The 141,888-nt window shown below is 36.9% G+C and overlaps 2 protein-coding genes, 1 long non-coding RNA gene and 1 other non-coding gene across 6 annotated transcripts; 1 reads left to right on the top strand and 3 right to left on the bottom strand.

Annotated features, from left to right (window-relative positions):
- Nucleotides 1–31,015: 31,015 nt before the first annotated feature.
- Nucleotides 31,016–37,792, bottom strand: ANKRD7 (ankyrin repeat domain 7). The gene is given in 7 exon segments (XM_037519212.2): nt 31,016–31,073; nt 31,905–31,950; nt 31,952–32,042; nt 32,850–32,956; nt 33,846–34,019; nt 34,173–34,287; nt 37,402–37,792. Coding segments are annotated over 7 exon segments (765 nt in total). The 5' UTR covers nt 37,620–37,792; the 3' UTR covers nt 31,016–31,059.
- A 4,177-nt stretch (nt 37,793–41,969) lies between these two features.
- On the bottom strand, nt 41,970–46,147 carry LSM8 (LSM8 homolog, U6 small nuclear RNA associated). The gene is made up of 4 exons (XM_037519130.1): nt 46,024–46,147; nt 45,049–45,089; nt 44,319–44,446; nt 41,970–42,220 (listed from the first exon to the last, which is right to left on the bottom strand). The coding sequence occupies exons 1-4, from the start codon at nt 46,052–46,054 to the stop codon at nt 42,130–42,132; spliced, it is 291 nt and encodes a 96-aa protein (XP_037375027.1). The 5' UTR covers nt 46,055–46,147; the 3' UTR covers nt 41,970–42,129.
- On the bottom strand, nt 43,295–43,429 carry LOC119251870 (small nucleolar RNA SNORA5). The gene has a single exon (XR_005126622.1). It is a non-coding gene; the product is annotated as a small nucleolar RNA SNORA5 (small nucleolar RNA).
- A 125-nt stretch (nt 46,148–46,272) lies between the features above and the next one.
- LOC119246010 (uncharacterized) lies at nt 46,273–140,929 on the top strand. 3 transcript variants are annotated; one of them, XR_008550832.1, is made up of 7 exons: nt 46,273–46,370; nt 59,211–59,465; nt 83,517–83,644; nt 88,452–88,516; nt 118,377–118,522; nt 137,858–137,949; nt 140,841–140,929. It is a non-coding gene; the product is annotated as an uncharacterized LOC119246010 (long non-coding RNA). The 3 variants fall into 3 exon arrangements; XR_008550831.1 differs by having other exon boundaries at nt 118,377–118,526; XR_008550833.1 differs by lacking the exon at nt 88,452–88,516 and having other exon boundaries at nt 118,377–118,526.
- The last annotated feature ends 959 nt before the right edge of the window (nt 140,930–141,888 follow it).

The following is a 141,888-nucleotide window of genomic DNA, read 5'->3' as shown; positions in this document are numbered from 1 at the left end:
AAGGACATGTAGGTGTCTGCAATGACTTGTTATTTTTTTAATTGCTGTGATACACTGTAGGATAATGTCACAGAGTTCAAATGACAGAGAACCACATTCTCCTGAATTCACTAAGATCTATGTACCTGGTGCAGCTTTGGGGGAAATTTGATTAAAATTTGTCATTTGTCATTTCTGTCTACTTAACTAACTCTCAATGTGAGACTCAGAGATGGAGTGATATAATCAAGGACAATCATCCATAAAGAAACAGAAATAAATCTAGGATTACCTGAATCGCTCAAGATTAGGGACACCCAAGTCATTTATGTCTCATGACTTAGCAAAAGGTGCTTATTGTGTATCATATTCAGCCACAATGACTGAATCGCTCACCTTCCTGACTCTGTATGGTCACTGATTGACTACTATTTTACCTTATTTTACAACATTCTCTTGCCTCTTGCTCTCAGGAGTTTCATTTGTCCCTGTGTGGCCTTGATTCACAGTGCACAGCCTGGAAAAGTTTTCTCCTATAAAATATTCATTATGTTGTAGAATAAAATTTTCCTTTATGGTTTTATTCTCTTAAAAACAATTGAAAGAAGCTCTCTGCTCCCTAGAAGATTTAATAATCTTTGCTTTAAAGATGCATAGTTTGCAACAACCACAGTAAGTTACTTCCAACAGTTTATTGTGGAATATTATCAAATCATGAGAAAAGCACTAGACTTAAGATCAGAATATGGAACTTTAAATACAGACTCGTGTCACTTGCTTTGGTAAAGTGACTCCATCTCTCTGAACCTGGGTTCTATTGACTGTTAGTTATGAAAACAATACCTACTCATGGCCTCCCCTGATGGCGCAGTGGTTGAGCGCTCTGGGAAGCTGCCCGCAGCCTCTGCAGTGCCCGTTTGATCCCCAATCGCTGGCGAGGGTCCCACATGGCGCTACAGACCTCTCCTGCCACGCCCGCTGCTCCCCTCAGCATTGTATTTCCTCAGTCTGCCTGTTCTGTTCCCCGCTCTGGCTCTGGTTGTATAAAAATAAATAAATAAATCTTTTTAAAAAAAGAAAAAGAAAACAATACTTACCCAAGACCTATTATGATGATAAAATTAGACAAATCACATTAGAAAGTAAGTATCCAAAATGTGTGAATTTTCTAGCTAGAGTTGTAATTTTCCATATGAAGGCTATTGATTTTTTTTAAGAGCTCAGTGCTCCAACTATATTGTAAGATACGTATCAAACAAAAATTATTATCTAGGGAATGAAGAACCAATATGATAAAAGAGGGAGGTGAAATCTCTACTGAGCAAATTAAATGCGTGCTACTAACTGTACTTTACATACTGAAAACTGTTTAAAAAATAACACGAGTATTATTATACCCCAGAATTGTTTTTTATTACTCAGGAAAATTTATTTTCAAAGTTCTCTATTTTATTTTCTATCAATTAGAAATAAAAACTCAAAATTCTTGAGTTAGTTATGTTGATTCTTTCCCATATATGTAGATGGAATAAATGTTATCACATTTGTTTTAGATTTTTATCAACCTGTCTCGTTGCTTGATTATTTACCAACCTCGAAGAATCCGGAGGGGTACAGGATGATTTCCTTTACACCAGACAGTCTAGTGAGCCAGGCAAGAGATCTCCAATACCTGGAAGCTGCATGTTTCCTAGGGTGGCTCAGAAGATGTGATCTAGAGCTTCAAATCATACTGAGCTAAGACAACTTTTTTTTTTTTTAGCTTATTGTGACCTGTATCAATATTAAATTACAGTTTTTGTGAGCAGAACTGCTTTTTTCTTTCTGACACCTTCAGAATCTAGGTTCCAAAAGGTCTATCAAGACAGGATAAATTCACCCCTTGGTAGGCCCAGAAACCCCAGAACATTTGGGGGACATCAAGAAGAGAGGAATTTTCTCAAGGACAGAATTGGAAAAGAAGACCTAGTTATCAGCATCAGAAAGATGACTACAGTGGCTGTGCCTGAACATGACTAATTTTTCTTTTTTCCTAAATACCAAAGGACATCAAACTGTGAATGGATGAACCACTGCCTGGCCATTCCTCATATGAAGATATTTCATCTTGGACATCTATAAATCTCAACTAACCTCCCTCAGTTCTTCACATTGAATTTGTGGTTTGTGTCAATATTTATCCTTTGTTTTTCTTTTGTTTCCTTAGAAATGCCTCTTCTTGCTCACACAATTTAGGTTTAACTTTGGGGGCCCACCTACACAACTACCTCCAGAAACTGGACACTATTTTTTGAATTGATCTCTTCTCAGGACTGAAAGATGGTGAAATTAGTGATTAGACAACTTCTAAGTTTTGGAACTTAACTGAGAAGTTCAAAGGTAGGACTGTAGGGGAGCAAAATATGCCACCCAAAAACATATTTATGGCAAAAGACAGATTTCATGGGAGTAGTTCTGAAGGTTGGGTAGAGTTTCCTTGTAAACTTCTCTCTGTAAAAGCAAGCACTGGGAAGACTTCATCTCCTTCTCTCACTTCAGTAGAGAAGCAGAACTTAAGTTTCTTTGTCTGCTCTACCTTCCAGGTAATCTTCCTACCTGACATTGCTTTTCTTTCCACCAAAGTCGTTCTATCTTAAATAAGATATTTTTTTTTAATTTTTTTTTTTATAGAGGCATGCTTTATTTATTTATTTGTTTGTTTGTTTGTTTTGTTTATACATGCACTGGGTACAGTCAGAAGCGCGGGAGGGTGAGAGAATTCACCAGAGCCAGAGAGGGGAGCAGAGCAGGCAGAAGGACCGAAGTACACTGCTGAGGGGAGCAGCGGGCGGCAGGAGAGGTCTGCGCGCCATGTGGGACCCTCCTGTGGTGGCTGGGGAGCAGCCGGGGATCGAACCGGCGCTGCAGAGGCCGCGGGCAGCTTCGCAACCCAGCGCTCAACCTCTGCGCCACCGGGGAGGCCCTTAACTAAGATATTAAAGATGGCATGTGAAGCCACATGGGTGAGTTACTCAGTCATCCTGGGTCTACACTATTAGAATTCTTTTTCTTAAACAAAAAAATGTCCTTAGTCATCGAACACTTAAGTACAAACTTAAGATACATACTGAATACATCTAGAGGTCACAGGGAACTAATATCTGATTAGAAAAAAAATACTTTCTTCGTTCTCATTCCCTATCCTATGCCCCATCATTACCTATATAACCTTACCTAATTAGTTCTTGTGGGATATGTGATGGCACAAGTCAGATCTAAAATGTAATGATGAATTAGCCATGTTTTTAAATATAGAAATAGAATGTTGATATCAAGAGATGTCTGCTTTATTTTTATAAAAGAGGTAAGATTTCCTGCTGGTGTGCTTGCTAAGGAAAACTGTTTAACAAAAAAAAAAAAAAAAAGATTTGGATGACTCTAAAGAATTTGCTCTAAATTAACCAAGCTCCTGCTATACCAAGATGTTCATTACTTAAGAGGAATGTAGTTATAGGGTTTCTATTATTAGAATTGTAGGTGTTCATTAAATTTCCATAACATTGTAAAGAAAGTTTTTTTTTTCCCATGGAAAATTTTAAGCTAGGCAATTCTTGAGTCCAGTTCTATCACATCTTAGAGAAGTCATGTCTCTTAAGAATGGCCTGTTTAATGGAGCTAAGAAGGACACTAAAGACCTTCATGTGTAAAATTTAGATAATGGAAGACTTACCCAGAAATCTTCTAGAGCACTCATGTATTTATGAAATGAATATATTTGAAATAGATGGGGACATTTTCTCATTATTAATACAAACTGTTTTTCTCCTGAGAAATAAGTGATAAAGTTCCTGAAGATGTCCAGGTCTCCTAAAAAGGCATAAAGCAAGTTCAAAACTTGAGTTCAATTTTTTTTTTAAAAAATCCAGCTAATTTTCAAATGTAAACCCTCTTTGATATTGGCAAGAGGAACCAAAAACAGGAAACCCTAAGGTAACGTGGAATAAGATAGCAGTGTAATGTGCATCCAGGACAAACTTCGTTGTCCTTCTGGCTTTTTCAGGCACCCTGTTGTCCCTTAATGGCACCCTGTTAGATGTGAGACACTCCCTAGCATCTGTAGTACCACTGTTTCATTTAATCCCCCAGAACAAAAGGAAGTGGGTCTTCCTACCCTCATTTCACAGATGAGAAAATATAGTCTCTGTAAGATTATGTCACTTGTCTAAGACGTAATGTTTATCAAACATAAGTCTACGTATGCTCTTTCAAAATGCTAATGATTTTACCACCAGTCCCCTTTTACCTAATAGCCCTTAAATTTTAAGGTCTTTTGCTCCTGTTCTGCTTTAAAATATGTATGCAGGGGCCTCCCTGGTGTTGCAAGGGGTTAGGTGTCAGCACTATGAAGCTATCCACAACTACTACAGCATGAACTCCATTCCCGGCCAGGGAAGTGACCCACATGGCGCAGCAGACCTCTCCTGTCTCGCCTGCTGCTCCCCTCAGCAGTGTATTTCAGTCAATCCACCTGTTCTGCTCCCCACTCTGTCTCTGGTGAATCCTCTCACCACCACCCCCAAACCTCTGGCCTATACCCCAGTTCTTGTATGCATAAATAAATAAAAAAATAAAGTAAAAAAATAAAACATGTATGCATACAAATATATAAAATGGCAGATACAGATATGTTTAGATAGATAGTGATAAGTAGATAAAAATTAATTTGCTAACTCATTTGCAAAGTTAAGTGATATGCAACCTAAAGTATAGAAGATTGTAGATTATTGCTTCCTTCTAATTTATCTGGGACATATTTTTTTAAAATCATTTCTAATTGATAACTGGAATTTATAGAACACTTAGCCACATAACAGCATATAATATATGTTTATTAAATTTCATTTTCTATCACCTATTATTTTGCATTTACAACATATTTTTTGTCTTACATGAGTTATTTGAAATCACTAATTATAACATAGATCCTTTGGGGAAAATGCTATTCCCTTTAGAAATCCATGCTTCACACTGTGGTTTCCAGGAGTATGTCAGAGTGAAAAAAGCAAGGAGCAAACATAGTTTAATTTCAGAAAACATCTGGAAGAGGAATGTAATAACCAGCATTAAATTTCGCCAAGATTGTTCCTTCTGAAAACAATGTAAGTTTCTCTATTTCTAAATGCACAGCTGCTGCTCTCCATGAAGTATGTATCTTTGTCCTTAGGAGAATACTCAGAAATGAGACTGCCATCTCTAGAAACATCCACAGCCACATGCTCCAACTTAGACATTTTTCTTTTATACCATCCAGTTGTCCTTTCTTTCCACCTCATTCATAAATGCTTTTTCATTTGCTGTGCTCTTGATAGATCCTTTTATGCTTGTTTCTCAAAGCCTCTAACCACCTCTGCCCTTACATATTCCAGGAGATTTATGATTTAATTCGACCCAAATTTCCATTCTGCTCTCTGATCTCCATTAATATGTTCAACCTTTAAGACAACCGGGAAATCATGTGTCCCCCGCCCCCCACATATTTTGTGAATAATGGCATTTTGGTTGATCACTTCTGTGACCTGACTTCCCACATCTAAGCTCTTCAAATGCCAGAACTCATGCTCAGACATTCTCATATTTTCAATATGTGCAGCAAACCTTATAAAGGCAATAACCTCTTTCTTCCACTGTTAAAATTTTGCATCAAATATCTCATCCTTTTTCATACATATATATCTACCAAAGCCTAGCATTTAAGCTTATTTCTAGTTTTCAAATTATTTTACATTTCTGTTATAGCTACATTATAATGCTTCTATTATTGTTTCATTTCAGAACAAAATGTAATCCTGGCTGGCCTAACAACATTACCATTCAATTTCCCTAAAATCATCTTCCTTATTTCAGGGCAAACCCTTTCTAATATAATTCAAGACTCAACTTTCTATATTCTGGATACAATGTGATTTTCAAATATATCCTTCTATTTATGACTTGTCCTTTCATCCTCTTAACTGTTGTTTTCAGAGCAAGCATTTTTAATTTCAACATTTACATGAATGTTTATATTAGCACCATTTGTAGTCTCCCCAAACTGGAAATAATCCAATCATACTTCAGTGATTGAATGAATAAGCAAAGGATGGTACATCCATACAAAGGAATTCTAATGATCAATAAAAGTGAATGAACCTTTCATTCACAAAAATTTGAACCCAAGTACATGCATTTTGCCGAGTGACAGAGTCTTGAAAGGTTATGGACCACATAATTCCATTAATACAACATTCTGGGGGAAAAAAAAATCTATTGGAACAGAACAAATCAATGGTTGCCAGGGGCTAGGGGTAAGGGAGAGAGTTTGATTAAAAGAATCAACATCAGAAATTTTGCAGCAATTTGCAATTGTTCTATATCCAGGTGAGAGGATAATCATAAAAATCTGTGCATGAGTTCAAACTCATAGAACACTATGACAAAAACAGTGACCACTACTGCAATTTTTTTTATGTAGAGGAAGATGCTAATAGCTGAAAGGAAATCAACTTTGGCTCTACTAACTAACAGGCATCCATCAGTCACACCTCATAGTTTCCTCCACATGGTAATAAATCTCAAGAAAGGATGTGCTGCCCTCTGCACCAGCAGGACAGTCTATGCTGACAATTGCAATTCTGCTTAAATTAATTATCAAAAAGTCATTCCAATTGAAAAATAACTGCTCCTTGTTATAACAATATAATACTCAGATTATAAATAATGTGACTGTTTGACTAATTCAGGATGTTACCAAATTGAATTATCCTTTGTTTTCTAAAGCTTTTGGCCTTTCATCGGCAGATTTAGAATTGCATCTTTTACTAACTTCTCTTACTCAGCCTTTTCCACCGGAGTTGTTATTTCCAAAGTTCCAAAATTCAATGATTTTTATTTATATTCTTTCCACTAAATTGTAAGCTAATTCACAGAAAAGATATATTAAATTCCTCTTATATCTACCACATTACCAAATTCAGTGCTGAACACAGAGATCAGCAAATACTTACTGGATTATTTACTGCATGTTTCTTCATCATCAGATGACCCATGCCACTTCTGAACTCTGTCCCCAGATTGCATCCTGATTCTCTTAGAACTTTGTGTTTGCTTTTGCATTTCCCCATGCTGTAAACTCAAATGCACATCTGAGATATCTCACATCTTTTCTTTATTTTCTTATATGAGAGGAAGACCCAGCCCATCAAATTAATAAATGATGATCAGTCCTCATATATAAACAATGATTTTTGTCAAATGTTTAATGAAACATTTAGGTATCTAGCAATTGAGGACACCAAAATGACTAGTAACTGGAAAACTGTCTTGTATTATCCATCCAGTTCCTACATTATTTATTCATTTGACGAACTGTACAGGTAAATCTCACAATATTCTGAAGTTCCCCCAATATCCTAGTGCCCCTCTGGTGTTCTTAAATCTCAGAGTTATAAACACCAAGCTTCTAGCAGTTTGTCAACTGCAATTTAGACCTTCCTACTCTGACACTCTTTCCCATATTGTTTTCTATTTGTAAGTCTCTGCCTCTGTAAATCATGACTCTCTGAATTTGCTCTTCTGTCTCTTCAATCTTCAGCAGTAGTTTGCCTGGTTCCCCCCTCTTCCATATAGAACTAAAAAGAGTTGTTGATTTTTCAGTCCATTCAACTTTTTATTTCTTTTTTTTTAGTGTTTTTGCTTTTGCAACCATATATTTTATTTATTTTTTCCATTCTAATGTATTTTTTATTTAAACTTTATTTTTATATTCCCCATACAATTACAACCCCCTTATTTTAACCCCAAGCCCTCCTTTCCTCCCCCCACCCCCCATAGAGTGTCTCTGGTTCATAGTTGTTTGTTGATTTTGATATTTTCTTTCTTATAGTTATTCTTTTTCCTGGTTCCTTATTTAAGTTTTCTAGATTCCTGCTATGAGTGAGACCATCTGGTATTTTACTTTTTCTTTCTGGCTTATTTCGCTGAGCATGATCCCTTCCAGCTCCATCCATGTTGCTGCAAATTGCATGTGTTTATCTTTTTTGAATGCTGAGTAATATTTCATGGTGTATATGTACCACATCTTCTTGATCCAGTCAAGAAACTTCTCTGAAGAGGAAATGCAAATGGCCAACAGGCATATGAAAAAATGTTCAACAACACTTGTAATCAGGGAAATGCAAATCAAAACTACAATGAGATACCATCTCACACCAGTGAGAATGGCAAATATTAAAAAAAAATAGCAACAACAAATGTTGGCGAGGGTGTGGAGAAAAAGGAACTCTTCTGCACTGTTGGTGGGAGTGCAAACTGGTCTAACCACTATGGAGAGCTGTGTGGAGATTTCTGGACCTACTAAACATAGAGCTTCCATATGATCCAGCAATTCCACTCCTAGGTATTTACCCAAAGGACACAGAAACATCAATTCCAAAGAGCACCTGCACCCCTATGTTTATAGCAGCACTATTTACAATAGCTAAGCTTTGGAATCAACTTTTTATTTCTTGTTAGGATAGAGGGATGAGTTCCAGGCTTTTCATATGTTTAATCAAAAACTGGAAGCCAGCAATATATTCTTAATACCTGAAAAGCTAGAAACTATTTGGGTATTAATTAATAAGAAAATGGATAAACAAAATGCAGTATATTCCAAATGGAATACTATTCAATAAGGAAAGATAGTAATAACATATGCAGCAGCATTGATGAGTCACAAAACAGGATATTGCATGAAAGAAGCTTTACCCAAAAGAGTATATACTATATAACTCTATTTGTATAAAATTCTGGAATAAGCAAAACTAATCAAGCAGTTGGGAAAAATCAATATAATTTTGATGAAGGAAGGGAATTTACTGGGAAGAGCTATGAGAGTCTTCCTAAATAATGTTCTGATCTTGATAATGGTGGGGCAGCACAAACACATGAATTTATGGACACTCACCCCATTTTATACTTTAGATTTGAGCAGTTTTATAAAATAGCTACCTTAAAGTATAAAAAAATTAAATTCTAATTAAGAATATATGTGCTAAAGGGGAAGTATACTAGTGTCTGTTATACTTTGCCTCAATTAAAAAATAGATTAATGATTAAGAAAGGGATGGATAAAGAATGTATAAAATGCAAATATAAAACAAGAATCTAGGCAGAGAGTATATATAATTTTTTCAAGTTTTATGAATGTTTGAAAATTCCTTCAAAAATGTTGGGGTAAAAAATAAATTGCATGCAACAAAGCAGAAGGAGCTTTGCCCTTAAATTCAGAGAACTGAGGTTTAAATGACACTTAACTACTTTCCATCTGTGAACTGATGAGCAAATTATTTTGCTTTCCCCAGCAATGGTTTTCTATTCTATAAAATAGGGATACTAACACTCAAACAACAGGGTTGTGAGATACTTAGTCAAGAAAGTATACTAGCCCTATGTAGCTTCAAATTTCTCATCATTCCTTGAAGTTCCTCAATAACTAGCATTCTAGACATCATCATGCTTTTTGGAAAAGATTTTTTTCAGTGAGTTAAAATCTTTGAACTTGGGCCTTTCAATGGTCTCTTTCAACTCCAGGATTACATGTTTGGACCAGTCAGAATATTTAATATTTTTTTACATATTAAAATATTACGTTTTTTCTAGAAGCATGGTTCTACATTTATCTATCTATTTATATATCCATCAGGAGTAATGCTATTTGTTCCTTTCATTCACTCACAATGTTACACTCACACATTACTTTGAAAATTGACAGCAAAATTGTAGCAATCCCAAAAAGAACAAAGGAAGTACATTTCATAACTGCATAATTGATTTGTGCATTTTCTTCCCAAAATTATTTAAATTATAAGAAGCACTTTGAGGAAGAATCATTGAATTTGTAGAATGGAGGAAACTCAAGATCTGGAAAATAATCCACTTTTAAACCTCCCAAACAAGAAAAGAACTTTGAGATTTATGGGCCAGCATAACAAAAACAAAAACAATTATACTATCAAAATGGAGAGTTTTCTTTTTATGATTTTTGTTCATTCGCTATAAAAATTTAAAAGACTGACATAGAAATGATTACACAAAACCCTTTGCGTGAGCTTACAGGAGAAATGCTCACTTCATGCTTCGTCATCATCATTACCGCCATCAATTACAGCTCATTACACTGACTCCAAAGAGAAAGAGCCTCTCGTGAAATGCCAACACAGCTGGGAAACACTGCGAAGATTTGGCATGCAGAACACAGATTTAATTTTTGCTTCTTTCTATCAAAAGAGATTTTATAGCAAAAAGTAGTGTAATCGATGTACTTAACACAGTCATAAAGAAGGTTTAGATTTGAGCTTTCTTATCTTTTGGAAATAAGCCTTTGGGGAAATAACTGAGTACTTTTTTATAGTATGCCTTTTAGGAATTCTTGAGAATGAATAGTTTTTATTAGCAAATTAAATGTGTTGAATGTAAGGTTTATTGTCTTAAAACATGGGAAAATTCTATTTGGGTACATCTTTTAAAGGATTACCTTTTGAGGAAATCTGATTTCTCTGTTTCTAAAACAAACTACTTCAAAATGCTGACATTTTGCATTTTACTACAATTTTTATTCTCCTTTTTCTGGTGCTAGAAAACTAAAACACCATTTTTCCAGTTTTCTTCTTTAAGCTAGACTCCACTATTCATTTGAATTTCTGTTCTCAAAAATAATAGAATAACAAACTTATAAATGAACATAGTCACATAAAATATACAGCAATAGCTGCATTTGCATGCATTTCTGTTTAATCTAAAGGGTGCCCTCTTAAAAGAGCCTTCCCCAAGGTTTATATCTGTACAGTTAAGAGAAATTGCTGTAATACAAAACACCATCAATGTATTTTTCCAATGCTAAATGACTCTTCAAACAAACAAAGAAATAAAAAGGGAATACAAAACTTTCAGTATGTGTTGTGCATATTAACAACACATCTAAAAAGAAATTTTAATATGAAAAAGACCAGTTTCTTCTAGAACCATACTTCTCAACTGGAGGAGATTTTGCAACCCAGGGGACATTAGGCAGTTATGACAAGGAAGGGGATGCTTATTGGCATATAATGGGCAGAGACCGAAGATGCTGTTGGACATCCTACAATGCCCAGGACAGTCTCCCAAAACACTATGCATTTGAAAGTGTCAATAGTGTCACAGTTGAGAAACCCTGTTCTAGAGGAAGAAAATAAATCAAATTCTAAAGCCCACGTAATCTGTTATATATAGTAGACAATAAAACAATTAATGAAGGTGGTAATATACATAACAATCTATAGCTTCAGACTGTCTTGATAAAGGAGTGCAGTGAACCTGCACAGCCCCTCTTCTCAGACTGACAGAACAAGTAGTCACCTGAGGTTGTTATAGAAAATGTTAGTTCCCCTTCTTTGTGATGAAAATAGAACATCCATTTATGAAAACAATGGCATAACACAAAGAACAAACAGGGCTATTATTGCTCATACCCAAATTAGGTTATTAACTTTTCCTACCTAAAGATGTGGGAAATACAGCTGCTTCTTAGGAATTGTAGAGTTTGGACAAAAAGGCACCTGGCTGAGGGATTAAATGAAAAGATCATTCTGTAGGGTTCAAAAAGAAAATCTTTTTGAGGTCATCTCCTTAGAGGTTCCATATGACTACCCATGGTCACAGTGGTTCACCCCATCTTTATAGTGAATACAGAATTCTGAGGGAGGCAGAGAATAGAAACATTAGACAACTCTCAAAAATAAAAAAAAAAAAATGGTGTGTTCACAGACTTTCTCTGGTCTAGGTAAGGGGCTCAGGTGATAGGGGAGAGTGGTCAGGTAATAATGGCTTCAAAGGGGTCTACACAGCATTGGGTCAAGTGCTTTGTTATGAAGCATGGAACAGCTCCCATGATATATTTTTGTTCCAGTTTTACTGAGGAACGGTTGCCCAAACTGTAATATATTTAGAGTGCACATTGTGAAAGGATTCCTACTATCAAGCTAACACATCCATCACTTCACATAGAAACCTTTTTTTTGCAGGCAGGGGGAGGGATGTGGGGAGGTGGGTATGAGAATACTTAAGATCTATTTGCATGGCTAATTTCAATTATTAATATTCTATCTTCAACTATAGTTACCACACTGTAAATAAGGTCTTTAGTCTATGTGGTTTATTACCAACCGCTCCCCATTCCTCCACCCCACCCCCAGTCCCTAGAAACCACCATTCTACTCTTTCAATGAGTTCTACATTTTTTTTTCAGGTTGTTTCCATATTTGGCTATTATTAATAATACTACAGTGACATGAAAAAACAGGTATCTTTTTAAGGCAGTAATTTCATTTCCTTTGGATGTATGTCCCAAAATAAGATTGTAGAATCATACAGCAGTTCCACTTTTAATTTCTTGAGGAAACGCCACAGTTTTCCACTGTGACCATATCAGTTTACATTCTCACCAACAGTGTGTGAGGGTGTCTTTTTCTCTGGACCTTTTGCCTTTTTCTTAATAGACATTCTAATAGGTGTGAGGTGACATCTCTTTGTGGTTTTGATTTGCTGGCATTTCTCTGATAATTAGTCATATTCTTATACTTCTTGACCATTTGTATGTCTTCTTTGGAAAAATATCCATTCAGTTCCTTTGCCCATTTTTAATTTGGAGTATTTGATATTTTTCTATAAGTTGCATGAGTTCCTTATATAGTTTAGATATTAATCACTATCAGATATGTGATTTGAAAATATTTTCTCTCATTGCATAACTTCCCTTTTCATTTTGTTGATGTTTTCTTTGCAACGCAGAAATGTTTAGTTTGATTTATTTCTACTTTCTTTGCTTGTGTTGCTTGTAATTTTGATGCCAAATACAAAACAACCAATGTCCAGGAGCTTATCCTCTATGTTTTCTTCTAGTTTGGTATTAACCACAATCAGATATGTGGTTTTCAGCTCTATGCTCAAGTCTTTAATCCACTTTGAGTTGGCATTTGTGTATGGTGTAAGACAAGGCTCCAATATCATTTTTCAGCATGTAGATACCCATTCCCCAGCACCATGTATTACTGAGACTATCTATTTCATGTTATATATTCTTGGAAACTCTGTCAAAAATCAATTGGCCATACATGTGTGAGTTTATTTTTAGGCACTCTTTTCTGTTCCATTGATCTATTATGTTTAGTTTTATGCCACTACCATATCGTTTCACTTGCAATAGCTTTGCAATGTAACTTGTAGTCAAGATACCTAACATTATTCTAGAACATGCAGAGTAGGCAAGACTTCATAGTAATCACTAGATAAAGGATTCATTTGGAGATATCTTTGAGCAAGTGCACATGTAGAAACAGAACAAAAGTCCTAAAACAAAAGTCCTTTAACCTTTATGACCTAAGGTTAAAAAAAAATCTAACTTGAACAAAAACAGACAATTTACCCAGTGGCCACCCTGGTGAAAACTTTTAACCAGATTCTAATCAAAACAACTTTTATTTAGTTGGTAGGAAAACTCCTTTGTAATAGGAATCACTGTAGGATTAAAAAATTTAGCCCACACATTTAACAGCACAAGAGCTATTTCAATAATTTATGTAAACTAATTATAACCCTACATCCCCAGCAGACCATGCTGATAGGATAGTCAATCCAGTTACTCTTGGGACTGCTTCTTCTCCACAGAGGTGCAGCTAGTCCCTTGGTCATGAGCCATCAATCTGTGCTAAAAATCATTCTCTTAGTTTGCTTGCTCCTCCAGCCTCTGCTGCATCCACATCAAACTTGGGACATAAGAATCTTTAGGGCTAATGGAAACTTGTAATGACTGCTGCCTCTCTGAAATGCCAATATGGAAAAATAAACAATTCCCAAATCCACAGACCTCAGCTACTTCCATCTCTGGGAATTATTCCTATCGCCTTGTGCTCCATAGACTTCTCCTCCTTGCATTTCCTCTTCCGGCCCCTCTGCTTTCTAACTTCCCCAATACCTGAAGCAAGACATCACCAACCATAGCAAACTATTTAAACTGGAGAGAAAGGAAAATTATAGGGAGAACATATTCTCAAATTAATATTTTTACTAGATTATCTTTTTAAACACATAGTTTATTTTTAACTTAGTGTATCAGTTATATCTTCAGTATGTGAGCTCCACCAGGTGGTAAATGCAGATATAGTCACATCAATATTCAAATCTCAATGTTCCAATTATCCATCTGCTGGGTTATAGAAGTTCAGTCTTTGCCTAGAATACCAATCATGTGTGTACCTATGTTAACAAATCAGAACTGATTTTACTTCCCACAGTGTTGATAACGGAGCTCTAAGGTGGACTCTGAAATTCCACTGTCATCTTCTTGGCTGTCATACTAAAGCAACTATTGCCAGGCTAGAAATCCACCCATCCAAGTTGACAAAATTAGTGCTATCTTTGAGATCTCTGTAACTGTGACTAATAAGTAGGAAATCTACATTTCTACTCTTGACAGGTAAGAAGAATGAATCTTCTCAGTTACATCTAATAGAGTTAAGAAAAGTATCCTGTTGTTTGTGACAAGACACGCTCTGGCTAGTCACACAAATTTTACCATTGGTCATCTCAGCAAACCAAGCTGGGATTGCAAAGCTCAGGATAGGAGAATCTTGTAGGGAGTCACTGGCCCAGCAGACAACTACATTCTCTGGTTCCAGAGTCACCACCAACACAACACTGTTTCATCCAATATTTTCCAAGTAATAAGAGAAGTAGTAATAAGAGAAGTAGTAATAAGAGAAGTAGAACCCTCTGAACTGCATCTTGTCAATCAGCCATAGTCATTAAATAGAACCTATATCTCCCTGCTAACTCAGGGTCTGTTGCTAGATCCCCAGAAGCCATTTTTCTTTTTCTCTGCAAAATAGCATTATCTGAATTCCACTGGTGAAAAGAAGTTAAGACTTTTTCTTCCTGGTCTGCATGACCTCTTTGTAGATGAGGAGATGCAAATAGATACTCGGAACTCACAAGCCACTTAATGTACAACACATTAAGTACAGATTTAAAGAGCTTCTCCAAGTTTTGTTAAATTGGAATACCTTACAATTAAGGTTCTACTTGGGGCCCAAAGTAGAAAAATCATATTAGAAGTAGCCTGTACAAAAGATTATTTTAATAAAGTTTGTGTCTGAGCACATTGGTTAGTCATTTTTATTTTGTCCACCTACCCTGTGCCAGGGTCAGCTTCAGCCCTTCTCTGCACCCTGCTCTGTACTCCAAGATGCTGAACCCTCTGAACTGCATCTTGTCAATTGGCTCCCATTTGTATTCAGTCAATTCAGACATCAGTAAACTAGAGTGCACAGGGAGAAAGTGGTTTGTGTATTACACATTTGCTATTTTCTCTAAGATGTATTGGCAGTGTTTTGCGTTCCTCCACTACTATGCTTTCTATCCTTACCTATGGACTCCAGTAACGACATCTCTATATCACTAGGCTCCACATCCCTTAGCTTGGCTTCCTTAATCATATAATTCCTTAAATTCTTAAGTCATTAAAGTCTCATATCATCAAACAGTTTGATTCTATTTCTTTCTGGAATTCTTTTGCAATAGAAATTCTACATATTATGCATATGTATGTGTAATCATTCCATGTTATAATTAGTCTTCTTGAGCTATGACAGTAGATGAAATTCCCCATAAACAAACTTATCAGAAGAGGACCAATCAGGAAGATTACTCGTCATCCACAACCAAAAACAGTAGCTACAATTTCATAAAGGACTAGCTTCCATATTACTAAGATTAATAGGAAACATGAATAATAAGATCTCCTTAGGATTTTTTACAATATAAAATGTTCACTAGTGCCAATAAAATCCAACTAAACTTAGCACTAGATCATTTTGTATGAGCAGTCATTCCCACTGCTGATTTGTCTGTCATATTCCATGTTATTTTCAATATATTGTAGAGCTGGAGATTTATTAAACAGTTTACAGCACCAACAAGTTATGCTGAGTTCAGCAGTATTGCCAAGCGAAAGGAAATATATGAGGGCAGCATTTGTTCTATACAAAAAAATCTAAGCATATTTTCCCCTTATTTAAATTTGCTCATGGAAACTATTTTCCACAGATAAGTGAACAGTAAATGTGTTTGCAGTGTGCTACTGCATTCCCACCCAGAGCAGACAAGATGGGAACCATGTTTTCATAAATAGGAAGCGACAGACCATGTCATTGCCCTCCTCCTTAACTCCTCTCCTCATGGATGTATGTGTGGTGGGGGAAGTTTCTGCTTCACACTGGGCAGGGGAATTGAATATTGATAGAATTTGCTGACAGTTTATAGATGAATGCTTCAGCACAGAACACAAAGGTCATGTTCACTCTAGATTCAGCAGGTTTGATTTGATTTGGCCATTTAATTATAAATATAATGTTTGCAAAAGTAAATTAACTGAATAAAAAGCTCTACTATAAGGAATCTATAAGCTATTTAATTTTGAAGTATGTTCTCCCCAGCACTGTTTGTTGTAGCCTGAGTGCACCAGCAGTGACAATTCCTTTGGTGTGGAATCCTGAGTATAGCTTATCTTTAAAAGAAAAAAAACTGGATATATTATTAAATCACTTGTAGATGTCTTTAATAATAGACAGACACCACAAGTTTAAGAGTAAAAGGGAAAATGTTGTTGAGGCATGATTCCTTAAGGCACCTAAAGTTTATCCTGTGTACCCACCAAAGGCAAATTCAGAGTAAATTCTGAGAGACTGCTCAAATAAGTGACTGTGTTTCCTCCACTTCCATAAGGATTTGTTTCTGCTAAATGCTAATTGTGTGCAAAGTCTTGGGTAAAATATTTGTCTTGTCACCCAAACCTGGCATCTACAAATATATTTATAAAACACCAGCCATCTCAAGTAGAAAATATAGATAGGGACCTGCCTATTTTTCTGTTACAAAGCATTGAATTTACAGAAAATAAATAACTCCTGATTTAAAATATTTAACTGCAGTAAATCTCTGGAGTATAAAAATAAAAGCTGAAATAAAGCATAACTTCAGGAGTTAAATAAAAACTACTTTATAATTTAGATTTTTATTTTTAAGATAGAACTGCTAAGTTAAATCATTGTTATCTATTTTATAATCAGATTACATGTTTTAGTGATAGACTTTATATTATATATGATAGTACTAACACTTAGAGTGCTAAAGGACAAAAATATATGAAACATTACCACTCAAAAAAAAACTGTCCTTTCACAAATAGGATAGACTTTCACAAAATTATTATATATCATATTAAATGAAAGTATATGACTATGGTAGTATAGTGCATTATTGAGATGATGTCTATCTTTAGGTTTTAACCAGCAACTCAGTATTAACACTGCCGCTCCCCCAGCGCACTGCTCAGAGTACCAAAGTCCTTCCAGCTCTGCTTATCTTTCCTGAAGTCTGTCCTCACTTTCTTAAATGAAAATAAACTCTCTTCATGACAGTTCTTGATTTTCCAAACTCCTAGCTCAAAGATCTCATAGTAATATTCTGATCACGTAGGGTGAGACTGTGACAATGCAGATGCTTTCTACCTTGAGCACTGACAAAGTAGAGAGAATTTTTTTCTTCCTCTCCTTGTTCCTTATCTTTTTTCTCTCTTTGTTCTTTCTTTCCCTCATTCTCTTTTTGTTTTCTGAGTTTTTCTGTAGCTGCCAACTGCTAACTGAAAATTTATATTTACTACTCTTCTAACAATAGGTTGAATTTATAAATTGAATTCATTTGAAAATTTTACTCTCCATAAATATAAAAAAAATTAATAAGGCCCATGTTATAGAACAGCTACACACATATTATTTAACTTAAATTAATTCTCATAACAGACCAGTTTGTAATGAAACTGAGCTCAGTTAGGTTTGGAAACTTAACGAAGGTGTGAAAGCTTCAGAAATGACAAGGCATGGATTCATTTTCAGTCTCTCAGTGGAAACCTAGGATTGTTTCTACCAGTCACTTAGTCAGGGTTTAGGCTTTTATTCCATTTGACTTGAGGGGTGTGAGGCTGAAGGCAAGAACAGGGATTGTCAAGGCAAAGCTACAGGATGGTTTTCTTCTTATTCTTCCCTGAAGGATTATGTGCTGGAGGCACCAAAAAGATTGAAGCCATAGATATAAATAAATGTTACAACAATGTTACCTAAGGTTATTAGGAAAAATATCAACAGCTCTGAATACTTGTGAGTTTACAAGTAGAGAACACAGAAGGTGCTAGGCTTTTTAAAAAAAAAGTGGGGGGAGGGTTAAGGAATAACCTGGGAACAATAGGTGGTTCCTCAGGCTTAAATAGCCAGAGAGCAAGTTTCAACTCCTCCTATATGAGGAAGAACTTGAAAACATTTTTGCGGCTAAGATACAAAAGTTCAAAGAGTTAGAAGGCAAATATTTCCAAATAATGTAAGTTTTATTAGAAAAAAGTTATTCATAGGGCCTCCCCTGGTGGCGCAGCGGTTGAGCGCTGGGTTGCGAAGCTGCCCGCAGCCTCTGCAGCACCGGTTCGATCCCCGGCTGCTCCCGCATGGCACGCAGACCTCTCCTGCCGCCCGCTGCTCCCCTCAGCAGTGTACTTCAGTCCTTCTGCCTGCTCTGCTCCCCGCTCTGGCTCTGGTGAATTCTCTCACCCTCCCGTGCTTCTGACTGTACCCAGTGCATGTATAAACAAATAAAAATAAATAAATAAATAATAAATAAATCTTTAAAAAAAAAAGAAAAAAGTTATTCATATATGAATACTTCAATTAGTTTTTCTACACATCTGAATAATAAAATTTTAAAAATTAACATTTGATAATGCATTAGCATGTAGATTTTAAAGATGCCAGTATGATTTTGAGAGAAAAATTTTTTCAGATAATGTACAAATTATACTCAAAAGGACATACAATTGCATTATTTAATCTATAGGTTATTTTTGTATTAAAAAAAAGGATAGCAAAATTTCCCATATTAATTTTAGAAAAAAATTTGTTCAATTAACAAGTACTTAAAAACATTCCAAACTGTGACTGTATTTTGTATGTAAATTAAATTTTAGATTAATTTGAAAAGTGCAGTCACATTTTCTGCTACAAAGGTGTGAATCATCAGTTTTATCCGTGAAACTCAGGTGCCACCTATTGTTTAGAAAAATAAATACATCACCTATTTTAGAATTCTATTTTTACTAATAACTTGCTTATCTCTGGAGAAATATAAACATTTTACACATAGAACAGAGCCTGCTTCTCCAACCATAGAGATTACTTAGAGGTTTCAAGGACATATAAACATTAAGGGAAGTTCTCTAAAACTATCCTTACTTAACTATAACTTCAGAGGAGTATGTTTTGCCCTCGTAATTTTTTGTATATGTGTAATTTTAATTAAACTTTTTAAATTTTAGATCCTTGTCATTTTACAAGCAATTGTAAAAACGATAGGAAAATCTCATTTACCATTTACCCTAGTTTCCCCACACACACAAAGCTATAATTCAATAATCAGATTATTGACATTGATAGGGTTAAGTTATACAACATTTTCATCATCACAAGGAGATCTTGTATAGGCCTTTTTTACAGCCACACCTATTCCTTCCCACCTCTCACTATCAATTTAGTCCCTTGCAACTACTAATGTGTTGTTCATTTCTATAATTTTGATTAAATAATGTTATAGTGGAATTACATAGTATATTGAAAGGGAACCGCCAATCAAATGAAATCTTTCCTGTTTCCTGCTAAGAGTCACAGGTCTGGTGCAGTAAATAATGCAAAGTAAGTGTAAACAACAAGTTTTGCCTCTCTAAAGCCTATCTAGATGAGATTACCTAAAGGAGGTTACCTTTTAACAAGGCCAGACAGCTGCCAGGCTGATTGATCTCCCAGGACATCCTTGAATACCTGTCTTTTGTCACAAACTTTTGTGCTTACCGACTGATGTTATCAATGTAAGATGGTTATATATAAAAGAAACCCTTTGTCCCTAGACTTGTGCTCAGACCTTACAGAACTAGCCAGATCTGGGACCTCAGGCATGAGTAATAAAGCTTTCCTGACCTCACCATTCCTTAAGTACCACTTGTTCTTCCCCTGCCTGTGTAAAAGGCTAGAATTTATTTCTGCAACATATAACTTTGGGGACTTCCTTTTTCACGCCACATAATTATCTGATGATTCACCCAGAACATGGTACCAATAATATGGTATGATTTTGTTTATTGATTCCTATTCCATAGTATGGATGTGACAGAGTTTGTTCAGCCATTCACCCCTTGGAGGCCATCTTGGTTGCTTCCATTTTGGAGCTCTTACAAATCAAGCTGCTATTTGTGTACATTTTTTTGTGTGAACGTAAGTTTTCATTTCTCTGGGATAAGTGCCAGGAATGCAATTACTAGTTTGGATATATACAATTACTGGTAGATATATGTTTACTCTTTTAAGTAACTACCAATATTTTTCCAGAGTGGCTGAACAATTTTAACATTCCCATTAGCAATGTATGAGTGATCCAGTTTCTTTGCATCCTAACCGGCATTTGACACTGACTGGTTTTTTCATTTAATTTGTTATCTAAATTCTGATAGGTTGGAGTGGTATCTCATTGTTTTAAATTCACATTTCCCTAATGATGTGGAAAATTGTTTCATGTGCTGATTTACCATCTGTATATCCTGTTGACAAAATGTTTTTTCATGTATTTTCATGAATTGCTATTTTTTTCTCTTGTGTATTGAGAGTATTATATATATACTAGACAAAATTCTTTTGTCAGATAGATAATTTGCAAATATTTTCTTCCAGATTATAGCTTATATGTTTACCCTCTTAACAGGGTTTTAATTTTTTTTTAAAGATTTATTTATTTATTTATTTATTTATTTATTTAAGCACTGGGTACAGTCAGAAGCACGAGAGGGTAAGAGAATTCACCAGAGCTAGAGGGGAGAGCAGACTGACAAAGTACACTGCTGAGGGGAGCAGTGGGCGGCAGGAGAGGTCTGCGCGCCATGTGGGACCCTTGCCTGGCGGCCGGGGATTGAACCGGCGCTGCAGAGGCTCTGAGCAGCTTGACAACCCAGCGCTCAACCGCTGCGGCACCGGGGAGGTCCTTAACAGGATTTTTCATAGAGAATAAGTTTTCAATTTTTATGAAGTCCAATTTATCAATTCTTTCTATTATGCTTTTAGTGTCAGATCTAAGAACTCTTTGGCCAATTATATATCCCAAAGATATTCTCCTGGGTTTTTTTGCCCTGAATCTTACACTTTTACATCTTTCTTTTAAATCCAAGATCCACTTTGAGTTTATTTTTATATAAGGTGTGACACAAGTCAGGGTTTTATTGTTTTTGTTTATTTGGTTTTTGTTTCGCCTATGAATAATAGCCAATTGTTTCAACACCATTTTTTGAAATACTTTCCTCTATTGAATTGCTATTACACCTTTGTCACAAGTCAAGCTTTTTTCCATGGGTTTATTTTTGTGTTCTCTCTTCTATTCCACTAATTTTCATGGCTATTTCTCCACCAATACCACTTTGATAGTAATTACTGCAGGGTATAACAAGTCTACAAGTATAATGATTTTTCCCACTTTGTTTTTTTCTCCAAAATGTTTTCATTGTTCTAATATCTTGGCCTTTCCATATACTTAATCAAAAATTTTTTAAAGATGATACATTAAAGATCTTAATTCATAGAACAATTTTCACATGAATAAGCTGAGTTTTGAAAGATTAGGAGATACAGTCAAATTTATAAACTTCTCTGTGACAGAGCTGAATTGGAAATGTTTCCTGGCATTTAAGGCAAGCACACATTCTATTACACAACAGGAAGTCTTTACTTTCATCCTGCCTAGAAGAGGGAATAATTTGGTGGAGTTTGAAGTCACTCATACAAATTATAGAACTGAAAAAAACTATTAGTATAAAGTAAATGTAATCTGAGTCTGTGCACTGTTCTTATTAGGGGGAAAAGGATGTCCTAAAGCTAATTCCATACAGGCTTTGTGGACTCCACCCCCACTCCAGACCAAAGCCAAAGACACTGGGAACTCCAAATCCCATCACCACCAAAGGGAAGGTGGCTGGGACCTGAGGGTGGGGTTAAGCAGCCAGGTTGGTATAAAAGCCAGACACATGGGCTTTGGAGGGGATCCCCCATTTTGGCTCTCCGCCAGCTCGCAGCATTCAGCCAGCTCGGAGAGTGCCTTTGGGTTTCCAGGTTGGCGGATCGGGTAGGATGCATTAAAGACTTTATTTCCCTATTTTCTCCCTGAGTTGTATATTTCCTTAATTTCCTTTCCCTTGTAAATAAGCGTTTTATTAACCTTTTTGTGTGCCTGTAGTGGAGTATTAATAAGTCCCTTTTAAGCGCGGGTGAGGACCCACAGCCAGGCAACCCGTTTTTATATTGGGGTTGCCCCATAACAGTTTGACACTGACACAACTGACTGAAGATTATTATAGAATTATATATTTGTAAAATAATTACTTGCGGCAAATTTTAATTTAAGGTCTCGGTAAAGTGCTAGATAATTCGTTGTGGCTTCCATGCTTTTTGAAAGACTGTTCACTGTAGAATTCAGTGTGACAGTCATTCTTTTTATCTTGTTATACAAGTATTTAACATAGACTGCCGGCTTGTGAGATTTAATTTGCTTTTCTGTTACATACATATATATATATATATAGAGAGAGAGAGAGATACATATATATTTATATATATTTTAAATGTGTATTTAGATGTGTAATCATTACTGGTAGCAGGCTCTTCTAAGTGGTAACTTTGAGATACTGCAATAACGAAAAGACTGAGACCGATTTGGCTGATAGAATCATAACATGTTTTCTTTTTTTTTTTTAAGATTTATTTATTTATTTATTTATTTATTTATTTATTTATTTATACAAGCACTGGGTACAGTCAGAAGCACAGGAGGGTGAGAGAATTCACCAGAGCCAGAGCAGAGAGCAGAACAGGCAGACTGACGAAATACACTGCAGAGGGGAGCAGCGGGCGGCAGGAGAGGTCTGCGCGTCATGTGGGACCCTCGCCCAGCGGCCGGGGATCGAACCGGCGCTGCAGAGACTGCAGGCGGCTCTCAACCCAGCGCTCAACCACTGGGCCACCGGGGAGGCCCCATAACATGTTTTCTTGATAGCACCTCTTAGGAAACATTTATGCCTGACTCTCAAGAGGAAACTTTGACTTTGAAGGATAATGATGTATTTCTATGATAACATCAGCTCCAGTTTCCTTCCAGTTCAGCCTCTCCTATCTCTGGAGCATGCATGCGCTTTAATGTGTAGATAGAAGTCAAAAGGAAGGTACATTTGGCGTCTTCTTTTTCTGGAGTAACATCATGTATATGTCCAGCATAACCCTATTTTACAAAGCTGAGCTTGTATGTAGATTGTCCACTAGATGGCAACCATTTACATGAGGAGAATCAAATAAAAAGCTGATAGAGAAATATAGATTTTGTTATAAAAAAGACAGGTTTTTTTAAAAAATGAAGCAAGTGCCAAGTAAAATATCCCTAACAGCACCTTAAATATTTATACCCCAGTACAAAATCCTTCCAAAGTTCTATTACATAATAATCATTTATGAATCAGAAATAAAGCAAAAAAATAAGATTATATGAACAAAAATTTTCTTACCTATGGGGACTAAACAGTCACAATTATTCATCACTGAAGTTGAAATAAAATGAAAATGTATCATAAGCAGACCTCTGTGTAAAATGCTCTAGATTTATAAGTGATTATATTGTAATCACTTATAAGTAATAACTATGTCTAGAGGGGAAATATTAATAATCCTATGAATAGAACATATTAAAATAGAACATATAAAAAATAGTTAAGCAAAGGCTTAAGATAATGTTGGGGGTGGAATTAATTACTATAAGGAATTATCAAATTAAAATCATTTCTATATAATCAATCATATGCAATGAAATGACAACAAGTTAGTAGCCTTGATATTTCAGGTATTCATGCCAATCAATAAATTTGAGTACATCAAACTAAAAAGCTTTTGAACAGCAAAAGAAACAATCAACAAAATGAAAAACCAATTTGAGGATTGGTACACTGCAGTTGTAAATCATATATAGAGAAGTAGTTGATATCCACAATATATGAAGAAGACATACAACTCAATAATATAAAATCTAATAACCTAGGCAAATAATGCACAGAAACAGTGAAGATAGTTGTCCAAGGAAAACTCAAGTGGCCAATAAGATATGAAAAGATACTTCATATCACTAAACTTATCAGGGGAAGGCAAATCAAAACCACAATGAGGTATCTTCACACCTATTAAAATGACATCATCAAAAGCACCTCTCTGCAAGAGAAGTACTATTGTAAAAGTGATAAATGATTTGATTAGGCTAAGGATCTTGGATTTTTGAGTGAACAAGGGTCTTTTTTTTTTTAAAGATTTATTTATTTATGCATACAAGAGCTGGGGTACAGGCCAGAGAGATGAGCGGTGAGAGGATTCACCAGAGACAGAGTGGGGAACAGAACAGACAGACTGACTGAAATACGCTGCTGAGGGGAGCAGTGGGTGACACAGGAAAGGTCTGCTGCACCATGTGGCTTGCTCCCTGGCCCACTGGGGATCAAACTCTTGCTGCAGAGGCTGCAAATTGCTTCATAGCTTGTGTCTTAACCCCTTGCGCCACCAGGGAGGCCCGTGAACAAGGGTCTTTATAAGTGAAAAAGGAGGCAGAAGAGTCAGAGAAAGATACATGAGGATAAAAGCAGAGGTCAGAGTAATTAAATTTCTGGGAGTCAAGAGTCAAGGAATATGGGTAACATAGAACCTAGAAAAGGTAAGGAGACAGATTCTCCCCTGGAGCCTCCATAAAGAAATTGGGCATCCCCGGTGGCGCAGCGGTTGAGCGCTGGATTGCGAAGCTGCCTGCAGCCTCTGCAGTGCCGGTTCGATCCCTGTCTGCTCCCCAGCCACTGGAGGAGGCTCCCACATGGTGTGCAGACTTCTCCTGCCGCCCGCTGCTCCCCTCAGCAGTGTACTTCGGTCCTTCTGCCTGCTCTGCTCCCTGCTCTGGCTCTGGTGAATTCTCTGACCCTCCCGCGCTTCTGACTGTGTATAAATAAATAAATAAATGCTTGTATAAATAAATAAATAAATCTTTAAAAAAAAAAAAAAAGGAAATACTTTGTGGGGCCTCCCCTGGTGGTGCAGCGGTTGAGCACTGGGCTGAGAAGCTGCCCTCAGCCTCTGCAGCACCAGTTTGATCCCTGGCCACCAGCAAGGGTCCCACATGGCATGCAGACCTCTCCTGCCGAGCGCACTGCTCCCCTCAGCAGTGTACCCAGTGCTTATATAAATAAATAAATAAATCTTAAAAAAAAAAAAGGAAAGAAATGCATTGTACATTTGAGTTTATCTTGAATTTAGCCCCACCCCTGCCAGTAACACCCATTTCTACCATCTGACCTCCAGACTGTGAGATAATAAATTTGTGTTCCTTTAAACCACGATTTGTGATTATTTGTTATATCATCAATAGAAAACTAATACAACTCCTTGGGAAATAAATATCAGGTGCTTCTTTTAAAGGAAGAATGTGATAACCTAAATCTGAGTCAGATTCATTTATACCCCAGATAGATCAAAGAATAGAAGCATCCATGTTATGATGGATGGAAAATTTTTATCCTTGAAGTTGGTGAAATGATTGTGAAGAAAAACCTGAATGTTGGAGAATGCACCTGAGTACACATTTTGCAAGTGAGGTACAGGTTTCATAAGTTTCACTGGCAAGAGGAAATCAATTCTGAATAAGAAAGACCTATGAGCAGGAGTAGGACTGAGGGGCTAAAGGACAATTAAGGAGGGGAGGTATTTGGAATTCAGGAATGGGACCCAGAATGCATGTCTTGTGAACTGTGTGAATGACATGTCAGGAGCTACACGCTATGATTCTTTCCCCATATTTATTTATTAGTCAGCTTTTTGCTGGGGCAGTAAAAGATCCCAAAATAGCTTAAAATAATAAGCAATTATTTCTCACTCATGAGTATTAGACAATGGCCCCGCTAAGCCTACCTGGGTTCCTGGTATCAGCTAGACTTGAATTCAGATCTGCACTGTATATCTCATGCTAGAACCCAAATTGGAGAAGTAGCAGCTAGCTGAACATGCTGTTCTCCTAGAGGATGGTGAGAGTGCAAGAGGATGATGGGCTTCTAGAAAAAGACCATCTGTCACTTCTACCCATACAAGTCACATGCATAAGCCAAGTAAGCAGGGAAGGGAAAAGTGTCAGGGAAAGAAGAGTGGATATTTGCTGAATAATATCCCAATCTTCTTTAATCCCGTAACACTCCAGTCAAACTAGGAAACAATGATATGCCTGATAGCATGTGAAATTTCATAAGAGCTAGCGTGTATGGTGAGTTTTGCATTAAGGTCTGCATAGAAATGAAATAGTAAGCCAAAGAGAATAAGGAAAGAAACAAAAGAAAAACTGGGTTACAGCTTTGTTTCTTCAACCCAAGGAAAAAGAATAAACTAACATTTTGATAAACAACAGTCTTTATCAGGTACTGTGCTAAATAATTTCATTCTCAGTTACTCTCACATGATTGCCAGATGCAGAAACAAGGACAGAATGGTTAAGATGATGATTCTCACCCAAGGCCCTATAGTTTGTGCTCCTGAAGGTAATTCAGGAAAGTAACATTAAGGAAAGTTGACTAACTGAAGAGCAGAGGGGATAAGTGAAATCAGTGAGTATAAAAAGTGACTCTTGAACAAGAGAAAGCTAGAAAAACACAAAAAGATGGCAACCCCATCAAATTTGGGAAGGATTTGTTCACATGGAAATGAGTTAAAATAAGTTGTTTCAGTAATCCAAGCAAAGGCATGATCCCCAGTTTGCTGGAAAACAGCACTGCAGCACCAGCCCCCCAGGGAATGACTGGTGCTGGCAGAGCCTGTGGTTTTAAACCAGAGGACCACATTGAGCAGTCTATGATGATTCTCAGGGCCACCACTGTCCCATAGAAGTGCCTTTGAAAATTAGAAAGATGTGCACACACACACATACGGCACTTATGTGTGTATAATATTTAATTCATCTGTTCACAGGAAAGATGGTGTAGTATATTGGTTAATGAGACAAATGCTGGAGTCAGACTGGGTAAGTTCAAATCCAGAGTACATGGGTTTATTCTGGCTGCTCTTAGTTTTCTAGCTCAGTAACCTCAAATTAGTCATCAAACCATGTTGTTCTTCAATATCCTCATCATAAAATGGGGATATGAATAATACTTATTTCAGTGAGACTATGTAAAGATTACATAAATTAATATATGTAAAGTGCTTAAACAGTACCTGTCCAGTGTAGTTTATCACTGCATGTTCAGCAAAATGAATACTTAGGATACACTAGACATTTTACAAGAGGTAGCATTTAGCTATGAAGAAAATGTTCAAGCTCTCATGGAGCTTGCATTCCAAATGCAAGGAGCAAAGGGATAGATAATAGAGCACACTAAGTGATGAGAACGGTGGAGGAGCTGGAGAAGGCACAGCTTAAAGGAGAATCCTCTCAGGAATAGTTCTGAAGCCAGATCATGCTGGATGTGTTTTATTTATTTCTTTAAAGATTTATTTTATGTATTTATGCATAAAGAGCTGGGGTGTAGGCCAGAGGTGTGGGGTGGGGGGAGGTGAGAGGATTCACCAGAGATAGAGTGGGGAGCAGAACAGGTGGATTGGCTGAAATACACTGCTGAGGGGAGCAGCGGGCAAGACAGGCGAGGTCTGCTGCGCCATGTGGGTAGCTCCCTGGCCTGGGATCCAACTCATGCTGCAGTGGCTGCAAATAGCGTCATAGTGCTGAGATTTAACCCCTTGTACTACCAGAGAGGCCCTGGATGTGTTTTAGGAGCAGCAAAGAGCACAGCGAAAACTGCATACTATCTACTGTGTTTTAGAAAAGAAAAGACAAAATCATAAACTCCCTTTGAGGGAAAAAAAAAAAAAAAAAAAAAAAACCTACGTACACTTTAAAGGACTATAGAAAGAAACATGCCAAATATTTAACAAATGGTCTGTTTGGGTGATGAGACTATGGGTAATGCATTGTCTTTTCTCTTTTCCATAATACCCAAATTTTCTGAATATGTATTACTGTAGTATTTCTAAAAACTCAAAAAGGCATCCCCAACAAATATACTTATAAACAAAAGACAATTTCCATTTACACAAAGTTATTGATAATTTTTCCTCTATTTTTTAGTTGAAATGTTATTACCTTTACATTATTTAGATGTTTTAATACATGCTTACAGTATGTTGCAAAGGGTTTTCACACTAGCATCCCATTCGGTGTTTGACTGAAAAGTTTTTCTTTGTCTACATACCAAACATAAATTGTATTATTCAACTGATGGCTAAAGAAATAGATGTTTTCCTTTTGAAATTTCTTCTAAGGTGAAAAGCTGTTCTCCATTAACAAACTTTTCTTCAATACAGTAGTCAGCAAAAATGGTGTAATATTTCGTTTAACTGCTCTTTCAAAACAGACTTTTCTAATTCAAGGCAGCAGTAAAGGATTTGTAGAAATGAGGTTACACATCTAGAAAACAAGTGATATTTGTGATTTCTTCATTTACCTTCAAATATTTTCACTCCTAAGCATTTTTCTTATGTCCTATTCTCAGCATCAATACAATCATAATTTTAGCACAAATACTTATGCATTTTATAATCATTTTTTTAAAAACATAACTAAGTTATTCCCTTTTAATCTGACACAAATGCAACTTCCAAAGTTTGCCATCTTTTGCAATATTTTTGCCTAAAAATAAAAATATTAACATTTCACTAGAAACTGGAGATGTGGATTACCAGGATAAAAAATGGGGTTGGTTAAAATGTTTACCCTCAGGACATACTCAAAAGTAGAAATTGTACTTCTGTACTTTGTGCTGCTTTCTTTCCCTAAAGAAATGAAGTATAAATCACAGAAATTCTTTACTTCTTATAGCTATGTGGATCTTAAAAAAAGAGAGAAAAAGAGAGAGAAACATGTATTTGGCAAGGAGGCTACAGAATGTAGATCAAGAGTTCAAAACACCAGAATTACTTCGTGGACACTGACGAATGCACACTGAAGAAATTCAACTTCATAGAACAAAAGGTGGGTGGAGAGAGGCATCTAGAGACTTCAGTTGAGGTAGGAGCCTGCTGTGCAAATTTCAGAGATGTGCTCCCGTATTTGGTCGGTGGCCTTAGGAAGGGGAGAGCTGATTAGTGTGGAGGGGGATCCTTATCTAAGGGTAGAAATGTACAGAGGAAGTTAGGTTGTCTCAGGCCAGCCAGGTCCCCAGTGGAGAAGATGGTACAGGATGGCACCCCCCTACCCACCCATCAGGACTCAAGTTGATCCCATGAAGCACAACAATGAGACCCTATAGGCAACTGAGACACAAGTCTGGAAACCCAGAGAGGAGGGCTTTCAGCAGTACTCCTCCCACACACCACTCCTGCATGAGTCACTCCTGCAGGCCTCTTTGAACAGAGAGTAGACTCCTCCAAATTCCTTCTCCACTGCCTGACCAACCAGCTGCAAATCACTTCTAGTCATCGACTAGAAAAGTGGAAAATCTGCAATCTTAGGACACTTGAAAGAACAGTAACCTAGAAAACTCAAAATAGGAAGATAGAAAGATACAACACATGACACTATGAATCCCCATAGGAATATTTCACCACACAGAGAGAACAAATTTCTAGACCAACTACAAAAATATGGAAGCTTTTCATATTACATACAGAATCCAAAACTCCCATGATAAAGAAATTCAAAGAAATGCCAGAAAACACAGAAAAGCTTATACCACCAAAAAGAAACCTTCAGAAAAACAAATGAAGTCCTGAAAATAAAATTAATGAACAGATGCTAGAAATAAAAGTTGTAAATAAGGAAATAATTGAGATGCAGGATATAGAATCAATAGAGGATATTAAAAAATTCTGGAGAAAGCTAAGAAATTAGAATAGATCAAATGGAAAATCAAATCATATGAGATTACTATGAACATATGCATGCCAGTAAGTTGAATAACCTAGAATAGATGGACAAATTCTTAGAAATATACAACCATCTGATTCTGTATCAGGTAGAAATAAAAAACCTGAACAGACCTATTGCAAGCAAGGAAACTGAAAAGATAATCAAGTCCTCCACAAAACAAATGCCCAGGACTACATGGTTTTACCAGCTCTATGAAATCTTCAAAGATCATCTAATACCTAACTTTCCTAAACTCTTCCAAAAACAAATAAGAGATAGGGAATACTTCCAAACAACTTTACCACGATACCAAAACCAGACAATCTTTACCACGATACCAAAACCAACAAAATCTCTCTCTCTCTCTCTCTCTCTCTCTCTCACACACACACACACACACACACACACACACACAAACTACAGATCATTTTTCCTGATGAACATAGACGAAAAAATCTTCAACATAATCTTAGCAAACTGAATTTAACAATGCATTTAAAGGACCATACATCATAACTAAGTGGGATTTATTCCAGACATGAAAGGGTGACTCAAAATCTAAAAATTAATCAATGTAATTCAACATTCAGCAACAGGAAAAATAAAAATCATATGATCATATCAATAGATGCTGAAAAACACATTTGATAATATTCAACTTACATTTAACATAATAAAGGCCATATATGGCAACATAATAAAGGCCATATATGGCAAACCTGTTGCTAACATCATTCTCAATGGTGATAAACTGAAAGCATTTCCACTAAAATCCTAAATATAATTTAAGAAAGCCACACACCTTCTGAAGAATCAGACAAAAACTAACAAGCAAAATTATTTGCTCAGTTTGTATCTTCTTACCTTCCTTCTGATTTTCTCTATCAAATGTAGTGACCATAGTTGTCTTTGCGGATTTGTGTATCTTTTTAACTTTCTTGTCCTTTCCATAATTAGCAATTAATTGGTGAAATCTATCCATAAAGAGAAAATATGTTTGAATTCCAGCACCTATGGTCAATTCAGTTCATAAAACATAATCATCAAATCAAAACTTTAGACATTAATGCCTCCTCAAGTATGTCGCACACTTGCTACCGTCCTCAAGTGTCCTTTCAAGCTAACTTCATCAATAAATACCTTTTTTTTTGGGGGGGGGGACCCTTGCTGGTGGCCAGAGAAGGAACCAGCGCCGCAGCCCTGCACTCAACCGCTGAGCTACCAGGGGAGGCCCAAATAAATACCATTTTTATTTACATCCTTTCCATTTTCCAGCATTTCTTTTCTTCCTGCTATCACAAATGAGCAACTAGAGCAACAAAGAAAAAGTAACTTTAGGTTATATTTGGGGTATTGATTTGCTAGGGCTTCCATGACAGCATATCACAGATTAGTTGGTTAAATCAACAGAGATTTATTTTCTCAGAATTCTGGGAGCCAGATGTCTATGACCAAGGTGCCATCATGGTAGTTTTCCTCTGGGAGCCATAAAGGATAAATCTATTCCAGAACTCTCCTTAGCTATAGAGCTTGCCACTTCTTCACATAAATTGTCCCTTCATGCACAAATTCCCATTCCACAGTATATTCTATTACATACAAATTAATCTATAGACTGTGCCTACCTGTATTTCTTATATTGATTGATCCCCACAAACAGGGGAAATCAAGGATCCCTGGGTCCAGTGTTCATAACATGATTACCCCTATTACAGAACCTATTCCAGCTTTGTGCTTTGGAGTCCATGTTTTTTTCTGTCTGGTCAAATCCCACATAACTGTTAAAAGGCTGCAGTATTACTTACATAGATAAACCATTGAAAGAAGCATATTCCTCAGCCGTGAATCCATGAATATCTTGGCAAGATAGGTCCACTTCTTGCTGAAGAAGAATACTAACTATATTTGTTGGTTCATTACTGACAGCAATCATAAGGGCTGTTCTGGAGCAAGAGGGAAAAAATATCTATGAATTTTAAACATGCATTCTACTTTTAAAACCATCTTAGAAGTTAATATCCAGAGTACAAAAAGCACTCATCCAACTTAAACACACACTCAAAAAAAAACCCAATTAAAATATGGATAGTAGATATGAATAGACAATCCACCAAAGCAGATATCCAGATAGCTAAATGGATACAAGGGTAAATATTCAACATTATTTTTAACAAGGGAGGTGCAGGTCAAAATCATAAGGAGCTATAATCTCATATCCATGAGAAAATTATATTTTAAAAGGACTCCCAGTAACAAATGCTGGAGAGAATACAGAGAAAGAAGATCCCTGTTACACTACTAGTGGAAATGTTAACTGGTACAGACATTCTAAAAAGTGTTCTGGATTTATCTTGAAAGACTATGGAAATACATGTGATCCAGCAATCCCACCTTGGGCATCTAGCTAAAGAAAATATACCATCAACTCAAAAAATTGTGTGTTTTGCAAGGTTTACTACAACATTATTTACAATGGCTAGGACATGGAAACAACCTAAGGGGTTCTGGGTCCCTTACTTCCATTTAACTAAAGCATCTTGGATTTAGAGATTGAGTTCCTATTTTAAGATTCTAATGTTATAATAATCCACCAATTAATATAGCCCAACAGTTTGATTTCATAGGTTGAAAAACAGATCCAGAAATCTAGATAATTTGTCCCAAATCATGTGGCCAGATCATTTCTCAATGTCATATATCATCCGACTAGGTGGCTGTATTTATAAGCTCTTACTTAGCATTAATTATACCTTTGATCCTTATCTGAAGCATTCACATCTGCCCCTCTCTTCAGAAGAAATTCTACCATTTCTGTATTATTTTTAGTAATGGCAAGTAAAAGTGGAGTATACCCATCCTGAAAAAAAAATTTCAAAATGGTTATTTAAAATATTGTATCAATATTACACACCTTTTAGATTTAAGTTCAATTTGAAAAATACATGTGGTTATAAGATACCTCTCAATATGGACTTTAATTTTTAAAAGATTTTGAGACATAGCACAATACGATTCAAAGGTCAAAGAAATAAATTGGAGCTAAGCCAGCCAAAAAATAAAATTAAGGTTTCTAAATTAGCCTTAATTCAAATTGTGGACAAAAGCATCCTGGAATATTTAAGTGATGAATACCTAATTTTAAAGTAAGTATTGCAAAACATCAATTCACTTTTTCATAATATTGTTACAATTGGGCTTCTATAGGGTTTCATTTAATGAAATTTCAAATGCTGGCACTTGTTTTGGGCTGTCATATAGACAAAGTATCAGTGAATTAAAGTGTTAAGATGCCTTAAAAATATACATTTCTCAGTTATCCATAATCTCAATAAGAAAGTTGGATTATTTTTAGCATAAGTGATTTTCTAATTCAGTCCTATTCTCATCATTATTCATGAGTATATCAGCATAGAAAAAGTAGGCTTTATGATTTTTAATCAATATCCACTTAGGAGAAAATCACATCTTTTTCATTTGATACAGACATTTAAACAGTTATGACTGTTAACATATGGTGCTGCTTTGGAGGTCAAGATCAAAGTCAAGTAAAATGGATAAAGACATTTTGAAAAGAAAAATATTATCAGTATTTGATAATCTCATTCTCCTTCCCTCCTCCCCACTTTCAGTTTGGAAAATTCACTTTTTATATAGCATAGGTTTCAACGGACATCAATTATTTCAAATGAATAGCTTTCATTATTTTCTAAAATATTAACTCTAAAATAGGTGTTCAAATATACAACCTTATTGTGAACTTCAATATCGGCTTTGTGTTTAAGCAGTTTTTTGACTAGTGAGATGCTGTGACCGCAGACAGCATAATGAAGAGCAGTATTGCCATCTTTATCTGCCAGGTTTGGGTCTGCACCATGGTATAAAAGAATAGTAGCACAAAGTTCCTTTTCACACTGTACTGCCTGTCAATACAACAAGACTAGATGAGCATTTTACTACTTACAATATAATATATTAAATTGGTGTTTAATACTATGTCCTAAAATATAAATGCCAACAAAAGTTAATTAAAAGAACTCAAATACATTCTAACTGAAGAGGAAAAATTAACACACCTTAATCAATGGGGATCTATTGTCACTGTCCCAGACATTTATTTTACACTGCTTCTCAATTAAGAGGGATACAATATTTGAATATCCATTAGCACAGGCCAGGTGCAAAGGTGTCCTGTATCAATATAACAAAAAAACAAAGTTAGAGGAAAGTCTTTTTTTTTTTTTAAGATTTTTTATTTTATTTATACAAGTGCTGGGGTACAGGCCAGATGTGCAGGAGGGCGAAAGAATTCACCAGAGACTGAGCGTGGAACAGAACAGGCAGACTGACGAAATACACCGCTGAGGGGAGCAGCGGGCGAGACAGGAGAGGTCTGCTGCACCATGTGGGATTCTCCCTGGCCAGCCGGGGTCAAACCCACACTGCAGAGGCTGCAAACAGCTTCACAGCGCGGTGCTTAACCGCCTGTGCCACCAGGGAGGCCCTAGAGGAAAGTCTTTTTTTTTTTTTTTAAAGATTTATTTATTTATTTATACAAGAACCGGGGTACAGGCCAGATGCACAGAAGGGTGAGAGGATTCACCAGAGACAGAGTGGGCAACAGAACAGGCAGACTGACGAAATAAACTGCTGAGGGGAGAAGCAGGCACAAAAGGAGAGGTCTGCCGCGCCATGTGGGACCCTCGCTGGCCGGCAGGGATCAAACCCACACAGCAGAGGCTGTGGACAGCTTCACAGCGCTGCGCTCAACCACCTGCGCCACGGCCCCACTAGTGGTTATATATTATAACCAATATCATGCCAGATCATTTATTATATATATATAGGCATTTTCTATGTGTACTTATTTATATTTACATAAAACTTACATTAATTTTAATTGATTTTACCTGAATTTAAAAGGCTATGCAAATGATTTGAATATCAACATTTATTTAGTTTCACTTTAAAGAAAATTTAACTATAATGAGTTTTAAAAAATAGGTTTCTTTTAGAAAATAAAATGGTGTTTTAGTTTTGGAAAGAATAAAATTAGGCATATAATTACAAGTATCTTAGAGAAACACTTTAAAATTAAAATTATTCTTATTAAAAAGTCTTAACATTTATTTTACCAATGTATTATATTCCCAGTCTAAGACTTTAGTTTATATTGTTACTTTTTAATTCATAGAATTTATAGAAAATCTAAATCCCATGAGTGTTAGTGCCTAGTGCTAGTGCTAGTCTAGGGCCTCAGGTTAGCTGATGTCATTCAAGTTCTGTTTTCCCCCAATCTTTTACTGTCTCATAAAGCAGAGTAGTCAGGGAACAATACATTGATAATGTGACAAACAAATCCCTAAAGGAAGTGAGAGAGCAAGCCCTGAGGCTATCGGAGGGAAAGACACTTTACACAAAGGAATCAGTAAGTTCAAAGACACTCAATGCACTTAGTGCATTCCAGTGGAACACTAAGGAGACCTCAACAGCTATAGGTTAACGAAATAAGAGTCATATGAGATGAGAGGTAACAGAGTGGGTGGATGTCATGTGGGGCTACATGGGCCATTGAAGGGACATTGCCTTTTACCCCTAGTGAGATGGAAAGCACATGGGTACTGCTAAGGCAAGAAATGACTTCATTTGGTGTCCATTTTACAGGATCATTCTGGCTACTGTGTTAAGAATAAACTAAAAAGTTTAAAACAGAACACTAGCCAGGAGGTTACTATAGTCATTGTGGTTAAAGCATGATGGTGGCTTTGACTAGAATTCTAACAATGAAGGTGACAAGAAATGGTTGGATTTTATATATATTTTGGAGGGGGAGCCATTGGATTTGCTTTGAATTAGATACAGAATGTGAAAGAATGAGAGAAATCAAGAATGAATTTAGGTCTAAACAACTGGGAAAAAGGATGGCAACTATAGAAAGAGAAGAGCAGATTCAAAGAGGAATAACAAAAGCACAGTTTAGCAATGTTTCCTATCTCAGTTTGAAATGCCTAAACGGTGATGGAGCCAGTTGACATCACATTGGTAACTTGAAATCAGGCCTCTCTCCACTCCACTTCTAGCCAAGAGCCTATTGTTAAACATTTATCAGCACATCACAGCCTATTACATAGCCAAATGGAAGTGCAGGCATTTTTGTTCTAGAATTTGGAGTAGGCTACACTGGATATAAAATGTTGGAAAGCATTGGAATATAGATATTTTAAAACAACCTGTTATTTTCACTGAGTGAAGATTTTAAAAGAAAGAGAACATCATTTCAAGGTCTGAGTCCTAAATATTCACCAGTGAGGAAGATGAGGAGAAACCAGCAAAGGAGTCCGAAGAGTCGGAAAAATGTCAAGTAAATCCCAAACCTTGAAAGATAACATAATATTTCAATTACTACTGCTGAGAGCAAGTAAGATACCTGGCAGAGATGCCAGCCAGGTAAAACTGAGAATTGACCACTGAATGAAGTTGTGCTGAGGTTAACCTTATCTTGTCAAGTAAGTCAGTGGAGTGGTGTAGGATAGTTGGATAAAAAAATCAGCCAACTCTGGTTTTATTGAAAGGGAGAGTTAAATTACTAACAGCTGACACATAACCTCTTTCTAACCAGTTACCCAACTATGATGAAAGAGGATATTTTCCAGACCCTATAATTTAAAAACTTCCCAAAAGATTTTAAAACATACAGTACATTTTTTTTATTAAAGTCAAACACAAAACCTGTTTCTTACTATATAAAATTAATTTTGTTTTGCAGTAAGTGGTTATTAATGAGCTGTTTGAAGCTACTCTGCAATTGAAGAAAATTTTCACAGGTAACCTGCATTAATATTGTTAACTGTTTCCAGGTCTTAAAATCTTATAGATGTAAATACCATCCTTGAGTAGAGATGGTCATCTTGACTCTTTTCCCTTTTCCTACAAGTGGTAATTCTTAGATGGCGGGGGGCAATATACACCAAAAAATAAATAAATAAATAAACAAACAAACAAACAAATAAATAAAACTAATCCAAAGCAGATGAAGAAAGGGAGAAAAACCCAGGGCTGACTAGGTGGTGGTGAAGGAGAAGGAATCAGGGAAGCCAAAATTTCCTCAAATACTGGGATAAGCATTTTTAAAGATTAGTAGGTGAAAAAAGGAGGGTCACCCTCTGCGGAAGGTTACCAGACCTCTTTGGTCTGTGAACTCTAGAGTGACAATGGCAGCCCCGACAAGTCCTGATTATGATTGGAGGCCCCGGAGTCTTGTTTCCCCTCCACTGCGCCCATGTCACTCACGGCAGCTCTGCTCACCTGTACTGCCTGTCCCGCAGGTTCACATCATGTTTCTTGACCTGGAGGTAGTAGTTCACCTTCTCCAAATCCCCGACCGAGGCAGCTTTGTGAAGTTTCTTTAAATCTCTATTTCGAAGGCGGTAGCCCCATTGGGCGGCACTGACACTAGCCTGTCCTAGGTGTGCCGAGGGGCCGTGGGATCCACCCTTCCGACTCCAGGTGAAAAGCTTCTGCATGGCAGTGCAGGTGCCAATCACTCAGTCAGACCAGCAAGTCTCCTTCTACAGTTCCACATGCCTCTGGGCGCCAGTCCCTTGACCCTCTACCGGAAGTGGGACAAAGACGGGAAAAGGACGGTGCAGCTTGCATGGGGCCACTCGAGTTCTCGGTTGCCTGGCAACACTCAGTGTCTGCAGCGTAGGTTGGGGGCTAGTCTCAGTGGCGCCCAGGGCAATTTCAATTCAGATGTTGGACTGCCACACTCAGACTTCTTTTTAGATCTAACAAACAGCCTTTGGGCAGAAGTCTACCCAGTTTCTTACAAAACAAGCAAACAAACGAACAAAAAGAAAACCCTTGTCCTTCAAGGATAGACCTAATATAATGGCTTGAACTCTTACAAACTCAGAATTACCTTCCTCGTGGTGAGGATGAATCTCCTCCAGCGATAGTGCCTTCCAGTCTGCCTGCATTGTTTCACCAAGGTTCACATAATACAGCCCCTCTTGAACAATAGGTGTGATTGCTCCATCACCCACGCCTAGTTTTAAACTTTCTCTTGTTTAATAAAAGGAAAATTTAACTAGAGGGCCTGTACTATTTTCAGCTCGAAATTCCATGATGTACAGTTTACTTAAAATAGCTAAGTTTATAAGCCACTTTCTCCTGGTTTGATAGAAATGTTTATGTACAAATGAGTAGTGCATTTTCAGTTCACTAAAGGTTTGTTCTTATAATTGTTTGCTTGTTATATAAGCAAAGCCACAGCACAGCCCATGTTCAAGTATCACAAATTCCAAATCACTGAAACTTTAATATAACATATATAGTAGTACACACATAACACAGGGAGACTTTATCCATTAGTTGCCAATCAAAAGTTAATGATAGGGAACCTCCTTATTTTAAGAAAAATAGAAGTGTGCATTAGTGATTGCAGACCTTAGTTCACTTAGTTAAACTCTGTTGTCTTGGGGATAGATTCTGTTATGACTGAAAAGTAGAAAGTACATTGTGATTTACCAATTAATTACCAATTCTCAGAAATGACAAAATGGTAAAACCACCTAGCAATTTATCTTTACTTAGACTTTCATAATGATTTGATAATTAAGTTGTACTGATTGATATTAGTTGTTCTCTTCACTTAATGTAAAAATAATTTCAAAATATTATTCTGACTTCATAAGGACCACTGGTGAGACTCCAATCTAGTGATATTGCAGACAGTAGAGTCATGTGACGGTTGCTCTGGAAAACTAAAATTAAAGCTTCCTCAAAGATGCTACATAGGGTTGAAAGGGTTTTCATTTGCAGGATGTTATAGTTGCACTATTAGTCTTTGGGTTCAATTAGTTCTGCCTGTAGACATTTCCACTGAAGTCATTTAGGATTCTTCAGGGCTCTAAATTTCTACCTCTAGTGACAATAGGAAGCAAATGTAGTAAGTTCTTAGATGACTCCCCAATGACACCATGATCCAAGGTGATGTTTAAACTGTTTATTTTGGCAGACAGAAAGACATATTACTCGACAGGCATTAAGATGCTTGCATTCACTTAAATTTATTGATTAGATTTTCATTACTTATCTTTTTGCAGTAAGGGAAAGCATTTCCAGGTAATTGTCTTGGTCTGTAATTATTTAAAATTCTCTCCATTTTTATGATTTTTATATAAGCAAAGCCACAACACAGTCCAAGTATATGGTCTGTAATTGGTCAAGTATATGTAGATGGTCTGTAATTATTGATAGTTTCCTGCTGTCAACCTAAAATGTCCAGTCTTTCTTAAGCTCTTATCCCCCACTTATGCCCAAGCCACAGGCAAAATTCCTACAGACAATGGGATTTATTATCATAAAAGTTGCTGTATGATTCTATTAATCAATTTAGTCTATCCTAGCACTGATCTTAAACCTTTCTCCTATGGACTCTCATAGCATCCAATACATGCCTTCCCCATGTCTATGTTTACTTTATAGGAAAATGGCCTTAAGCTCCTTGACGGCAAAGACTTATGTTTTATGAAGTCCCTTTTGCAGTTAATTGCCCTTTACAAAAAACTTCAGTAGAAACATTTCACCAAGAAACATCTTTCATTAAACTGCACAGATAATGCTAGCTAGCATCACAAAGCGCAGGTAATAAAACAGATTAAAATTGATCTGAGCCTTTTAAAATACAAAATTCTTTACAGAATAAATCTCATTAAAGAACATTAAAATGTTAACACTTGCATATTAATCATGTTGATTTCCTTACAATACTCATGTAAAAAGAAATCAAATTTGAACTGGTTATGAAATATGAACATAAAAAGTTACCAACCTGCACCAAGGAATATTGCATACCCATGTGGTATATTTTCATTTATTTCCCTTATTCATAATGTTACTTAATTCCTATTTTGGTAATTATTTTCCTGCCATCAACTAGAACAATATTTTACTAGGCATTTTAAAAGACTTCAGAAGACACATATTAGAAACTGATTATTGTTGAGGGAGTATGGCTTGTTTATTGGCTTATGTGTCATTAGCGTTGTCAATATGGGAAAACATCTTGACCCTAGATTTCCTCCAGAGAATACATTTCACTTCACAATTGAATAATTTCTAACTCTCACTTGAAATTTGTAATTACCACTCCACAGTACCATATTTATTAAAATGTCTTACAATGTTGCATCAGCTACACGACAATGATAAAGAAACAGGAGTCATGTAGCAGGCTATAGGATGCAGAATGCCCCTCAAGAGCAAGATCCTGGTCTTTTTGTTTACAAAGGGTGGGTGAAACTGCATTTTGGGCTTTCGGGAGGGTGAGTCCAATGATATACACCCCCCGACTCCCACCCATGGCTCCAATCTTAACAAGGCGTTCCACATTAACAAGGTGTTCCACTGATTAGTCCTTGGGCGCAAAGCACATCAGTCACCCGCCCCAGGGTGGTCAAGCATCCTGCTCTTGTCTAACTTGAAAGGAGCCTTGTATGGTAAACCCACATTATAATTCTTACTCTTGCCTTACTTTCTTTACCCCATGTTGCATCATTTTCATATTACTAAATTGATTATAAAACTTTAGATTACAAAAGCCAAATATTTATAGCCAGTACTAGCGAAACTTTTGTTTAATCCTCCCATTTTCCTGAACATCAAATTAATCCGGTAGATGGTGTTTCATGTCCAATGAAGAATACTATTTCCACAGTTCTACTAGTCTTATTTCTGTGAGTGTAGATATTTTCCTGTTTTATCTGTAAACCAAAAAACTAGTCAATATTAAAAAAATGAGTGAAATCTACCTCTAGTCTGAAAGGATCCATTCTAGAAGCCATTATCAACATTTATACAAATCAGCCATCATCTCCTTAAGACAACGGTCAGCAGGCCAAATTCAGCCTGCCACCTACTGTAACTTTCATTGGAACACAGCCACAACCTGTCATTTATGTATTATGGCTGTTTCATGGTACAAAAACAGAGCTAATCTGCTATAACAGAGACCATATGGTCCTCAAGACAATACGTTCAAGAGAAAACTACTTAAATTTTGTTTAAATTACAAGAATGTAAACATTTTTCTATTTTCTTCTCATCACATAGACTTTGGCCTACAGGAGGTGAAAAGAATTTTGGTGGACCAGACTGGATAGCTAAGCACTACTTTTAGCAAATTGTTTCTATGGGTTCTTCTAAAGTGTAATAAACCAAATGTACAGTTTGAGAAAGCTCACTTGTAGATGAGGAATATTATCTACTTGATACACTCAAATAATCAAGCAGAAAATAGACCTGACATGCTCTGAGAAACCACAATTACTTATTTTCCCATCAGCTTTATGGAACCAAGTTATGGAAAGTTGTTGACAATTACAGCAAACACTGCCTCAATGGAAACTTAAGGTGTAGCTCCTCCTTTTTATAAATAACAAAAAACTCCTTTAATTCTGGAAATTTCCCAGGTTTTCAAACTGAAAGCTAAGGTTGTTTCTAAGACTATGTGGAAACATATTTTTTTTTCATACAGTATATAACTTTATTAGCATTTTTCTTTTTCTTAACCAAACATTTTTAGACACACTTCAAATGTGCTAGGGAACAACTACCAAAGCAGTGTGATAAATATGGATGGTTCAAATAACTATAAAAGACTTACCTTCTTGTGACTTAATAAGCAGGAAAAGAAAACTATGTATGCTCTACTGGTAGTTCTTTGTATGCTTGATTTATAGCGCATAAAAAATTCTTTTTAACTAGGTTTCATAATTAAAATATTTCCCCAAAAATTCCCATTAGATATTTACACCATTTAACAGAAAAATAAAACCAAGTTACCAAGCCTATAATTTAAGCAAAAAAAATTTTTTTCAATAAAATGTAGAAATACTTTAATTTACATATTACAATGAATCAATACATAGTCAAAATCCACAATTACACATTCATTAAAATTCTGCACATCATCCTCAGAGTAAGTTTCTGTACAAAGATTTACAGCTGTCCCATGTGTGTAGTCTTTCCTCAGTGTGCTACAGAGTTCAGAGGTTCTGCACGAATGTTCCCCAAATCAAGTGCAGAATCTGTCTCTTCATCAATTTCTCCAATGACTGCACTGTAATTATTCAAGGGAAAAACAAATCAGTTAAAATAATCTCATTTCTGAGTAAAGCTGAGAGGACACAGTAAAATAAGTTACATTATCATGAGGCAGTGAATTGTATCAATTTAAATGACAAAACTAAAAAAAAAAGATTTGAAGGCAACATTACTACAGGAACTAATAAAAAGGACTGATCAAATATAGTAATTGGATCGTGAGTCTTTAAAGAAATATAGACACATATGGAATAGATGATTCAAAAACTCAAAATTTCCAATCTTATGATTTCTTCTAAATATAGGGACTAAATTGGGGGTAAAAAAATCTAAACCAGGGCCTCTCTGGTGGTGTAAGGAGTTAAGCACCACATTGTGAGTCAATGCACAGTCTCTGCAGCATGAGTTCAATCCCCGGCTGCCAGGGAGCAACCCACATGGCATAGCAGATCTCTCCTGACCCGCTCACTGCTCCCTTCAGCAGTGTACTTTGGTCAATCTGCCTGTTCTGTTACCCTCTCTGTCTCTGGTGAGTCGTCTCATCCCGCCACACCTCTGGCCTATACCCCAGCTCTTGCATGAATAAATAAATAAATCTTTAAAATCAAATCCATTACTCGATAAGCAAATACAAGTGTCTATTATTTGAATAACATCAATGAACTAAATGTCTCAATGGTATATAGTATCTAGTAGTTTCATTTCATGATTTTGCAGTTTACTCAATTTAAATTCAAGATAAAAAATACAGTTCTTTATATATAAAAGACAGCAGTAGCAACAATATTTAGATATCTACCAAATGATTTTGTGATGACTAATAGGCTTAAAACCATTAATTTTTCTTTGATTCAATACTAACGTGCATCCATAATAGTAATTTCATTAATACTATATAGGTAACCAAGCCAACACTCTCTAATACATTCAGTTATTGTTAACATGCAGAGATTAGGATACATATAAAACATTATTCCATAAAAAACTGGCTATTTGTTTGGCTTAAATTTATTTGGTTTTAATAAGAGTAAATTCTATAGTCAAATACTTGTAATACAGAATTTGCCCAGTTGTGCACTTTATTTTGCTTGGTTGTCTGTAACCAAACTTATCCCTGAGGCCCAGGAATGGGGATCAGGGCCCATGAGTCACAGTGTCACTGTGGCAGCCTTCTGGACCGGAGCCTGCCATATGTGGGGCAGGCACCGAATTTGACACAGCTGCAACAATTTTGCTTTAAACTATGTGAGGCCTTTAGTTTTCTAATAGATGGAAAGTACCAAACTCTGGCAGTCTTATATTGTTCTCTCAACAAAAAACAAGTCGAAGATCTCAATTCCATTTAGGGCCATTTAGGGCCTCCGTGGTGGCACAAGGGATTAAGATGCAACCTATGAAGCTATCAGCAGCCACTGCAGCACGAGTTCAATCCCTAGCCAGGGAGCAACCCACATGGCACAGACCTCTCCTGACTTGCCCACTGCTCCCCTCAGCAGTGTACTTTAGTCAATCTGCCTGTTCTGTTCCCCACTCTGTCTCTGGTGAATCCTCTCACCACCACCCCCTCCCCACACCGCCTCACACATACTCACACCTCTGGTCTATACCCCAGCTCTTGTATGCATAAATAAACAAATCTTTAAAAAAAAGTTAGTACCATTTAAAATCCTCAAGGTAGACAAAGTTTGAAAAACAGCTCTCTGGAGAAAAAGGAGGCTGATTTATAGTGTTTACTGATATCTGTGCAAATACTCCCACTATGGTATCAAGACACCAGTGACACCTGAGACTAGGAAAAAAATTTTAAGAAGTCTCTTTAACAAAATATTGAGTATTAGGCAGGAGCCTTAGCTATTAGAATATGGACAAATCTCAGTAGTTTACAGTATAATTTTTAAAAAGAAGGCTCTGGTTAGCTCCTGAAGAAAGTTAGACAAAATGAATAGAGTTGCCTCAATTTAAGTAAATTAAACGAAACCACATTTGTTAAAAAAAAAAAAAAATGAACACATTCTATTAACTACATAAGGCTTACACAGTACATTTTCAGAAAAAAAACCTCTCCTCCTTATATGCTGTATATTTAATCTGCTTTAAAAAAATGTAGTACTTACACATTGTCACCTCTTACAATGTATAACCCTAGAACCACTTGTTCTACTCCCTGTGAAGAGCTGAATACTCGTTCATGGCTTTCATCCAAAATCAAATTAATGGTCTGGTCAAAACCTTTCAGTGTTCCCTGTAAAGAAAATATTCAGAGAAAAAAAAAATATTCTGGTTTACATCAGTGTGTAAATGCAGCAATATTACAATTATAGTTTCCAGGTACCCAACAGAAGTACCTGTTTTAAATATAAATTCACTGTATAAAACCACCAGTATTCTAATGGTACAAAACTTACCCTGTTGGTTTAGAGGGGGCAAAGAAATTGCACCATATATCTGGCTAGTGTAGACTTGCTGAGAGACATAAAGGAAATCTATGAATCAGTGCAAAGGAAATAGCATAAAAGCTCATGTAATCCTGACACTAACACTAAATAAAAGATACATATATATCTAGAAGCCAGATATACCTACTATAGCAATGTAACTACCACTTTGTATTACATAGTAGTACTGGGCTCTGTGCTAAATACCTCACCACAATATTTCAACTAATCTATCAATAGATCCTTTCAGGTAGATACTATATTGATACCTACATCATAAAAGAAAAACTGAAGCACAGAAAGGTTAAGTAAGCTCTGAAGGTTTCATGGATAGAAAGCAACAGAGCTAGTATCTGAACCATAGAGAAGCAGTACAAGTAAACAGAGAATGAAAAAGCTAAATACTTACCACAATCATTCTCCCATCAGAAGTAATAACAGCAACAGTTCCTGACAACTTAGTCAAGGAAATCATTCCTCAGGGAATGTAAACTGAAAACTTATAATTTGGTAATAAAATGGTGTGAATTTAAAAAAGTTATAGAACCTTGCAACATAGCCACTATATTCACAACAAAAAACTTTGAGTTCTAACTTTTTAATACTTCGTAATTACCCAATTAAAGGGAAAAAAAACCTTTTTGTATTCATCAATGTATGGGCTATTTGGCACTGAGTACTGCCAATGACTTTAACCAAACATTTCACTCATTCTTAGGCACGTTTCTTCATCTCTACAATGAGAATTTTCATCAACGCTGAGTGACGTTACAGGAGTCAACTGTCTTTTAGGACTTGGCTTCTTAAATTCAGAAAAGATACTATAATCAATCTTACAAGGTACTAACATGTCTACATCATTGCAGTGTCTTTAGTATTTCACTTTTGTTTTCCAACTTTGCACACGCAAGCACGACGATCCATTACAAGAAGCAGCATTCTTTTCCTTCTACCAATAAAAAGTTTAGATTTCAAATGGTAAAGGGTCAGGAATTCAACTTGTGAACAATCTCTAACAAGATTTTGCTCCTCTTGAACATGTGCAAAGACTGTGATTAAACAAGCACATGGATTTACAAGACCACAGTCGCCGCCAGGACAACTGTCCGTGTTATTCCCAAACACGAACCTACAGTCAACAGTTGATTTCTAAAAAAATCGGAGAGAAGTTCCATAATCACATTAAATTTTTTAGGATGAAACTGAACGGTGCTTTGGGCCCGCATATTCGGCGGGCTCCAGTCCCGGACCCCTAACTCCCAGGCCCGCCGATCCCGACCCCGGACCCCGGACCCCGAACCCCTCCAGCATCCTCCCTCCGCAGTGCAAACGCGAGCCTCGTCGCGGTTCCGGGTAACACTCGCGGCGCTCGGCCCAAGGATACGGTTGATGTAATTCTCCAGGGCGGAAGTCATGATCCCCGGCCCGGCGGCTCCGGACCGCACACCTCCGGCGACGACGAGAGAAGCTGGAAAAACCCGCCAGGAACCGGCGGTAACTTCCGCCGACGGGTGGCGGCAAATATCGCGAGACTTACCGCCGGGCGGCCTCCCGCGTCAGATTAAAAGTGACAGACCAACCAGATGCGAGAGACGCAGCGGGGACGCGGTAGTGCGCGTGCGCAGTACGCCTCTGCCGCTCTTCCGGTCGGTGATCTCGGCCGCCGCGAGAGACAAAAGCGAACGGAAGGCGGAAAAAAAAAGAAGAAACTTCCTAAAGTGGGGTTAGCGGGTGAGCTTGGGAAAGGGAGTTTGTTAGCGGAGTGGAAGGAAATGTGGGCGTTACTAGGCAGAAACTGTTGCGAGAAGACGGGGGAGGCGGGAGAAAACGGAAAGAGAGGTGCTCGTCGCAGGTGAAGTAGATGAGTACAATTTTCTGGTGAAGTGTTGGTGCAGGAAAGTGGAATCCCTAATACTGTGTCCCATGGGCCGAAAATGAAATCTGATCAGGTGAATGGCAGTAGACAGGCACTGACGTTGGAATCTTAGCGTAAACGTTTCTGGAGGGCACAGCAGTAGAAAGTATGTTTGCATGTTCTGCATTTGCCCCTGAAAGTGAGCCACCTTGGAGACTTGACTTCTTCAAGAAACAGTCTAGACTGGGAAAGGTGTGTGAGCCTCCTGTAGAAAAAAAGCCTCCCTGGGCCTCCCCTGGTGGCGCAGCCGTTGAACGGTGGATTGCGAGGCTGCCCGCAGCTTCTCTAGCGCCGGTTCGATCCCCGGCCACCGGCGAGGGTCCCATTAAAAAAAAAAAAAAAAGAGTCTCCCTTTCACCACGCCCCCAAAGCCCCTCAGGGTAAGTTAAATGAAAGGCTGGTCGGCTGCGGCTGCGTCTCTCTGGAAAAGATTGGTCCAGCAAGTCTTCTAGATGAGCACCAGAGGGTTCTGGTTCTGGCCCTGCTGAGGAATTGGGTGGGTATTCCTTGTGCAATAATGTAAACTCATCTGGACCTGCTGCCTTAGATCCTGCAACAGCTATTATTTTGGATATTTACAAATATTACCAGAAAACGTCACATTTTGACTTCACTGGTGTGCTCTAACTTCAAAGGAGTTGAAGTTAGAAAAGGCTCTCTATACAAAGTACCAGGACAAGCTAATTCCCTTTTCATAATCTCTTCATTTCAGTTAGGCTTGTGATTTCTTAACTGGAGAATTGTGGGTTTGAAATAACTTGAAATGTCAGCAGTTTTCTTCTGAGAGTGAAGCATCTGTTTTACAGTGTACCCACAAAATTACCTACTGATCACTCCCAAATGGTGAACATTTTGCATACTGAAACTTATTCTGACCTGTTTGAAACCACATGGAGTCAGAAATTAGGTGGTCATTGTCCCAGTGATTGCTGGGGGGAAATAAATGTAAGTGAAAACATAGAAGATACTGTGTGAAGGCTTTGAAGTCTTTCAAAAGAAAGTGAAAGCACTAATTAGTGATACATGAATTATCATTAATAAGGAGTTTTTAAAAAACATAATAACTTAAGAAACTAATTTCATCATAAGTACATTAAATTCTAAGTACGACCATGTGAAGTTTCCATTAAATTAATTTGCCAGATAAATAGCAGATGTGTAGTGTTTATGATGTATCATGAAACTCTTTGAATTTTTTTTACATGTCTTAAAACTACTATATTTTCTGTAGTCCCTAAGAAACACAGATGTGGACAGAAATGGCATCTCTGGCATTTGGATGTTCTGTTAAGAACAAAGAGAAGGCCGTTTAGTAAGATGAAAACAACACATGTGATTTATGTAAATTAAATGAACCTTGTAACCTTGGGAGTACATGGGTATAAAGTTCAGCATCTCATATGGAAAATTAAAATTCTAACAAAATATATATATATATATTTAAGCATCCGGCACCTAAAAGATTAAGAAGCTTACAATGAATACTTCAACTTAAGTCATCATTTAAATGAATGTCTATTACTGTGAGAGAGACAACCAAAGTATGTTTGGATTGACACTCATTCCATTAGTTCTGATTCTAAACCTTGAGCAGAAAACCATGGTTTTCTTTTATATTTTGTTTATTTCCTAACATGGTCATGAACTTTCCCTTCATTAGTAACTCATTTCCAGATATCTAGAACAATAGTCAAGAGTTATCAAAAACTGGTCAGTTAAGGTGGGAAAGTGTATAAAGGAATTCTGTAGGCATCTGACATTACTGGAGTTGACTTTCTGTTAGTTAAAAATGAATAAAATGATCTCAGGAAGCACAGCTGAAGAGGATCTTAATGAATCTGAGAAGAAGAAATAATCCCTTTGTAGCCTGTGCTCTTGCATTAACCTGAAGAATCAGACACATGCTAGAATCTGAGGGAACTGAATTTGCACTTTTCTGTGAATGGTCCATGGAAAATGGCAATAACAATTGAAAGATTAAAATTTACTTTCAATCTTACATGATACTGATTTATATTTCTACAAGTTTCACAAGTGTCAGCCTCAGCAGTATTTATTGAATAGATCTAACTAGGGTTCTCTAAGCAGAAAAGGACATAAGTAAATCATGGTCTCTCTTTACAAGGAAATTTTCTGAATAGGTACAGACCATTTACCATAAACATGAAATAATTAGTATACATAGAAGAAAGGTAATGGATATGGAGAACTTAGTTCACTTAACACTATAAATTACAGAGGTTTTCTTGTTACTTGTTTGGGGTATTTTGTGTGTGTCTGGTTTGCTATGATAGGCTATCTATCACTCCCCCCACCCCATTTGTGCCTCGTGTTTTTCAACCTAACTGGGTCCATAATGCTGTGATTTCTGTGTGTTTTTTCTTTTACTAATTCTCCAAAGAAGAAATTAAATTAAAAAAGTTAAATCATTGTTATTCTGTAACTTGGCAAAAATCATGCAACTAAGAAGTGATAAATTAAGGAAATTAACTCTAGGCCTATCTGAATTTCAATCTGCTACTTGTGTCAGTTGGAAAAGTAGGGTTCAAATAGAGAATAACTTGAACAAGGTAACCTTGATTTTATTCTGTTTATCTTTGAAGCAACCTTTTAAAATTATTTTTTTGTTGTAATAACCTTTTTTTTTTAAAGTTTTTTTTTAACCTCTATTTTTTGGTATGCCATTTCTTTTTTTTTTTTTAAGATTTATTTATTTTTATTTATACAACACTGGGTACAGTCAGAAATGCAGGAGGGTGAGAGAATTCACCAGAGCCAGAGTGGGGAACAGAACAGGCAGACTAATGAAATACACTGCTGAGGGGAGCAGCGTGCACGGCAGGAGAGGTCTGAGCGCCATGCGGGACCCTTGCCAGCAGCCGGGGATCGAACCGGTGTTGCAGAGGCTGCGGGCAGCTTCACAGCCCAGTGCTCAACCGCTGTGCCACCAGGGGAGGCCCATAACCTTGTTTTTTAAACAAGCAAAAGAGACACCACTATCCATTGGACCTGCTCTACCCTTGTCCCTACCCCCTAACCACTTCCCCTCTAGTAACCTCAGTCAAAGTCACTGGTTTATTTTTATTTTATTTTGTCTCTCTCCCTGCTTTGTTTCTTTACATTTTACATGTAGGTGAAATCTTTCAATATTTGTCTTTTTCTTTCTGATTTATTTCCTCTTTACATAATCCCATCAAGTTCCTTTCTTTTTGCTGCAGAGGCGAAATTTAATCTTTTTTATAGCCAGATAGTAGTTCTTTGTGTATAAATACCTTGTCTTCTTTATCCAGTGGGCACTTAGGTTTGTTCCCATATTTTAGCTGTTATGAATAGTGCTGCAATAAACACTGGGATGCATATAACTCTTTGGGTAGATAACCCAGAAGTGGAATTGTTGTATCATGTGGTAGTTCTATTTTTAAAGTTTTGGGGGGGAAGCTCCATATTATTTTGGTGCAAGTATGCTTGCACTATTTTACATTCCCACCAAAAGTATATGAGGATTCCTTTTTCTCCATACCCTCACCAATACTGGCTATTACTAATCTTTTTGAGGTAAGCCTTTCGCACAAGTGTGAGGTGATGTCTCATTGTGGTTTTGATGTGCATATCCCTATAAGTGATGAGCATTTTTTCATGTGCATGTTGACTATCTCTGTCCTTTTTGGAGGAATGTCTGTTCAGATCATCTGCCCATTTTTTACTTGTTTGTTGTTGTTGTTGTTGTTGAGTTGAAAAGAGTTCTTTATATATCTTAGATATTAACCCCTTATTGGATGTATAATGTGCAGATCTCCCATTCAATTAGCTGTCTTTCCATTATGCTGATATTTTCTTTCACTATGCAGCAGCGAAATAGTAAAATTTAAAAAGGGATAGTAAAATTAGCAAAGAATTCTGACTGTGGAATTTTTCTGGAAGTACAGTGTAGCAGTGAGCTACAGTGATATTCAAACTTTTTTTTTGCTCATTTTATGTCTAGATTTTTTTTTTAATTAAAAAAGTTTTAACTAAAAACTCTTTAAATAAGCTTACTTTAAAATTCTAAATTTTTGTATCATAAGTTTATACATTACAAGGAATGTAATTACCATCACATGGTATTTTCTTGATGTACTTTAAATGTATTTTTATTAAAACCTTGGAGCTGCAGCTTTAGCTCACAAGTTTAAGACAAAGCACACACTTAGCAAACCTATTAGCTGACTTTATTTTTTCAGCTTAAATAAATGTGTGTTCCCATGCAATCTGTGAGAACTGTTGGAGAGAAGGGGACTTCCTCTTAAACCTTCTGAAGTTTCAGACCATAAAAAGAAAACAAATCTATACCGAAAAGAAATCTATACTCAATATCTTGCTTGAACTGAAAGTCATACTGTATTCAGATCTTTAGTGAGCAGGATGCCCATCTCCTTGTCTCTATACCATAGCTTGTTATTGGGTTATGAAGGAAGACTGCATGTGTACCTGATCTCACAGAAGCCTATGAGAACAACTTTCTTGCTCTGTCTGTATCTGCCCCCTGCCCCCAGAGTTTAGACACAGGGCCATGAGGATGGGTGAAGAAAATGATCTTTGTAGTTTCTTTCCATTTCATACAAATGAACTCATACAAATAGATGACTACAGATGCATCAAAATTCCCCATTCTGACCTGAATTCTAGATGTTCATTTTATCTTTATCTTAAATAAAGTAACTTTACCTTAAATTTGTTTCTCCAAACAGTCCTCCAGAGAAACACACATATCAGTGAAGTTTATGTGTGCTCACATGCACAGAAGTCTTCTCCATAAATATAAATGTTGTGCTGGCCTTAACTTATTCACACATATAATGTATGTAACAGTGATACACAGATAGAATATAGTTAGATATAAAATCACCATAGGAAAGCAGAAAGAAAAATATATAGTGGTGTTTGTTGTTACCACACAGTTAACTACTGGGAACATTATTTATCTTTTTATAAATAAGAAAAAAAGCAAATAGAGAGAGAGATAAATCTATTTCTCTCCATCTATAAATTCATGTAACTGAATTGTCTATATAGACTGTTCTAATTTTAGGCTTTTGGGAAATCTGGACTCATAAGCTCATGATGCCATCAGAATACTAGTACCATTTTGATTCTTACAGCCCTCCTCCAGGTGCTGGACTCCTTTTCATGCTAGAACCCCTCATGGTAGCATTAATAGCACGCACATTATTCTACCATTGTCCAGATCAATTCCTTTGCCCTCCTGTGGAAAGAGAGCAAAGACACTTTGTTCATAGGAGTCCTTAGTAACTCTTTCACATTCACTGGTTAAAATGCGATACATACCCATCCCTGAACCAATCACTGGTGGTAGTGGAGAGATGTTCTGGTGAGCTTCATTAGCGGGTGGAATCTATCCTCTCAAATCACATGGCAACTTTGTCCTGGGGCTGGGTGAGTTCTGTGGAAAGTGAGACCTTTTAGGTTTGAAAAGGGGGAATTGGATGCTGATGAAGCAGCAACAAATATCCTCTCTTCCCTAAGATGAATTTAAATGAAAGTCTTAATAGCTTATAAATTCAGTTATATATAATATTTGTAGTATCTAAAATTATTTACATGTCTGCTTTTTTTTTTTTTTCCATTTTGAATGTGCTTACGTTTTTTTAAATAACATGAGCCTAATTCTGGGGGAAAAGCTTTAAAGGTGTATGACACAACTGCTGTCCTTCTAGTAGATAGCGCCAAGATGGCAGCAGAGAAGGTTCTTTGCTTCTCTGCAAAGAGGAACATCTAACAGTTAATGTGAAGGATGCAACACTCAGAGTCCTGTGGCTTGGGGGGAAACCGGTACAATTGCTATCCTTTTAGTGAGAAGACCTAAATATCTATGGTTCAGAATGTAATATTTGTTTTCCCTTGGGATCCATGCTCATAAACTTTCTCCATAAAAAACATTACCAAGGCCACTGCTAATTCAAAGTACTGAGAAATATTTCTGAAGCTTTACCTCCTGTGTTGCCTGTGCCTGATTATTACTGTATACATTTTCAAAGAGCCTCTGAAAAATATACACTTTGTACCATTTCCAATGAACCCCGTAATTCCTTATTTTTCTCTTTTACTTAATAATTCCTTGCAAATGTGTTGCCATGTCTTAAGGTACTATATAAATTGAATAGAATGAGCTGCGCAAAATTAACATTTTGTTGTAGGACCAAAAGAACTATACCTCTTTATGTCTCAAAATGTTTTGAACTCACCACCTCCACAGCAATAAATGGTTTAATGATAACCTTTAAGTGCACCATCATAAGAACTCTTACAGAATTTCCTGAAAGACATGCTAAATTTTTCCATGGAGAATTAGTTTCATTTTAAAGATACTATCCTAAGGAACATTCCATATAAATAACTCATATTTTCTACAGTCTTTTTAAAGTTTTTTTTAGTAGTTGAAATAGCATTCACATCAAGCTTTGATTGTGCTGATGTTCTACCAAGCTAATATTTTTGCAAAGTTCAATAATAGGCCAGGATTATATGTGCTGTATTAGACTTGAAATAAGATACAAAAGCAATATGTCGTATCTTAGCAACTGTGGTAATAAGTGGTGACATACATAAATATATGCACACATATTAGTAGTGAGACATAAATTATTGAGGAAGATTCTTATTGGTTATTTTCTTTAAGTATAGATTGGATTGCTATTAAATAGTAGAAATATAAAATATCATTTAACCATAAGTTTCAGTAAAGAAGTGAGGTTATTTGAAGAACAATGAAATTATAGTCCTACTCAGATATAGTAAAAAAGTCATGAAAATGCAGATATTACTGAAATTAGGGACATGTTAACTCCACCCTTCAGTATGTGCCAGTGCACATCTAAATACAAATAAAATGTTGTCTTCTATATGGAGGGAACTCTGCATGTCCCCAAAGCTCTTTGAAAGTTAAACAAGTGTAGTGCACTCAGTGCAGAGAAAAGCAGAATCATCTTAAAGAGATGTATCTTCTCCTAAGCAGAAAGGTATTATTTATTGCAAGGAATGGATATGCACTTCAGGAAAAGGATGTTTAGAAATAAAGCTACAGAAAAAGAAAACTTACAAGAGTGTGCCTTCATCTGAAGAGAGAATATTCTGTTAGGCTAATTCAAGAGGCCACTTGACAAGGATATTGCTATTGTCACATGGAAGACAGGTGTCATTACACATCCAGTCATGTAACTCCTTGTTCTGTTTGTTTGTTTCTCAAACACCCTTATGATAATTGGGCTCACTGGTCAGGCTGATATATCTAAACTGTTTGGCAAGTATACTTCTTATTGTAAATAGTAAAGCGGTTTAAACAATAATCTCTGACTAGCTTTGTTAGTTTGGGTCAGTTTCCTGAGACCTGCTAATCTTTTTCACATGGATGAGGTTAAGCTTCTCAGTCTGTGATGTTGAAGGATAGATCTTGGATTGGGTGACTGGATCAAGATTCGAGCTTGCTCTGTGGGGATCTAGCTTGGGAGCAACCCACCCAGAAATTCTCTAGGTCTCATGGTAACCTTTTTCAATTTATCCAACTTTGCTGTTCATGTCTTTTTTTATTTGAGCCAGGCCATTAATGTTATTTTTATAGCATATTAACATGTGAACTATTTTGCAGGTATCCCCTACATCCCCTTAAGGAAAAAAGATATTTATTTGTTATTAATTTTTGACACTATAAAGGGCTCCATGTTTTGCAAAAAATAGTGAGTTACTTGAGTACTCACCTGGACTGAAATTGAAGCACCAGACAAATTACATATTTCTCATTCAAACTACTGTATATCTTTCTCTCGCCTTCTTCATTGCCAGCATTTTTGAATGAACCATTTGCTCTCACTGCCTCCACTTCTTTAATGCCAAGTTTCTCTACACCCCCCCACCCCCGCCACCATCTGGCTTCCACCCCCATTATTATGTCGAAACTTTCCCCAAGGCTTCTGACTGATAACAGAGTTTCTGCATCTTCATTCTACTTCACTTGTCTACAAAGTCAGATGATAATGTTTTATAAACCCTGGAAAACATACCTCCTTCCTTTCCTGACATCTAGGACCTACTCCCCCCACCCCTTAATCTTCCTTCTGACAAAATAGACCCTTCTCTTTTGACGTCTTTTACTAGAAACTTTTTTGAGAAATATAATAAGGTAAATAAAGCTCATCTGCCCTCCTATCTTTCCCTTTCCTCTATTCTCCTACTCCGAAGTTGCATTATCATTAATATACTCTCCTGGCATTGTATATATTCTGTATAAATTACATATATCCATCATTATAGTGCCATACAGAATAATTTCACTGCCCTAAAAAATCCTCTATGTTCTACACATTTGTCCCTTCTTCTTCCCAACCCCTGAAAATAACTGATCTTTTATTGTTTCTATTAATTTTGCCTCTTCTATAAGGACGTATAGTTGGAATCATAGACTGTCACCTTTTAAGATTGGATTCTGTAACAATAATAAGCATTTAAGGTTTCTCCACATCTTTTCATAGTTTGGCGGCTTCATTCTTTTTTAAGGCTGAATAATATTTCATTTTCTGGGTATACCATAGCTTATGTATCCATTCACTTATTTAAAGATATTTTCCTTGCTTCCAAGTTTTGACTATGAATAAAACTGCTACAAACATCTGTGTGTAGATTTTTGTGTGGTCATAAGTTTTCAACACTTAAATGCAGACCTCTAAAAAACTTTATTTTATATTTCTGAAGTGATTTCATCTATTCCCACAGGACTACCATTTATATACCAATCCTTAAAAATCAGTTTGGGGATAATCTGAGCAAGCTCCATTTCTTGTAGGTATTGAATTGACCAAAATAAAAAGCATTAATATTTCTGGAAACTTTGACTCTCCTACCCCTTTTCTTCTATTACAGTTGAGAATTCTTCCACTCTCTCAGTCACCAAGAAATAAAAAATTTGGAGTCATTTTTAAACCTATCTTTTACTTCTCATATCTAGTTACTTATCTAATCCTACTGGTTCTGTACATGAAATAGCTCAATTTTTTTCTCTTTTCCATATCTGCTACCATTAACTTAGAATAAGCCTTCATCATTCTACCTAAACTAACACAGTTTCCCTCCACACATATTCTGTGCATCTAATTTGACTCCATTATCATCCTTCATTCTGTTGCCAGGGTTATCTTTGTAAAATAGGGACTGGTAAATTTTTCTGTAAAAGGAAAATAAATATTTTTGGCTTTGGAGGTCATATGGCTCAGTGGCAACTATTATCCCTGTCATTGCAACATACTAGTATCCAGAGTCAATATATAATGAATGGAGGTGGCCATGCCCAATAAAACTTTTATTTACTCTAACAGTCAACTTGCTACATTGGGCTCAAGGTCCTTAGATTGTAAACCTCTGTCCTAGAACATAACGTGGATCATGTGTCTCATCAAAGTCTATTTTCTGCAGAACATGGTATTCACCATTCTAAATCTGAAATCATACCTAACTTACCACCTAAAATCAGTTACCGCAAATTCTGAAGTTCCCATCTATATTCTGACATATTACTTACATCTCTTGGTTTGATGTAGGTGAGATGATGACTCACTTACTTGGTTATTTGGAGAAGGGGATGCTTCCATCTGGCCAGCCTTGATCTCAACAAAGTATGCACATTGACACCACTTGAGAGATAAAGGTGAAACAGATGAGGCAGTAGATGGAAGAGAGAGGAACCCGATCATTATGATCATTCTGGGGAGCAGAAGAGCAAACTTACCTGACAAATGCAGCATATTTTTAAGTAGTATCAAGATTCAAATTGCGGTCTGAGATTATGAATTAAAGTAAAGACATGATTATGTGATTTTTGTGATTACTAATATTTTCCTGTTTAGGTAAAAATGGAGAAAGTCTGAGGCAAGTTAAGTTTATACATGCATTGGGGTTTTGTAAGGTTAACTTAATTGAGGGAAAGAAGGACCTGGAAGTTGTAAAAGTTGCAGGTATTTGCAGAGGGCCACTATATTGATGATAATGGAATCTGTTCTGACCAAGATGGGATGTGATGACAGGAGGGGACTGATGCAGAATAAGAAAGTGGTAGGATGGAAGGATCCAATATCCTCACACCACTGGAGAACCATATGGTTGTATGGAAGTACTTGTATCAATGAACTGTGTAGGAAACGTAAAAAAGTTATGTTTCTGTTTGCAATTTTTAAAAAGGGTAATATATTTTCAGAGATGTAAAGACCTAAGATGTGAACATAAAATGGGCAAAAGAGGTGGAAAAAGGAAAATGTCAGCAGAATGTGAAAATCAAGAAACAGGAGCTAGGCCTTTTTGATGGGTCATTCAGATATTAAAGTCACCAAGGATAAAGTGAGGAAAATGGGTGGAATGGAAGACTGCTAATAACAGAAGACTAGTGCATGACATGTGACTAAGAAATTTCAGAAGAACTTGGAAAGCTGTAGGAAGCAGTAGTAATATCCAGGTGATATTTAGCATTAAAGGAAGAGTGATTTTTGCAGAGGGAAAGGCAGAAGGTCATTGGGAAACAGCAATGGGGTGTGAGGAATAAACCTACCTTAACTCCTGGTCCTCATACCCCTTCAGGGTTTAGCTAAATTTCCAGTAAGGCAAGGAGGTAAAGGGAGTATTTAAAGAAACAAGTGTTGCTGATCCCAGATAGGGATTACAGGAGACACCGGAATGGTTTGGAAAGGAGGAAGTGGAGAGTATAAACATAGCTTGTGGGTTAAGAGATTATGAGATAAAGAATGACTTAGGGTGGCTGGGACTCGTGCAGATGAGTGAGGTACAGGGGATGTGACCCCTGATTGGTCCTAAGAGACTCATCTTACTATCTTGATTGTGTGTGTAGTCTCAGGTTACGGTGTGGCTTTAGGACTAGTAGTTATTCTTTCAATAGTTGAATGTTGTATAATCATCTTCCACAGTTAGTTCTATTACCTTGAATAGGACATGAAGATCCCAAAACCACATTTCTCCATCTATGCAATAATCTCTGGAACTTCTTCAAGTATTGTAAGTATTGGAAAGTAAAGAAATGGGCGTCATGCCACTGCTAAGATTTCAGTATTAGTAATAAAAATGAATCTTGCAAATTGATGATGCATTAGGAGCGATTAAGAAAAATAAGAAATACCTGAGTTTATACATATGCTACATTTGGCTTCAAAGCATGTTAGTGATCTCAACAAAAGAGGAAAAGCAATAGAACAATTCAGCATATTCTAGAGACATTTGGTTATGCCTTTCTGCTAAAGCAAATACACTTTGTAACTCATAAATATGAATTAGAAATAGATTTGTCAGATCTCAAGTGCTAAATAGCAATTAAAGTTGAAACTGAATTGCCAACCTTTATCTCTCACTCTCCTTCCATTTTTTTGTACTTTTCCATCCAATCTGCATTATTAGTTAAATATGTTGTTGCTATAACAGTTGAATATTGCATAAATGAGACACTTGAAACTGTATAATCATAATTGATGAAGGCAATGAGTTTGTGATGAGGTTCTTTTAGTGATAATGAAATACTTCATAATAATTATTTTTTTAATTATTTAGACTAATTTCCTAGCAGTCTATTTGGTTGAATTGATGGATCAATTCAGTCATTTTTTAAAAAAGATTTATTTATGCATACAAAATCTGGGGTGTAGGACAGAGGTGTGGGTGGGGGGTGAGGGGATACACCAGAGACAGAGTGGGGAGCAGAACAGGCAGATCTACTGAAATATACTGCTGAGGGGAGCAGCGAGTGAGACTGGAGAGGTCTGCTGTGCTGTGTGGGTTAGCTCCCTGGCCAGGGATGGAGCTAGTGCTTCAGTAGCTACCAATAGTTTCATAGTGCTGAGATTTAACCCCTTGTGCCACCAGGGAGACCCCCAATTCAGTAAATTCTGTAACCACACCAGTTAACCTTCAGGTTTAAAAACTGTTTCAGTCTGATTGTAGAAGAATTTTGGGCCCAATGACAGTGAGCCCTGCCAGCTGAAGAACTTTTCCCAAGATCTTCCTATTCAGTTGAGTTCAGTGTCCTGTGTTTTGTTAAATGACTTCAACTCATCAGAGAAGTCTCTAAGGGAAAAAGTGGAGGTTAGGAAAGGACATTTGCATGTAATCAAAGGGGTGATGTGGACATTCTGTGTTTATTACATAGCTCTTATTTGCAAATAAAAAACATGTTGTACCTAAAAACCTTATACATGGGAATTAATTTTACTTGGGCAAGAACATTGGAATAGCTCAGCAGTTAAAAACTATGTTTGCATATATATGAAAGTGATTCAAAAATTTCTATATTAGAACATTGAATTTAATTTTAAATTTTTGTATTTGAGAAATACGACAGTTGATTTCATCCATTCTACATTCAGTTTGGGTAACTGGCCACTAGATGGCAGCTGTGGTTTTCGTAAAGATCATAAAACACAATATATAGTTATTCCATAGGGACAGACTATTGAAAGAGCCAGCACATGAATTTCCTTGCAATAGAATTTAAAAACAGCTAATATCCATCACCAGAGATAAAAGTTTTTTAACTGGAAATATGTGCAGGGACTTTTGTTTTATAAGCACTATAAAAGAAAGTGATAAATACTATTACAGATTTTTTTTTTTTTTAGTATAGACGCTTTTGCAATTAATTAGACCAGAGGTGATGACATTGAGATAAGAAGTTCTTTGGAAAACGGCCAACGAGAAAAACGGACGCAGCAAGCGGGACTGTGCGTGGAAAGGAACTATTGCAGCCACCACACCCCGTGAACGGGAGCTGTGGAGAACCCTGCAGGATTCGCCACGGCGGTGAGCGAACGGCTCCGGGCGCCATTAGAGAAGAACAAAGACCCCGGGAGACGCGCACACAGCCCGGGCTGCCGGTAAGCTTGCGCGGATAGCTGCGCGCTCGGCGCGCTTGAAAAGCAAGTGCAGACCAGGATCGCGGCTGCCCAGGTCCCCGCGCCTGTGACCTAGGCTCGCGGGGAGACGACCTAGGCTTGCGGGGAGACGCGCGGAGGTCCTCACTGAGGTGAAGGTCCCTCCCTGAGTAAGCAGGAACCAGGCGCCCAGTCACGGGAGCGGTGCAAAAGGCGCCCTTCCCGCGCCACTGAACTGGGCTACAGCCCGCGTCCTGGAACTGAGGGCTTTGGAACTGAGACCTGGGGCACGAAATTCGGGGCGTGGGTTCCCCACGACGGTGGGGCACAAGGCAGACACAGCACCCCAAAGCCGTTGAGGTGTACCCTACCATCCCCGCTTTGCTCCCTGTCCCACGGCGTGGAAAATCAGCTCCCCAAGGGCTCTAGGAGAGATCTTTGGCGCCACCTAGCGACTTGTAGACAGCTCAGGCTCCTGAAGGAACTAGTGGCCAGCTGGGGAGTTAGCCCACACCCGGCCCCTTCCGAACAAGTAGTCTGAGCCCACAGGGAGAGCGAGCACCCACAGCCAGGGCAGACCAGGCACGCAGAAGAGGTGCCTGACACCGGACTCGCAGGGAGTGTGTCCCACATCACCATTTTAGAACAGGGACATTTCTTCAGTAAAGACTATCTGCAGAAGGCTTCCTCAGGAGCCAGAGGTGAGCGGGGGAAGTTCGCCCACGCCAGACCCCCTCTGGCCTGCAGTCCAAGCCCAGAGGGGGAGCAGGAACCCACCGCCGGGGCAGACCAGGCGCACAGGGGAGTGTGTCCCCACATCGACATTTTAGGACAGGGACCTTTCTCCAATAAAGACTGCTTGAAACTGACAGATGACTCCAGGAGGAACCAGAGGGGAGAAGAGAAGCCCACCCAAGATGCCGGCCAGTCCCAACAACACAGTGTCCCAACGCATACGGCAAATTAGAAAACAGACAGTAGGGAGGGGAAGAACCACACGCAACCTAGCAACTCTCCAGAGAAAAAGCACACCACAAAAAGAAAACCAGCCCCCAGATGGCAACGACAGTAACTTGGAAGAACTTCTGAGCCTTCCAGAAGAGAATTTAAAATTGCCGTGATTAAAAAACCGACAGAAGTCATAAAGGAAAACAATGATAAGGGAAAATAATCAACGATCAGAAGAATGAAATTGAGTCCCTAAAGAGGGAAGTAAAAGAAATGCAGGAGATCAAAGAATTAGTGGAAGAACTAAAGAATTCTGGGAAAAGCAATGAAAGCAGAATTGATGAAATGGAAGAACGAATAAGTGCTCTTGAAGACACAGAAATAAAAAGAACCAAAACAGAAAAGGAAAGAGAAGTACGAAGGAAAAAGAATGAAGAAAGACTTCGGGAACTATCTGACTCCATGAGGAAAGGAAATATAAGAGTTATAGGAATACCAGAAGGAGAGGAGAGAGAAGTAGGAACAGAGAAAATATTCAAAGAGATAATTGAAGAGAACTTCCCAAATGTGAAGAAGGAGCTGAAAATTGATATACAAGAAGCAAGAAGAACACCAAACTTCCACGACGAAAGAAAAAATACAGCAAGACACATAATAGTAAAGCTCCCAAGAATCCAGGACAAGGAAAAAATAATGAAGCTGGCAAGAGGGAAGAAACAGATAACATTCAAAGGAAAGCCAATCAGGCTGACATCAGACTTCTCCGAAGAAACACTACGGGCAAGGAGAGAGTGGAGGGACATAGTCAACAGACTCCAAGAAAACAGATGCCAACCAAGAATACTCTATCCCGCAAAGCTCTCCTTCCTCTTTGAAGAAAGAATATGGACCTTCCCAGACAAACAGAAACTCCGGAATTTCATTGCAACTAAACCCCCACTCCAAAAAATACTACAAGGAGTCCTAAAGCCAGAACCTCAGAGGGACGAATAACAATGAAAGAAGGCCAAAAAAAAAAAAGTTATTAAAAGAATAAATAAATAAAATCAAAGGAAAGACAAACACAATGGCAAATACAGATGTTAACATATCAATATTAACTCTAAATGTAAATGGACTAAACTCTGCAATAAAAAGACACAGAGTTGCAGCCTGGATTAAGAAACAAAACCCAACCTTTTGCTGTCTCCAGGAAACACATTTAGCTACAAAAGATAAAAATAGGCTCAAAGTCAAAGGATGGAAAACAATCCTACAAGCAAATGGGCCAAAAAAGAAAGCAGGAACAGCTATACTTATATCAGATAAAACAGATTTCAAACTCAAAAAGATAAAAAGAGACCCCAATGGTCACTACATTATGATCAAGGGGACAATACTTCAAGAAGAAATAACACTCATTAACATATACTCACCAAACGAAGGAGCACCAAAATATATCAGACAACTGTTGTCTTCTCTGAAAACAGACATCAGAGAAAACACATACGTAGTGGGAGACTTCAACACACCACTATCAACAATGGATAGATCAACAAGACAAAAAATAAGTAAAGAAACCAAAGCTCTAAATAAGGACCTAGAGCAATTGGGCTTAACAGACATCTATAGAACACTAAACCCCAAAAAAACGGAGTACACATTTTTCTCAAGCGCACACGGATCATTCTCCAGGATCGATCACATACTGGGGCACAAGACAAACATCAACAGATACACCAAGATTGAAATCATACCAACCATCTTTTCTGACCATGAAGGCATCAAACTAGAACTAAACCATAAAAAGAAGGCAAGGAACTTTCCTACCTCATGGAGATTAAAAACCACACTACTGGAAGACCACTGTACTAATGAGGAGATCAAAGAAGAAATTAAAAAATTTTTTGAATTGAACGACAAGGAGGACACCAATATCCTAAATGTATGGGATGCAGCAAAAGCAGTAATAAGAGGAAAATATATAGCAATAGAAGCTCACATCAAGAAACAAGAAAGAACTCAAAGAAACAACCTAATCTCGAAGCTCAAAGATCTAGAAAAAGAACAACAAAAAAACCCAAAACCAGTAGAAGAAAAGAAATAATAAAAACCAAAGCAGAAATAAATGAAATTGAAACTAAAAAAACAATCCAAAAGATCAATGAAACCAAGAGCTGGTTCTTTGAAAAAATCAATAAAATAGACAAACCCCTAGCCGGGCTCACAAAGGAAAAAAGGGAGAAAGCACAAATAAACAGGATCATCAATGAAAGAGGAGAAATCACAACGGACACAGCAGAAATCAAAAGAATAATCAGTAACTACTATGAACAGTTATATGGAAATAAGTTTAATAATCTAGAGGAGATGGACAAATTCCTACAACTCTACAATCACCCAAAGCTAGATAAAGAAGAAATAGAACACCTAAACAGACCAATTACAATTAGCGAAATTGAAATGGTAATCAAAAACCTCCCCAAAAACAAAAGCCCAGGACCTGATGGATTTACAAATGAATTCTACCAAACATTCAGAGACGAATTAGTGCCTATCCTTCACAAACTCTTCCAAAAAATTGAGAAGGAAGGGACAATACCAAACACGTTCTATGAAGCCAACATTACACTAATACCAAAACCGAACAAGGACAACACTAAAAAGGAAAACTACAGGCCAATCTCCCTAATGAACACTGATGCAAAAATCCTCAATAAAATTTTAGCCATCAGAATCCAACAATGTATCCATAAGATAATTCACCACGACCAAGTAGGATTCATTCCAGGGGCACAAGGATGGTTTAACATCCGAAAATCAATCAACGTTATCCAACACATCAACAAAAAGAAATATAAAAACCATATGATAATATCAATAGATGCTGAGAAAGCTTTCGACAAAGTGCAACACCCATTCATGATAAAATCCCTTGAAATTCTTGGGATACAAGGAACATACCTCAACATCATAAAGGCCATCTATGACAAGCCAACAGCCAGCATCATTCTCAATGGTGAAAAGCTGAAAGCAATCCCATTAAGATCTGGAACAAGACAAGGATGTCCACTCTCACCACTGCTTTTCAATATAATACTGGAAGTCCTAGCCAGGGCAATAAGACAAGAGAAAGACATCCAAGGAATCCAAATAGGAAAAGAAGAAGTCAAACTATCACTATTTGCAGACGATATGATATTATACATAGAGAACCCCAAAAACTCCACAGAAAAGCTAATTCAACTCATCAATCAGTTCAGTAAAGTGGCAGGATACAAAATCAACATGCAAAAGTCAGTAGCCTTCCTATACACAAACAATAAATCTGAAGAAGAAGAAATCAAAAAAACCATCCCTTTTGTTATTGAAACAAAAAAATCAAATATTTGGGAATAAATCTAACAAAAGAGATAAAGGACCTATACAAAGAAAACTATAAAACACTGTTAAAAGAAATAGAAGAAGACACAAAGAAATGGAGAGACATCCCCTGCTCGTGGATTGGAAGAATAAACATTATTAAAATGGCCATCCTTCCAAAAGCAATATACAGATTCAATGCTATTCCAATCAAAATTTCAATGTCATTCTTCAAAGAAATAGAACAATTATTGATGAAATTCATATGGAATCACAAAAAACCCCGAATAGCCAAAGCTCTCCTGAAAAAAAAAGAAGGGAATGGAGGCATTACACTCCCAGACTTCAAACTATACTACAAAGCCATAATCATCAAAACTGCATGGTATTGGAACAAGAACAGACATACAGACCAATGGAATCAAATAGAAAATCCAGAAATAAATCCACAGATTTATGGTCAACTAATCTTTGACAAAGGAGCAAAGACTATGCATTGGAGCAAAGAAAGTTTGTTCAATAAATGGTGCTGGGAAAACTGGGTCGCTACATGCAAAAGAATGAAGCTTGACCACTACCTCACACCATACACAAAAATCAACTCAAAATGGATTAAAGAACTAGACATAAGACCTGAAACCATAAAATATATAGAAGGAAATATAGGCGAAACACTACGTGATCTACACATCAAAGACATCTTTACAGACACATCACCCAAAGCAGTGATAGTGAAGGCAAAGATAAACAGCTGGGACTACATCAAATTAAAGAGCTTCTGCACAGCAAAAGAGACAATAACAAAAACAAAGAGAAACCCCACCAACTGGGAGAACATTTTTGCACCCAACACTAATGATAAAGGACTGATCACAAAAATCTGCAAAGAGCTGATGAGACTCAGCAACAACAAAGAAAATAATCCAGTCAAAAAATGGGCACAAGAGCTAAAAAGAAACTTCTCTGAAGAGGAAATGCAAATGGCCAACAGGCATATGAAAAAATGTTCAACATCACTTGCCATCAGGGAAATGCAAATCAAAACTACCATGAGATACCATCTTACACCAGTGAGAATGGCACATATTAAAAAAACTAGCAACAACAAATGCTGGCGAGGGTGTGGAGAAAAAGGAACTCTTCTGCACTGTTGGTGGGAGTGCAAACTGGTCCAACCACTGTGGAGAGCTGTGTGGAGATTTCTGGACCTACTAAACATAGAGCTTCCATATGATCCAGCAATTCCACTCCTGGGTATTTACCCAAAGGACACAGAAACATCAATTCCAAAGAACACCTGCACCCCTATGTTTATAGCAGCACTGTTTACAATAGCTAAGCTTTGGAAACAACCCAAATGCCCAAAAATAGATGACTGGATCAAGAAGATGTGGTACATATATACCATGGAATATTACTCAGCATTCAAAAAAGATAAACACATGCAATTTGCAGCAACATGGATGGCGCTGGAAGGGATCATGCTCAGCGAAATAAGCCAAAAAGAAAAAGAAAAATACCGGATGGTCTCACTCATAGCAGGAATCTAGAAAACTTAAATAAGGGACCAGGAAAATGAATAACTATAAGAAAGTGAAAATCAAAATCAACAAAAAACTATGAACCAGAGACAATTTTAGGGGGGCGGGGGCGGGAGGGGAGGGATTGGGGTCAGAATGGGGGGGCTACAATTGTATGGGGAATATAACAATAAAATTTATAAAAAAAAAAAAAAAAAAAAAAAAAAAAAAAAGAAGTTCTTTGAAAGTTACAACAAAAGTAACAGTCTAAGAAGAGCTCATCCTCCATAAAAGCAATACAGAACAAAAGCCATATTCTAAAACCAAATGGTACAAATATATCTTTAATTGTTATGGAAAGTAAGGTAAAAAATAATATGAGATTTTTTTAAATGAAAAAGTGATTTCTCATATAGTGGTTATTTCTAATCCAGTGATTCTCAGCCAGGGCTGCACGTACACACACAGACAAATTAGCTGACCCAAAATATCAGTAGTGTCAAGGCATTGTAAATATAGGCAAATGTATCCAGAGGTTTAAAATTGGACAGGAGAACACTATTGGAAGCTCAACATTTAAGGATGTGTTAGGTTTGCAATATGAAGACTAGAATATTTGTCTCAAGGAGCAGATAAAGTCAGATGTTTGGGGGGAAAAAAAAACAACACTGGAAATAACATCTGGGACTAAGGACATTTGGGCAAGCCCACACCCACTCACCAGGATTTGAATAGGTTTACTTGAAAATAGGATGACACAAGCATGGTGTTGCTTTGTCAATAAGGCCTATGAGTGTGCTGGAGTGGCCAGAGTCAGCACTGTGGGACACATGGACCAGGGTTTGGACCACAGCTTTGGCATTTGTTAGCTGGGTGACTCATTTTCCTTTCTAAACTTTTATTCCTTTGAAGTTGAGGAACTTGTTGAAAGGAATAGAAGTGTATGTTAAATGCCTAGGGTATAGAAGGTACTTAATACATGATATTTAACTTTGTTGAGATACTATTCCAGTCACAGTTATAGCTCTGCTTCCACAGTCGCCTTCACCACTTTTGTAAAATTGGTTAAATTTTTGTATTTGAGAAATACGACAGTTGATTTCATCCATTCTACATTCAGTTTGGGTAACTGGCCACAACTATATTGTCTATACAACTATACAACTATATTTCACTATATGTAGTGAAAACAGAAAAACATGCATTTTTGCAACAGAAGAGAGGAAAAATGAATGACAAAAGATAAAGACTGTGTAAAGCAATACTGGGAAAAGTACTGAAAGCTAAGTCAGATTCATCAAGTTCTCCGAACAATATTCCTGTCTATTAGGGAGGAGTGAATGGATCTTTTCATAAGGAGAAGAAAGGGAGGGAGGAAATGCTGCCTGGCTACCTCCAACTCTGCTGCTCCTGCACCTGCACAGCTAACAGAGTGAAATACACAGAGATGCTGACTGCCCTGACTTGTACCCACAAACATTGTCTCTAAATAGGTTACACTGGGTATATTGTGTATCCCTAATCCACTCTTCCCTTTGATTGCTTCATCCCTCTGAGCCCCCCTTCAAACCTCTAATACCTACACCATAGTCACTCATAACTAATTCGTTGGTTCCTATTTTACTGGCAAATTGAAGCCTTCACAGGAGAACTTCCCTAACTACCCCATCTCATCTACTTACCCCCTACATCTCATCTATTTTCTTTCCTGTTACTAAGAGTGAACTTGAATTGTCCGTACTCTTAGCTAAGGCCAACTCCTTACTGCTGGACCATACTCTATCCCTTTTCACCCACTAAAAGCATGTGGTAATCTTCACCCTCTTGAATCATAATTATGTCTTCTCTTTGGGAATATTTCATTAACATACAAACTGCTGGTATTCTCCCATTTAAGAATAAAAACTTGCCAGCTTCATTTTTCTTCTTTTTGTTTAAACGAAACTCCTTAAAAGAGTTATCTTTATTGTCTGACTGACTTTCCCTCAAACCCATTTTTCTTGAACTATCAGATAGCAGCATTTGACATAGTCAATAATGTCCTTCTTGAAACATTTTCTTACTTGGTTTCATAGACACCAAACTTTCTGACTTTTTTCTGCTCTGCTTGCTCCTTCTCCATCTCTTACATTTATACTCCCTCTCCCAGATCCTATACTTTGGAATTTACTGTCTTAGTTTTTAGAGAGCTTCGCCTTTCTATCTATGTTTAACTAATGAGGCTGTCTTTGGTCACTCAACGTAACATTTTCACCATCTTTTAACATTTTCTCTACCCCTTCAATCTCACAGTTAGATTTTTTTTTTTTTCCTGAACACTTACCATGCTTAACACTTACCCTGCATAGTCTATGTATTCTTATTGTCAACTTCCTGTCTCCAAGGAGACAGGAATTTGTGTCTGTTTTGTTCACTACTATAATTGCATGGTAGAATAGGACTCACACATAGGAGGTACTAAAAATATTTGTTTAATGATTTTTCAATGACTCTTGTATGAACATTCAATCTGGTAACTATAACCATCCATACTGGGTAGGAAGGTTAGCATATACATAAAAATGTATAGAAGAATACTTAACATATTTTGGCGAAAAGAATCAAAAACTTCCTTTTTAAATTATTTAAATAACTAAATCTTCCAGAACTACAACTGATGGTCAGGGATATGACAGGGGTTGCTATTTGGCTTGGTAAGGACGAGATAAAATAAAAAATTCAGGTCTCCTGTGAACATGTCATAGAATATGAGGCTGTCTCTCCCTTTTAGGCACTTAGACAGCCTTCTTTACTTCAAGGTTACTTGACTGATAATTACTGATTGTTGAATAAAGTAAATACCAAAAAATTTCAGAATATAAAATGATGTCTTTATTATAACTCATAGTTCTGTGACTTGACTGGGTCATTGAGACAGCATCAGTCATCTACAGCCTTGACAGGGATCTCACCCTGACTTCTCCGCTAGATCTCAGTCCTCTTCCACATGAGTCACATTGAGCTCTAAACTATGGTGACTAGGGTCCAAAAAGGAATGGTCCTACAGCAAGCATTTCAAGTCGGAAGCAGAAGCATCCAGGTCAGTTGAGGTCTAGGACCAGAATAGGTCAGCATCAGTTCTGTTTTATTGTATTAGTCACAGCCCAGTGCAAAGAACCTAGAAGGGATCTACCCAAGAGGTGTGGTTCACGGGGGTTGCCACATGAACTATCCATCACATAGGGGCACATTATTAGATACCTGTGAGACACTTGATCTCATTCCTTGGACCTACCTATGAGTTCAGCTGAAGCTGTGGTATATAACTCTGTGCAAGCTCAGACAGATTGTACTTCTCATTTCAAGTGGCAGTTGGATTTTCAATTTTCTGCCACAAATCCTTTTCTGATACCAGAAATCCTGAAAATATAGATGAGTTAACTTCCAGGACAGTCTTACACCAGTGAGAGATGAAAGCTGGTGGATTAGAGGCTCCAGCCTCCTGTCCTTCAGGAAGATAATTTTGGGAAGTGTGATGCATGCTTCCCATTATGTGCTGGTGAATTAAGTTTTTTTTTTTTTTTTTGCCCACAGAACTTTGGCAATGAACATTTTCATTGAATTTTCCTACTTTCTGAACTCATTTTCCCTGGTCTGTCCCTCCTAGGTCCTAGGATAATCACCGGATAAACTACCTGCACCCAAGATCTTCTCTATGACTTCTTTTGGGAGGGAGCCAACTTAGTTAGATATTTTATCTGATGAGAAAAAGCATTTCATGTTCTTTGTAAAGAATGAAGTTGGAACTATGGAAATGGCTGAATTTCCAGTTCCAGTCTTTCCAATAACAGGCTTATGTTATAAGGGCTGAATGTGTGCTTCAGGGTTTAAGGCTCAACTTCCAGGGGAAGATTTAGCCCTTTGTCAGCTGGTAAACAACTGGAGAGGGTGACTCATTCTGTCTTGACCATTTCTGCAAAGAAGTTAGAGTCTCCAGATTTAGAAATAATGCATTTAAATGTGCATGTGGCATTTCTTTTTCAAGATAGACTAAGCTTTATTAGAAAGAAAATACTGTCTCCTTAATAAAGGTGACTGTTGCAAAAATTTTCCTGTTTAGGAATATAAAATATCTGCTACCCAAAGACTTTAAATGTGATTTATGAATTAAGATTCATCACCTTCATTCACAAATAATTCAGTTGTTCAGCTGGAAGGACAAGTTTTTATGTGAAGTTTGGAGGAGTTTCAGTGTTTCTATGTGTATTTTTGTCTAGAAGTTGAGTTTATACTTGATGTAAAGATATTTGAAGTAATGTATGTAAATATATTAAATTTCATCCACAATTTATACCTCACCTTCTTCAAAAATGACTTATAGCTACTTACAATAATGCATGAAATGTGACCAGTAGAATATATTTGAACAAATAAAAGGAAGAGTGATAAGGGTAGGGTGCAAAGCAGATTTGTATCCAAATATTGTATGTATTTTCTTTGTTAACCTTTGTCATAGCTACTTCACTTGAGATGAACTAGAAAAATACCTGCAAAGGATTAAAGTTATGCCCCATATGTAGAATTGTGACTCTGTTCTAGCATAACAAACATAAAATTGAATGCAAAAGTTCTGTAACGTGTAGCATGGCAACACTTGATTTGGTGTGAAAAAAACTTAAAGAACTATAACCAGATACTTTCTTCAGATAAATAACTACAAAATCAAAAACTTAAAAAAACCCTCTTCTTAGCACCCAGAGTGTACCTGACTCTGAGGAGAGACGTTCTATTTGTTCAGTGTCCACCAAGATGGCTGAGATAACTTGTTGTACTGGCTTGTTTTTTATAATCTAGTTAAAAATTCTGGGATATTCTCCAGAAGTAACTATTTTCACATTTAAAAAGTTGGTATGCAACTCTTTTCTGGCAATAATAAGCTGGCAAAGCCTGTTGTTTATTCAGGCGGCTCATGATTCAAGATAACATAAATTATAATCGTTAGTCTATAAAACAATTTTCATCTTTCTGGTCTCTGTGGGACTGTGTCCAAGTCATCTCAGAGTGACATGTGACTATTATGAATCAAATTACAAAAAATTAAAGGGAGGATGATAATTTTGCTTTACCCATGTGGAAAATTTTAGCTTTCCTATCAGAAGTCTATTTTTGATAAATGTAAGTATTGTTTTAGGCTGTTGTAGTTAAAGAATGGTTTGAATTCATTTTGTTATGTGATTTTTTTCAAAAGATATTATTAGTATGTTTAGTAAACTTTCAATTGTCTAGGCAGACCCAGGATAACATTCATAAACCCAAAAGACTTTTTAAAATTCTAATTTATCTAAGTTGATCCTACAATTTCTTTGTCACCAACTCAAGAAGCTTGGTATTAGCTTCCCACCCCATCCTGCATTTATCTATTCACCCCTGCCCTCCCTCCCGGGTCATTCCAACTCTTAAAAGCTTTTTCTTCAGGTTCTATGTACTGTTGTAACAATAAGGGTCCTAACTAAACTGTTTCACTTTTCCATGTCTCAGATTCCTCAGCTGAAAATATCTACTTCATAAGGTTGTGACTGAATGAGTTAATTTAATACATTCGTTCTGTTGGGGAGGAATCAATTCCTTTTTTCTTCTTTCCTCCTAGGTTCTCTGGTGAAAGTCCTGAAAATTGAAGTGACAAAAGATATGTTAATGAGAGAAAAAGCAAACAAAAGTTTATTAACATGTGCATTGCACGTACATATGGGAACATTCAGAGATGAGTAACTCAAAAGGGTGGTTAGAATTTGGAGACTGTATACCTAATTTAATAGGACAAGAGGAGGTGGTGAAAAGCAATTATAGAAAAGCAAATGACTCTTTGAAAAGATAAATCAGCCATTAGGAGACTATATGGTGATATGATAGTTTGTGAAATGTGTTTGCATGTAGTGCCCACTACTTGTCTCCCAGAAAATTAGAGATGTTCTTGGGAGGGGATTAATGACAATTGAATTTTTGGGGGAGGCTCTGCTTTTAGGCCAATAAGGCATTTCAGGAACTCAGTGTCTTCAGCTCGAAATAATCCTTATGTCAAAGTGGCATATTCCTGATCCCCTTTAACATATCAGTCTGTGTAATTCTCTTAGAACATTCCTGACAAATAGCAAGTGCTCTTTAAGTTTGTGTTGCTGATAGTACAGTGGCTACTGTGGTGGGATTCTATGTGAGCAACTAAAACTGGAGGATGAATGGAGCTTGGCCTGTGCCAGAGCAGAGTTGAAGGTGACACAGATCCTAATCCCTCCCCAGACTTTAGGATTGTGAACCAGTGGAGAACAGATGTACGAAAGCAGTATCACTGGATGGCAAAGAAACAGTGTGGGTAGACGTGGATCAGTGAGCCCCTGTGCCTGTCTGTTAGGTGGACACAACTGCTAATGAGGCAAGACCTGTTTAAAGACCAGGCATTTCTGTGAGAGTGTGGATGTTTACATTCTGAAAACTAAAACCAAAAGTGCTCCTGCTGCAACTTGTAGAGGCTGGAAGGTATCTTTTTTTTTTTCCTTGCAAAAAATTAAAAATCTATCCTTCAAATAAGGGAAACTTGATTATCACCCCATTTTATGGCTCTTTTCACTAAAGTTTGAAGAACTAGTATATTTGTAGTACTTAAAGTATAGTCTACCAAAAGATATGTCCATATTTTAGTCCATAGAATGTATGTTACCTTACTTGAAAAAAAGGTTTTTGCATATATAATTCAGGTGAGAATCTTGAGATGAGGAAATCATCTTGGATTATCTACATAGGTCTAAATCCAAAGAAAAATGTCCTTATAAGAATAAGGTAAAGGAAATGTTCATGGAGTTTCTACATTTTGAGCTAAGACAGAAACACACAGTACAGATAATGAAATTTCTGTTTATAACATGGACTTGTACAGATTTCTCCATCAGAAGAATCCAGTCAGTTAGACTATAGATCCCACATGTGTCCAAATATATATTATATGACTTAGACAGTTTCAAGGCTTCTTGGAGCTCTAACATAAGCAGATGGTTCTGGCAGGGGTGATGCCACAGCCTGTTTGCTAGGTGCTTCCTTTGGAAGGCTCCTCTTTTGCAGAAATATGCACATTAACAGGGTGGCCATGACCATGTATCTGATTTGTGTGGATTATCTGGTGTTGTTCTGTCTTACTAGAACACTAAATGGTTTAGTACTTGGTACTCTCAAAAATGTCCCAATTTAGATGCTAGAGTATATGCTTACTTTAATGTAGAGACATATTATATGCACCTGTCAAGGAATAAGATCTCAGATCCCAGGAGATTTCTTTCCTAATGACTGGCAATTTTTCAACTGAAAACTGAAAGGTAAAGATAGTGGCTCCATGCGAATCTTCATAAAAGATTTCTCCCCTCCTCCACCTCGCTCATGGTTAGAGACCTAAAAGTTCCCAAAGAACAATATAGAGAAAAAGATAATAAAAAATTCAGAGATCTAGCAGGCCATTAACATGAACAAATATCAACATTTGGGAGACCTTACTGGTTGAGTACCAAACAACTGAAATGCAAGAAGAGATTCTTGGAAGCCAGATCATATTCAGGCCTATCAGGCTTAAAAAAAGACATACTCATTGGTGGTGCTATGTAGCTTGTGATCTGCAGGGTACCATTTTCTGTAGAGCAGATCACCCCACATTCAATCTGCTGAACCCATTTGGGTTAAGTTAGTGGATGATGCAGGATTTCTGGTTGACCCCACTGGTTTGGAGCTTGCTGGTGAGCTATTTGGAGTAAAGCGGATTTCTCTTGTCTGTAAACAGGTAGGTGATCTTCCACACTATGGAATATTTCAGTGTGATTGAGATAGCAGGGTATGAGAGGCAGGAGAAAGGAAAAAAAATAATGCCAGGGAAGGATCCATTCAATGGGAAAAATCTTTCAGTGCAGGACTCAACGCTATCAGTGGGGGGAGGAGGGAGATTTCAGTTATCTTAATGTTCAGTGTGGTTTGGATCCAAACTTGATAAAGTATCCCTTGTGGGACTCTAGTTTTCTCAGAACAGAACCCTGTAACTCTGTAGGTACAAAGGGAAAACCTTAGAATGGACTAGGTCAGACATATCCTTTACTTTTATAATTTGGAGGTGTGAAGGGGTTAAGAACAGGATAATATAGGATCTCCCCAGTGGCACAGCAGTTGAACGCTGGGTTACAAAGCTGCCCGCAGCCTCTGCAGCACCAATTCGATCCCCACCACCGGGCGAGGGTCCCACATGGAGTGCAGACCTCCCCTGCTGCCCGCTCCTCCCCACAGCAGTGTATTTCGTCCATCTGCCTGTTCTGTTCTCTGCTCTGGCTCTGGTGAATTCTCTCACCCTCCCACGCTTCTGACTGTAGCCAGTGCTTGTGTGAATAAATAAATAAATCTTTTTAAAAAACAAAACAGGATAATGTAGGTAGAAGGGGAGAGATATAGATCATGATCAAAGAATGGGGGGAAGATACAGACTAAATATATAACACATAATAATACCACATATTGTTGGCAGATACACAGATAATAAAGTAAAATTATAAAAACATGCATGAAAAGAGATATACATCCGCTACAGGAAAAGTCATCCTTGGGGAGAAAAGAATGGGGCAGAGATTTGTCCTGGTAGGCCTTTTAGTTGTTGCTGCCTTCATTCTTTCCAAATTATATTTCCAAATTATATGACAGCAGTGATAGGAACCTGAATTTCTTTAAATTAAATTTATTTATTTTTAATTGAAGTAATATTTGGATACCCCTCTCAGGTATTACCCACTGTATTTCCTTTCCTCTTTATTCTTACTCCATCTTTGACCTTCCCCAATTGGTACTTCAGTTCTGTAGTCAGCTTTCAAAGTTTAGCTTTTAATTCCCCATACTATTGCACCCCCCCCTTATTTTGACTCTAGTCCTTCCTTTCCCTGTCCCTCCCTTCCCCCCCAGCCCCCCGTAGTGTGTCTCTGGTTTATAGTGCAGAGATGAAAAAAGATGTAAGAATTATATAAAATAAAATATTTAAATTTAAAAAAAGGGACCAGGAAAAAGACTAATTAATACAAAGTAAAAATCAAAATCAACAAGCAACTATGGGCCAGAGACGAACTGCGGTGGCGGTGGGGGTGGGGGTAGAGGGGTTGCGGGGAGAGGAAGGATTCAGGTCAAAATAAGGGGGATTGCAATTGTATGGGGAATATAACCAAAATGAAAATGCATATATTGTGCAAAAATGAAAAATGATGTAAGAATTATAGAAAATAAAATATTTTAAATATTTTAAAAAATTAAGAAAAGAAACAACAAAGGTTAGCTTTTAAGCTTGCCTTTATCCTTTAGTTTAGTCACTTATAGTCCACATATTAGTGACACCTCCCAGTATTTATCTTTGTCTTTCTGACTTATTTCATTTAGCATTTTCCCTTCCAGCTCCATCAATATGAACACAAATGGCATAAGGTTATCTTTTTTGATTGCTGATTAATATTCCATTATATATATACACACACCAGATATTCTTCATCCATTCATCTGTTTTGGGGGACCACGGGTTGCTTCCATAATTTAGCTATAGTAAATAGCACTGCAGTAAACATGGGAGTGCAATTATCCTTTCGAATTAGTGTTTTTGAATTTTGGGGGCAGATGCCTAGGTGTGGAATTACTGGGTCAAATGGCAGATCAATACACTGCCATACTTCTTTCCATAAGGGCTGGACTAGACTGAATTTCCAACAGCAGTGTGTATGAGGGTTCCCTTTTCTCCACACACTTGGCAATGCTTGTTTCTGGTTTTTTGATATGGGCAATTCTCATGGGTGTGAGATGGTATCTCATTGTGGTCTTGATATGTTTTCTTAATGGTAAGTGATGGTGAAGATTTTTTTCATGTGCTGTTTGCAGTTTGTATATCTTCTTTGGAAGGTGCTCTGTAGAAGTATCTGTTTAGTTCTTCTGCCCATTTTTTGATTGGGTTATTTAATTTTTTTTGTAAAGTTTTATGAGTTCTTTGTGTATCAGTGCTTTGTCAGATGTATAATGTGCAATCCCTGCTCCCCCCCACCCCATTCAGTAGGTGTCTTTTCATTTTAGTTATGGTTTCCTTCACTGTGCAGAAGCTTTTTAGTTTGCTATAGTCCCAGCTGTTCATGAAGAACTGAATTTCTACCAGAGCACTCCTGGCTCCTCATAAGCAACACGATAGAACTGTGTTTTCTTGGGTGCGAAGTTCACCCTGCTCTTCCTCATTAGCATGCAAATGCCATACTTTGCCTAAAACCCAATTATTATATGTTTTGGATACCATGGATTCAAAGTCACATATTTTCTCATCAAGAAAATGGGATGAAGTTTGGATAGTCACTTTTTTTTTGCAAATCAATGACATATATAGAAGGGGATCCTGGGAAAAGTTCGTACTGAAGCAGGAAGTGGAATGCGTTGGGTAGAATCCAGTGAAGTTCCACGTGGATACATGGTAATAATGGACTACAGGCTAAGAACTGCCTGTGCTTTTCATACTCCTCCAGACCAGTGGGTCTCAAAATGTGGCCACAAACTGACAGCATCAGAATCATCAGGGCACTTGTTAAACGTGCAGATTATTGGGCCCTGTCCAAAAAGAATGGGTTAGAAATTCTGGGAGTGGTGCCATCAATCTGTTTTAGTAAGCCCTTCAGATGACTGTAGGTGATACTAAAGTTTGTAACCACTTTTATAGACTGCCTTCTTGTTCCCCTTAATGAAGACAAGTCATTAAAAATCATCATCAGGTCTCCAACCCCAACCACAAACAATCAAACCAAAAAGAAAAAAGAGGAGAACAAAGAGGGCCAAAAAAATTGGGAAGACAGGTCTAAACTAGTCATTGAAGTTTGCTAACAGTAGAGCAGACCAAATAAGACATAATGATTTAAACTGATAGATAAGGAAACCTAAAGTAATTAAAAAAAAAAACAAAGATAATGCTAAAATTAGAATTCAGTAAAACAAGCTAACCATAGAATAAGTAGAAAATAAGGGAAACTTTCTATAAAAACAATAACATCTACCCCCCCTTAATGCTTCCTTCATGTCAGGCACTATTTCAAGAAATTTGCCTCTTGTAACTCATTTAATTCTCTCAAGAACCCCATGAGGCAGGGCCATTATCAGCTCTATTTATAGCAAGGAAAAGAAGGCAAATAATGAGTAGGTATTTTGCCCAAAATCATACAGCTTGATAGGTATTGGGAAGAGCAAATGAAAAACACACCTATTGAAAGAGCCCATGTTAAAAATAAAAATAAAAGTCCCTGAGGCTAATGAGTTTATAATGAAAGATAAAAAATTAGGAAAGGAAAATACTTGTGGGCTGGGAAACAGAAGAAACAAAGAACAAGGACCCTCTGGAGTCTGGGGGTGAGTGGGTGTGCCTTCCCACTGTGGAAGCGGGGGCTCTACAGTTCCTTTCCAGGAAGGTGGAGAACCTGGCACTCCCTCATCCCTTTCTTTTCACTAGTCCTTTACCCAGACCTTTTATGTCTCTACCTAAGCCAGAAGCAAAACTTCTTAGACCAGCAAGTATCCCAACAAACAGCAGGGCCTCATCTGGTTCTTTTCTACCACAGGTAGAAAACCTTTGGTTTGTCCCGGTTAATTAGGAGTTATTTGTGCCTGAAAGCCTTTATTTTATTTTCTCTGAATCTTTAATATGATGACATCACAGTTTTTGAAGACATAAATTTCCATTAACCATCCAACAGATAAGAAATCCTAAACTCATTAAAGTAACTGCTACTATTAATTGAATTTAAGAGCAATTAAAATGGCTTTAATATTTTAAGACTTGTTGAGTGTTTTGTTTTTCCTTTCTCATCATCATTATTATGATGTTCCCAGAACAAGCACAGGATCTCAGGACAGGTCACACCCCAGCAATACACTAATCTCTGGGGTGAAGGGTGGAGAAGAACCAGGGCTTTAGATGATACCTCCAGATGTGTCCTGGGTACTGGCCAGGGATGAACTGCCTGAAGCTATTGCTAATGAAAGATAGCTGGATTGAAAATGGTGGGAAGTTTCACTGTTTTCTTGCCTCCGGGTGAGGCCCAGAAGAGAGGTGAATTCCTTCCTAACCACAGATGATCATCAAAACCTGGATGAAAAATTGGAGATAAAATCGCATCTGGCGTAGCTTTTGCTCTGGAATGAGAAACTGCTACTTGTGATACTTTTGTTTAGAAAATAGTATTGTTGTCTATGAAAAAGAAAAAAAAAAACAGAATTGTTGAGAAGAATAAAATGGACTGGGAAATATTATACAATATTAATGTGATTCAGAATAGGTACATTTAAATTTATTTGACAATATTTTGATTAGGTGATACTTGCATATAATACAATTGTTTTTATAGACCAAAACTATATTACTAAAATGAATTCTTCCTTTCTGCCCTGTTCTCTGGGTTTCCTTACCAAGGAGGTAATCAAATATCTATTGCCAAAGTTATTTCAAAAACTTAAATGATTTTACATTGTTGATAAATTATATTTCAGTGTATCATCATGCATGGGGTTAGGTAGGTTGCCTTGTGGTAAATTTGCTGTGCTTTTAGCCTCTGCTTTACTTAACAGGTGTTAGCAAACAAACCACCCTTCTTGAGCATTCAATAAGCTCTGAAGGACCAGTATTTCCATGTTGTAGATGCAAACTTTCTACTGATGTTTACCTTACACTGAGACAGGATTTTCTAAATCCTGGGAGAGGTACGTGGGTGGAATTGGCCATTTCTTTTGCTATTAAAATCACAAAGGCAGCCTGAAGAAAAATAACATGCAAAAGGAAAATATAATAATGATGACTATTACGTAGGGTTTATTTGCACGAGTTCTTTAATATATTACTTCAAAATTTGAAATTCAAATATTCACAGCAACACTGAAAAGTAAACAATAACATGTCTACTTAAATAGTCAAAGAATTCCCCGAAGTTTTACAATTAGTGACAGCCAGAATAAATCCCAGTTATTTATTTATAAGTCATTTCCAGTTCTAAATCTGTGAACTTTCTCCTTTATTATATTTTTTCTTACACTGGCCCATGTTTGAAAGAAAGGAAGGAAGGAGCAAAGGAGGAAGGAAGGAGGTAAGGACATGTCCAGTGTAGGAAAACATGTAGAAGAAACCCTGGGATACAAACAAAGGCTGGTTAATTGAAATTTGTTGGGCTATGTTAAAAGGAACTATTATGTGAATAGTGTAGCATCATGAACTTATTTCTTTTATTTCTGCAGTACTTGTAAAAAGCTATATTCCATCACATCCTATTCCATTCCAATCCATTCCATATATCCCATCCCACTCCACTCCAATGCATCCTTTATAAAAAAGTAAATAAATCCAACGCATCCACAAGGGGAGGGGTTGGCGTAAGAGCATAAATGCCAGTATACTGGGATCTTTGGAAGACATCCGCTTAACTCACAGACACAATAATTGTTACTGTTTGCTTACTTTGAACCTTTTTACTTCTTTGTTTCTTTTTCAATTGTAGGTTATAAAAACAAGGGCTATGTGTCTTTTGTTTACTATTATAACAAATATGGGATTTGATATGTAGTCAATAAGCTTTTGTCTAATAAATGAACAAGTTAAATGATAAATTTTAAAAATGGATATGTTCGTAATTCTTACAGAGTGAACACCCGTCAATTCTTTTATTTAAATCATTGATTAATGAGACAAGTACGAGATTATAAACTACTCAAAAGAAAGCTCAAAGTATCAAATATTTATTCTCAGATAAGGAATGCTGACTTTTGCAAATGGGTACAAAACTGGTCAATATTCACAGCGCAATAATCAATGACAGTTCCCAGGGTGTAATTTGCATTTTTATGGACAGAAATTACTCTCATACCAACAGTTTTGTGCAACTCTTTTTCTACAACCTCTGTGTTTTATAAAATGAGATAGTCAAAGGCAAAGGCAGAAATACCTGAATTGATCAACTAGTAGTGTTCTTATTACATTTCAGAATCTTCCAAATTTTTTTCTTACAGATGACTATTGCAGACTGGTACTTTGGGATAAGGTTAGGCAAGAAAATTGTCTTAACCCTTTCTTTCAGATTTATGTAAGTTAGAATCAGGGATATATGGTTTTTGATGATTAGGGAATAGGATTTCCCTAGTTAGTTAAAATATCTCAAATGAATCTCCATACCTTCACAACATGCTATTATTCCCTTACATATGGTTTTTGACCTTGTGGAATAAAGAGTATCTTTGGCAACAGAGAATAAAGCCAAACCATGCTGATGCTCCAGGGGGTGCAGATAGATTCCAAAATTACAAAGCTTATGAGATCCAGGGTTCTAGCAGCAATTGCCAAACACAGGTGAATCATATTTATCAAAATCTTTCTGGGGAGAGAAGGTATGGAGTAATGTCCTTGTCAGATTTTTTCATTTGGGCTCAATATATTGAATCAAAATATGCAGAGGTGAGATTTGGATAATCTTATTTTTAAGGTGCTGTGACCAATTTTATAATCCACTGCTCTAGATCACTTCTCATTGAAAGCATTCTTGGTGTTGTGACTATGACCAAAATGCATTGGAAGAGTTTATGGAGACTTTGAATGTGCAATAGAAAGGTTATTGATGGCTCCCCCCTGAATATCTTCAGGAGAATTTGAAGACAGAAGTTTTTCTGCTGCTAGCTCATTAATAAAGAATGATGAGCTTTGAGAAAAGTTCAGATACTGGGTGACTCAGTAAATTTAGTTGTAAAAGATTTACAGAAAATAAAGAACAAGAATGAAATGCAAATACAAATCTCCTATAGCCTCAAGCTGTAGGCCATAGTATTATAGAATTATCTAATTTTCATAGTCTCAATTAAAAAGCTTTTGTTTTTAGCATTGATCAGAAGTTTGAACAGATATATGCAGAATATCCTGCTGGAATAAGATAGAGACAATTATTTACATTTTTCCTTTCATGCAAATTTTGCTGAATCATTTCATTATACTTAAAAAGCTAAAACTATTTGAAATTCAAATTAACATCTACCATCTGTGATCTTCATTAACATTATATTGGCATCATGATTTCAGACATTTCTATTGATGAATATTAGTTTTCTTGAATCTTACACTGACTAGTTTTAATTTTGTAGCTCATAAAGTGTAGCAGGTAATTGATTTATTATATATAAATCACAGATTGAGAAGAAACTTTAGATTGTTCACTTCCAATATCCTGATTTTATGAGAGAGGAAACCAAGACTTGGGGGGGAATTGTTAAGAACTGAATTGTGTTACCCCTGTTCATATGTTGGAAGTCCCAACCCCCCTGGTATTTTAGAATATGACTATTTGGAGATAGAGTCTTTAAAGAAGTAATTAAATAAAATGAAGTTATTAGGGTAATCCCATGTGATTGTTGTCCTTATATGAGAATTTAGTTCACTTACACTACTATAACATCACAGACACTGGGTGACTCAGAAACAGCAGATTGCACACAGTTCTTGCATAATGGAAGTCCAGGATCAATTAAGTTGTCCATAGATTTGTTGTCTGGTGAGAGCTCACTTCCTGGTTCATAGAAAGCAGATTTGTCTCAGTGTCCTCAAGGATAGAAGGGAGAAATCTTCATAAGATTCTCTTTTAGAAAGGCACCAGTCCCATTCATGAGGTCTCTACCCTCCTGACCTAATCTGTTCCCAAAGGCCCCACCTCCTAATCCTGTCACATTGAGGATTATGATTTCAACATAAATTTTGGAGAGACACAAATATACCTCTCAGTTTGGTATATTTTTTCTATGTCAGATGCTATTAATATGTAAAACACTAATTCTCCAAATGCTTCAGTTATGTAAAATTGTAGTATTATATCAAGGAGTTTGAAGATTGTTCTTGTTCATTCACCTTGAACATGAGATGGTCTCAACAAATGTTGGGCATGAGGATGGGATGAATATTAGGTGTGCCATGTGTGTGCCCTGAAATCCAGAGTAAGGACTGTACCATTGCAATATGTGGAGCCTAGAAGATATGTAGGAAAAGAAAAACCCACAACACTTGTTACTATAAGGAGAATAATCTCATCATTGGCATCTCCACTCTACCCCCACAGCTTACTTTCTTTATGCTGTGGATAGTGTTTGCATTTCCGTGACTTTCTCTTCATATAATTTCAGTTCTGTTTCTTACTATCATGCCACATAGTTTGTACTTGTACTAAAATCTTAAAATTTGGTGCACAAAATTTTAAACAAAATAGTTTCAGGATTCTTTGAGAGAGTGAGAATTTTTCATTTACCTTGAAATTTTGCTCTTTCATACTTCACCTATAATTTCCTTACCAAACGAAAGTAAGACAATTATTATATTTGGTTTTGTAATGTGATTGGGATCTTTCAGGACCAAGAATAAGCAAATATTTATTTATTGGAAAATGTTTATTATTAAAGTAGAACCATACATCCTGCCACACAGGTTTTATGTAGAGGTGGCAGATAAAACAAGATGTCCAATGCAACATTTGGGACATACTTAAACCAAAATAATTATTCATTGTTTTTATGAAATTAGAATTTCATTGGGTGACCAGTATTTTCATTTGCTAAATCTGGCAACCCTAATTTTATAGGATTTAATGATAGCAAGATTTCTTCGTGTAATAAAGAACCTCAGAATTTTTTCTCCCCAATATATGCAGAAAAGATCTGATTAAGCACATCTGATACTTAGTTTTTCAAAACAGAGCCCCATTCAGGGCCTCCCTGTGGTGTAAGGGGTTAAGCACCACACTATGAAGCAAACTGCAGCCTCTGCAGCATAAGTTGGATCCCCGCTGGCCAGAGAGCAACCCACATGGTGAAGCGGAACTCTCCTGTCTTGCCTGCTGCTCCCCTCAGCAGTGTGTTTCAGTTAGTCTGCCTGTTCTGTTCCCCACTCTATCTTTGGTGAATCCTCTCACCCTCCATGTCTCTGGCTTGTACCCCAGCTCTTGTATATGCATAAATAAATAAATAAACCTTAAAAAAAACAGAGACCCATTCATAGGAGCACGAGACACATGGAGGTATGTCACTCAAGTTTTCTTTTTCATTAAACTATATTGTTCATGTCACTAGGTAATAGATGTATTGCTGCCATTTTAAAATGAGTTAAATAGGAAATTGTTGATTGACAACATAAAGACTACCAAACTAACCTATTTATAAAGGAAAATCAAGTTTATTGCTTATTGCACTAAGGGAGAACATTATATTGACAATGTTCTAATATTGTCTTGGGAAGGTCAAAGACAGGCTGTTTGTATGAGCTGGTGAGTCTAGTTTAGGATGGATCTTTCAATGAAGGAGGTAGGAGGAGGGCTGATTGGAATTGACCAGCACTTATGAAATAATAGTTTGAGATTGGTGGGTCCAGAAAGGCAAAGATTTTTAAGTCAGCTTTGAAGAATAAACAGCTTTTAATGATACCCATGAATGATCTATATAGCACATGAGAACAAATTTTATGGTTTATATGGATAAGTGGATTTACAGGAAGTTTTTGTAACAAATATTGAAAGACAATAACAGAAGCAACAATAATAGTTACAAAACCAATAATTTAAAATTATTTGCAAATTCACCTTCAGAAGCAGTGATTTTGTGAATAGCTAAGTCATGTAAATGCAGAGTGTCCTACAGTAAAATCATCTTAAGTTGGCACTGAACTGTGTATCCATAGAGCAGGACCACTGGGATCCTGAAATCTTATTGCCATGTCAGCAAAGTTGTTTCTTTCCAGTTCATGTATGTGTGAGGCCAGCTTTTCTTCATTTATTCCAGCTAAAACAAAATATTACAGGAATTAAATCAGATGAGAACCTCTCTTCTATTATCCAGGTATTAAAATTTTGCAAAAAAGTTAACATTGTTCTTCTCATTATATTTTTTGTTGCTGTTTTTATCAAGAACTATAGTCTTTGAGGTATTTCACTGTTTGCGAGATAAGATGACTTGTTGAGACTCCTGTGTTGGAGTCAATAGACTTTATTACTTACTGCAAAGCTAATAGCCAGAGGTTCAGCAAGTTCACATTAGTCTCCCCAGTAAGTGCCAAATCTCCAGAAGGGCATGGATGGGCAGAGATGGATGGTCATACACACAGTGAGTTGCATGGTAGGAGAGGAACTGATCTTGGGGCCTTGCCATGTAGAGTCAGAGATAAGCAAATCTGTTCTTTATCCTACAGGGAAACTTTACGTTATCTCTCAAGGCTATTAACTGTTTTACACAACCATGAGAAAACCAGAAGAGCTGTCAGAATCTTGCATTTTCAGCATGCATAGCAAGATGCCTAGGAGCATCAGACACATGGAGGTATGTCACTCAAGTTTTCTTTTTCATGAAACTAAATTGTTCATGTCAATAAGTAATAGATGTATTGCTGCCACTTTAAAATGAGTTAAATAATATTTAAACTCTTTCTTGGTTTTAATTTGTAACTGGTAAATATCATTAGCTATAACCCACCTAAGGCACTTTTTAAGGTCCTCAATAGTTTTTAAGAGTATGAAGATGATCTGATACAAAAGTTCGAAAACTGTTTAGTTTACTTCTCACAATTATAGCCTTCTCAATTCATTCTCTTAACCTTAGTCCTAGAGATAATGCACTTATCACTGCAAAGGAATTGGATTTGTGCAGTGTATGCTCTGGAATAAACTCTTTTAAATGTCTTCTTGATACCTTACCACTGCCTCCACTGCACAACTTATCCCAGAGAAGGCTGAAAAACTAGGTGACTTCTGGCCCAGATCACTGGGAGGGTTGAGACATTCTGCAAAAACTGCAGGCCAAGTTTTGCAAAGGGACTTGTGGCTTTTCATTCTTCACTATTTGATGTTGGAATGGAAAGAGTCACTTTTGAACCGTGGCAGACAGTAGTCTAATAACTCTTCACTTTTTGTTAAGTTAAGAATCCTCTGAACTGTTTTTGTTTTTTATTTTTATTTTTGGAATTTCTTTGTTCTTTATATTTATTCAAGAAGTATTCCTTTCTTTCAAGCTTTTCCAACAGGAATCTTTGGACAATTTTATTTTATATATATATTTATTATATAGTTTTATATTTGTCACAGGATTCCTTGAGCATGTTTGTATTTTGACAGCATAGGATCTCTGGAATGTAATTGCCTCTTTTTATACTTGTATTTCCTCAGAACAAGACACCCCGAGGTCTTATTACAAAACTCTTTTGTGATTCCTTAATATGACTAGAATAAATCGCACTGAAATAGGTTATAAAATCTTATAATTGATCACACCAGTACAGGAAATTTACCTTCTAACTTGCACATTTCTGTAACATTTTTTAGTAATGAGCAGGTATTTCTTTTTTAAAAACAAATTACATTAATTATACAAATAGAGAAAATAGAATTTTAAATGTAATAATCAGTTGGCAGCCAGACTTTTAAAGCTAATGTTTTCATTGAAATTCAAATGGAGTACAGACCATTGGATTATATGTTTTTTAGAGGTATGTCTCACTCATCTTTCAGTCTTGAACATTGAAAAAGGTGTCTGAGCTTCCCATCGTTTCTCAGTAATTGTCTGGAAAAGATGAATAATAACAAAAATTGAGTGTTAATTTTATGTAAATCATAAGAATCTTCACAAAGTTATCTTCTACTAAGTCATTCAAACTTCCAAGTCCCTGAACATAGTTTCTCAACAGACATACCCTATAATTGTATATATCTAAACTATTTGGTTGAACCTCATAAAATAATTGTAGAATGGTCAAATAATGACTCTTTCATGTGGCTTGTCCTATTAAATATACACGTATAATTTGGTGTAGGGTTAATATAAGGCAAAGAAAGCAAGTGATGGCTCCTTAAAAAAATAACCTCACTGTGCTTTAAAGGGGTGACTTCAGGATGGGGTGTATTATGATATTTCAGGGACATAGTAGGCATTTGTGGGTGGATTAGTGGAACCTAAGAAGTGCACAAATCGTAACTAGACAGCTGGAAGAATTTTCACAAAGCAACCAAACACATTCACTGAACCAGCATCTAGATCAAGAATTGTAAGATTACCTGCACGCAGGAAGCACTCCTTCCCTGTAATAATTACTTTAAAAATCAACTCTGTATTTATGTTAAATCTTTTCTGCCTAATAAATGATACAGATATAGAACAACATATCACAGAGTAGGGAATATTTTCAGGGAAGGAAAAGTTAAGAAATGATTGCAACTGTGTGACAGGAATTAGTCATCTGCTTGATCTCATGAAATTCATACTGAAAAGTTCTTTCCTAATAATGCAATGTGAGACAGAAAGAGGTAAAAAATAGATAATTTTCTACATAGATCTCTATGGAGAATATATCGCACTGAAATAAGTTATAATATAGGTTATAATATATCTCTATGAAAATCTATGTAGCTCTCAAAATTAGAAAGTTCATTAGAGCTGCTTTAAAAAAAAAAGAACCCCCCCAAAAAAAAACCTAAAAAACCTTGAACTGACAAAAACCTTACCAAAAAGCACAAAAAGTGAAGATCTAGTGATCTGTACTTCCAAAGTGAAATAATCATTTTCTAGACAGCTTGGTAAAATGAGTATCAAATTAAGAAGATTTATATGCTGAGTCTGAAAGTTGGAGTCATGACACAGAAACTATGTAATTTTTCTCAGGAGTTACATATGAAGAAATATGAACCCAAAGGCTTGTGTGAAGGACTAGGGATAGAAGAGTAGGTAGAAGTAAATGAAATTAAATTTCTCGATGACTATTTGAGCCCTCCTCCCACCAAAACAATCAAAAAACCCAGAAAGCTTTGGAAATGAAAGCCTTTTTTCTTGAAATGGAAGCTACCTGCTCCCATAGCTGCCAAAAGTGCAAACTGACTCTAGAAACTAATTGCATCTATTCTGTTTGCATTGAAAATGTTTAGTACATCTAAAAAGTCACTGTGTTTATTTTATTAAAAAAAAAACAGAAATTAAAATGGAAAATAGCAAATGTTGGCTCCCTCTATTAAAAAAAAAAACAACACGGAGACTTAACATATTACAGTTACTGTGTTGGGATTTTTAACTTTTATTTATTCAATATTCCCTCCTAGTGCTCATTCCTCTTTTGGTTAAGTCAGCCTTCTTTTGTGCTGAGGAAATTACTTATTCTTCACTGAGTATCATGTGATAAGTGGGCAAATCAAGATGTCTTTCCCTCTCTTAGCAGTTTGTGCCCCAAAGGATATCACATGCACCCTCTCTCTCTTTGGAATGGGAATCTTCAACTCAGTGCCCAGAGACAGACATAGCTGGTGCTGATGCACTTGGTTCCTCCCTGTAGATGATGTCCCTTGTCTGCTTGAGTTGCCTTGGTTCTTGCTCTTTCTTAGGTTAATCTTTCACCTTTGGGAGCTGCTGCAGGTCCCATAAACTATTTTTTTTTTTTTTTTGCTAACTAGAGTTATTTCCTATATCTTGAAACCAAAAACACCAAGTGATAACAATCTAATGTTTTTTTTTATCAAGGAAGGACCACCTTTTCAAAATTTTTGCTAGTAATGACTATTTTGTTGCATAGTGATTGAATATTTGGAGGAGACAGGACGTATTTTCTACTCATGAATAGAAACTTTTTTAATAACATTTTTTAAGATTTTATTTATTTATGCATACAAGAGCTGGGGTATAGGTCAGAGGTGTTGGGGGGGGTGAGAGGATTCACCAGAGACAGAGTGGGAGCAGAATAGGTAGATTGACTGAAATACATTGCTGAAGGGAGTAGTGGATGAGACAGGAGAGGTGTGATGTGCCATGTGGGTTAACTCCCTGGCCAGAGATTGAACTTGTGCTGCAGATAGCTTCATAGTGCTGAGACTTAACCCCTAGGGAGGCCCCATGAATAGAAACTTTTTAAGGAAAAATATTTAATAATGGCATCCTGTTCAATGTACATAAATTTTAATAATAAATAATTGTTCAGGTAAAAATGTATATACATGTATATATATGCATATGTAATTGTACCTATCAAAATCTTCATTTAAAAAAAAAACTAAGAGCAGCAGGAATTACATTCTTTTTATTTTACTCCTATTCTTAGAAGGCAGAGTCTACCCTCCTCTTCATGTATAGGAACATAATATTTATTCTTACATAATGATAAAGTGAACTAAATGATTATCCTGCCAGAAAAAAATCTCCCTCTTGGATCTTTTTTTGCAATCCATTGTTGACACCTCATAAGCTACCCCAGACCTGACTCTTCTGAGCCCTCTAGTATTGAGAAAGTTAATTGTCTTCTCTGGACTTGAGTTTTCTTTACAGAAAAATGTGAATAATTACACCTACCTAATTTATAAAATGTTTTTGAAAAATAATAGCCGATAGTATTACTCATATTTATGTACATAGGTAGAAATTAATATCCCAACAAATTACTTGTGACAGAAATTAATTTATAAAATGTGCAAGTTTCTGGGATAACTTTAAAAGCAAACAGTTTTCATAATCAAATCAAACCATGTTTATACGGAAACTGAGATTAGTTTTAGGGAAAGAAGAATTCTTGATTATGAAAATAATATAGAAAATTGCTTATTTATGACTGGAAAAAGACATTTATAAAGACTTCATACTGATAACATAGAAATGCAGCTACACTAATAATTTCTTCTACTTTTTAGGTAAGTAGGGAGAAGAGAAATTTTATTACTATTATTATTTTCTTTTTTAAACATCCTTGTTTATATTTTCACAGGATAGAATTTCTCTTCTCAGGTGTGAAATTACTCTGAGAAGTGCCTGAAAGTGTTAAAAAAAGAACTAAGTCCTTTTCAGTGATTGGCAAAAATCAGGTCAAAAAAAAAATTTATAGTCAAAAATTTATAGTAAAAAAAAAGGCCCCTATCAGTGAATATTGATCCTATTCAGGTCAGAAAGCCACTACACTAATTGTTAGCATACTTAAATATTCTTTATATCATCTTTCTTAACTCTACAAGTTTTTGTTTTTTTTTTAATTTTCCATCATTTTGAGAGTGAGGCTGTGTCTGTTGATGTTAGTTAACAGGTTTGAGAATTCAATGTTCAAAATCCTAACACAGAAACATCAAATAATATTATATCTTGATAAAGTATCTTGATGTTTTATCTTCAGGAGACCAACTTAGAAAGATACTCATGCTTGGACTCCATTTGAAGATATTCTTGAAATTAGTAAAGGTAAATTCCGAACAAATGACAATCATCACACTTTTAAGAATCACCCAAACAAGAGATTGATTATGTAAAATGTTTTGTATCAGAAAATATTTCAACACTTCTAACTTTTTTGTTTTATTTTACCTCTGTAAGTTTTAGTTGTGACTACATATTTATGTATCATCTTACTATAATAGCATCAGTGCCATCAGATATTTTAGGTTATCTTCCAGTGAGGTCTGCTAAATCTTTCAGTCATGTTCATGGAGCTGTCTAGTTTTCCTTTTTATTAATGTTCTAATTACCTACACAACTACTTACAGATTCATCTTTCTGACACTAGTATGAATGACCTGCATGCTCCATGATGCCAAGAACAGTATAGGTTTTGTTTATTGCTGTATTCTAGCTAGGGACCATACAAAATCTGGCACAAAGTTGGTGCTTAATCAATATTTGTTGAATGAATGAATACCAGGCTTGTGGAGGCTGTCATGCACTGGTGAGAAACCAGCCATGACAATACCCCGGGGCTTGTCTTTATTTTCCTTAGCAGTCTGGTATTGACATCAACCACCCACAGCATTCGTCAGGAAGCCTATCAGATGACTGGGAAACATAGAAGCTTAAATTACCCAAGCCGTGTTTGATGTGTGTACCTTTATGTAGAGCCAGGCATATTGCTGGGCTTGGCATAAAGGTACACCAGATATGTAATGATGTGAGTGAGATTGCATGTGAACATGTTCTTGAAATTTTTGGAATGTAAAATAGTTCAATGTAATCACATACATCCATCCTTCACTCAGTTTCAGATCTGTCTCTGAAAATGTTGTGTTTTTGTCTACTAAAAATAAAATAAATAAAAGGCAGGTTACCCTGCCTTTTCTGGAACTATCTCTATAAACTGTCCAATATCATTTTGAAAAAAAAAAAAAAGCCAAATTGTGCAATGAGTAATTCTAAGTGTGTTTTAATTCCTCCCACACTCCCCTCCCCAATTAGTCATCAAAAAAGGAAAAGGAGAGTATCACTATTTGTTATGTGTCCCCATGTGACAGATGCTCTGTGTGTAAAACATAATTTAACTTTGCAATAACATTAGCATGTAGATATTATGTACCCTAATTTGCACATGAGACTACTGGAAATGAAGTAAATGCCCCAAGGGCACATGGCTAATGAATATCAGAGCAAGAATTTTAATGTCAATGCAGTAAATGTATACTGGAATTAACACAATTCTAATGGAGATCTCAAGTACTTCTTTTTGTTTGTTTGTTTGTTTGTTTGTTTATACATATGCACCGGGCACAGCCAGAAGCAAGGGAGGGTGAGAGAATTCACCAGAGCCAGAGCAGGGAGCAGAGCAGGCAGAAGGACCGAAGTACACTGCTGAGGGGAGCAGCGGGCGGCAGGAGAGGTCTGCGCGCCATGTGGGACCCTCCTCCGGGTGGCCAGGGAGCAGCCGGGGATCGAACCGGTGCCGCAGAGGCCGCGGGCAGCTCCGCAACCCACCGCTGCGCCACCGGGGAGGCCCTAGATCTCAAGTACTTCTAATCATCTTTTCTCTCACCTGTATTTCCATTACTGTGCTGTTGTCAGACTTTTTAAAGGAGAGAGCTGATAGTGTGGGAGACCTACTTGGAAAACTTTTTAGAAAAGGAATTGATAATATATAGCTAAAGTCTCTAAAATTGTTTACTTATCTATTTTGCTTCTTCAATTTCTCAGTTTGTTTAGTTCCAAAAGGCAGAATTATTAAAATAAACATTTCAGTGTGCAGAAATGTTCCTTCAAGAAGAAAGTTCCTTGCTCTTGAAAATATTTTTGTTGGAGCAACATAGAAAGCTACTACAGAAGCCCATTTGAGCAAAATTGCTTGAGCCAGCAACTCTGTATGGAGACAGTCTAAAAGACTTGTGAATTTGGGTAAACATTTCAGAAGGAGATCTGATATCATAGGGTTCCAACCTAGCTTGGGTGCATATTTTAAATAAACATTTATCAGACACTTTTTTTCTGACTATGACTGTCTTTTCTTAAAATATTTAAAAAATTAGCTAGTCTTAGCACCAGGCATATACATAATTTTCCCCAGAAGTTATTTGGGCCAGGGATTAGATGTACTTTCATTGTCTATTATTTCATAAGATTTGGGTTAAAAAATAATAACATGTCTATAGCTGTTTGTGGGATATTGCGGGAAAATGTGAAATTTTAAAACAAATTAAATTTGAGAAATTAGAATTGAATAAAAAATGGCCTTTCTTTTTAGATGGTTTTCAAACTGATTGAAAGACAAAGAGATCAAGAAAGTCATAATGTATTTTGGGTGGGACATTTTTCAAACTTTTGCCTTATATTTACAGTGCAGCTATAGAATTATAGTTCACTCTGGCCATTCTTTATATAAATAACACTTCAATGAAATATTCTTTGTAAGCCTATCATTCTTAGTTTGGTAGTTGCCAATATGCAATTTGGAGTGAAGAAATGTCATTTAAATGCCCACCACTGCATTAATTTTATTAGTCTACTTCCTAGGTAAATATTCTGCTAGAATTTTGTGTTTAGCTCAATCTTGCCATAACACTTTTTGCCCTGAAAGTGGTCTGGTCATCATGTCTTTGCACCAGTTAGTTAAATTGAATCTTTCAATTTAATATTATTTTAAATCTTTTGATTTAAAATAATAATTCATTTTGTTTTGTTTTTCCAGCCTGCATTATTTCTGAATATATAAGAACTCAATACACATTCTAGTTGTAATCTCATATTTTGTCACAGTTATATACAAATTCTATTCCTTTCCACTCTAGTAAGATCAATTAACTGTAAAACAGTGCTTAGAATGAACTTTGTTATGTTAATTATCTTCATCAAATGTAAAGACTTATTTTAACTAAATTAAATTTAGAAACTTCAAGATATTCATGGTTAGCTCTCTTTCCTCTTCTAGAAAAAAAGGAAAGGAAAAGAAAATAATTTTGTATTGAACACGTGTTATGTGCTGTCCCAGACAATTTGTGTAAATATTACATAGTCATGAGATTGTACACATACCAGCAGATGGTGCTAATATCACCTGACCCAACTAAAAACAGGACAACTTGCTTTATTTTATTCATTTCAATGATCCTAGATTACAGAATAGACCCCAAAGAATTATCTATTTTCTTTTTTTTAAAGATTTTTGTTTATTTATGCATACAAGAGCTGGGGTACAGGCCAGAGATGTGAGGGGTGAGAGGACTCACCAGAGACAGAGTGGGGAACAGAACAAGAAGAATATCAACTGACAATACACTGCTGAGGGGAGCAGCGGGCAAGACAGGAGAGGTCTGCTGCGCCATGTGGGTTGCTCCCTGGCCAGCCAGGGATCGAACTCGTGCTACAGAGGCTGCAGATTGCTTCAAAGTGTATTTAACCCCTTGCACTACCAGGGAGGCCCCTCTATTTTCTTAATTTGAAATAAATATCATAGCTGAGAAGCATGGATTTTAGAAGTGTCTAAATAACTCTCTGTGACTTGCAGTGTTTTTGTACAACCCCATCAGATATTTATTCAGCAGAGCTTTTTATTCTTTGTCACAATGGGAAGCTCAGTGTCTCCTGATATAGTCATCTCACCTATGAACTGTTTTGCCTATAAAAAGTTCTTTCTTATATAAAGTCCTTGCAGAATCTACCCACTGGGGCCACACAAAGCAATATGTTCAACAATTACTCATTGTGCATATTGCATTCTTGGGGCTGCTGAACAAAGTTCTATAAACTGGATTGTTTATAACAATAGATATTTATTAGTTTCCATTTCTAGAGGCTAAAAGTTCAACATTGGGTTTTAGGTTAATCCTCTCCCTGAAAACTACAGGGGAGAATCTGCTGCTTATCGTTTTCTTAGCTTCTAGTGTTGCCGGTAACCAGTGGTGCTGCTTTGCTTGTAGATGCACTACCCCCTCCCATCTCTTTCTTTTAATGAATACTGTGTGCTCTCTATATTTTAAATGTATTTAACTTCCCAGTTTACCTTGAGAAAAAGGTTGTCTCTTCTGTTTTGTTTGATATATTCTTTGTTAATTGAACATTTTTTTCTATTTCTATGTAGCATAGAAAATAATATTTTCCTTATGTATTGAGTCTTTGATGGTTACTGAATAAGGCTTTCTTCATCCCAAGATGAAGAAGATTATGTAACTACTCATCAGTTGTTATAAGAAACAAATGTAAAATTAAATTTCTCTCAAATCCTTAATCAATATTGTAGGGTTATATCCCAAGTACTTTGAAATTCCAGCTTTTTTTTATATGAAAGTAATGATGGAAATTTACAACAATAATAGTAATTCTAAAGGTAGAAATTATTTGTTAAGCATTTACTATATGCATGTCTTACTTCAAAATTATAGTAACACTATTGTTGTCTTGTCACCATCATCATCATCATCATCATGTCTGCTTTATAACTGAGCAAATCAGCTGGAATCAGATGCCAAACTGAGACATATGGGCTTTGTTCTTTAAAAAAAGCAGGAGCCATCAGAATCTATTATCTTTACAAGTGGCAACCCTTCCACCATGTGAATTAGCAAACATATTTCCCTTGAGATTATCTTCTACAAAATAATAGACCCGGTTTCTTCCTGCTTTTCTAACATAATGAGGTTTGAGTTTATCATGTTTTGATAGTTTTCCTATGAACAGACTTCAGTATATATACATATAGCAGTGACTAAATTTACTATATTCAGTTTTCTTTTGCATTTTTCAAATATTGTTCTACATGCATATACCTTGGAAACACAGGCTTTGTCGTTTTCTTCTTTTTTTGTTCTCTCTCCTCCCACACATACAATACCACCCAATGCACACAAAATAGGAGAATCATCTTATTAACTGAGTAGAGACTTTATTAATTACTTCTTGGTGAATAAAGTGACTACTTGCTAGTATCAACACCCAATGTATTTGGTGGTGATACTATAGACCTATGTTCTCTCTTTTGCTCTCTCCAACAACATATCAGAGTGGCTTCTTTGTCACATGTCTGAAATGAGGTGATGCCCAGAGATTAATTTTAATTTCTAAAATTCCAAGATTGCATTTTTATACTGAACTCAAAAGGAGAATTTATTTGTAAACTTCTAATTTTTTATTGTTTTCTTAAAATTGGTCTTACAACAAAGCTCAGACACTGCCATATTTCCATGAGAACACAGAAAAAGTGAGAGTGAATGTTTTCAACTTACATCACTAAAATTGTCTCCAGTCATGCTGAATCTTTGATGGCATTATTTCAGCTTGGAATGTCATGGAACAACCTTTGCAGATGTACCAACTTAAGTAGGAAAACAAACAAACAATGGCTAACTGTGATACCAAAAAAAGGTGGGGTAACAACAAACACAACCCAAATAGTTTAAGCAAATTTCCTGAAATTTAGCCAATGGAAATTTGCAACATTGTCTGATTGTCTAAGAGCAATCTAATCTACCATGCTTGTTTATAACTATAAGATGTAATATAATAGATTCCATTAAAGTGATCTTGTACTGAAACACCCAACTCAAGAAGAATTTAAAGATTCCTTCCAACCCATTAGTATATACTATGGGAATATTTAGCAAGATAAGCCCATTGCTGGGGATCACTTAGTTCCTACAGTGCAGGGTACTATTTAGCAAGTCTTACATAACAAAAATTGACTCCTCAATATTTAAAATCATCTGTGACTTTTAATAAGGGATACCATGCAAGTTTATGGGAGTAGGAAGGGATTTTGGGGAAATACCTCAACATGCTGTCCTGTTGTCTCGGTTGGTGAGATATCTTTGACAATCTTATTAATAGAAGAAAATGATTATTTTAAGAACAATATTAATAACAAAACATTCAACAAAGTATATCAAAACAGATAAAATATAAATTTTGAAAAGAATGTAGATGTTTGTGATTATAATAAGATATTAAAATGAAAATAGTGTTTTAGTCTTTAAGTCTTTGACTAACGCCTTATAAGTATATGCAAGTTATCCTGTATTTCAAAATGAGGCGTGAGACTATTATCTGGACTTGCAAAAAAGGTGATCAAAAGCTAGTTTGGGTAGGTTTTTACCTAAATTGAAACTCTAAAAGGGAAGACATTAAGATTGGAAGAGGCTTTATGGGAATCTGCTATTCTCTGTCCCTTTAGTATGTGTAGGAAAATGAACATCAAAATAATTCAGAGCCAAGCATGTGTCCCTTGCTACTTGGAAGACACAGTGGATACAGTCTTAGGTCATACAACTTAAATTGTAGGAGACTGACTGTGACTGGCTGCCTTCTTTGATGGTAGAATTAAGAGAAATTGATATACTGTAAGAGTCTGTTCTTCCAAAATTTGTTGGAGGTAAAGTATATGTCAATTTCCCAAAAACTAGATGAGAGAAAAGAATGATGGTCTCCTCTCCAAGACTTGACTACAGAAACTGGAGATGTACCCTAAATTTCTACTGGCTGAGGTAGGAATCACAGACAACCAATCAGAGGAGCTACATCACAGGAACTAAGTGATCCCCAGCAATGGGCTTATCTTCAAAGAACCTTGAGAATCTTCCCAAAAGAAAATTAGAACCTTAAACACCTGCCAAGCCAGAGAACATTATCTGTAGCTCTCTATGACAGTATATGACAAGTAAAATCCTTCTTCCTCATCTTCCAAAACTCCACTAACCCCATTTTGGGAAAAGCCAGAGACCATGGATTAGCAAGCTAAGGGAAGAGAGGTAAAGACATAAGACAAGAATAAGTTTATCTTTTTTGATTGCTGAGTAATATTCCAGTGTACAACATGGATGGAGCTAGAAGGGATCATGCTCAGCGAAATAAGTCAGAAAGAAAAAGAAAAATACCAGATGGTCTCACTCATAGCAGGAATTTAGAAAACCTAAATAAGAGACCAGGAAAAAGACTAATCAATGCAAAGTAATAATCAAATTCAACAAGCAACTATAAACCAGAGACACACTAACTATGGGGTGGGGGGGGGGTTGGGAGAGGCCGGGAGAGGAAGAACTAGAGTCAGTAAGAGGGGGGTTGCAATTGTATGGGGAATATAACCAAAATGAAAATGCATACATTGTACAAAGATGAATTGATGTAGGAATTATATGAAATAAAATATTTAAAAAAAGACATAAGACAAGAATAGAGATGGAGCTGACCTTCCTTTGAGAAGGTTTGAGCTAGGAAGAAGATTTGGCATTGGCATAAATGGGGTTGGAAGTTTTTATAATGATATGGGATTGATCATTTTGTTGTTGAATTATTACATAAAGAACTAAAGTGACCACAGAGTGGCTAAAAAAGTCAGAGTACCTGCCCTAAAGTGGATCTATTGGAAGGGAAGAACAGGGCCCACAGTGTGGGTTTGAATGCACAACTGTTTCGTGGTTGCGCAGTTGAGTTTGTTTGTTCAGTGAAATGTGATTAGCTGCTTACCTCCTCCCAAACCCCCTCTAGGTTCCAGACACTAGGTCCTTTTGCTCTCATTGTTAACTTCATTCTAGTCTCCAAAATAAAAGGACCCTGCATACCTATGTATTTTAGAAGCTCAGGATCCATTTATCTTATTGCTGGGCCTTGCACCTTGTTTTAACAGCCAACCTTCTCTATTCTACCCTGTCACCAAGTCTCCATCTTGTTTTCCCACTCTGAGTTCAGTTTTGCATTTGCATTTATTTTTCCTGGGGCCTGCACTCCCGTCTTTTGACTGGACTCCCACCACATGTTGACAATCCTCCTGCCTGCCGGCCTTTCTATACCTTGTTTCCAGACTCTGTTAGGCCATATATGCCTGCCTCACTTACAGACACATCCTACTCCCTCACTCACAGACCTTTTCAATACAGAGCTCCTACTGAAAGTTCTCCCTAATTTTGGCTGTGTTCCACATCCTTGCTAAAATTACTTTTGCCCATGTTGAGTGTCTCTGGCACTCTTACTACTGAGAAAAGCCCCAGTTACCATCCCACACCAACGGGCTTACCTCATTTCCTGGCACAAGTGCTCCTAATGATCAGGCCCAGAATTTTCTAGAAAATTTTCAGTTTTCTAGACTTTAGTCAAGGCCATTCAGGCCATGCTCCTTGGTTTCAGAAAAATCTTTAATCCTCTGGTCTAGGCATTTTAGAGTAACAAAGAAACACATGCTTGAGTGCCATGTATGAGAAAGGTCCATTTGTATAATTTTTTTATTAATTAATTTATTTATTTTGCATCATTGTTTATTTTTGTACAATGTATGCTTGTATGCTTTCTCCTTTCAGGTGTAGTCCCCATAAAATTCCCGCCACTAGTTCACTCGTGAACCATCACCATAGTCCCTTGTGCTCTTCTGTCCCCTGTTTTGATCTCATTTGTATAATGTTTAAATTAGCCAAAAAGAAAGTTTAGCATATATTTTAAAAATCTGTTTCTAGTTAATTGCTCTTATAATTTTTCTATTTTTTTCCTCACCCAACCCTCCTGAATGACAATTACCTTGACAATTAACCCTCCTGAATGACAATTACCTTTTCAACACCAGACCAATTTATCTATAGAACAGGTATACCAAGGTATCTAGAGTTTATTGAGTAGTGTTTTGAGGAGAGCCAGATTCATAATTTTTTACCTGTACTAGTTTGATCAGCAGGCAAAGCAATGATTGGTAATATGAAGATGTTGTCAAAAGTACAGGCTGGTGGCGCAGCAGTAGAGCGCTGGGCTGAGAAGCTGCCCGCAGCCTCTGCAGTGCAGGTTCATTCCCAGGCCACCAGTGAGGGTCCCACAAAAAAAAAAAAAGAGAGAAAAAAAATTCAGACTGAATTTACATCTCTATACAAAGCAAATTTCCTTCCTTTCTTTGTTCTCCTTTTTCTCTCCACCCAGAGTCCCCACTAGTACTCCTGTGGCAGTTGTAATGTGAAGCCTACCCTGGAACCATAGCCCACACTCCTGGTTCCTTTAGTTCCTGTGTCATTTAGGATAAATGATACAATATTGGCAGAACAGTATTAATTCTTATTTCAAAAGAAGGTGTCATTTTAATCATTTTTCATAGGTATAATTTCATTTAATCCTTACCATCTGCACTCAAATTTATTGAGGTAAAATGGACATATAACTCTATATTAGTTTCAGGTGTACAATAAAGGTTCAGTATTTGCATATATTGCAAGATGATCACAAATAATTATAGTGAACATCTGTCATCATAATAGTTACAAAAAAATTGTAACTTCCAAAGTGGTTGTACTATTCTATGTTCTTACTAGCACTGAATGAAAGTTCCTGTAGCTTCACATCCTTTGAGCATTTGGTGTTATCTGTGTCCTTGATTTTGACCATTATAATATGTGTGTAGTGGGATTATGTACTTTTCTTTCAAATGTATTTTTTTTTACTGATGTGAAATTGGTTTATAACACTGTATATTATTTGGGAGTGTAGGTTCACACTTCTTCAACTGTATGCTGCCACACCATGCCTAACTACCAAAGCACCAGTAATCCTCTACCATTTGTCCATTTGGATACCTCCCCTCCTTGACACCTCCCTTTTTTCAAAGACTACTAACCTGACTGGCTGTGCCCAACACATACTTCCTTGGCTATAACTGTTCTAAAATAGCATAGTCTCAAGGCTCTTGTCAGTGTCTATCAACCTTCTGCAGTCTTCACAACCAAGCTCAGAATAGCAATTTCTTTTCTTGCTTTCTCTAAAATCTGAAAATGATATTGTCTAAAGACTAGGCCTATATTTGTTAACTATCTTGATTTTTTTGGATACTACAGCTTTAGAAGTAACTGGGAAGTTTAGATTTCCCATTCTGTTTATCTTCCTCACCACCCCTGGGATAGTTTTGTGATTTTCCTTTGACAGCAACTTCCATATAACCATGGTGTATAACCCTTGCACCATGGTATCATTATTCAGTCATATTCTCATCATGATGTGGTTCTTATACCTCAATTCTTGGAGGATATCGAAGCTTGTTTTAACACCAGGATTCTAGTATTTTTGTTTTCCACAACTGAGAGCCTATGGCTAAGGGAAGATGTCCCAAATGGAGGGCATTGATATTTATTTATTTGTGATTTTGTTCTTAAATAATAGTAGTCATATTTAATTTTTTAATTATGGTGGGACAGAGGAATGATATCTGCAGTTTTAGCCTGTTAAATATTTTAAACAGAGCACTGCTATCCTCTATAAATAGTATCTCCATATGTAAATATTTAATTGAATTTTCCTAAATGAACTCTTCAGAGAATCACAAAGCATCCTCTGCTACATTAATTGAGGAAAGAGTCACATTCTTAATGCTTTAAAGGAGCCAACATACAACCCTGAGCCCAGCTTCCTTGACTAACTGCAAAGATTTAACTCTGTATCCTTTCTCTAATCCCTAGAGTAGAAAGTGTAGGTTAGATATTACTATTGATCAGATCCTTTTCTATGTAATTTGAATAGCCATTATCTAATCAATAAAGGAAAAACCTCTGGAAAACTTAGAATTATTTTTGATATTTAAAAAAATTATGGCATAATGTCAATTGAGTACATACAAAGATGAACCAGTTTCCAAAGCAACAGTAACCACTATGTGAATTATTTATTTCTTAGAAATTTTTCAGTAGGGATAATAAAAACAAGTACACAGTAGCTATTCCAAATTTATAGCAGCTACCATTTAAAAGGAAAATCATGTTCTATTTAGAAGAATTAAATATGCCAAACCATCACTTTTATGCATCTTCCCATTTACCTCATCTCAATGGTATGAAAAGAACTATGCAAGAAGAGAAATAAATGTTGAGCTTTTTATGTCATTTACAGGTTAAATACGCACATTGTTCTTCACATCGAGAACACAGCAAATAGGTAATATCTAAGAGCTATTTTACCAGCAAGACTCTAGTTATTTGAATAGAAAGGCATCTCTCATTCTCCATAAAACAGGTTATTTGCTTTATTCTTTCTGCTGATGAAAAGGCAGTGCATTAGTAAAATACAGGAAAGAGAGAGGTGATTCCACCAGGGGGGATCAAAAAACCCCAAGTTTCACATGTATTTAAGCAATCTGATAGACACACACAGTCACTGAGGAATGAGGTTTTTCCTTATCTTCATTCTTTAAGATCCCTGAGAATGATCTCTGGACATATGTTTTATTATCTTCAAGTGTTCCTAAATCTGTTCTCCTCATTTCTAAAGCTGAAGGATGGTATTGAGTATTTAGTATTTCCTATGTTAAAGCCCCTTTGATAGCCTTCAAAAGTTAGTTGTACAGTTTAACCTTTCATTGTCTTTCACATGCTAAGACCAACAAAAAGAGAGTATGGAAGGCATTTAGCTCAGTTTACTGATGTGGATATGGAACATGACGCCATGTTTTCCCAGATTGCTGGGGCTCTCCCACAACTCCATCACTACATTAATATTTAACAATATTAAAGGTTGACTCTTAGGTGTTCTCATGTGAACAGAAGAAGAAAAGCATGGTGGGCATATAGTACAGCTACTCAGAAACATTTCATACATGTCTTTAAGAATATGGTTGAATTGAGCAAAATCAAAACTATGTTTATTCTGGATCCATGTATTACAAATTATTAGAAGTAATTTCAATATTTTGTATTTGTACTTTTAAATGAGGAGGGGTAAGGGATTGAGCTGGCAACTTATTCATACATCTGCCATCAAAAAGTTGATCTAAATTGAATCCTTAATCCTGGTAAGATGGAGTAAAACATTCAATTTGAAAGCCTACTTTTTCTTATTAATTATTTGTAACTTCATAGATGATTTAAAAGGGATTTAGAGGATCTCTTGAAGTTCCTGTTAGGTCAGTCAGATGCTAAAAATAGAAAAAAGTAATAACTTAGGGCCTCTGTTTCTGGGTCCTGCTTCTAGTGCCTGCAGTGGCTGATGGAGGGCAAGCAGCTTTCTACTGCTGCTCCTATTGATGCTGGAAGCTTCAGATTGTAGGTGGGTGGGGATAGGGCTGCCATAGGTTCAGATTTTGCTCATAGACAAACTGCATATTTATTTTTACTGCTTTTGATTGGTCTATCTGTTGACAAAGTGATACAAAAGCACTTTTGGCTTCAAAGCGGAAAATCAAAAGCCCTTTTTAAAAAGTTCAATTGGAATGAGATAATATAAACTTAGAAGCCTATAGTATAGAAGTTTCAGATGTAGATAAGATGATACCAAAGTAACTGCTTTTATGGAGGGAACTGTATTTAATGTTAATATAAATCAATTCTGAAAAACAATTGATGTTTGAAATGTTTTATGATTGCTTTACAATCTGAAAAGTACTTTTTGTGATTATAAAAATAATGCATACTATAATTAAAACATTAAAATATGTAAACACATAAAGAAAAAAAATTTAAATTATATAAAATATTAGAAACAAGTGAATATAGCAAAGTAGCATGTTACAAAATCAACATGCAAAAATCTGTTGCTTTTTTATGTACAAATAATGAGTGAGAAGAAAAACGTATAGAGGATTGGATTAAGAAGATGTGGTATAGTCACACAATGAAATGCTATTCAGCCATAAGGAAAATAAAATATTGCCATTTATAGCAAAATATAAGGAGTTCAAGGGAATTGTGTGTGGTAAAGCAAATCGGATTGAAAAAGACAAATATTGGACATTTACATAGTGGACAATTGGACAAAACAAAATACCTGTAAAACCTAGTGGACACTGATAAACAAAATGAGACTTCTGAGGCTAAGAGGTATGAGGGAGATAAGGTCAAAGGGTATGTGGGATGGTGCTGGGAAAAAATAGATGTCATAAAACCTTTCAGAACACGAATTTTCAAAAATGGGGTTTGAGTCCTTGGCTTCTAAACATCTTTCGTGTTATGACCAATGCTATAGCATTCAGATTTAGCAAGTAAGAAAATTTTCATCGATCCACATTAGTAGCCATGTTTTCAAGTAAAGGGAGACCAGTTGAACAGAAATTCCTTTGTAAATCTAAGTGATTTTTCCCTTACTCTTTCCATGAAATCTTTATGGTACCCTCCCTTCCTGCTAGCGATAATTCTCCTCAATGATAAAAAGGATATGCACAGCATAGCACTGGTGGTGGGGTTTTTCCCCATGCAAGGACAAAAATTATTAAAGAAATAATTTTAATTCAATTAGGCTAAGAAGTCTTAGTTACAACTTGGAGACATACAGTAAGGAGACTTACTCATAATGAAAAAGAATCTTTTTTTCTTTTCATAGTGAAGAGATTATAGGAGAACAGGTTATTACCATGTCACCTCAGATTTGTTCTCTGCCTGACAAAAGGAGGAACAAGAGGAAGATAGCTGAGAAAGGTGGGGGACTATTCATACATTCCTAAGGAGAGATTTGAGTACAAGAGCCAGCTCCTTTTACCACAGCATTTCAAGGAGAGCTAACCTTATTGGTAGGACGATTGAATGTTTTTGGTAGAAGAGGATAAAAGAGGAAGGAAAAATAATGAAAAATGCAAGAAATAAAAAAAGTCAGAGAGAAAGTAAAGATGGGTGTGTGGGTGAGCCAGCATCACTGATTCCCAGGATCCCTAGTTCCCTTCTCTGCCCAGAGTGACTGAGCCATATGCTCCAGGATCCTACCTTGCAAACAATTGCTCCTTCTCACAGGGGTGAGATGGATTTGTTCCATTTTTTTCTGTGCTTACACTATTTTGAATTGCTCACTGGTCTTGGATTCCTGTCTTTCCCTTGCTTTTCTTCTGTTTACCAAAGAAAGTAAGATTAAAGGCCTTGCAGATGAATATCTGGATAAAGATATCTGAGGAAGATCGGATAGGATGAGTGGCCAAGGGAGTCTGAATCCATCTCAAATTTCCTTTCACAGCAAGTCTCCTGATTACCATTTAGAGCCAAAGGACCACCAAGCAGTCACTCTCATCCTTCCTAGAAAAGGAGGTGGCCAAAAACTCAGAGAAAGAAAAGTGCAAAAACTAAATCTTGGTGGCAAATTTAGGATTTAATTTCTATCATTGGTTTTAGCATTTGTCATCACATGTTCTGTCAGTGTATACCCTTTTATACTATACCATTTGCTGTTTTTCAAGAGACTCTTGAAAGGTTTTTGTATTATTGTCTTCTTTCAATTATCGTTCCAATTAAAAAGCACCTCTGAAGTGACTTTTCTAAGTGAATTCTAATAAATTAAGGACAGTAAGTAAAGTACTTTCTTTCCTTTGCCTGGCATTTGGAAAGTACTGGTGTTTTTGTCTTGCTTTTCTATAGAATCTGAAAATTTAACCCTTTAGGCCTTTTGCAGAATAACTAAATATGTTAAATTTAGTTCTAAATTATAAATTATAAATTATGTTCTAAATTTTAGCTTTCTGCAGGCTTTTTAGTCTCTGAGGACACTCCAGGATGTAACTTTACATTCTGGGCTTGACTGTTTCTTAATTTTGAGGAATATTAAACCTAGTTAGTCTACAACCTTTGCTATTCTCCTCCTTTTCTTTAATAAACACGCAATAATATTTTCTACATAAAATGTTGAGATAATATTTTGCTTTAAAAATGATTGTAAATAGGACAGTATTAGCTATAGTTTAACCTAGTTGGAGGTATTATAGGTGTTTGTTTTGTTTTTCTTTATGCGTTCCTAAAAATTTTAAATATTTTAAATGAAATTTATTCTGAGATACTTTCATTTGCCACATTTTCAGGTTTACTGAAAAATTCCAAAACAGCACAAAACCCCCTAATCTACTCTATACTTAAATTCTGAAAAATTAACTTTGTATCATTCTACCTTTATAAATCAGTATTTCTACATATACATGTTGATTTTGTCCTGAACCTTTTGAGATTATGATATCCTTTTACCCCTCAATATATCAGTGTCCATTTTTTTAATGAAGGTCTTTTCTTAACATTATACAAATCAGAAAATTAATACAGTATTAGCATTGTGATTGATACAATACTAGTTACTATTCAACAGATCATAGTCATATTTTGCCAACTCTCCCAAAAATGTCTTTTGTAAGGAAAAGATACCCTGGACCTGACACATTGGCTGTCAAGTCTCCTCAGGCTTCTTTAATTTGGAAGTCAGTCTTTGCTTGTCTGTTATGACCTTGACATTTTTGATGAGTAGAGATCAACTATTTTTGTAGAATGTTCTTAAATGTAAGTCCTCAAAGGAATTTTTGTTTCAAATTTTAGAGACAATGTCTTTCCTGTTTCTCAAACTAACTTAAAACTCCATCTAATGTTGTACTCATTTCTGTCTATATATAAATATATGCATATATGTATACATATATGTGTATATATAAAATGGAATATTATTTAGCATGTAAAAATGAAATCTTACTGTTTGCAATAACATGAAGGGAATTTGAGGGAATTGCATTAAGTGAAGTAAGTCAGACAAAGAAAGATAAATTCCTTTCACATGTATGGGGAATCTGAAGAACAACAACAATAATCTCAAGGATACAGAGAATAGATTGGTGGTTGCAGAGTTGGGGGTAGGGGTAGGAGAAATGGATGAAAGGTGTCCAAAGTTAAAAAGAAACAAAAGCAAGGAGTTCTAAAAAAAAAAAAAAGTGGCATATTTATGATGATCACTTAGTGACCCAGAACAATGATCATATACTTGTATCTTTAAACTTTGCTAACCTTGCACCATTTCTATTGGCTGGTCATACAAAGGGATAACAGTGACAGAGCTGCAAATATTCTGAAGGTATGTGGAGAAGAACTCTCTTCTAGTCACAAAACTAACTTCTGGTAACAACAACCATTAAACTTCCTTATTGCAAGAGAGAGAAAGAGAGGGAGAGGAAGAAGAGGGAGAGACAGACACACACAGAGACAGACAGACATGGTTGCTGTCCTCAAGGAAATAAATAAATTTACCTCCCTCATCCCCTCATCCCTCTCCTGCAAGAATATGTTCCTTTATCTCTGAATGCTGAAAAAAAAAGTTATATACCAATTACAATCCCCAGAGAACACTTCTGGCAGACTAAGCCATACCTGAACCAAATTAGCAACCCTGAAACCAAAACTCCATGTGCCACTGAGAGATCATTAAGGCTCCCTGTTTTGTCCTGTAGTTTCCTCTCTGGCACTTTACTTACGTAGATGCCTGGCTGTGTGAAGGTTTTTTTTTTTTTTTTTTTTTTTTATGATTTCATTGTTATAGCCTTCAAATTGAGACTTTTCCTCTGGGAATGGATTCATAGCTGTCTTTTAGAAGTCATATCAATACTAATTATTTGTATAAATCACAATGGTAGCAGTGTTACTACCATAAAGGTTAATTATCAGGTTGGGGGAGATCCATGGGATTATTATTGTCAATGTGTTGTGGAACATAGAATGGTTGGTAAAATGGTTTATGGACGACCTCAGACTAGGTTTTTTCTGCTGTCGGTCATTTTGTGCCTAGCAGGCAGCCTGGAACTCAATAAATGTTTGTGAAATAAATAGTGACTTTGTGAAGCCTAAGATACAATCAGGTCTGTAAAGAAATGGGGAAATTATTATTCAAGTTATATGCTTCAAAGAAATGACTCAGCATTTTGTGCTAAAAGTGTTAAAGACTAATTTTGGCATGCTCCAAAAACTCCTGTCAGAATCTTGCACTGAGCCACGTTACAGGTTGTACTTTACTTGTATAACCTTATCTCAGCCTGTGTCTAATTTTTAATTTCTATACCCTTAAATTGGTGATTTTCCAATCTGCCTTCACGTAAAAATTATCTGAGATGCTTGGAGAAAATAGTGATGGCTGGGACCCACCACCAGAATCAGATTTAATTAATGCCAGCTGTTATATTTTTGGAAATTGGACATTTTACTATGAAGTATCAATTAAGTACCACTGCAGGGAAAGAATCTTTATTTCTGTTTGGTGCTTGAATATTTTTTTTAAAAAAAGTTCATGTTTGTATAAGTTTGATTGATTTTTTTTTTCAGAATTTGTATGGGGTTTCCATGACAGTTATAAATTATATAATCAAATTTAAATGGATATAGATGTCACTATGTTTAGCATATGGTTTCTTCAGAGAATAGCAACACGGAAACACTGGGGGGATGTGACATTTAATCATTGAATTTCCACACAGGATGCCTAAAAAAACACCAGTGTAATTAATGAGACTGAAGTTACCAGTGTATAAATAAAAACATGTCCTAAACATGTTGTTGTGAATGATATGAAAACTACTAATGGCATTTTCTGTGAGTTTGCAAAAAACCCAGTTAGAAGCCCTAGTAGCTAAAAATATGAATACAGTAAAGTGGGTAAAAGACCTTTAGTGAAAGATTAGTGACTCACCTATTCCTTCTTCTTTATGTGGTCTCATGGCCAATCTTTCATGAAATAAAAATAACACTCATTGATACAATAAGTTAAAATAGTTAACCTTTATATTGGAACAAGAACAGACACACAGACCAATGGAAAATCCAGAAATAAACCCACAGATTTATGGTCAACTAATCTTTAACAAAGGAGCAAAGAATATGCATTGAAGCAAAGAATTTTGTTCAATAAATGGTGCTGGGAAAACTGGGTTGCTACATGCAAAAGAATGAAGCTTGACTACTACCTAACACCATGCACAAAAACCAACTCAAAATGGATTAAAGAACTAGACATAAGACCTGAAACCATAAAATACATAGAAGGAAATATAGGCGAAATACTCCATGATATGCACATCAAAGACATCTTTACAGACACATCACCCAAAGCAGTGATAGTGAAGGCAAAGATAAACAGCTGGGACTACATCAAATTAAAGAGCTTCTGCACAGCAAAAGAGACAATAACCCAAACAAAGAGAAACCCTACCGACTGGGAGAAAATTTTTGCACACAACACTAATGGTAAAGGACTGATCACAAAAATCTACAAATTGCTGATGAGAGTCAACAAAAACAAAGAAGATAATCCAGTCAAAAAATGGGCAGAAGAGCTAAAAAGAAACTTCTCTGAAGAGGAAATGCAAGTGGCCAACAGGCATATGAAAAAATGTTCAATAGCACTTGTAATCAGGGAAATGCAAATCAAAACTACCATGAGATACCATCTTACACCAGTGAGAATGGCACATATTAAAAAAACCAGCAACAACAAATGTTGGCGAGGTTGTGGAGAAAAAGGAACTCTCCTGCACTGTTGGTGGGAGTGCAAACTGGTCCAACCACTATGGAGAGCTATGTGGAGATTTCTTGACCTACTAAACATAGAGTTTCCATATGATCCAGCAATTCCACTCCTAGGTATTTACCCAAAGGACACAGAAACATCAATTCCAAAGAGCACCTGCACACCTATGTTTATAGCAGCACTGTTTACAATAGCTAAGCTTTGGAAACAACCCAAATGCCCATAAATAGATGACTGGATCCAGAAGATGTGATACATATACACCATGGAATATTACTCAGCATTCAAAAAAGATAAACACATGCAATTTGCAGCAACGTATATGGAGCTGGAAGGGATCATGCTCAGCGAAATAAGCCAGAAAGAAAAAGAAAAATACCAGATGGTCTCACTCATAGCAGGAATCTAGAAAACTTAAATAAGGGATCAGGAAAAAGAATAACTATAAGAAAGAAAATATCAAAATCGACAAACAATTATGAACCAGAGACACTCTGTGGGGGGGCCGGGGGGGCGGGGAAAGGAGTTATTGGTGTCAAAATAAGGGGGTTGTAATTGTATGGGGAATATAAAAATAAAATTTAAATAAAAAAAAGAATTTAGAAAAAAAATAGTTAACCTTTATTTTAAATCATACTCTCGTATAACAGTTGCAAAGATTACTAAGTAACTAGCTATTTTACTAATCTAAAGTTTAGGTATTCAAAATCTGAAAAATGTTTTATTAAATGTTATTAGTTTTCTATATTGTAGTTGCTATTTTATTTCTAAAATCATAGTCTAAATTCATAGCCTACATTGACTGGTCATGTGAAAAAAAGTAAATAGAGGGTGTGTTACAGTTAGCTGATTTTAAAAGTTTTGACAACAGGTTAATATACCAAAAAGTAAAATTAGAGTTATGAAAATGGTTTTTACTCACCCAAAGTTGCTCAGCCTTTGTACACTGCAGAGAATAAGAATGTTCAAAATAATTTATGATTGCACAAAATGCAAGTCCTTCCTTCTAATAAATTAATACAAAAGTTATTTTGAATATCAACTAATTCTTGCAGAAGTGTATTAACATGTAATTGTAAATGAGTGCAAAACATGTGAATTCTGTTTTACTTAAAATATAATTATTAAAAAACTGGCAAAAGTGAAGAATAGTACAAGAGTGGTCTCCAAGTGGCATCTGTGCATACCAAATGCTGGACTAGGCTTCTTAGAATAATGCTCTAGTAGAAGGATTGTTTCTAAATGTTCATCTCCAGTAAAAAAAGGAAAATACTAGTAAGCTTGGTCAGTGGTTTGTAATATATTTATTATTTAAACAATAACAGGAAAATCTTAAAAACTGTGTCCTATCTCCATTGGAAGAACATGACAACAAACAATAAAAGAGTTGCTGTGGAGGTTGTGTGACCTATTTAGCAATATCCATACAGCAGGAACTTCCTCACTTGTTGAACAATTATCCTTTCCCTTTAGGTTGATTTTATAAGTGGGAAGTGAAGTGTCAGTGACAATATTCTACTAAGACTTTTTTTTTTATCACAACACATTTATGAGAAGACTTCTTAGTTCCTTGGCTCTGCTTGCTCATTCCCTTTTATTTGAGAATTCAAATAGCCTCTTTACAGGGATCTATTAAACAGTGATAATTGTAACACAGAAAGCATGAGGATTATACTTTATTTACCTATAGTTTAAGAACTTTGTTTTGTAGCTGGCCAAATAGAGAACTTCATATGCTATGGAGCAAATGTCAATTGACATTCATGATAAAGAAAACTAAAATGCCTCTTAGGCATACATGACTAGTTAAATAACAGTATAATCATACTTAGGTTTCTCTGCAGCATTTTTATTGTCTAGCTGTGCAGGGAATTGTCATGTCGTACTTTTCGAAAATTTCTGCTAGTTTTCCTTCATCCATAATCAGGGAGATTTTGATTGTCTAAGACCAGAGGCAGTGAAAGTTGATGGGTTTGGAGAGCACAGGAGATGTCTTGGAGTACTTCTCTGAAATGTTCTGTCATCATAGCGATTAAATATTCAGACATGGCTGGAAATGCTTATCTAAGAGTTTTAGAATGCAAAATAGAGAAAAAAAAAGAGTTTCTACCAGTACACGTGTTCATTCATCCTGTATCAGGTGTGATAGAATGGTGGAGGCTGTCAACAATTAATGGACTCATTTGCTTGAGAAAATAGCAGTAAATGGACTTATTTGCTTGAGAAAAGTGAACACCCTTGCCGTAACTAAAATAAAAGTGGTTTTGAAATTTTTTTTTACAGTTGAAGGAAAAGCACATTTACTACCATTCGGAGAGGAGACTGAATAGACCCATTGCAGCAGGGATGGGTTCAAATGCTCAGAAAAGGGAGAGAAATACTCTATTTTCTATACCCCCAATCTGTGAAATAGGACAATGATATTTTGATCAAGAGTCAAAAAATAATTTCAAAATAAGGTATAATTTGGGGAGTTTGTAGCATATGTTATACACACTGACCAAGTGGAGAAAGAATTCTTTAGGAGTTTCCTGAGCCACTTGTCACTATAGAATATAACCTCACCAGTGCTGTTGGAAAGAATGGCTCAGCTTTTCTCAAAATCATTAAGAATTGCTGTGTTTTATATTGGCCATTATAGGATTTAATCTCTTCAAAGGAGAAACAGTGGGTGCTATTTTATTACAAATACTTTTTTTAAAAAATAGACCAGAGATCCTCACCTATGGACTCCCACAGCCTGTTGGTAGTCCAGATTCTCATCACATGGAATGCATTTTTCATTTCATTTAATTATTTTAAGATAAAAATGATATCAATATGTTTCTCAAGTATTCTCTCCATCCCCAGAGGAAGTACCCTGAGACATTATGAATTTGGGTCTCATGTAAATTTGGACATACTGTGATCAGTGATTGGCCAACTTACCAGATCTCTCATTTCATTTACCTGGCAAATTATTACACCCACATTTTATGCAACTGAAGTTTTAGACCTCTCCTTGGGTAGATGATGGGGTTTTGCTCTGCTGGAAACTGGTTCAGGAGTAAATACTAACTCTTAGGACCCTACATATTCCTCATTTCCCCCCACATTTATTTGTAAGGTATATTAGATTTATAGACATGATTCAGATGGGAGAATTGAAATGATGGTTTTATGCAATCAAAGTCAACTTTCCCTGAAGACTTTGATTGCATTGTTGGGGAGAAAGGATACAGAGGACTGGAGAAGTTGGAGGTAGGTGTAAGAACCTTACTTTCTGGGCCTCCCCGGTGGCGCAGCGGTTGAGCGCTGGGTTGCGAAGCTGCGCGCGGCCTCTGCGGCGCCGGTTCGATCCCCGGCTGCTCCCCGGCCACCTGAGGAGGGTCCCACATGGCGCGCAGACCTCTCCTGCCGCCCGCTGCTCCCCTCAGCAGTGTACTTCGGTCCTTCTGCCTGCTCTGCTCCCCGCTCTGGCTCTGGTGAATTCTCTCGCCCTCCCGCGCTTCTGACTGTACCCAGTGCATGTATAAACAAAACAAACAAAGAAACCAGCAAACAAATAAATAAAGCATGCCTCTATAAAAAAAAAAAAAAAAAAAAAAAAAAAAAAAAAAAAGAACCTTACTTTCTCTAATTGAAAGTATTTTTAAAGAAAATTTCTGTCTTCCAGATTAATTCATCTTTACAGGAATATATGCTCAGTTTTTCAGTTTCTTCCCCTTTCCTGCATCTTTTTCTTCTGGCCAGATGGCATGTGGGCACCAGGAAACTTTTGAAACTTCACAATCTCAGGGGAGCATTTTCTGGTTCATTTGCTGACCTAGAGTGTTCTCTGACCTCTGAGTGTTTAATTGTCTCTAATATTTATGATACTCTTAATAATAGGTTCTACCTATATATGGGCTGTCACCAGTTGTTGTTCATATGTCTGTAGGCTCTAGTACTGACATCTATATGCTTCAACTCCACACCAAGAACCCATGAATCCAAGTGCCTCCTTGACAGTTTTACTAGATCTCCCGGGGATGGACTTCTGGACCTAACCCTGACTTGCACAAATCCTAGGGATCCAGGAACAAATATACTCACTTGAGACCTCTCCCTTAACTGAACATAGATAATTGCTGTTTCTAACCAACAGCAGTCACCTCAAGTTAATTCCAACCATTTTGACGATAACTAAGAAGAGAAATGTAAATCCTGTTTGCCCTCAGATCTCTCCACCTCACTTCCCTCCATGTCCTCTTCACACTTAGAGTTTCCACCCTGGAAGAGGAGTTAGAGCTGAAACACTATCAGAGTCACCACACTAACCTCATCTGTCTCCCTCCTCCCCTGGTTCTCCATGTCTCCATGCAACAAGAAATTGTCTCTAAAATCCTCTCGCCTACAACTTAAACTTCTATACTTTATGATTTTTGATCTTTAAAGGAAGACATTTAAGAAATTAGGAAATTCTTTCCTTTCTCAGGTACAAGGCTGTTGTGATGAATCTTGAGCTTTTGGGACAGTATATACCTAACTAGTTTATTTTGGAAACTTAAAGATGAACACTTTTTTCTTTGTTCTTAGCTGGCTCTGCTTATGCTCTGAAGAAATGTCACTTTAAACTGATGATTGGTAGATGATTGGTAGAATTACCATATATAAAATTTTTATCAGGTGATATTTCAAAATATTATCCCACTAGGCAATTTTTTGCAAATTTCAGTTGTTCCCACGTAAGATTTTTCTTTTCCGGAGACAAGTATGGTAACCAAGTTGTAAGAAATAAAGGAGTTTTCAGTGGTAAAGTGAAATTATCCTATGAAATGAGTTTAAGGACTGTATACTTTCTGTTTTTAAGTTATATGAGTCTAGCTGAAGAGAGAGGCCTAGAAAAGAGATTGGATTAATGTGTTAGCAGGTATCAAATAATAAGTTATGAGTTAAATTTATATTGATCAAGTTAAGTTTATTGACATCACACCTCCTCTTTCAAGTTTTTTTTTTTTTATATGCAAACATCTGAATTTGGTAACATCCAGCACCCTGAGTTCTGTCCGCTAGTTGTATGGGGTGAAAAAAAGGCCAGAAAACAATGGATTTACACATACCAAACTGTTGCATTAATTATCAATTGATGCATACAAATTATCCCCAAAATTAACAGCTTAAAGCAACAAGCATCTGTTATTTCAAGGCTTCTATCAGTCAGGAATTGGGGCATGGATTAGCTGGGTCTTCTGGCCAGTGTTCATTGTAAGACTGCAATATATGGGACAGCATCTGTAAGGGCTATGGTCTTATCTGAATGCTCAGTGGAGGATGATCTGCCTCTAAGCTCACTCACGTAACTGTTGGCAGGACTCAGGTTTCTTGTCACATGGGGGTGCCAGTTCCTTTTCCCATGGCCTGTCAGGGTAGCTCACAACATGGAGGCTGACTTCTCTCAGAAGGGGGAGAGTGAGTGAGAGCCAGCAAAATGAGTTATATGCTATTGTGTGTGTGTGTGTGTGTTTAATCTGATCTCTGAAATTTCATCTCATCACTTTTGCCATATTTTATTTGATAGAAGCAACATCGGCCCACAATCAAGGGGAGGGAATTACACAGAGTAAGAATACCATGGAAGAAAGATCACTGGAGCCATTTTAGAAGATAGCTAAACATAAGTGTGGCCAATTTTCCTTGTTTTCTCACGATGGTACCCTCTTAAAATCTGTAGTTCTTTATGCAATGACCAGGTAAACACACACAAATCTGAATTTGTGTAGGCTCTTGTTCCCAGACTCTTGTTTTACAATTTTCAGACAAGGAATCTGATAGCAATCCAACTAGATGGATTAATGAAGGCTTACGGTTGGGAAAGTTAACCAAGGAACTATTAAAATAGACCCAACAGGAAATAATGAAAGTCAAAACCAAGTTGATGGTGAGAGCTAAACAGGATATAGATAAAAAAAAAGAGCAGAAAAGTAAGAATCAAACATACTTGATTCTAGACTGAATATCAAAAGTAAGAACAGTGATGCCTTAGATGGGCATGTGATTCCACTCTTATTTGTCCATGTTTTCTCCCCTCCCCTGTCTTTTCTTCTCTCTTGGTAACATTTATGAAAAATTGCCGCGGACCAGCGCAGCGGTAGACTTGCAGGACTGTCTCAGGATTGAGGAACTGTGAGGATGCTCAAGGAATCGGCACATAAATGACAGACAGACACACAAATGACAAACAGACACACTTCAAGAGTGAAGATCTGAATGTAATTTGCTCAAAATCATCATACACTTTTATACCATTTCCAACAATAGATGATTTCATACAATTTAATTCTTTCTCAGCATAAAATACTTTGTAAGGCATAAGACATCTACTTCATTATTCACGTGCATGTGATCGCTGATCCATGACATGGCACAGTAAACGATCTCAAAGTACTGAATCTACACAATCATTTTTACTTACACCGAACAGCATTCTTTAAGCTAGCTTTTCTTGATTTGTTTCCCAAGACCACAATGATCAAAAACATTGATATTTACCTACTGGCACCTTCTACTTTTAGTGATCACGAGCAATATATTCTACGTAAGCATTTTGATTTTTATGGTGTTGTCTCATGTGAGAAGTATTATGATTATTATAAAACTACTATTGCCACACACTATTTTCTTTATCATGCATTTCCTGAAACTGATTGTACACATATAAAGAAAAAGCAAAGTAAGTGAAAAAGTAGTATGATTATAGACAGGTTGCTAGGTTGCTACTTATTCTGAAACAATGGCTATCTGATTAATGGTAAAACTGCTTTGTAGGTAGTTCCATCAGGCTTGTTTGCAGGTGACGTTCTTAGCAGCCTTGTTTCCATCAAAGGAGGGGTTAATTACCGCGGGCTTGTTGCCTAAATTAGGCTTATAGGCATGTGTGCCTTGTTTGATCTGAACGCCAAAGTTTATCATGATGAAGCCCCTCGGGGACTGCGCCTGTCTTAGGTCGTCAGGAGTCACAGACATGAGGCTGGCCAGTGCCTTCTTTAGTCTGCCCCCGATCTTACCCGTCATTGACTGTCCAGTCCAGCGCACAGGGGAAGGGGGTCTTACTCACTCTGATGTGTCTGAGTGAAAGCCTCCCTCTTTCCAGTAAGTTCACTGGCATTCAGCGGCAGAGGCTGCCGCAAAAAATGGGGAAATTTGGAAAGAAATCTAGCTTTGAAGAGATGCAGTTCAATGTGACGTGCTAAATTTGAGGTTTTATTCAAATTACGTGTGAGCTGATAGAACTTGCCTAGTTTTGTGCTGGTTGGTCTCAAATATGCAAGAACATGAAAAAGAGTCCTATGACCTTGAGGATACATAATATCTAGACAAGGCGGAGGATGACTGAAGACAGGGACAGAAGTCAGGGCAAAAATTTAAATTTGCCATCAGTATAGAAACTTTGAGAGAAGATAGGGTCAAGGGGAAGGCTCCAGGTTGGAAAACAAGAGATGATATCTTATGATTGAAATCACTTTGTGGTTTAGAAAGTATTCTGCTTCTATTACTCCTTAAAAGCTTTGGTAAAACAATTATCTCCATTCTATGCCTGAGTAAGAGGAAGAATGAACCAGAGGCTAAATGACCTGCCTAAAGTGAGACAGCTTGTAAGTAATAAAACTGAAATTGCACTGCAGATCTTATGATATTCTTCCCACTCCCCTAGAGCCACTAGCTGCTATTTTAAAAATGTGTGAAATAAAAAAGAGAAAAGGAGAACCTTGGAATAAGATGTTGTGAAAAGCCAGAAATCAGAGAGAATTATTTTTAAAGGAGGTTATTAATAGTCTCAAACATTGCAGAGAAATATTATGGGTCAAAAGACTCATTGATGAAAATTAAGGTTTCATACTTGAGAGAGAAAAGAATCAAATCCTTTACACATCAAAAAGCAGCAGATTGGGAGTGCATGGTGCAAGCTGTTAGGCCACCTGATTCTCGGGAAGGGTAATGTTTCCAAAATAGCTGTTCAAAGCTCTGAGTAGCTAAACAAGGGATGAACAGCACATTAAAGGAGTGACTGTAAATGAAATATTTTACATCTGAATAGGTAAATCTCAGTTTACAAGTACCACTGGAAGAAATCTATATCTCTCCAATTTTATAACTTCGGGTTTGAAACATATCTTCCTGATTGGAATCAATTAATATTTTGGTCATTTTTGGTACTTTAAGGACTAGTATTTCTCTTGAAATCTCTTTAATCTTTATGTGTACTAAATCTTACCTAATTCAAAATTTTAAGTATTTCATTGACAGAGAAGGCACCCATTTTCTTCCTTCATGATGTCAAAGTTTTATTAGAAATTAAAGTTGTATCAGATCATCATAAAATAAAATGGCATTTATAATAACAATGCCCTAATTAGAGATTTCATATGAAAAAGAATAAAGCAGTTTGCAAAGTATTCTATTTCTATTACTCCTTTAAAGCTTTGGTGAAGCAATTATCTCCATTTTATGCCTGAGTAAGGAGAAGGATGGATCCTCTGAGGCATGAGAGATTTTCTCACAAGTACACTATGCAATAGAGAAGGGTCATACATCATTATCACTGAGTCAGCACATTCTGTTTTTGAGAAAATTGTCAAATCTATGCTTTGTCAAATTAGGCAGACTGGGGTTGATCTCCATGCTTTCTGCTTCTATTCCCCCCTTTTCAACTACCTACCCTGCACCCCTCATGCTGCTCTCAGGATGAGAGTTTCTCTGGGCCTCCATTTACAGAGGCTTACATTTTGAGTTTTGGTGGGAAATTTTGGGCTATTTAAAGTAAAACATCACGATTCTTGCTTTTTAATATAAAATTTATTTCATTATTTAAAAGTCCCAATTATAAGCCATTTTTAACTTGACTTCTAAGAATATTGACTTAATTATTTAATATATACAGAGAGAGAACAAGACGAGGCTCAGGTCGAGGCCTCCACTTCCCTGCAAGCCAGCTGGCCTCTGCTCTGCACGGAGCAGCTCTGCCCACACATGCATGTTCTCCTCATTTGACTCTTACCAGCAAGCTACTGCCGTCACCACACTCTGACATTAACCGCCAGTGCTGTGTAGCTGCACAGCCTGGAAATCAAAGAAGGTGAAGAGAACCAGAAATGCTTTGTGAGGAAGAAAATCTACAGTTTGCCATCAATTGAAAGCTTGCAGGCCTTTAAACAAAATAAAAAACCCTTGTAAAGAAGAAATAAATCCAAACATCAAACAAAAAAGAAACTAACCAAATTGCCAAACAAGCAATCAAGAGAGAAAAAAACAAAAAACAAAAAACAAAAAAACAAAAAAACCATCCCGCAAGTTGTTTTAAAGCACTTCTTTCCAACTCCTCCCTTTTCTCCACTCCTTATTTGCCCGTGTTTTCTCCCCTGTCTTTTCTTCTCTCTTGTCTTTACTTCTCCATTTCCTCCTCTGCAGACCGGGTCTCACTTCCAGTCTCTAATTTCTGATTAGAGTCTCTGATTTATTTCAAATTTTAAGTTAAAAAACATGGAAGTTTTTCTAGGATGTTGGGGCGGCATGGATAAATAGAATGGAAATGGCTGCAGGTCAATTTGACAATTATCCGTGATTTGAATTTAAAAATTGCTACAAGCAAGATTGTATTTACCATGATGCTTAATTTTATTTTTTCTTTTCATTTTTCAATTTCAGAAACATTTTTCTCAATTTCTTTATGATTTAAATCTTGAGGGGTTGAACTTGGCTTGTAACAATAGGGTGAATGTTTTTGCTGCCAGACTGAACCATTTCCAGAAAGACATTGATTAACTAGAGGGTCCATTTCCATAGTTACATCAGTGTAGCTCTTCTCTAGAAACACATGCACTGACTTGGCATCCCAGCTGATGGCACTGACTTACCAAGTGTGGGATATACCTGAGGGTTTAGTTGACCAGGAATCAGGAATCTGGAGGGTGAAAGTAAAGGCATCTGATCCTGACAGGAGGGTGGGTGAAAAGTAGTCCCTGAGACAGGAGCTAAAGTTCCTACTCCAAGAATCCAGGAAGTTCACAGGGACAGGAACCCCAACCTGGGCCTGGAAGCCAGATGGAGAAAGTATTTATTATAGAGACTCTGTTCTTTCTGAACTCATTTACATCGGTCAAACAAAAGAAATAAAATATTTTAAATGGTTTCTGGACAAATATAAATACAAATAAAAGCTGTGGCTGAATTTCCACATTCTAGAATGCTAAAATGGGGGGAATACTTCATTTCAAGTTTCTTTTATAACTGAGGAGTCTTAGTATATAAAATATTCACTGGAGAGAGCTTTTCTTTTTTAAAATTAAATCTTATAGAATACGGAAATAACCAAAAGTATTAACATAAAGACTGATTATGGATATTTTATAGGAAATAATTCAAAATGTCAAAAGAATTTTTAGCATACAGTGTTTAGTATAGCAGATAAGTGTTACAGAAATGTGTAAAAATGAAGTCTTGGATCCATAAATTATGATGTAAACATACAAGAAACTCTTGTGCACTGACTAAAAGTGATTCTTTCCAAGTTTTCAATGATTCAGTGATTTTTAGAGGTGCCTAGATAGAAAATAAAAACATAATGTACCTTAACAGCAGTTAAATGACTGATCAATTTATATGAATTGATATGGAATCATCTTCAAGATAGATGATATAGCAAGTAGAATTTTCATACAGTTTGTTTACAGAAATGTCATTTTATTGTCTTACTTGCTATAATATCTGACTCTTTGTTCCCATTGTCCCGAATAGAGGAAGATGTAGTCCGATCAATTGCAGGTAGATTTTGCAAAATGCAGCTATTTCTCAATTATTACAAAGTTTCGACTCAATCAAATCAAGGTGTGCTGTTATAGCTGACCGGTAAATTCCAGACGCCTTCACTACAGTGCTTGCCACAAGGTACTGGTCCATTTACCGCATGCTCTCACCTCTGTTGTCAAAATATGTGGGTTCTGATGGTAAATAAGTTCCAGGCCTGCCACCATTTCAAAGGAATCTTAGGAAAGTAATTTATTGTTTTGTTTTATTTTTCAGTCTCTCTGGTATGTAATTGAACTCATTAGGGGTTAGAACCGTTTGGTAATGGAACCATAAGTGACTACAACATGAGTCCCATTAGGATGACCAAATTGCTCTCCAATGTTTAGGTTGCTGCTGCTGGACCAGTCTCATGGTTTAATAACACCATAATAACAATTGATTTTAATTATGCAATATGATTATGCCACTGATTGTAAAAAAATGACATTAGTGGCTAAGTTTCCCTTTCCAATTATGTCAGATTTACCCCTGTGGAGTTGCAAATATCTCTCTGAATGATAACATTTGTCAAATGAGACAATGCAGCCATTTAGTAATCATGCAGAGTATCAATGGAGCACCATGTGCAAGATAAGCAAATAGAAATTATCTTGCCTTATATTTGCACAAAGTTTAGATTTTGTAGACTGCACCAGTGCATTTTCTTACTTGACCCTAAAGTTAAGCTTGTGAAGTAAACAGGGAAGAGATCCCCATTGTATAGATGTGGAGACAGAATTGTAGCATTTGCCCTAAGATAAAACACTAGTAACTGGCAGAGGTAGGAAGGACTGGAGCTCAGCTAATTGTGTATCCAGTGCTGTTTCCAATATATGACACATTATCATGATTTCTCTTCACTCTGTAGGGAGGTTTTGGCAGAGAAACTGAAAAACTCCTGGGGAATGGGGAGGAGACATCTCTGGGATGTGAAGGATGAACTGGAGGTTGCTGGAGCTGAGAGCTCCTTCTTTCACCATCGTCCCAACATCACCCAGGAGCAGCCCTCCATGGGTAGGTATGTTTCCAGCTCAGGTTCTGTTCTTTATTTTATTGCTTCTACATCTGCTTTTTGTCTCCCTAGCATTAAAAAAAAAAAAATCCTCGCCATTAGAAAAACAAGTTACAAGTTGAAGTATGAGGTACCTTAATATTTCACTTGTCAAAGCAACACTGTAAAAAACATGGCCATTGACCTCAGGGAAGGAGCTTTCTTTCACTTTCAGAATAACTCAGTTAACTTTATCCTCTGATTTGCAAATGCAGCATTGTCTTTAAAATCAGGGACTTTGCTGTGTATTGAAAGATGGCAAAGACTGGAAAAATGAGCCCACTGATTCTGAAGACCTGAAAGCCACAGCCTCCCTGCTAATATTTTGTAATTTTCGTGTTTGCCACATTGTTTGGGATTAATTCAATAAAGATTGATTAGATATACACAAAGACAGCAGGCTCTCTGAAGTCACAAATGAAGAGTGGGTGTGAAAAAGAGGTGATGAGAACAAGACTGTCTGTGAAGCACAGTGTATAAGCCAAGAGAGAAACACAATGTCCCTCTTCTGTCCAGTTTTCTATAGCAGCCCACCTCCAATGTCAGCAAAATAAAACCGAATTGAAAGCAAGAAACATGCACATCTTTCACCGTAGAAAGGAATGAAGGGAAAAATCATGCTGAATAATTTCAATTGTATTCTCTCAGCTTGAAGAAAGAGAATTATTTGCTAGAAAATCATCAGACTTTACTGAACATACATGCAGTGGGGGTTCTTCCCGTGTGTCTCTCTTAGGAAAGCACTTTCATGTTGATGGTTGCTAAGCTTAGTCAGCACCTTGTGAGAGTCAAGCCAAAGTTGTGTATTTCATTTGTTGCTTGTTTGTTTATCCATTTACACTTGATTGTGTTCTAAAAATGCTTTGCAGTGGTAGTGTCTAATGGTTCATTGTGCCTTGATTCTGCGTCATATTTAGTCTGTTACTAAGAGCACAAGTTTTGAGCACTTCAAAAGATACTTGAGTAGAGGAATATTGATTTTTCACTATGCCTTGGAAAATAAGTCAGAATGGTTATCATCATTGTCATCATCCTAGCAAGTCTGCTGCAGTTTCATCAATAAATGAAGGATGGATCATTTTAGTTAAAAATGATCAACAGTGTGTTATGCTCCAAAGGATTATGAAGGCCTACTGGGGCTGACATAACCAACCACTATACAGTGGCAAACCCCAGATGTATACTCCTCTGATCCTCCATATCAGAGAGTTTAAGGCTAAGTCAGAGCCTCTTGTACCACAACAATTACAGCATATAGGTACTGGGATGTGTCAGTGGAGACTGCACAAATTATTTAAATAATTACTGATAATTTCATTCAATCTAATTTCAAACTAATCTGGCCTCTTACTCCAAAATTCAAGAGCAAAGCATTTCTTATGAAAGAATAACAAGATGATTAAAAATGAAGTTTCTGTTTTCAGGGATGGGTTTGAAGACTGTGATAACTACTTTCTAGCTGGTTCTATAGCTAGCTCTGTGGACTTGAACAAGATACTTAAAAACTCAGTGTCCCACTTTCCACACTGAAAATAAGATATTAAAACATAATGCATGTCTCATCACCTTGTTGCATCAAATGAAATAACACTTCTAAAATGCTTAGCACACTGTGAAAACTAGTTGGTGTCAGCTACTAGTACTATGTGCCTTACAGATGTCAAAATGTCTTTTTTTTAAAGATTTATTTTTATTTATTTTTTTTAGATTTATTTATTTATTTATGCAAATACTGGGTACAGTCAGAAGCGCGGGAGGGTGAGAGAATTCACCAGAGCCAGAGCGGAAAGCAGAGCAGGCAGATGGGCGAAATACACTGCTGAGGGGAGCAGCGGGCGGCAGGAGAGGTCTGCGCGCCATGTGGGACCCTCGCAGGTGGTGGGGGATTGAACCAGCGCTGCAGAGGCTGCGGGCAGCTTCGCAGCCCAGCGCTCAACCACTGCGCCACCAAGGGAGGCCCTAAAGATTTATTTTTATTTATGTGTACAAGAACTGGGGTCTATGCCAGAAGTGGGTGTGTGTGTGTGAGAGGATTCACCAGAGACAGAGTGGGGAGCACAACAGGTGGGTCTACTGAAATACACTGCTGAGGAAAGCAGTGGGCCAGACTGGAGAGAGGTCTGCTGTGCCAGGTGGGTTAGCTCCCTGACTGCGGATCCAACATGCAGCAGTGACTGGCATAGCTTGATAGCGCTGAGACTTTAACCCCTGCACCACCAGGGAGGCCTGCCAAATGTCTTTTTTTTTTAAAGATTTATTTATTTATTTGTACAAGCACTGGGTACAGTCAGAAGAGCGGAAGGGTGAGAGAATTCACCAGAGCCAGAGCGGAGAGCAGAACAGGCAGACTGACGAAATACACTGCAGAGGGGAGCAGCGGGCGGCAGGAGAGGTCTGCGCGCCATGTGGGACCCTTGCCCAGTGGCCGGGAATCAAACCGGTGGTGCAGAGGCTGCAGGCAGCTTTGCAACCCAGCGCTCAACCACTGAGCCACCGGGGAGGCCCCCACCAAATGTCTTAATCCATTCAGCTGCTATGACAAAATACCATAGATTGGTAGTTTCTAAACAAAAGCAATTTATTTCTCATAGTTCTGGAATCTGGGAGGTCTAAGATCAGAGCAGGCCTCTACTCCTATGACCTAATCACCTCCTGAAGATCCCACTTCCACATACCATCACATTAGCCCAAATATCTAGTTACTTGGTATCATGTTGACACATAAAAATAACCATTAAAAAGGTTGTAGTGTAATATGGAAGACAGATATGTAAGCAAGCATTTGCAATTATAAAAGGAAGAGTATGCAAAGAGTTATGAGAGTCCTGAGGGAAGGAGTCCTGATCAACCTGTGGTAGTTAGAAAATGTTTCTAGCAGTTTGGGAAGTTTTCCATATGTCCATGTGAATGGAGGAACATATCATTTTAGGTGATTCCTCACCTTCTTAGTTACTAATGTGCTAATCCAAGTGACCATTATTTCCATTGCATTATCCTGTTAGCTTTCTTTTTGTTTTTAAGATTTATGTATTTATTTTATAAAAGAACCGGGGTACTGGCCAGATGTGTGGGAGGGTGAGAGGATTCACCAGAGACAGAGTGGGGAGAAGAACAGGCAGATGAACTGAAACATACTGCTGAGGGGAGCAGTGGGCGTGACAGGAGAGGTCTGCCGCGCCATGTTGGACCCTTGCCGGCCAGTGCTGCAGAGGCTGTGGACAGCTTCACAGCGTGGCGCTCTACCACCTGCGCCACCAGGGGAGGCCCTATCCTGTTAGCTTTCTGACTGGCCTCCTGCTTTGATTTTTGTGCCCCCACTGTCCATTCTCCAAACAGCAGTCAATGGGAAGCTTTTACATTGATAAATTAGTTCATGATAGCCCTGCTGTTAATGCTTCAATCACTTTTCAACATATTTGGTAGAAAATGCAAAAGTCCTAATACTAACACGCCCTATGTAATATGACTCCTCATTACCTCTCCAACCTAATTTTCTGTGGCTTCTCTTCTCTATGGCTGGCTTCTGCCACATGGAACCCTTTCATGAGTGTATGCCAAATAATGTATAATGAAGGCAATTCCACGAATGATGTCATTTTGTTCAGTGGCAGCTGGAAGTACTTTTTCTCATCAGTGTTATAATAAAATGACCTTGAACAAAATGACCTTATTCTAGGGCCTTTTGTATTTTTTTCTACCTGGAACACTTTTCCAACAAACATTCATTTTGTTTGGGTCTCTGTTCAAAATCAGTATCTTTAAATAGCAGAAAATGCCTGTTATCAAAGCATCCTGCTTTCTTTACTTTGTTATTTTGCACGTATCTGGTAAGCTTCCTAGATGTGACGATGCTTGAGTTGGGCACTGATGGGTGAGTTACCAGGTAAAGAGGGAGAGAAGAGAATCAAAAGACCAATATGCACAAAGGCTCAGCTTCAAGAAACAGAGTGTCACCTCAGAGAAATGCAGGTGGTTTTCCTGGAATGAGAGGTGCTGTGTGGGTGTGTATGAAAAAATGCTAGAGAGGACAACAGGGCTGGCTGGTGAACACACAAATATGGTGCTTGTAGGCTCTGCTTCTCTTGCCTGTGTCGGCCAGCACCCGGTCCTTCATCACAGGTTTCAAGTCTCACATTTCATGTCTCACTACAATGCTTCTCAACCTTTTCTTCATATTGTGCTCTCACCCCAGTAGTCTTTTAACATTTTTGAACATTTAACATTTAACATTTAGTCATTTAACATATTTGAACATTTTTTCCTAATATCACTCCCTATGAAATTTTAATACCACATATATGCTGTACCTATGTTTATCTACTGTGTATATGTATGTATACATACAGAGGTATGTGCTCTACACATAAAATAAGATCGCCACCTCCTGAGAACCAATTTTTGCCCCTGTTGAGTATGTATGTTTTACATTCTGTCTTTCTGTCTCTGCCCATCAGACATACAGTTTCCAGGGAGCATCTGAATACCACGTAATAGCACCTATGTGACAAGAATTGAAATGCCTTTATAGTAGTAGTTAAACTCACGTAAATCATGGGGTGTTTTTCTTTAGGTGTTATAGGAGGTTGTACCTTACTTATTCTTCCCTGTGGCTCACATATGAGCCACTTTATTCTGTCAGTACTTCTTAAGTGGCATTTGGGATTCTAAAATATTCCAAGGGGTATTAGAAACCAGATTTTTGAGAGTTCTTCCTTTAGTATAAATTCATTGACTCAGAAATTACGAACCTCAAAGTCACTTCTGTGCAGCGCCCCCATCCTGCCATGGGAGAGAGCGGTACGTCCCTGCACCTGGCACAGGAGCACAGCAGAAAGGTTCTGAGCCCCCAGCCATAACACTGTACTGCAGCAAAATTTATATACTTTCCCAGAGAGTCAGTTACTCACACAATATCTATTTATATTTAATGTATACATAGTTCTGTTGAGATTGGTAATCTAATTTCTGAAGTCATGATCTATTTGAAGTAGCAAAATAGAAAGGGGAGAAAAGGGCTGATGCAGGCAAGGACATGGCAATGAAACATGGGGGCTGATGGTAACAAGTATAATGCAGAAAAGTGGTAAAAATCACATCTAATAATATAAAAATCACATCAGTCAAAGACTGGTTAGTATAAGGGCCAATAATCCTCAGTGTGTCAGTAAGCAGAGTTTTACTAGTGTTTATAATGTAATATGGTACGGATGTATGGTAATATGGTAATGATCACTTTACTGTTTATTTAGAAAATAGAGAATTTTCCAATATTTCCAACTAATATGGTTAGAATAAAGTGCTTTGCTTAAAGTAACAAAGCTTAATCTAACTGGAAAATTTGGCTATCCATAAAGACTTTCTTCCATAAGTATTCTGTATAACATCTGGTTTTAATGATTATAAGACCATGCAAGTAGATAGTGCAAGGTGTTTGATGTCTCCATGAGACGACATACAGACTTTGCATGTTTTTGAGTAATGATATATGGTATGAGTGAATATGAAATAAACGGTTAAAGAATTATTAGTTTACATTTTCAAGATTTAAAAAATACAATCCAGTATTGCAAGTAGCTTAAATACCAGTCAGCACAGGAATCTGCAATAAGAGCTGTAGCTGATACCCTCGATGGTGATACTGGAAGTTAATGTAGCCAGAGATTTTAATATATGTAGATATGTTGACTCAGTGACTGCGCAATAATATTGTAGCTAGCAGAATTGTGTTCAGCTTAAGCACTTTGTCAACAGGAATGTTGCCTGCAGAGATAATGAGCTATTAGGATAAATTCACTTCCAACTAATGTAATACCTCATCTTCAATGAGAGAAAAATAAAGCCATACCTTCGCAGCAAGGGCACTGATGATCATCCGACATGAAGGGCCTCGGGGTCACAAATCAGAAAGGTCAATTGTTGAAGGGTGAGGTGATGTAGAAGGGGGTGGCTGCAGACAATGCACTAAGCCCACAGATATTACCTTTTATAACTAGAATATTGGTTTGGTCAGTATTATCAATAGAGATGTGACAATTAGTCATGAAGTAGGCACTTTCCTTTGTTTTCCACTTCTTTCCCCTTCCCATCCTTTTCATTTCACTCTCTTTTATATCCAACCAGCTGGCTTGTGTGAATGAACTTTTCTCAGGATTGATTGAGTCAGATAATATGAAAGTGATTGAACTAGTTGCTCACAAAGAAACTGAGAAACTAAAAAAAAAGACTAAAAATTAAGCTTAAAATATTTATTTATTAATATTATTTTTTTTAATTTTTTATATCATTGTTCATTTTTAAACAATATTTGCTTCCCCCCACCCCCTCAGGTGTAGTAGTCCCCATAGAGTTTCCTTCACCAATGCACCCGTGCACCATCACCCCAGTCCCCTAAGCTTAAAAAAATCTCAACACACACACAAAAAAATCTTAACACAACATTGTATCATAAAAAAGCATCAAAGTGAGGGGAGAGTGATTAAAAGTGAAGAAAAGGGATTAAATGGGAAAAGGGCACTGATGGTTCTCTTCTGGAGGTCTCATTGCTTTCCTCTTTGGCCTGTGCCACCAAGGGATGCTTCCTCTAGCCTGTTTTTTAGGCATGAATCTCAGAGGCCCTAGAGAACTCCTTCCTTTGGAGTAAACTCAAAGACACTGAGAAGAGGGTGCCTGGCACTTCACAAAGGGGAGGACTGGATTAAATGATGTATCAGTGTTGTATTAACAAAAGACAAGTTCTCATTGGTTAGACTATTTGCCCTGTTTCTTTTATTTTTATTTAACTGTGACAACTATATAAATAAGAGCCTAGCTCCAAAGATTGTTCAATCTTGGATTTACTTTTTAAAATTATTTTTATGTAGGCAATGCTTGAATTCCAAGAAGTGGATTTTGAGATGTAATTTCAAGGATGAACATTTTTGCAAATGCAGAATTTGAGGCTATTTACTGTGTTTACTTTCTTAAAAATCTCTTCTCTGCCTGATTTACCTGGCACAATTAATTTCTGTTTTTTTCTACATGCCTGATTACTCCTATTACTTATGTTCACTTGTTTCTCATAAGAATCTACCTTAGTATATTCCCCATGTTTATATCCTTAACAACTCTTCTTACCCTAAATACTCAGTCTTGGGGGTTCAGTCTTATTTCATGTATTGAACTCACAAATGTTTTCAGGAAATTGTCTTATTGCCCTAGCAACCAGTTAGGATGGGAGGATTGTCTCCCCTGCTATGGGTGTTCCTTGTTCTCTCTGGCCTTTTTCAGCCCTGCCTGTTGGTCAGGGGAAGGGGTTTTTGGGGTGCTATCATGTCAGTATCAGGGAATGGTGTGTTTTTCCCTTTTTGCGGTGCAAATGCCCCTATAGCATTCTTTTTATCAGCCCCCGGCCCTATTCTTTTATCTCTCAAGTGTCCTGGTGATAGCTGGCTTTTAATCAGATTTAGGTACCACTGTCCCTACCCTAACTACAGTTAGGAAAGAAGTGTGATCAAGCTTATATTATAAATTTATTACTTTGGTATTATCATCAAGATACACAGGCAGGAGTAGAGGCAAGGAACTCAGGAAGGAGATTTTTGCTATAATATGAATTTATTAACTAGTCCTAGATTAACAGCATCATCTATACCACCCAGGAGCTTGTTAGAACACAGAATCTTGGGCCATACTAGACCCACTGAGTCAAATTCTGCATTCTAATAAGCTCACACAGACATTAAAAATTATATTAGAATTTGAGATGCATTGATCTAGACTTAATTATGTTAGTAGTGGTAGAGCTAAGAAGAATGAAAAGATTTGAGAGATATTTTATAGGAACAATCGAACAGACTTTGTGAATTAACGTATGAGTAGGGAGGGCAGTTGAGCAAATATGGTGTCTCTAATTGAGGAAAAAGAGTTAGGGAGAGAGGTGTACCGGTCTCTTGGGACAATTTAAAAAATTGATTTGTAATCTCTTCATGGAAGTAATAAAATTGTTACATAGATAATCTCTGCTCAGAAAACTGCAGCCAAGGGAGTACTTACAATAACCTGCAAGTATCATGGAATCAAAAGACATCTGTTCAACAGGGTGGCATGTTTTTAATTGCATCCCACCTGAAAATTTTGCTCTTCATGGAAACATATTAGACTTAGTTTCTAATATTAGTTCAGCTTAGCATGCACTTGTAGCAGATCACAGAGGGAGAAAGGAAAGGGAAGGAGAGAAAAAGAGATTAAAGCCTTTCCCAAGTCACAAAAAGCAAATTTCTTTATATATAAAGTTCACCAAAATTCTAAATCTTAAATAAATTTTCCTTAAAAATGTAAGAGAATTGATAAAGTACTGAACAATTTTGAATGTCAATTATTTGCCAATTACTGCATATTCCCTTTTAAGTATTTAATCACATTTATTTCTCTTAATAATCTTGTAAGGTAAGTGTCCCCTCCACCCCCACCACCCCTTACAGTAAAGAAATGGAGTATTATAGATGTGAAGGTATTTGCCCAAGGCAGCTCAACCAACTGAAACTTCAACCCAGCATTGCATCCAGGCTCTCCAGCCTTTTCCTGCCATGTCAGACTGCTCTTTGAAACAGACAACTCTCTGCATTTGACAAAAAAAAAAATTCTTACAAGAAACTAAAATTATAGCAGAGGTGAAGTGGGATATGAGCACCATGTACAAAGGAAAAAGCCCAAGGGAAAAAGAAGATGTAGATCAGACTAAGTCACAAACATCTCCTTAGCCACAGAGCTAAGAATTCATCCATTCCCTGGAGAGTGGAGATTAGAAAGGTAATACCAATGCATAATGCATGCTATTTGTATTTATTTTATATATATATATGATTATTTTATTAGCTATTTGTTCACATATTGCTATCAGTCTTGCACACTCAGTTACTTGTTGTTTTGCTGTAGTGCAATAACTTAATAAACATGGAATATGCAGTTGACAATTATAGCCAAGAATTCTCAACCAAATTAATAAGGCTAATGCTTACCTTTGCAAGGAGCTATACATCAATAAGTTCTGCCATCAAGGACCTGGCAATTTAGGATGGGAGATACAACATATTTAGCAAATAATATGCTAAGTACCATATGCAAAGTAGAGATTAAAATGAGTTAAAAGAGTGAGTTTCTGTTTTATGGCTAAGTAAGAAGCTTTCCCAGGACTTAGCAGTGTTAACACCTATGGTTCAGGAATCAGGACAGAGTACAGCAGGGACAGTTCGTTTCTGCTTCATTATGTCTCATGTCTCAGCTGGTGACTTGCATTTGGGTCTGGAATCATCTGAAGGCTCATTTGTTTGCACATCTGGAAGTTGATACTGCCTAGACTCAAAGTGCTGGTGGACTGGAATAGTGCAGTCTCCTCAGGCATCTCACTCTATCTTTTTGTGGGCTGCCTCCATTTTGGGCTCTGTATCTTGGGGGAGAGGGCCAGGTGAAAGCTCTATGAACTTTCCAACCCACTGACTTAAACGTCATTTCTGCCACATTTTGTTTGTTAGAATCAATTCACTCAGGCTAGCCTATGCTTAAAGGGAAGGGAAGTTGGTTTCACAAAGAATTTATAAGCATGTCTTAACACCAAACACTGCAGGTTCAGGGGAAGCTTCACGGAAGTCCTACTTGGGGTGGGTATTGCAGTTTGAGTGAGCAGAGGTAAGACATATGGAAGTAAACACAGGGTTCTGCACCACCAACAGGGCAACAGTACTTGAACAGTACAGGCCAGTCAGGCTAAGGCAGTGGGAGTACAGGAAACAAGTCTGGAAACATAGATGGGGCTCAAATGTGGTATGATTTAAATGTCAAATTCAGGAACATGGATTTGATTCAGCTGGGAATGGAAAGCTCTTACACTAGTGGTTTTCATCCTTGCCTGCCATTGGACTCATCTGGGGAGCCTTAAAATAACCAATGCCTGGGTCCCACCTCCAGAGATTCTAATTTAGTTCTGGAATATAGCCGAAGCATCAGGGTGTGTGAAAGCTTCCCAGGTGATTCTAATGTCAGACAAGGGTTGAGAAGGAGTGCACTGAAGGATTTCTAAAAGAGAAGTGATATTTTAAATTTCATGCTCTCTCTGGGAAACTAGTGATTTACAGCAGATCAGTTTTTTTTTTTTTTAATAAAGTCACACTTCTAAAAACCCATGTGACATTGAGAATGGGGTGAGAATGAGATTAATAATCCTGAATTCGCGAAAATGTGGGCTTCTCCCTTTTTATCATTTAATATTATCATTTTAATGTAATTTTTAAGAGAAAAGCCCTCTGATCTGTTGATTCTCTCCAGAAGCCAAGACTTCTGAGCACCTGCCACTCAGACACCAGTTTCCAGGCAACTCCACCTCAGCTCTGAAAATGAACTTATTTAGTAATCTTTATATCACCCCTTGTATCTGCTCACATCAGGGAAATGGCAAAGGTTGCAGGTTTCAGAACTTATATTCTCCTTTTTCAAGGACCATAGGAGTCCCCACCTTTCTCCACTTACCTTCCCTCTAGTCTTGCACTCAAACAATAAAAGATAGGTGTTTATACTAAATTATCTATGGCAGAGATATCTAGGGTCACAAAATGAATGTGAATAGATTCTTAATTTAATAAATGGAAACTTTAGGTGCTGAATTCTGGAACCATCAGTATCACATTAGGTCATCCCAATATTCCATATCTTCATAGTTTTGTAGGGTAAATAAAAATACTTTTCTGCCCTCCCGCCATTAGGATTGATGATGCATCCCTGTGGTCCTGAATGCATGCCTGGTGGCAGGCACCTGGAGCAGGGTGTGGACGTGTATAGATGGGATACATCTGGGCTGAGAGACTGGGCTTATAAGGGCGGTGTCACGGGGATGCCAGCAGAACCACGAGAGAGCAGAGAAGCAGAGGAACGAGAGCGAAAGGAACAGAGTTGAAATGGCCACGAGAGAACACCGGAGAGCCCAGAAAGAGTGAAGACTTGCTGGGGGCTAGGAGGCCTGCCAGCCTTCCGGCCCCCGGGCACCACCTGTCTCTGCAAGCCTGAAGGAATTATTTCATACCTTATGAATTGGAGGGTAAGTAAAGTATTAGGCTTTTCTGCCCTCCCACCATTAGGATTGATGAGGGATCTGCGGTCCTGAATGCATGCCTGATGGCGGGCACCTAGAGTATGGTGTGGACATGCATAAGTGGGTACAGTACACCTGGGCTGAGAGACTGGGCTTATAAGGGTGGCATCACAAGGACGCCAGCAGAGCAGAAGGATAAGAGAAGTGAAAGCTACGAGAGAAAGCCGGAGATCCCAGAATGAGTGAAGACTTGTTGGGGCTGGGAGGCCTGCCAGCTTCCTGGCCCCCTGGCAACCCTGCCTGCTGTGTACCTGGTCAATCCCAATAAAAGCCTGCAAAGCCACCGAGGGCTCCAGGACTCCTTCACTCATCTGCTAGAATCATAGAAAACCTGCTCTGTGGCCTTCCTGCCGCTACAGGATGAATATAAATTTTTCCTTACTATAATTTCAGCTACATTATCATATATTTAATAATTTCACAAGGGAGGTCTTATTATTCCCATTTCATAGATGAGGAAAATGAGATTTAGAGGGATTGTGACTTACACAAGGCACTAGTAGGCTGCACAATGAAATTTGAGTACAGCTATTCTTATTCCAAGTTTAGCATTCTTTATACTATATGCATTTTATATTTTCAGAGAGTTAGAACATAATATCTTTTTCCCTTATATCAGTCTCAGAAATTTTGGGTACTAAATTTCTCTTTCCTATAATAGAATTTTTAGATTTTTGTTAAACTCTTTAAAAATTTCACATACATTTAGATATATCTACTTTGTAACATAGTGATATGCAAATTCACTGCATGCTTTGCAAATCCTTTTGACTTAATCTTTTAAATTTCAGCGAATAACTCATTTATTAATACTAAATTTTCCGGGAAGGGGAGGAAGCCCTTTATTTTGCAGATTTTATTACTTTCTACGGTCTTTAACTCTCTGACTGATGTTTTCAAATCTGCAACTGTACCTTTGTTTACAACACCCCATTATACCAATTGATCATATTGGGTCTTCTAATAGTTTATTTTGCAAAATTTTTTAAAAACCCTGTTATGTATCAAGAAATGTGGGGATACAGGCCTCCCCGGTGGCGCAGTGGTTGAGCACTGGGTTGCAAAGCTGCCCGCAGCCTCTGCAGCGCTGGTTCGATTCCCTGGCTGCTCCCCGGCCACCAGAGGAGGGTCCCACATGGCACGCAGACCTCTCCTGCTACCCGCTGCTCCCCTCAGCAGTGTACTTCAGTCCTTCTGCCTGCTCTGCTCCCCGCTCTGGTGAATTCTCTCACCCTCCCTTGCTTCTGACTGTACCCAGTGCTTGTATAAATAAATAAATAAATCTTTAAAAAAAAAAAAAAGAAATGTGGGGATACAATGATGAGTAAGACTGCAAAGCTTTTCAATATTTACCTCTCTTTCTGGAGATGTGATGATAAGAGGTATATAAAGTAGTTCAGGTGAGGCTATAGTATTTCTTACACAAGGGATTTATAAAGGTTTAAGACCAGTGCTTATCCTTACAACCTTTTTCTTGGCTTTCTCGGATATCAAGTTGTATGCCTCTGGTAAGTAGCCTTCAATGCACTTTAGATAATTTTCTTATAAGAAATTGATAGGCAAAATGTACCTACTTATAAATCATAATTTATAAATCATAATTTAAATCATAATTTATAAATGTTAGAATTTTAATTTCCATCTAATCCTTAATGAGTATTCATATACTTTCCCATATTAAAACTGTTTTGTTACTTTACCCACTGACATAGCCTTGCTATATCTTGTTGGATTTTTCTGTTGAGGTGGAATTGATCTATAACATTATTTTCAGGTATACAGTATAGTGATTTGATATTTGTACATATTGGGAAATGATCCCCATATTGCATATAGTACAAAATGTACCCATACATTATTACAAAGTAATATTTTTCTTGCGATGAGAACTTTAAAGATCTACTCCCTTAGTGACTTTCAAACATGCAATTCAATATTTTTAAGTAGAGTTACAGTTATATTCCCATGACTTTTTTTATAACTGGGTATATTTACCTTTTGACTACCTTAACCCATTGGCCCACCCCTAAACTCCCTGCCTCTGGAAACCATCAATCTGTTCTCTCTATCTACAAACATGGGTTTTTTGTTTGTTTGTTTGTTGTTTAGGTTCCACATATAAATGAGATTGTGTGCTGTTTGTCTACATATAAGATCATATGGTATTTGTCTTTGTCTGGCTTATTTCACTTAGCATATTGCCTTCAAGGTCCATCCACGTTGTCATTAATGGCAAGATTTCATTCTTTTTATTGGCTGAATAGGATTTCTAAATAGTATTCCTCTGTGTGTGTGTGTGTGTGTGTGTGTGTGTGGAGAGAGAGAGAGTGAGAAAAAGCAATACCACAATTTCTTGGGTTGCCTCTATATTTAAACTATTGTAAATGACATTGCAATGAACAATGGACGTGCATATACCTTGTGAATTAGAGTTTTCATTTTCTTCAGATTAAAAGCTCTGAAATAGAATTACCGAAACATATGGAAGTGCTGTAATTTAATTTTTTGAGGAAACTATACTGTTTTCCATAGTGGTTGCCACAGATTAATTCCCACCAGCAGTCCATATCCTCACCAGCACTTCTTATTTCTTGCCATTTTTTGATGTCAGCCATTCTAACAGGTGTGAGGTATTATCTCATTGTGTTTTTGATTTTCATTTCCCTGATGATTAGTGATGTTTAGCATCTTTTCACTTGCCTGTATCTCTTCTAGGGAAAAATGACTATTCATATCCTCTGCCTACTTTTTAATTGGGTTGTTTGTTCAATTGGATTTTTTTGCTATTCAGTTACATACTCAGTTTATATATTTTGACTATTAAATTTTTATCAGATATATGATTTGCATATATTTTCTACCATTTAGTAGGTTGTTTATCTTAAGTGATTTTCCTTTCTGTGCAAAAGCTTATTTAGTTTAATATAACCTCAATTGTCTATTTTTGCTCTGTTGCCTTTGTTTTTGGAGTCAGAGCCAAAATATTGCTGAGACCAATGTCAACGAGCTTGCCATCTATGCTTTCTTCTATGAATTTTATGGTTTCAAGCCTTATATTCTAGTCTTTAATACATTTTGAGATAAATTACATAGATATTAGATGTTGGCCCAGTTTAATTCTTTTTAATTCTTTTTCAAGACTGTCCAGTTTTCCCAAAGCCATTTATTGAAGAGATTGTATATTCCTGGCCCCTTGGTTATAAATTAGTTAACTACATATATATGAGTTTATCTCTGGGCTCTCAATTCTGTTCCATCAAACTATTTTTTATGCCATTACCATACCTTTTTTTAAATTATTATGATAGCTCTGCAATATAGTTGTAAATTCTTTTTGAGATTTTTCTCAAAAATCTTTTCCATCTGTATGGAACTCAGTTATCCACAAGATTTTTTTTCAGGCTTACAAATGACACTATGACCTACTTAAAATATTCTATATCACAGATCTTAACACCAATACTGTTCATGAGTCAGTTTTGCCAAGGGACTATTGAGATTTCCTGTGAAGTGAAAAAATATTCTTGCAGACATTCAGGAATTCTTTAGAATGTTGTAGTTAAACTAGAGAGTAATATTAAGGATTCCACCAACTAAAAATAAATATTCAAATGGCATTTTTACTGATTATTAAAATAAATATAAATGAGCACCATATCCATAACTTTATGTGATCTACCATTGTATTTTGCCTGTTGGGACCTTCCTACATCTATTGGTCAGATATCCTAATAGCAATAAATGTAGAATCATTTGTCATAAAAAAAAACCACAGGTACCTTAAATAGAGTTTCAAAAATGTATAGTAATCTTTGATATTCAACCAAATATTCCTTGAGTTTCATTTCTGGTAATGGAAAAAGTTTAAATGATTTTACAAGTTTAATTTTAATTCATAGAAGGTACCATAGTACCTCTCACTCTAGTCACAAATTCTGTACCTCTCAGATTTCTCCTTCTCTAAGATTCTGACTCAGCACATTTTTCTGGTTCCAGAATCATTGGGATTTTTTAGTGTCCAAGGCTTCCATACATTGTGAACTCCTCCTGTACTATTAGAGACCATCCAGTCATTTAACTCATACCACACTGTTCTTCCTCCTAATTTTCATGGCCAGTCTTCATGCACCACATTTTCCCCACCAATCCAGTCACAGATATTGTGAAGAGACCAGGTTCTGACATCTGGTTCTGAATTCTAGTTATGATTTTGCCAATAATTGCTGTGAGTTCTTATTTATGACTATAGCACTGTTTCTTCATTGTAAAGTAAGAGTTGCACAAAATTGTGCAAAAATCATCTGTCTTTAGCTCTAAATGTCCTACTTTTTAATCAGGTCCAGGGTAGAATGAAAGTAACATAAACAGAAGAAATGTACATTTTACCAATTTTCCACTCCATGTTTTTACTTTTTACCTCTTTCAAGGGCAATTTTAATGTAGTCCTAGCTGTGAATTAAGATACTCTTACAACTGGGCCTCCCCGGTGGCGCAGAGGTTGAGCGCTGGGTTGCGAAGCTCCCTGCGGCCTCTGCGGTGCCGGTTCGATCCCCGGCTGCTTCCCGCCCACCGGAGGAGGGTCCCACATGGCGCGCAGACCTCTCCTGCCGCCCGCTGCTCCCCTCAGCAGTGGACTTCGGTCCTTCTGCCTGTTCTGCTCCCCGCTCTGGCTCTGGTGAATTCTCTCACCCTCCCGCGCTTCTGACTGTACCCAGTGCATGTATAAACAAACAAACAAACAAACAAATAAATAAATAAAATACGTGCCTCTTTAAAAAAAAATTGTTTTTTTAAAAAAAAAGATACTCTTACAACCTTCTACCAACTTTTATCTGACTATATGTACTGATAAATGACAAAATAGTTGCAAAGGAGATTAGTGTAGCCTGCTGAAGAATTGCTCCATTATATTGGTTAAATATGTTAATGCGAAAGAGTGCCCTGCATGAAGAACTATAGAATTTGTTGGTGAATCTAAATTAACATTAAATTTAAAAATACATATCCCATGAACTTGGAGAATCACTTATTGAAGTGTTGTGATATCCTTGTCCAGGTAAACTAGCCAACTCACTCCCAAATTGTACCATAACATTACTACCTCTTTGATCATTGAAATGCCTTTTCCTCCCTTTTCTCTGCTTGTTTTATATTCTGCTACATATTCCAGACCTCGATGAGTTCTAATTTTCTTTGGTAGGAAGATATTTCTAGCTGCCCTAAATGCTTAACCCCTCTCTCCTTTGAATTGCTAGAGTGTGATTATTCTCCATTTGTTTTGTGCTGACCTGATACTGCCATTTGTTTTTGTTTTTTTTTTTTTTTAATCTCTTGAAGGATATATCCTATTTTTCTCACTAAGTTTTAAACATATTCTAAAGGACTCTTAGCCCTCTATCTGTCCTCAGCATCTGGCTCAATGCCCAGCACACAATCATTACCCAGTAAAAGCGATTGGTGGTAACACATAATTCCTTAAGAACCCCTTGAATATTATTGACTGCATGTGACTTGAGAGATCTATTGTCTGACTCTTATTCGGCAAGAACATAATATTTTCATCCATTAGAAAACTACCTTTGCCACCTTGAACACTGATGGATGGCTAGAAGCTGAGTCAATTGAACATTTGCTGTGGACATGAAAAGTGTTTAGTAACTATCAAAATGGTTGTCTTTATCCTTTCTGCCTGCCATAACAAAATACCATAGACTGGGTAGCTTAAACAACTGAAATAAAATTCTCACGTTTTGGGAGGCTAGAAGTCCAAGATCCAAGTGATGGCATAGTTGACTCAGAGGTCTCTTCCCAGTTGTGGACTACCAAACTTTTGCTGTGTTCTCCCATAGTAGAAGGGACTAGCGATCATGATAGTCTGTATTACAAAGCACTAATCATATATGAGGAGCCCACCTTCATGACCTAATCACCTCCCAAAGACCTATCTCCTTTAGCTGGTGGTTAGAATTTCAACATGAATTTGGGAATGACACAAACATTTAGGTCATAGTAAGTGGTCAATACTGGTTAGTTTGTTGATACTATAGAATTACATATACTTGTTTAATATTTGTAACAACCCTTTGAAATAGATTAAAAATATTTCCCATTTCATAGAAATAATATTTTTTCTCATTTTATAATGAGAAAACTAAGCAGAAAGGTTAAGTAACTTCTGTAAGATTGCACAGCTGTAGTGAGGGAGCTAGCAAACAAGGGAGAGAGCTGGGATTTGAATCTAGGCAGCCTGACTGTAAAGTAGTCAGTGTCTAATATGGCATGAAATTGGTTCATTCCTTATGTCTTATAATGAATGGGTAGGTAGATACAAACCAGTAAAATTTATTTTAATTAAGAAATTTGAGTATTAGTGCTTTTTCCTCAAATGGAAATAAAGATCACACAAGAGTTTCATAAGCCCTGTGAGAAAATGCATTGCACCAGCTCAAGGTCAGCCTATGATATACTCAGTTACTTTCCCATCTTTAAGTTATTTTCCATTACTGTGAAAGCAGAAACAGGAGCCCTGGCTGGGGTGAAGAGGGCCTTTCATCTTCCCAGGCAGGGGGACCACTTGGGAAGGCAGGCTGATGAGAGCTGCGGGGGAGCTGAGCCATTTTAAAAACACATGAAAGAGCTTAAGAGAATTTTTATGAGGATGGCAAAGTCGAGGGTGTATACTTATGCACGCATTCAGGAAACGTGGGTTAAAACTGATCAGTGATTAAAATTCCTGAGACCTTTAAAATGCAAATGTCTTGAAAAATGTCATATTTTTGAAAAGTAAGCATTCACATTTATGGGAGATACAACATGGTTTTCTATTCTAGAGAATATTTGAAGTTGCATGAAATTCATGAGCGCTCCAGTACAAGTTATTAGTTAAAAATATTGCCTGCTGGGACTTGGGGGAAAAAAAAAACTATTGATTTCTCATCACTATCTTTTTATCCTTAAGTAAGTAGTAGGACAATTAAACTTTTCCTTTTTTACATTTTGTGAGGATAATGGCAAAAATGCTTCCTTGTAAATTGGGAAGACAATATCATAGACTCCTGTTTTTCAAAGCAGTAAATTCCAGCTCACCCCCCGCCACCTTTTTTTTCAGCTTGAAGTCAGCCACACATATTTTCAATGACACCGATTTTTTTCATTGTTCCTTCTGAACTTATTGCTGCAGTTTTCTCTCACTAATGCATGTTACCAGCCAGGTTCTTCAACACGAATAGTGACTACTTGGGCTCTCTCACTGAGACCCTCTAATTACAAGGCTAAGTTTGAAGATTTCAACTTATTTTGGCACACATTGTGGTGTCTCAAGATTTAATTCTCTCCGCAGGCTATCTAATTAATAAAACTCTAATTTTGTCAGGATACATTCAGCAGGGGGTTAAATAACTAGTTCTCAAAGAACCCTATTTTGCTATTGTCAAAAAGTATTCTTTGAATCTACTAAAAATATCTTAGGATACAGTAAAGGGAAAGCACAGCTCCCTCTCCTCATGGAGATACGGTGAATTCATTGTGCATTTGGCTCTGTAAGTATATGTCAAGAAGTGGGAGGAAAAAGAAGCAGAATTTGGGGCATCAAAAACTACAGGGTTCGGGTGACTAAAAAAGTGCCTTTCCCATTCATTGGCTTTGAGAGAAGAAAGAGTTCAAAATTTCCAGACTCATCCTTTATCTCCTTTACATCTACATGTGCTATCTGAACAATGAATTACACTGCAAAATGAATTCAGTTGGTGTTGCATTCTTCTTCCAAGAAATAAGTTAGGGAGTTTTCCTTGGATTTTGCTTTAATGAAATTCCACCAACAGCAGGCAAGTATAGGAAACCCAATATCAGTAATAAGAAATAGAGATTACATATGACGGTCAAGAAAGATACCATTATTTTGAAAATATCGACACAATAAAGATTCCCAAACCTCAATGACCCACTTACAGAATGATACACTCTGCAAATGCACTGAAATAAACAACCTTTGTGTCTGCAGTGAAATTTGGCTCATGAATTTTAAAAAATGTATCATAGGAAAATAGTTCATTAATTAATTCATGAATATTTATTAGCATTCTTTTATGTGCCAGATAGTGAAATCTGGCTCATATATTTTACTTTATTAAAATTATTTACTATTTCATTATATGACTATTGAGTATCTTCTATTTAATAGGCAGTGTTCTAGGTGCTGAGTAACAGCAGAGAATGAGATGGACAAAAATCTGTCCCTTCATAAGAGTCTGCTTTACAGAGACAATTAACAAGGTAAGTAACAAAATTCACATTACAGAGAGATAAGTGCTGAGGGGGAAATTAATAGAGAAGGGAGAATGTGAAGTATCCTGGGGATTGTAACTTTGTAGAGAATGGCCAGACAATGTCTACTTGGGTTGGCATTTGCATAAAAATTAGAAAGACAAGAGAGTGATATTAAGGGGATGAATGTTCCAGAGAGGCAATGCAAAGGGTCCCTTCAGAATTGGGACAAATTGAACAGAGTTGAGACACAACAAGGAAACCAATGTGACTGGAGCAGAAGGAGCAAAGAGGGGGAGAGGATGAGTCAGAAAGGGGACTAATCATGGAGGGTTTTATATATTGTTACAAGGGCTTTATCTTTTATTCAAAGTTAGGAAAGGTTTTTTGAGTAATGGAAATTGGAGACAGAGGGAGGACAAGTTTTGACAAGATTGCTCTGGCAGCTATTCGGAAAACAAAGTGAAGATGGAAAAAGAAGGGGGGGATCCAGATTAGAGGTCATTGCAGTAATACAGGTGACAGATGCATGGAATACAGACTAGCAGATAGGGTGGGGAATATAGTTGGATTTTGAATGTATTTTGAGGTTACAGAAGAGCAGATCTATTGAGGACTAGAGGTGATGTAAGAGAAAGAGTTAATAATGGCCATTGTAACTAGAAGGATGGGGTTGCTATTTACTGAGATAGTAAGGAATGTGAGAGGAACAAGTTTTGGGGGAAATGTCAATAGTACAGTTTTGGATATGCTAAATATGAGAGGTTACCATAAGACATCTGAGTGAGATATCAACTCTCGAGTTCAGAGGAGAGGGCTAATATAATCTGGGAGAGATCACTAAGATCTCTCTTGGGCCTATGGATATCTATCTGCCTATCTGTCTACCTAACTACCTACTTGCCTATCTATCAAGTGTTCAGTATATATGTCCACAAGTTTGGACAAGGTCTCCAAGGGACTAGTATAGATGGACAAGGGAAGTCCGAGCACTAAGTCCTAGGATACATCAACACTTGGACTTCAGGGAAATGAAGAGACACCAGTTAATGAGACTAAAAAGCAGTGGCTGAAAGGGTAGAAGAAGAACCAGGCAAGTGTGGTAGCTGGGTCCTCTGTGTGGAAACCAAGATAGAATCAAACGTACAAAATATTCTATTAGGGAAGATGTCTATGAAAGAAAGTGGGTGGGGTGGGGAAACACAGAAGTCTGGGATAACTGATGTGCAATGAAATTCTGACCAAAAGTGAAGAAGAGAGGAGGGAAAGGTTGAATGGATATAGTTTTGAAAGAGTTCAGCAAGACTGTTGGGAAATTCTCAAGCCAAAGTCAACCATCCAAGGAGTGCTATTGTTTTAGGAATGTGCTTATCTTAATATCCCTGCCACATGAAGTCAAAGAATAGCTTGATGTTGTGCCATATGCAGACATGACAACGGATTTCAGAAAGAGCAATTGGGACCCTTGGTTAATTAAACTTCCTCTACTTGGAGATGATGTTTCCATGCCTGCCAAATATGGTGACCCAGTTACTTATTGATATTTAATAAGCCAACCTAGTACTTTTGCCTTAAACAAATCATATGTTAACACTATATGAATTGATTGGGATCAGCTGGGTAGTTCTTGTTTGATGTTTCTCATCTAGTTGCAGTCAAATTTGGCGGGATCTGGAAATATTAAAGGCTTGATTGGACTGAATGACCAATCAGAGCAGCAGGAAACAGGATCTGTCAGCCCTCTTAAGGCTAGATTAGCAACTAAAGTGTTGTTTCCACCATATTCTCTTAGTGAAAACAGTGATAAAGCAGCACAGAATCAAGAGGATAGAGGAATAGATGTCGTTTCTCAATGAATGAGTGATATACACTTACGGAAAGGGAAAGAACTGTTTAGAGCTATTACAAGACAATAAGTCAAGTAAAGAGGAGAGAGTAATCAACTGTGTTAAATATTAAGAGGTCATTAAAAATGAGGATAAGATGTGCTTAGCAATGCAAACTTGTTTAAAAAATATTTCCTGTAATAATACTGCAAACATTTGACTGAAGTGACTTGGAAGGAGGTATGGAAGGAGACAAACTGGCATTCTATCATATAGATAATTTTTTCTAGTTTTGTTGTAAAGGTAATGGGAAAAATGTACTAACAGAAGCAAGAAGAGTAATCAAAAGAGAGTTAATTGAAACTCAAAAAATAGTATCACGTATATGTTCATGGTAATGATCCAGTAAGGAGGGGAAATTTGATAACAGATAAAAAGGAAACATTACTACATAATTTCTGTAGGCAGGCAAGGAGGATGGACTAATGATTTTAAGTAGAGCATTTGGCCTTAGGTGCAAGAATAACTAATAAGCACAGATACAGGTAGATGGGAGATGTATTTGAAGACATAGGGAATTTCTCTTCTGATTGCATCTATCTTTTTAGTGTAATAGGAAGCAAGTTGATCCACTGTAAATAGAGATGGAAAAAATCTTGAATTTTTGAAATAAGGAGAAAGACAGATGAGTTGCCCAGAAAAGTAGCAGAAGGAATTGATTAGAGGATAGACTGATTGCTGTGCAACCTTCAGAGCCCTCTGAGGTTCATGAGTTTAAAGGGTGACCAGTCAGCATAGTTCTGCATCTTACTGATACATGTTCAGCAGAAAAGCACAGGCAAAGCCTAGAGAGAGAGAGAGAGATTTAATCAGGGTTAGGGTTTAGCCGTGAGAAAAAGAGAAAACTAAAGACGGGAATTGCAAGTACATGCAAGGGGGTATTATAATTATCAATGATGGAATTTGAAGTGTTAACTTTGATCACTAAAGTGGGGATGTCTCAAAATGTTATGCTTTTGTGTTGGTGGCTTTTAAAACTTTGCTAGTGTTTGCTTTTTCTCTTTTCTCTTTCAGTAAGTTAAAATTCCCGACATTTCAAATGCGCTTGTCCAGAAAGCAGTGACTTACATAGCCCTAAAGTATCCATGGAGAGACTGAGCAGATAGTCACTGTAAGATATTTAAAAGAATTCATATTTTAGAAAAATGTTAGAATAGAATATTTTTTAAAAAGATTTTTTTTTTAATTTATGAATAGAAGAACTGGGATGTAGGCTAGAGGTGTGGAGGGTGAAAGGATTCACTAGGACAGAGTGGGGAGCAGAACAGGCAGACTGACTGAAATACACTGCTGAGGGGAGCAGCGGGTGAGTCAGGAGTGGTCTGCTGTGCCATATGTGGGTTAGCTCCCTGTTCTCGCTTGAAATCGGGCCATTATGGTGATTGTGCTGAGTCTTAACCCCTATGCCACTAGGTAGGCCCAGGAATAGAACATTTTTAAGGGTTTCCTGGGGTTTGACTCTGAGTCAAGTCTATAATTCTCTTTAGGATTAATGGCACACATTTATGTACAGTTCTCTATAGAATGTGCTACAATACTTAACAAAGATATTTTTGGTATACTCTCTGACCCCAGGAAGGCTACAATTCAGTATCTTTTACAAGTAAGTCTACAATTTATTTGTAGGTGCACTAAAACTTATGTATTTAATAGTTGACAAAGATTTATACTTGTTTATTAGTTCTGCTCATATGCAACTACTGTGGTGGGCTAATTTCATTTTCCTTGACCTTATTACAGCATCAGTAAACTTCATGGTTGAAAAGTTTTGCTTCTCAGAAACCTAGATCAGAAGGGGAAATAACAAGCTGGTTTTACTAAAGTAACATACCTAAAAATGGTGAACTAAAAGGAGATGTTCACGTAGCGCCATTTGCAAATGTAGCAAAACATGGGGAACTTTGATGACTCTACAAAGAAAAGAAAATCTCTCTTTTACTGCCCTGTAAACATAATCATAGCCTCCTTTGTGTGGAAGAAAATGTTAACAGTATATAGGCCATTTCTATATTCAGTCCCTGCATTAAACTGGGACGCAGCTGATGCACTCATTTCAGACAGT

The sequence above is a fragment of the Talpa occidentalis genome, unplaced genomic scaffold (assembly GCF_014898055.3).
Source record: "Talpa occidentalis isolate TD23 unplaced genomic scaffold, MPIMG_talOcc4v2.1, whole genome shotgun sequence".
Taxonomy (NCBI): domain Eukaryota; kingdom Metazoa; phylum Chordata; class Mammalia; order Eulipotyphla; family Talpidae; genus Talpa; species Talpa occidentalis.
The sequence above is the reverse complement of the archived record's forward strand: the minus strand, read 5'-3'. Positions and strand labels throughout refer to the sequence as shown.

Excerpts from the sequence above, each read along its gene's own strand:
- LSM8 (XM_037519130.1), bottom strand. The coding sequence starts at position 46,054 with ATGACTTCCGCCCTGGAGAATTACATCAACC. Across the intron at positions 45,090-46,023 it reads CCTGGAGAATTACATCAACC|GAACTGTTGCTGTTATTACT; the intron begins GTATCCTTGGGC and ends CTAAGTTGTCAG. Across the intron at positions 44,447-45,048 it reads CTGATGGGAGAATGATTGTG|GGAACACTGAAAGGTTTTGA; the intron begins GTAAGTATTTAG and ends TTTTCTTTACAG.